General features: G+C 35.8%; 3 protein-coding genes and 2 non-coding genes across 7 annotated transcripts; 2 read left to right on the top strand and 3 right to left on the bottom strand.

The window, feature by feature from the left end:
- Positions 1–9,950: 9,950 nt before the first annotated feature.
- LOC142335100 (uncharacterized) lies at positions 9,951–23,194 on the bottom strand. The gene is made up of 6 exons (XM_075383448.1): positions 23,176–23,194; positions 22,625–22,856; positions 21,359–21,558; positions 17,789–17,980; positions 11,069–11,190; positions 9,951–10,540 (listed from the first exon to the last, which is right to left on the bottom strand). The coding sequence occupies exons 2-6, from the start codon at positions 22,784–22,786 to the stop codon at positions 9,993–9,995; spliced, it is 1,224 nt and encodes a 407-aa protein (XP_075239563.1). The 5' UTR covers positions 22,787–22,856; positions 23,176–23,194; the 3' UTR covers positions 9,951–9,992.
- A 4,006-nt stretch (positions 23,195–27,200) lies between these two features.
- Positions 27,201–114,111, bottom strand: LOC142356167 (glycerol-3-phosphate dehydrogenase, mitochondrial-like). Of its 3 annotated transcripts, none has more exons than XR_012761372.1 (14): positions 113,469–114,111; positions 109,288–109,412; positions 105,450–105,547; positions 101,643–101,806; positions 88,120–88,269; positions 87,402–87,546; positions 86,853–87,046; positions 86,247–86,381; positions 85,763–85,926; positions 84,992–85,303; positions 78,937–79,125; positions 54,479–54,577; positions 52,706–52,961; positions 27,201–28,375 (listed from the first exon to the last, which is right to left on the bottom strand). XR_012761372.1 is itself a non-coding variant. In XM_075408141.1 (14 exons), the coding sequence occupies exons 1-13, from the start codon at positions 113,836–113,838 to the stop codon at positions 54,299–54,301; spliced, it is 2,154 nt and encodes a 717-aa protein (XP_075264256.1). In that variant the 5' UTR covers positions 113,839–114,111; the 3' UTR covers positions 27,201–28,375; positions 54,268–54,298. The 3 variants fall into 3 exon arrangements, 2 of the variants coding, with proteins under 2 accessions (XP_075264256.1, XP_075264249.1); XM_075408141.1 differs by lacking the exon at positions 52,706–52,961 and adding an exon at positions 54,268–54,307; XM_075408134.1 differs by lacking the exon at positions 52,706–52,961.
- Positions 74,587–74,658, top strand: Trnam-cau (transfer RNA methionine (anticodon CAU)). The gene has a single exon. It is a non-coding gene; the product is annotated as a tRNA-Met (tRNA).
- Trnak-cuu (transfer RNA lysine (anticodon CUU)) lies at positions 109,556–109,628 on the top strand. Its single transcript has one exon. It is a non-coding gene; the product is annotated as a tRNA-Lys (tRNA).
- An 869-nt stretch (positions 114,112–114,980) lies between the features above and the next one.
- Positions 114,981–127,914, bottom strand: LOC142356190 (large subunit GTPase 1 homolog). The gene is made up of 3 exons (XM_075408147.1): positions 127,501–127,914; positions 115,518–116,537; positions 114,981–115,354 (listed from the first exon to the last, which is right to left on the bottom strand). Exons 1-3 carry the CDS (start codon positions 127,885–127,887, stop codon positions 115,019–115,021), a joined length of 1,743 nt encoding a protein of 580 aa, XP_075264262.1. The 5' UTR covers positions 127,888–127,914; the 3' UTR covers positions 114,981–115,018.
- Positions 127,915–144,179: the final 16,265 nt, after the last annotated feature.

Raw genomic sequence — 144,179 nt, 5'->3', positions numbered from 1 at the left:
GTTGTGCCCTAAACAAATAAACCTCATTTAAAGATTGTAATTTATCAAAAACCAAAATTGGTTTCAAAAATTGGTTGAACTTAAAGCGGGTACCAATATAATTTCAATTTAAGTACTCTAAAAAGCATGGAAAAAATAATTCTAATCTCATTTAGTCAAGCTAAAAACATTGCGAATTTATCAAAACACTTCTTCAAAAATCTTCACAAACTATTCACGTATTCAGAAATCTTCACAAAATATTCACGTATTCAGATTAATCAAATCTGTATGCTGGAATAATTAAAAAGAATACACATCTATTATTGATCTTCTGATTATTGATTGCCATAACCAATTTATATTGTTTTCTTCTAGGTAAAAAAGAACCGAATGATCTTATTTATCTCTCTATTTGCTTATTTTTATGCTGACTTGGCAAGAGTTCGATTAAAGTTATTTTGAAAATTTATTTTCTGCTTTTGTTCATACATTAGAAGGTAAGTTAACCCATATTCGGATGCTCCTCAAATTGAGTTTGCATTTTTAATATGAGCTAATGTAAACCTTTTGGTTTGGTGCAATTTTAAGCGGCATGAAAATGGTTTAAACGTTTTTGATGTACCCTTTTGACTCCAGTCTGTGTGAAGTTCCATATAGAATTCGGATAGTATCGACATCGATAATCTTCTCTTTCATTGGCGCTAAACATTTATCGCAAAATTGTCATAATCCTTGTAAACTAAAAGATATTGATTCATAACACAAGAAATTTGAAACCAAAAGGGCATGTGACAACAATGGAATTAAAGTAATTTTGAGGACTAAGGTTTTTGAGAAACATCAAAGAACAGACTAGAAAATTCAGAAAGAAGGCAAGTCGACGCCCCCAACCGAGCACCAAACGACCCCCCCAAGAGGCATTGACATTGTCATTTGGCGCTTCAAACGAACAGATCCAACCCGAACAACAGAGCAACCTCCTTTGTGGACAAGTTGGTCAACACAGATGCTAAAGAGGGTGGAGAGGAAGCTACATTGAAAAAGAAATACGTGGAACGTTGGAATTGGACAAAAGTTAAAATTGTATTCATGGAAATGTCTCGTGGAGGTGCTCTGTGAAAAGAAATGACAAGTCAGATAAGCTTTGAGAACTTCATATTTTTTATATCACTCCATTGATTGATTCTCGGGGCAAATAACACACCCCCCCTCCCTGAAGAGGCGTAGTCACCAATTACCAACAGGGTGTGCGTAACTATAACTCAAGATTTTTCCATTTTTTTGAAAGAAAAACAGGTTATCAGCGAAGCGATTGTTAAAATTATTAGCAGTTCAAATTGTTACATTATAAAATTCGGTTCCGGTGAAAATTTTGCAAAGATTTCATCACTCCAGCAGCCATCCAGTACAATCCGGCCAACTGGACATCTGTGCAGCCTCAACAAGCCGACTTCATCGTTCCGCCAGTGGAACATCAAAGCCTGTGTGGGAGAGGCTCGTACAGATAGTAAAACGAGCTCTTCTTCTGAACTTGGGTTCTGCCAAATTGACTTGGGACGTCTTCACAACCATTGTCGCAGAAGCAGAATTCTTAGTTAATGCACGCCCCTTGACCCACGTCAGAAGCGACAACGAAGACGAAGATCCACTAACCCCAAATCACTTCCTTCTGGTCGAGCTTTCCCTGACATACCAGCCTGTGTATTCAACGAGAATCCTTCACTGAAGACGAAAAATTGGACGCAGATCAGACAACGATTTGAAGCAATATGGAAGAGGCTGGTCCGAGAATACTTGCCTACCCTGAACACCCGAAGAAAGTGGACCGACCAAGAATCAAAGCTTGAAGTCAACGATGTTGTTTGCGTACTGGAAGAGTGGACTCCGAGAAGAATTTGGCCCTTAGGACGCGAGACAAGGACGTTCACCGGCCCCGACCAAACTGCTAGATCTTGTGAAGTAAAAACCGCTCTAGGTCTTCTAACCCGCCCAGCTGTGAGATTAGCACATGTTTTCCCGAAACCATTCCAACCAGGTTAGGTTAGGCAGGCCCCGAGAATTTTATCGACATCGATAATCTTCTCTTTCATTGGCGCTAAACATTTACCGCAAAATTGTCATAATCCTTGTAAAGTAAAAGATATTGATTCATAACACAAGAAATTTGAAACCAAAAGGACACGTGACAACAATGGAATTAAGGCAATTTTGAGGACAAAGGTTTTTGAGAAACATCAAAGAACAGACTAGAAAAATCAGAAAGAAGGCAAGTCGACGCCCCCCAACCGAGCACCAAACGACCCCCCCCCCCAAGAGGCATCGACATTGTCATCGGAAACAATTCATTCAGCTGGTAGGCGAAGTGATTGGAGAGGAATAATACGGCAGTGATCGTACGTAGGGCGCACATAACATCCCTCTATCATCGAGTTAAAAATTGACTGAAGGAAAAATCCAAGACTGAATTGATAGCTATTAGAGACAGTAAGCGAATAGAAGCCACCGTTTTTCGTATAACTACGTACAAATATAATTCAGATGATATTTTGTGTCATGTGTATTAATAATTAACGACAGCTCTCAGCAGATTTTATAACATACATCATGAAGGTAACTTTTTTTCAAACTCATTTCTGGTGGAAAAAATTGCCCTGTTTTATCTGGCCTTCCTTCAAGTAACTGTCTGTCTATAAAATTTCGTTGGAGTTAAATTTATCTTTAAAAAATTGATCTGTAGCAACTATCTGTGTCCTGTGGCCTTTTAACTTTTTTGCCTGACAACGTTCTGACCTTTCCAAATTTTGGCGCGAAATGGGAATAAATTTGTGAACAATCAAATCTTCATGAAGGCATCCTTTGAAACTTTTACAATTATTGCATGTCAATAGAGATTATTGACTGCTTTTTGTTTTTTTCTTATATACATTTTTGTGATGCTTTGAAAAATTTTTCCAAGTCTTATTAAAACTTATTATCAGCTTACATCAGCTCATTTAAAACAAAAACTGGGTCGAGCTGTCAAGTCTACGTTTATCATTGAATAGTCAAGTCATTGAATAGTCATTTATGATTGAATAGTCAAGTGACCAAAAAATATTTCAAAATAGGAAAAATATGCAGAACGGGCGTAGTGTCCAAAGAACATTCCGATGGAAAACAATCCTGGACTCTCCAAGAAGAAGAGATTTTTTTGTCTTCGCTTTTCTTTGTAAATAGATGCGATAGTGATAGCTGAGAGGGGAGCTATTTTTGGCTTTTTATTTGACTTGTTTTCAACGAGATAATTTTGAAAAACCATATGTGACTACACTCTTGTTGGTTTTTCGCGAAGTTGGTTGGTTTTGTTGGCTGCAGGAATTTAACGTTTTTTCGCATGCGATCTGATGCAATGATTACGCTTGACGGACGTGGAATTTCGAATTAATTGTTTCCCCTAATTTCTCACTTTTGTGATATCTAAGTTGTGCTATCCTGAAGACTTTTAGGCACGCGAAACTATAGTTTGATTCTAAAAGTAAAGTAAATGTTGCACCAAATGTTCCAAATGTATTGGTTTTAAATTTTGATTAAACTTAAGGCAGGTAACAATATAATTTCAATTATTTTCTTTTCTTTTCTCATTTAGTCTAACTAATAACATTGCAAAACTGTCAAAACACTTCTTCGAAAAGTGTTTGCGTATTCAGAATAATCAGATCTGTATATTAGAGAAATTTAAAAACTATACATCTCTTATTGATCTGATGATTGATTGCTATAACCAATTTTGATTTTTTTTTCTATATAAAAAAGAACCGAATGATCATATTTGTCTCTCTATTGGCTTATTTTTATGCTGACTTCGCAAGAAGTCGATTAAAATTCTATTGAAAAGTTATTTTTTGCATTTGTTCATACCTCAGCAGGTAACTTCACCCCTATTTGGATGCTCCTCACAATCAGTTTGCGTTTTCATTATGAGCCAATGTGTCCGTTTGATTTGCTGTAATTATAATCGGCAAAAATTGTTTAAATGTTTTTGATGTACCCTACTGACTCCAGTCCGTGTGAAGTTTCATAATGAGTCTGGAAAAAATTCATTCAGTTAGTAGGCTTTCTGATTGGAGAGGACTTACGGCAGTGATTGTACATAGGACGCATATGAAATCCTGCTATGATCCAGTTAAAAATTGACTGTAGGAAAAATGCAAGACTGAATTGATAACTATTAGAGAAAGTAAGCGAATAGAAGCCACCATTTTTCGAAATGCTATCTGTAATTGTATTTCAGATGACATTTTGAGTCACGATATATAAACAAATAACGACGGCTTTCAGCAGATTTTATAATAAACCTAATAAAAAGTAACTTCTTATTCTGTCTCGTTTTTGGTAGAAAGATTTGCCTCGTTTTATCTGGCCTTCCTTCAAGTACCTGTCTGTCTCCAGTAGAAAATTTTTAAGTTTGTTCGCAGTTTTTCCCTTAGATCATATCAACATAATAGAATATCATCGTCTGCAAATTGTACAAGTTCCAGTTTACCAGTTGTAGTTATTCTTTGCATTTTATGTTTTAACATTTTCTCAATTTCAAATACTTTAGAAGGTGGCCTGCTGTATAGTTTTTTGTCAGAACTAGAATTATCTTTAAAACCATTGACCTGTAGCAACTATCTGTGTCCTGTGGTCTTTTAACTTTTTTGCCAGGCAATTTTCTGACCTTTTTAATTTTTAGAGGAAAAACGGAACAAATTCGTGAACAATCGACTCTTCATGAACGCATCCTTAGAAACTCCTACCAATATTGCATGTCATTAGCGATTATTGACTGCAAATAATTTTTGATGTTCTCTTTTTGTTCATTTTGTGATGCTTTGAAAAGATTTTCCTTTGTATTTTAAAAACTAACCCATATTTATTACCAACTTACATCAGTTAAGCTAAAATAAAAACCTGGTCGAGCTGTCAAGTCATGTTTATCGTTGAATAGTCAAGTCAGTCACCAAAAGAATATGTCAAAATAAGAAAAACATGCTGAACGAGCACAGTGTCCAAAGACAGTTTCAATGAAAAACGATTCTCGAATCTCCAGAAAGTGAAGATGTTTCTTTTATCTTCGCTTTCCTTAGTAAATAGTTGCAATAGTGATAGCTGAGCAGAGAGCTACTTTTGGCTTTTTACTTGTTTTCTTCTCAACGAGATATTTGTGAAAAACCATATGTGATTACACTCTTTTTCGGTTTTCGCGAAGTAGGTTGGTTTTATTGGCTGATAGTTTAATGTTTTTTTTCGCATACAATTTGACGCAATTATTATGCTTGACGGACGTAGATTGTCGATTTTGTGATATCTAAGTTGTGCCCCACCTGAAGATTCTTAGGCACCCGAAACTATATTTTACTTCTGAAAGTGAATTAAAAGTTGCACCAATTTTTTAAATGTCATCATAATCAAATAATAGTTAAACTTAAAGAATATTTTGTCAGAACAATTTTGGTGATAATCTTGACTTCAAAATTATAAAAAACGAAGCCCTGGAGCGGAAAAAATGGAGCATCAGATAAATTATCGCGTATTTTCTTAGGGTTTTCACATCGAAGATGTTGTTTTTGCTAGGCGAACCTGATGAAACATTTCAGATGCTAATTTTTAAAAATTTCATGCAGTCTAAATTTCAACCTAAAACTGCACAATTGTTTTGCCTCTGGTCTGGATATTTTAACTTACGCGCTGAAAATGAACAATGATAGACAACTGATTTATAATAAATTTGTTGGATGCATTTTTTAATTTCCCAAAAATGTCGACAAAATTTTAACCTCCAATTTTGGCGTTTAATGCAGCCCACAAGCCAACTGCGCACATCGTATCTACGCATAGAAGAATTCTTTCAAGGCTTGCAGATAAACGGAGCAACACGAAAAGAAGCGTCTTTCAATGCTTTGGTTGTTTTAAACTTGAACAGAGTTTGACTTTTGTGTTGTGCCCAGAACAAAGAAATCTCATTTAAAGATTGTGTTTTATCAAAACCAAAACTGGTTTCAAAAATTGGTTAAACTTAAAGCAGGTACCAATATAATTTCAATTAAGTACTCTAAGAAAGCATGGACATAAAAAATTCTTTTCTCATTTAGTCTAGCTAAAAACATTGCGAAATTATCAAACCGCCTTTTCGGAAGTCTTTATAATATAATTTTTTTCATACAAAAAAACTCCAAAAAATTTTATATTAAAGTATTCACGTATTTAGAAAAATCAGATCTGTATATCGGAAAAATTATAAAAAATTTACATCTATTACTGATCTGATTTTGCCTAGCTAAAAACAATTATGATGTTTTTTTCAACCAAAAAAAAGAGAACCAAATGATCTCATTTGTCTCTCTCTATTGGTTTATTTTTATAGTGACTTGGCAAGAATTTCTATACAGTTCTTTTGAAAAGTTATTTTTTGCCTTTGTTCATACATTAGAAGGTAACTTAACCCATATTCGGATGCTCCTCGCAATCAGTTTGCGTTTTCCTTATGAGCTATTTTGTCCGTTTGATTTGCTGTAATTATAGGCGGCGTGAAAAAAATTAAACATTTGTGAAGTACCCTGCTGACTCCAGTCTGTGTAAAGTTTCAAATTGAATTTGGAAATATTTTATTCAGCTGGTAGGCGATGTGATTGGAGAGGAATTTCACGGCAGTGATGGTACTTAGGACGCATATAACACCCCTCTATGCTTCAGTTAAAAATTGTCAGTATGAAAAAGGCAAGAATAAATTGATACTTACCTGTGACAGTAAGCGAATAGAAGCCACTAATTTTCTTATAACTACGTATAAAGATAAATCAGATGATATTTTTGTCAGTGTGTATTAATAATTAACGAAAGCTCTCAGCAGATTTTATAACAAACCCTTGAAGGTGACTTCTTTCTCAGACTCATTTCTGTTAGAAAAAATTGCCCTGTTTTATCTGGTCTTCCTTCAAGTAACTGTCTGTCTCCAGTAAAATACTTTTGAGTTTGTTCCTTGGATAATATGAACTTAATAGACTACAATTGTCCTCAAATCGTATAAAATTGAAATTATCAGTTGTGGTTGTTCTTAGCATTTTCTGTTTTAATTTTTTCAATTTCAAAAAGTTTATGAAGTGGCCTGCTGTATGAAATTTTTCTTCAGAGTTAGAATTTTTTTTAAAAAATTAATCTGTAGCAACTATCTGTGTCCTGTGACCTTTAAACTTTTTTGTCTGGCAATTCTCTAACCATTCTTATTTTTGGAGGGAAAACGAATCACATTCGTGAAAAATCAACTCTTCATGAAGGCGTCCTTAGAAACTCTTACAAATATTGCATGTCATTAGAGAATATTGACTGCGAATAGTTTTTTTTTGTTTTCCTGTGTACATCTTTGTGATGCTGTGAAAAAGTTTTCCCTTGTATTTTTTTTATTAACCCAAATTTTTTACCAGCTTACATCAATTCAGCTAAAATTAAAACCGGGTCGAGTTGTCAAGTCTATCTTTACTGTTGAATAGTCAAGTCTATGACTATAAAAATATGTCAAAAAAAGGAAAAAGATGCAGAACGAGAGTAGTGTCCACAGAACGCTCCAATGGAAAACGATTCTCGACTCTCCAAAAAGCAGAGAGTTTGTTCATTTCTCTTCGCTTCTCTTTCTAAATCGTTGCAATAGTGATAGCTGAGCGGGGAGCTATTTTTGGCTTTCACTTGATTTTTTATCAACGAGATAATTGTGACAACCATATGTGATTACACTCTTCTTCGGTTTTCGCAAATTGGAATGGTTTTGTTGGCTGAGAGAGTAACGTTTTCTTTGCATACAATTCGATGCAATGATTATGCTTGACGGGAAAAGGGAATAATTTCTTGAAAAATCGATTTCTCATGAAGGCGTTCTTAGAAACTCTTACAAATATTGCATTTCATTAGAGAGTATTATCTGCAAATAATTTTAGTTGTTTTTCTTATGTACATTTTTGTTATGCTTTGAAAAAATTTTCCATTGTATTTCAAAAATTAACCCAAATTTATTACCAGCTTACATCAGTTCAGCTCAAAAAAAAAACTGGGTCAAGCCGTCAAGTCTATGTTCATCGTTGAATAGTCTAGTCAACCAAAAAAATATGTCAAAATAAGAAAAAGATGCAGAACGAGCGTAGTGTCCAATGAGCATTCCGATGGAAAACGATTCTCGACTCTCCAAGAAGAAGAGATTTTTTTGTCTTTACTTTTCTTTGTAAATAGATGCGATAGTGATAGCTGAGAGGGGGGCTATTTTTGGCTTTTTATTTGACTTGTTTTCAACGAGATAATTTTGAAAAACCATATGTGACTACACTCTTGTTGGTTTTTCGCGAAGTTGGTTGGTTTTGTTGGCTGAGGGAGTTTAAAGTTTTATCGCATACGATTTGATACAAAGATTACGCTTGACGGACGTGGATTGTCGCTTTAATTGTTTTCTTCTGATTTCTACAGTTTTGTGATATCTAAGTTGTACTCTCCTGAAGATTTTTAGGCACCCGAAACTATATTTTACTTCTGAAAGTGAAGTCAAATATGCACCAAGTTTGCAAAAGTGATCAGTTGCTCATACGCGGTTATAAAAAAGCTTTAAGGTTTTTTGGAGAAGTTTATAGTTTATTGCTAAGGCATAGTACAATACACTCCCTATTTCTTTTCAACATTAAAAGGTTATTTGTACGTATGACTGTCGCTTGTTTCATCGTTATAAGAACAGAACACATTAAACTTTTATTTATATACCAATTTAGTATTTTTGCTTATTATTTCTGGCCAATGCATGACGCTCATTCTCTTCGTTTCTGGGGAAAATTTTAAAATTAATTCAGTTTGGATACAAATAATCAGTTTTCGGTAAATGCATCAATGAAATTGTTATTGGCATTTAATTGATTTTATTGCTTGCTTTTATTTTGTTTTGGAGATAGAGTTTAGGCCTGGTTTTGCGGCCAGTGCTTTGCTCAAAAATCTCCTATAGTTGAATGTTCATAACTCCGCCGTAGCCGGTCCCCAGCCCGGTTGAGATGAGGAGGGAAACACACCCAAATCATAATGGAAAAGTCCCAAGAGTTGATTCCGACACTACTGTAGCTAAATATATTTATAGACTCATTTAGTGCATCTGATCAGACTACCGCGTGCTTTCGAGACGGTTTATGGGCCGAGGATTTTGCCGAAAAATAACGGGGAAAAGAGGGTAAAGAGAATAAAAATAATATTTTTACACCGTTAGTGCCCCCCTTATTAAGGGTGGAATTACATATTAAAGTGTAATTTACGGGTGTAAATGATAGTAAAAGATTTTAAAAAAGAGTGTAATAATATGTTTTAACGGTGTAATAAAAAGTGTAAAAATAAGTTTTAACGGTGTAATAAAGAGTGTAAAAATAAGTTTTAACAATGTAATCCAAAGAGTGTAAAAATAAGTTATTCCACTCCTCTTCCACCGTTCAATCTTAAAATTACACCACTAAAAGTACACTTTAACAGGTAATTCCACCCTTAATAAGGGGGCACTAACGGTGTAAAAATATTATTTTTACACTCGTTACGCTCTTTTCCCCGTTATTTTTCGGCAAAATCCTCGGCCCGGGGCGCACATATGTTGTTCCAGAGGTTTGTGAAAGTTTTTAAAAAAATTATTTTGATTGCTTTTACGGACCTACTAGTCTCATTTAAAAATAAAACAGGAAGAACGAATATTATATGACTGTAGGTGTAATAAACGAAGACGTAACTGTAAGTATGATAATCACGGTTCGAACCTGGGTAACGCTGCTCTTTTATAACAAGTGCGTTCAATGTGGTGAATTTCAGTAAAAACGGCAGTGAATGCGATGAACAAGCTCAGACATTCACAGCTAGATTTTTGCGGTGAAATTTTTTACTTTCTCACCACGATTCACCACTGCTCTAACACTATATCACTGCAAACCCTCGACCCGGGAAAAGCAGAAAAAAATAAGTTTTTATTTGTTGTATAATCAATGAATTGTTTATTTCTTTTTGTTTTTCTTTCCTCCTTTCTTCCCTCTCCGTCGTTTCCTCTTTCGGAGGTGTTTGTAGGGTCCCAGCCCTTTCCTCACCATAATACCCCTCCACACAGACTGGATCTTAATGGCCGCGTCCTTCGATTTCATCCTAAAATTTGCCTCTTGCTTAGCTTGTAGCATTTCGGACTCGAAAACGGAATTGAACTCTCGAATTAGTTGACGCTCCGCCTCTGCCTCTAACATTCCGTTATTGCATCGTTTAATCTTTCGTTTCAACTCGGCGATTTTTGAGTTGAGTTCCTGCAATTCCGAATTGCAAGATAGTGCCGAGTCGCGTTTTTTGGTTTGGGTTTTGTGAAGGGTTTCGTTGAGGTAAAAAGTGAATTTGTTATTGCATTTATCTTCACTGATGGTTTGTTCACGTGAGGTGGCGATGTCTTTTTTGACGTCGTTGATTTTCCGTTTCCACTGGTTGTCTAGTCTGGCTATGGCGGCCTCGGCTGACCTGGTAGCGTAGCTGGTCTCTTTGGCCAAATTCATCTCTTGTTCGCCTTAAATATAGGAAGATTGGGGGGGGGGGGGAGGCAAATGGGAACAACTAGAAAAAGTTTTAGTTTTAGCATCGCCGGATGCAATCTTTGATGGAGAAAAATTGGTTCACATTCAAAGGTGTTAAAAATAAGAAAGTTCGATCGAAAGTCTAATCATTATCAGTACCCAATACAACAGATCGTATAGATTGAGATGGATAGGATTTTTTGGATCTCAAATGACCCTGAGTTGTTTCGGACTCTCCGGTGTTTCTATGCCCCCCATTAAAATTTATTTGTTGTTATATGGCACGACATGTAAAAATAGCACGTGCGCCTGGGGGTGGGGGTGTTAAATTTATATACCCATTAAGCTGGGGGGACAGAATAGATCCGTTTTTTTTTCGGGGGGGGGAGGGGGGGGAGGGGGGGGGGTAAGTATAGACACAAGTGACTATAAAAAGCCACCACTAGTGTCGCAGAGGCAAAAAGATTATATATAACTAAGAAGATAATAACAGATTAGATGATAGATAAATTATAACAGACCAATGAACCATCCAAGTGCAGCAATATCTAATTTCTGCTGTCTGATGTTCCACTCTTTAGTCGCTTGAGCTCTGATCAGTTCTGCGTCCATTTTGCGCAACATCTCTTTTGTCTCGTAGTATCTAAAATGTCAGCACGACGTCTGTAGAGGAATGAGGTTCTCATTTCGATCCGGATTTTTCTCAGATGGCTCTCAGACCTGGCTCTTTCCCATTGTAGCTCCTCACCAAATTATAGCATCCACAGGTACTTTTATGGCCAATGGGGGTTTAATGGGAAATCCCTCAAAATTGAAATTCTAACATCGATTACTAATCTGCTAATGTTTCTTCGTGCTTTAAAGAAGTTTTAAATGAAGTTTAATTTTATTGCCCATATAAAATTTTACAGATAAGCATTTTACTTTTTATAACACAAATTCTATAACAGCAGCGGAAATACAATAATGTAAAATACTATGGTTTTTCACCCATAATTTGTGAACTTCACAGAAATTCAATAATTAAACGTTAATTAATCTTGACATTAAGACCACTCTTTAATACTCTGGTCTTACAGTTAGTTACATACATTATGAAGTTTGCAAATCTCATGGAACGGATCTTGGAAACCATGGAGGGGGATGTGTCAAAAAATAATCTTCTCTAGTTGAGAAAATACGTACACTTACGTCAATTTAAAGATTAAATTAAAAGAAAACAAGAAGTTAACAAAACTAATCCAAAAAGTGAACAAAACTAATCAAAGTTAATAAGAACTGGGCTAGGACAGTAGACTGAAAGACAGTAAACCAAAAGCAAAAACTTGGAGCAATATTTAGTGACGTGTTGATGTAGGTAAAGAATTAATTGTTAATTATTGAAAGATACACAATTTTTGTGCACGCCTTAGTCGGTCGTGATAATTTATTCGGTTGCAATAAAGCCATATGAAGTCTCACGGGCCCCTGAGGCATGTTTACGACACGCAAAGCATGTTCTAGCTAACTAATCTCATGTTTAAAAGTTAGTGAATAACGTCTCAAAAATTCACAATTGGAATATATGCAATTTTGCTTCACTTTCTAGCAAAAGTCCCAATTCCTGCAATTTTTGCCAATCCCATTTCCCACAAAACCTTTTTTCGACATACCTTCAGTTTTAAATTTTTTGGCAAAATGAACAAAATTATGCAAAAGTACTAAACACAAATACATAACTCTTAGATCAAAACTTTGGTCAACAAACTGACCTCTCTTTTCTGTTTATCAAGTAGTGTGCAAACGAACCAAGTTCTCATTTTGATCTCTGTCTTTCTAAGATCGCTTTCAGATGTTAGTCTTTACCATTATAGCTCTTCACCAAATTATGACGCCCACTGGTACTTTTATGATAATTGAGGGTTTAATGGGAAAGAACGAGTTTTTTTGAAGTTCTCACACCAATTATTAATCTTGGTTTACCTAAAAATCGTCATAGTTTCCGTGGTTTAAAGCAATACATGTTCAATTTCAATGTCAGTATTTGTATGTTTTTATACCAAAGGACTACTTGTTTTTAAATCAGAAACAAGGCGGCTCGGTAATGTGCGATCGCACATAAGGTTCCGACCCCGCTCATCCACAATTTTGGCATAATTGTCTAGCAAATGAGAAACAATAGGAGAAACACAAAAAGTTCAAGTATTTTTCAAAAAAAAAACTGGTGTCTGAACGAAAAGATAGCCTCCAAAGCAAAAAACTCAGCGGAAAAATAAAGCAAAAAAATAGCGTCAGATAAAACTGAAAGTAAACAAAATGACTTGTAATTCACCAGAAAAAATGGTTATTCACCAGTTCATAACAAAGCTTGGTAACAATTAGACAAAAAAGAACAGAAACTTTGAAGTTAGAAAATTCGCTGATTTAAAAAAAACAATTAATTTCAAAGTAATGAAAACCATTAGGAATCAACTAAAACATCTCATAGGTTTACAATTACCAATGCCTCTATAGAAGAGAATTAAGAACTCTTGGTATTCAATTTTTCATGCAGTTACAAAAGAACAACAAACAGACAACAAACTAAAAATCAATTAAACTTGCCAGAAAATTCTTTGGAAGCCGTAAAGTCATACTTTGGCCCCCAAAATATGTTCGATTGCACCTTCGTCGAACAATGATAATGTATTATGTGGGGGCTCTTTAATGAAAATAAGCAACAATTAGACAAAAGAAAAAAATGCAAAATTTTGTAATACTTGTTTTTATTCGAAAAAAATTTATTTCCAAAGACATAAAAGCCATTAATTACAAAATGAAAAATTTGAATACGTTCGACCATCCTTCCAAAGGAAACCCTTGAGACCTGCAATTATCCAGAATATGTCTTACGTCTACAAAAAGAACGTCAAATATGACAAAATTCAAAAATTCATTTGTTTTTTTTGTGAAAAACCCGTGTCGAAGCCAGTAAAGTCATAACGAATTCTTTAAAAACATTGAATTTGTGATACCAATCCCTTTTGACATCTTCCCTTGACAAAGATAATGTCATCTTTAACCTTTAAATAACGAGGCAAAGTAACAAACGGACAATAAAAGGAACAAAATTGCGAAGTTGAAATGTTTTTTTTTCATTTCGAAAAAACAATTGTTTTCATAGTCATGAAAGCCATTATCTATCTTCTAATATCAGAACATCGACTCATCTACTCTTCCAAGAAAAGCCAATCAAACCGGGTCATTGAACAGGAAATTAAATACGACTAAAGAGACAAATTAAAACCGACAGTTAAAGACAAAATTAAAAATTCAATTAAATTCTTCGAGAAAGTACTGTCGAAGCGGTAAAGAACCACAATCTATATCTTTAAAGATTTAAATTTTATCAGTTTTGCGTTATTTTGAACGCGAAAAACGTGATATATGAAATGAAAATAAAGTGATAATTTGACAAAACTAGAAATCATGAAAAATGGTCAAATACCTAAAAATTAAAAAAAAAATTGTGAAATCTAGTGGTATCAAAGCCAGAACACCATAACTTGAGACGTAAAACTGCAATAAAGAATAAATTTGAATTCAGCAGAAAGAAGGAGCACTCTTTGATTGCTGACACTAAGCTACAAGTTGACCAAATTAAAAAAAAAAGAGAGGTAAAGTTCAATAAGCCATTTATTTTTTAAATATCAAATATTTTAAAAATAAAAACGACCATAAGCTTTCAAGCTTTCATCTAGATAAATTAAATTTTGAGCTAATTAGCAAACCAGTAGGACCTATCACTAGTGAGCTTTGATTTGAAATGTTCTGTCATTTAATAAATACTAAAAAAATCAGAATTTTTTTAATAAGAAACCGACTGACGACAATCCGAATTATTTTTGGATTCTAACGGTCCAAGATTGGTACAGAATTAGTCTTGCTAATGCTGATTTTCCGTTAGGAATATTTAATTTTTGGAATGTCATTGATATAGATATTTTGTTAGTTAAAAAATCAAAAATAAATTCTGCATTTTTGATAATCAACGCATAAAGTTAGCAAAAAACGGCAAAGTTTTATTTACAGAGCAATCTCAACGAAAGTTGAAGTAGAATTAGCCCCCTTTTGAGTCTACAGAGATTGTGCTAGTGGTGTTTGGGTGTGTACTTCCTGCAAATTTAATCAAAGTGGACTAAAGGAACTTATATCGTGCTGTTTTTGATGAAAAAGTCGGAATTTTGTGAAACATTTAGCCGCAATTTGTGACAAAAAGATTCATTGAATATAGCTGACGGTATATTCTGTCTTTAAACGTAAAATCAACAACATTATGTTGAAAAATTTTGATTAAATTTTATCAAAATTGGCGAAATTTTAGTCAAAAATTCCAGAAAATGTGAATAAAATCTCACCGAAATTCACTCTATTTTCTCAAAATTTAAACCTCGATAACTCCCTGTAAACAACGAAAATTAAAAAAATCTTTTTAATTCCATATTCCAGGCTGGACTAGCTTTCTAATGATACCAGTCTCAACTCTCTACGATGAATACATCGATCGGCCAAAATTGACTGAACAAAAAAACCCATTTGAGTATATAGTTCCTCCCCCCTCAAGAGGGGTCGGAACAATTATATATGAAAAGCGGAAAAATAATACTATAAGTACTTAAATTTTCAACACATAGTTTATTATTATTACTGAAATTCAGTGTTTAAGCCTTAATTAATTTTCATATTAAAGACTACACTTAATTTTTGTGGTCTTACAATCACCTTATGAAATAAGTGTGTACAAAATATGAGGAGGAGAATGTGTCAAAAAAGAGTCTTTTGTAGTTTAGAAAATACATACGCTTGTGTTAATATAAAAATTAAAAGTTATTAATTAAATTAAGTCGAAAGTTACATTAAAGCGGGGATATAACAATAGACTGAAAGACAGGGAACCAAAAGTGAGAAGTTCAGACAGTAGATTGAAAGCAATATTTAATGATGCATTGAAGTGGGTATTTGTATTACAGAATACACGATTGTTGTTCTAAACTTAGTCGTTTGTGATATTAATTCGGTTATGATAGATGCATATGAGGTCTAACTGGAAACAGAGGCACGAGAGACTGATTTAAAATTATTAAATAAAATTTTAACACCTCTTAATTGGAAAAAATTATGCTGTTTCTCTTCACTTTCTATCAGCCATCCCATTTCTTGCAAACTTTATAATTTTCAACCCACAGTCCTTTATATATACCCTCTGGTTCCAGTTAATAACAAAGAATCTTCCAGAGTTGATATTTTTTAACATGCTAAAAGAACAAAATTAAGCTAAACCTTAAAAAAATTTCTTGATCAAAAGCTTGGGAGCCAAGAGCTGGTATTGGCAACGCGAGAAGTTCATGAACTAAAGACAGAAGAAGTTCAGAAAAGTAACCCGCCAATTGTTCTCAATGCTACAAAATTTGTTGTTTCAGCTCAACTTTCATTCCAGGAATAGAGAGCAAACAATTTAAGAGAAACAGAAGATTGATTTATGACAGAAGATTGTTTTATGTAACAAATTTGTGCATTACTATACATCACGTTACTATGTAAAAGAATACACTAAGGTAAAAAAAAGTTGCAGTAGCAATTATAAAACTACCTTTTTGAACCAGACCAGTCTGTTTAGTGAATCAAACTGAATTGAAATAAAAAAAACCTATCCCAAATTAGGAAATGATGCAATGAACGTATTTTTTATTTTTGTTTCAAAACTTGTCCGAAAACATATACCGGATTTTTATCCAAAACCGAGAAACCACGAAAAAACAAATAGATTAAGTTGTCCACAACACCTGAGTTGAACTCTTTCGATTGAAGTCAACAAAACCCAACTGTTTAGAGAATCGACAAGGGACAAATTTGTTTCGAGAGAGGAAATTAATTTTAGAGTGAGATAAGTTACGTGCGACCAAAACAAAGGACAGTCCTTTCTTTGTTTTGGTCGCACGTAACTTACCTCGCTCTAAAATTAATTTCCTCTCTCAAAACTCAAAAGATTGAAAAGCGCTAGAATACGCAGATCAGTTGAAAAGCAGATTGAATGAAAGAGAAAAGTTGAGTTGACGTGAGCGTGAATTCAAACAAAAATCGATATCAAAATAAAATGTGAGAGTCGGAAGAATTCTGAAGGAGAAAAAAACATTTTTAATCAGTTCTTAACAAAACAAAGAGTTACGCTCAGATGCACTTAAGAGAAACGCAACCCTGGCTTATTGATTTACAAGGTATGCTGCTAGAATTTATTCTCTATAATCGGAATAACTGAGCCAAAATTTGAGGAAAAATTAAAATCCAAATCAAAGATTAATGGTGCAAAACAGAAAACTTTCATTAAAAATTACAAAAGGGAAAGTTGTTTTTGTTCTCTTCAATGCTTATTATATTTGTTAAAACGTTTGATGAAAAAATACATCAAATCTTTAACCAAAATGGTTGAGATACAAAAAATAATTAATTGACAAAAACGAGCTGCTGATATCTTTCCAGAAACTAAACGTCAATTATTTGACCTCAAATTTTTCGGACTAAGAAACCAGGATCATTTGATAGATTTGAACTTCATGTGATAAAAAATTGAAATTATTTTAAATTCGAAAAAAGCAAAAAACATAACAGGACTAGCTAAATTTGAAATCTTTTTCAAAAGTTTTTTTAGACACTTGTGAAAATTGAACATCAATCAATGATTAAAGTAATAAAATTGCGTTTTGTAAAACTAAGTACTCTAACAGCAATAAAAAGTATGAAAATTCTAAATTATAGTACAAAAATGTAGAAATTGGTTTGCTATACTAGACGTGACAAATAACAATCTGTTAGCACCTTTATCAGCGTAAACATAAAATTAAAATAAAAAATAAAAAAATTTAAATAAAAATAAAAGTCAAAACAGAACTCAACTATTAAATTATTACTTAAAAATATAAAGAATCTTTGCTTCTACCTGTAACAAAATGATCAACTAAACTCACATCATAGTGATCTGATAATAACGGTGCTCTAATGCTAAATGTGAAAGAATGGGTGGCTATAATGTGAAAGACTGAAAATTTTACTGGTGGTAATAGAAAACTCTGGGAGAGAGGGGTGAACAGAATAGATATCGACTAAGGTTACATAACAGCATGCTTTATATGCAAAGATGTCCCAATCTAAGGTTTTCCAGACTTCGGCCTCTGATCAGAGATCTGAATCAGGAACGCCTCAATTTTGGTCAAAAATATTTTTAGTACCTAGCCAAGCAGGTCTTGAGTTCATTTTGTTTCTTCTCTTCATTGTTGACCAGGATTCGGAGGAAGTCCTTGTTTCCGTTCTCAAGTTCCGTAGCCGTTTGCACCAGCACTTCCAGAACACTGTCTAACTCCACCGACATCTTCAAACAGTTCGCTTCTTGTGTCCCTGGCACTTTGCTCTTCGACTCGTACCTAAATTTTGTTCCATCGGCTCAATAAAAAATAGCATTTTGCTCGATCACGCAAGATTCCTTTGCTTGACGTGAAATAGGAAGTAGAATACGATGATTTTTATCAATGTTAACCTCTCCCCTGAACTTTTTGGGTCTTTCTCATAGTCTTTCTTGAGTGGTCACAAATTTATCAATTTATTTTGGTGATAAGAAATTTGGGATCTATTCTGTTTCGCCCCCCAGTGTTTTTTACGCCCCCAAATTATACGCTACAAATTATATGTTGTTATATAGCGCGTTACTAAGTAAAAAAAAACGTGCTCCTGGGGGGGGGGGGCATAAAAAATATAAGCTCACTAAGGTGGGGGGGGGGGGGGGGGGGGGGAGTTTTTCCTTTTTAACAAATTTTCCATACACTTTTCAAATTTTCCGAAAACTTTCCATATCTAAGTAAAAGTCTAATGTATAACACCAGTCGGTTTTCTACAAAAATTTAAAAGGAAAAAGATTTTTAACCAGTTTAACATTGATGAATTATATTTAGTACGATGAGAGCGTGCTTTTATCGCCCAACTTATTTGTTCTCTCAGACTAACATGAAATTTGTTTTGATTACTTTTGATTGATTTAAATTACCTGATGAACATGAACTCAAACTAACGCATTCAATAATAAGAAAACATAGACGTATGTACTGTTAGAAGGTTCCTAAGAGTATCAATTGATCAGAATTATTAGTCGAATATCGGCAGTACAATCGAAACATGGGAAAAAACATTATCAAAACTTTTACTGAAACTAAATTCGTTTTTAAATAGTACCTCATTTTATATACAAGCTCGCTTCTTTCAAAATTTTCACTGAATGTTCGATAAAATGTTTGCTAGTACAAGAGATCTTTAGTTTATGAGATCTTCAGTGTCACCAGTTTCTTAAAATTGAGTAGTGTTGGCGTTATTGAGTGTGCCACCGTATTGATGGCCGTTGAAGTGTTCAGGTAATTCAAGTGCCATTGGTTTCTCATTATTTTGCTGTGCCATCCATTATAGCCCTGGTTGGGATATTTGCAGGACTTATGAATCTGTTGGGATTTAAAATGGTTTCTCATTATAGCTAGCCAGCTTCATGGCTATTTAACTGACATAGGCCATCCCCAAAATTAACAAAAATAACAACTAGAGGCTTTAATTTTGTTGGATGGGCTATAATGTGAACCCCTGATTAGAACCTAGTTAGCATTTTCCGGCACTCATAAATTATTATGCATCTAAATGTTAAAAAACACTCAAAGTTTAGATTCCTGCATACTTTCGTTTTTGTCAAAATCTAAATAATCCTCCAAATTTATTCAATTTTCGGTTTAGGAAGTTGTTGTTGTTGTTAATGAACAACCAAGGCCGAAAGACTTCCTTTAGTCCTAAACGGTAATATTAAAATAATTCTCCGACAATTCTACAATTTCGGCAACCACAGAGCTACTGCTACGTACAGATGTATCGTTCGGAAAAGTTCAGAAAAAAATCCACACAAAAATTAATAAATCGTATAATAATTATATAATAATATAATATAATAATTAAAAATAATCGTCCGATCCAGCTGGCTCTCTCGGGTGTGGATATTTTAGGACGATTCATGATTCGACACGTTTTAAACGTATATATTTTTCGGGGTTTTTGCGTTCGTGTTTTCAACAATTTAAAGATTTCACTTGATCTATTTCATTTTTGTATGCTATTGCAACTGATTTTTCTCTTAGGTAATAGAGCTGAGATCAGAAAATGTGATCTTTTCCCTTTGTTCCTCTCGGTACATTATGCAACCCCACTTGCAGAGGACGCGTCATCACATAGTAAACCATAAAGTAAAAATTTGCCATGTGCTTGTCGGGGTCCAAATAAAAAACGCCCACTAAGCTTGGGTTCGGGGCACAGATTGAAAAGGCCTAAAACAGTTTTGAATCTTTTCCGTTTGTGTCTCCCCAGTACGTTATGCTCCCACCGGTTAGAGAGAACTTGTCATTACAAAGTAAATCAATTTAAAAATTGGCACGTGCTTCTGGGGGTGCAAACACTATGCACCCACTAAGCTGGGGGCACCAACGGAAAAGATCCGTTTAGGGATACATAAGGTAAACCAAAATTGTGGATTCTTTCCTGTTTCGCTTTTTTGTCCCCCAAATAAAACTTGTTAGCACGTTCCAATGTACGTTTAAGCCTGGGCCCCCCAGTATTGTGGGCCCATTTTATTTGCAAAAATTTTTAGTCGAGCAATTTTTGGTTGTTGTTGTAGATGTACAGCCTAGTCTGAAAGACTTTTTTAGTCCAAAACGGTAATTTTAAAATAATTCCAGGACATTGCAATTTCGGCAATCACTGAGCTACTGCCGCGTACAGATGTCTCGTTCAGAAAATTTTGAAAAAAATCAACACAGAACTAGTGAATCGTGGAATAATTATATTATAACATATAATATAATAATCAAAAGTAAGTGTGCAATCCAGTCTCTCTAGCTATCTCTCAGATCTTGATATTTCAGGACGATTCATTATTCGTCACCTTTTAAAAATAAAAATAATTCTGGCTTTTACCGTGCGTGTTTCGGCAATTTAAAGATTCCACGTGACCTATTTCCTTTTTTTATGTTATTTAACTGATTTTTCTCATGTGTGATAAGATTTGAGATCAGAAAAGGGATCCTTTCCACTTGATTCTCTCGGTACATTAAGCAACCCCACTCGCAGAGGACGCGTCATAACATAGAAAATCATAATGTAAAAATATGCCATGTGCTCATGGGGGTCCAAATAATATACGCCCACTAAGCTGGGGTTCGGGGCACAGAATGAAAAGACCTAAAAATATTTTGGATTTTTTTCCGTTTTTGCCCCCCTCCTCAGTATGTTATGCACCCCCCAGTTACAGAGCACATGTCATTACACAGTAAATCCTTAAAAAAATATGTCACGTGCTTCTGGGGGTGCAATTAGTCTGCACCCACTAATCTCGGGGGCAAAAACGGAAAAGATCTGGGGGGGGGGGCACAAAAGTTTGGAATCTTTCTGTTTCGCGTGCTTTTTATGCCCCCAAATTACAATTTTTTGCAATTTCCAATGTAAAAAAATTAGCGGATCTTTTCCGTTTGAGCCCCCACCCCCAGCTTATTGGGCGCATATTATTTGCAACCCCCAGACGCACGTGCCATATTTTATCAATGATTTACTATGTAATGTCACGTGCTCTGTAACTTGGTGGCATATGGCGTATAACATACTGGGGTGCACAAACGGAAGAGATCCGAAAGAGCGCGTGTGCCTGGGGGGTTTCACGTGAAATTTATGCCCACTATGCTGTAAGGGCCGAAACAGAATACATCAACCATAACTGGTGAGCTCACATGTCCGAGTGTTCTTGAATCTCATCGAGAAATGTGCGACATCTGGTCTTGTATCTGTTGGCCTGTTTGTGGATCCTCTGATCCAACTCTTTCATGTTCATTGTGTCCAGATGGTCACCGATGTACTTTCTATAGTTAATCAGTCGATTGTGAGAGGGCAAAATGAGCGACTTCTCTTCGCCCGGTTGAAGTTGGGTGAACTTTTCATGACATTCCATTTTTGCAAAAGATTTTTTAGCCTTTGAAATGTTTTGAATTCAGATATGTCTTTCGGATTTTGTAAATTCAGAAAAAATAATCAGATATGGCCAAATGCAGTAACGTTTTCTCCAAAATAAATTGATTGTACTTAATTTGGGTCATTGCCATTATAGCCTCTCATTGTGGTACAATTACCATGATTTGGGGGGGGGGGGGTGGGGTGGGGGCTATAGTGTATATCACCACTAAGCGCGTGGGGGGGGGGGGGCTATAGTTTATATCACCACTAAGCGCATGGGGGGGGGGGGGCTAGTATGGGAAAAAAACAAAAGATCGATTAAAGAACGGCACTGAGTGGCTTTAGGTTCTAGCCGCATTAAGCGATAGCCTATAATTCGGGTTTTTCCGATTATAGCCCCCCCCCCCCCCCAGCAGGTGTTCCTCCTTTTCGCCCCTATTCATTTAACGCCTGTATGTTTTAACCCTTCTATCATTTCACCCCGAGGATCTTTTCCGTTTGTGCCCCCCCCCCCCCCAGCTTAGTGGGTGCATATTATTTGTAACCCCCAGAGGCACGTGCAATATTTTTACATAATGATTTACTATGTAATGACACGTGCTCTGTAACTGGGGGGAGCATAACGTACTGGGGGGCACAAACGGAAAAGATCCCACCCCGATTTTAATCTTTCTGTAAAATCAGGATTATTAAATTAGCAATTATAATCATTTGGCCATGCCTCAGCGGCCTGTGCGACTTGATATAAACTATCACAACCGACCGTGGGGTTAAATGATAGAGGGGTGAACAAATCGGGGTTAAATGAATAGGGGCGAAAAGAAGTAGAACCACCCAGAAAACTATAGCCCCTCATTATGGTATATTTACCATTATGGGGGGGGGGGGCTATAGGTTTTCTCACCACTAAGCTGAGGGGGGGGGGGCTATAATGGGACCCAATAATTCTACAATTACAAATGATAAAATAGGTCCACGATATGAAAGCTCTCATTGTATTGTTAGATTATCGGTAAGATTCAAGAATTGCAAAAAGGCGAATCTACATTTGTAGTTCCTCCGACGTCACTGCCATCTCCAGCTGAGCCCCCTGCTCCCGGTGCCCCATGTGCACTCGGGTCAATAGCAGAGAGGGGCTTCAAAGCTGCCAACTCGTTGATAGTCTCATTCAAAATCACACGGAAGAAACAGTCTTCCATGCAGGGCATAGGATAACTTAAATAGACTTCTGATATTTTCTGCTTGTGCCGATTAGTGGGTGTATAATATTTGCACCCTCTAAACGCATGTGTCATATTTTAACTTAACGGGATCTGTTTCTGTTTGCCCCCCCCCCATCTCAATGGGCTTATACCTTTTAAGCCCCCCAGGCGCACGTGCGATTTTCTTACATAGTAACGTATAATTTGTAACTTGGAGGCATAAAAAATAGTGGGCGGGGGGGGGGGGCAAACCAGAATAGATTCACTTAATGATTTATTATGTAATGGCACGTGCTCTTTCAATGGGGGTACATATTGCAATAGCGGGCACAAATTGAAAAGATCGTAGACTTCAAATTTAGGACAAGTTCAGTAAAAAAAATTCTCTGTTTAACCTCGAAGAGGTCACGTGCGATTTTGTGCCAAATTTTTAAACTGATACCTGTGCAGAGAAATCTGATTATAAAAAATCACTTGCTTTTCAATTATTCTTTAAAACAGTCACGTGCACATTTGAAAATGCCGGTCGTCTGCAGTGCCAGAAGTTGCGACATAGCTAGAAGTTGAATTCCGTTGACTTTCGTCATTTTAAAACTTGTGCATTTCGTGTTTTAAGCACGGTTACATGACTGCAGAGATTACTTCAAAATTCCGACTAAATGTCTCGAACCGCTTCCCCGGGCCGAGGTGTCAACGCAAAAAAAGCAAAATTATGTCAGATTGGCGGTGAATGCGTTGAATTTATATAAGATCTGCGGTCAAGCGCATTAAACGCATTCACTGTTAATCTTACACAAATGTGAGTTTTTAAGGGTAGACTATTACAAAATTTTTTGCTGTATTTAGCGTAGATCTTACAATTTTGCATTGAATTTAGGGACCTATTCTGTTTCGGCTCCACAGTGTTTTTTATGACCCCCAGTTACAAATTACATGTTGTTATAAAGCACGTTACTACGTAAGAAAATAGCACATGCGCCTGGGGGTCAAAAAATTTATGCTCACTAAGCTGGGGGGGGGGGGACAGAATAGATCCGAATTTAGCCTAGATCTTGCATAAAATCAACGCATTCACCGCCAATCTTAATCGTTTTGCGTTGTTGAGCGCAGATCTGATATAATTTTGTTGTGAAATAAGCGTTGTTCTTACATAGTTTTGTGTTGAATTTAGCGTAACCTTAGATAATTTGCGTTGAATTTAGCGTAGCTCTTACAAAAATTCAGAGCATTCACCGGCAATCTTACATAGGTTTTTGCGTATTGAAGCAAAGATCTTACATAACTTTGTGTTGAATTTGGCGTTGATCTTAAATAATTGTGCGTTGAATTTAGCGTAGTTTCTGTATTTTGCCGAGGGGATTGGGGTGATTTACTGAACTTCTCGAAATCAGCTTTTGACTCTGTGAATTACCAGCAGTTTCGTAGTTCTGTGTAGTAAAAACCGAGCTGCTGTTGAATTTCGAAAACAGAAGCCAATATTTGTAAACAAAAAAGAAAACATTTAAATTATGAACAAAAAAGAATACCAATACTCTTCGAGATACGCTCCTGTTTAAAACAGGAGCGCGCCTAAATAAATCTTTACAGAGGCTGACGGCGTTAAATGAAAGTTTATTTCCCTGCATGAATTAGAACTAACAGCAAACTTACATGAGGTAAGGGATAATTACCTACAGGGTGATCATTATTTTTTTAATTATCAGTTTTCGTAGGATTAAAAACACATAGGTTTATTCTCATTTTGTTTATTGCACTTCGCAAGAGAAATCACTCGACAGAATTAGGTGATATAAATCTTTCTCAGCGCTATTCGTACTAATGTATTGTAATATTTATACAGCGTTTCAAAATTCGAAAACATAACCGACTAACGTCGGGCGAATGCTCTCAAACGACTGGCGAGCGGTTGCCTTCGTCAGCAGCTAGCCACGGTTTAGTGACCTCTGGGCGCGACCTCTTATCCCGTTTCTGAAGACGAGATTCAAATGGGTCAGACAAAAAAAAAACGGCCGAGCGAAGAATTGCATAAAAGTGACAAACAAGATTAATATATTTGCTAAAAATTGCTTTTGAGAGCAATTAACAATGATTTCCTAAAGACACTGTTAGATCATTTATGATAAAACAATTCTGCTATAACTCATTGTTAATGAGGATCAGAGATGATGAAATTCGGCCACATAACAGCAGCTGAAGCATCAACAAAGAGAGAGATAAAACCTGAACGAGAAAGAGAAGGAAAGGAACCCTAACCGACAAAGAGAGACATGAAAATTTTCCATGATGGAATTCGACTCTGCAACTTTTAATTTTCTAGCCTTGTTAGAAATAGTTTTCAACATCACAGAAAAACAAGTTCAAAACAATTTTTTGTATCGAAAGTTCTGTCAAGTAACCGATTGCCGAGACTTTGATAAGTTTCGTTGGCCGGTAAGAGTCGTTAAACTCAGTAAAGGACAAAATAAAAAAAATTGAAAATAGCAAAATTTAACAAAATCTTGCTAAAATTCATGATAATAAAATCGTTAGAACTATTTCATTGTCTCAAGAGACTAATCAGTTTCCCTGTTTCAAGCCTGAAATAGTTTCACAGGCTCATAAAGATCCATACACTTGGAACATAATTTTCCAAAAATTTGAAAATTTTTATTTTTCAAAAATTAAAAAAAAACTGGAGCCGTAAAAAAAGTTGATCACCATCCCATTAATTCTAGAAACTATGGAGCAGCTTTTTATCAAACCTTGGAGGAGGTCCCAGGGCCTCTGCAGCCGGAAGAAATTCAATAACATGAATTGCTAAAATTCTTGATATTAAAATCTTGAAGAACATTCCATTACATCTATAAACTATACAGTAACATATTATCAAACCCTAGAGGAAGTTCCGTGGCTATTGAGGCTAGAAAAACTTTAAAAAATGGCAAAACTTTTCAGAACTTAAAGAATGCTAGTTTTATAAAAAAAAATTGCTAAAACTTGTGATATCAAAAAGTTGAAAATTAATCCATGACCAGCGAAAATTTTCCAATAACTTATTATCAAACCCTAACTGGCGTTTTCTGACCCTTTCGGCTCAGAAAACCTGAATAATGACAATAAATGTGAAAAAAAATTGAAAAATTCCAAGTTTTGTAAAAAAAAAAAGCTAACATTCGTGATGTTTTGCAAGACATTCCATTTAGTCTAGAAATTGTACAGTAACCTATTTTCAAATCCCACAGGGGGTTCCTTGGCTCTTGAGGCTGAAAAAACCTAACCACAAAAATTTAAAATATAAAAAACTTGAAAAAAAAACAAGTTTTATCAAAAAAATTGCTAAAATTTGTGACATTAAAAAGTTGAAAAACTATTCCATGGCCAATAATAGTTTGTCAGTAACTAAATATCAAAACCCTTAGGATGTCTTCTGGCCGCTGGGACTGGAAGACCTGAATAAGAAAAAAAAAGTCAAAAAAATTAAAAATTGCACAAAATTCCTAAAGGAGGTTCCTTGACATCTAGGGCTGATAAAAATCAAAAAATGTCAAAAATTTTCAAAAAGTTTGAAAAAAATTGCAAAAATAGTATAAATTTGCGTTTTCAGCAAGCGATTGTTCACCAGTAGCTAGCCACGGGGGGGGGGTTGCACCGGGGGCTTATGTGGGGTGGGGAAACAGTGGGGTGGGGGGCAACAGCACGGTGGGGGGGGGGGGGGTGGGGACAATAGTGGGGGGTCAGCAATGGGGGTGTCTTCAACCTCTAGAACCACCCTTCACACCATAAGTATCCAAAACAGTTTGAGCTGAAAGGCTCTAAGAGCGATTAATGCCCGTTGGGCGACACCTGTTTATCCTGTTTTTGAAGACGAAAAGTCAAAAGCGTCAGACGAAAAATCGGTCGTGCGAAAAATAGCATAAAAAAGTCCCACAGGACTAATATAATTGCTACAAACTTCGTTTGAGAGCAATTACTTAGTCTACTTGCGCGCTGTCGGATTGCTCTCCGCCACTCTGAGGTGGGGCGTGAGTCTAGGGTTGGTTCTAGGCTAGACCAAGCAGAGCATGGAAATGCTCGGTTTTAATATCAACTTTATATTTTTGCTCCTCTTTCGTCTCTATCAGCCTCCACGAGTGAAATTCCGCTACTTTTAAGCGCTGATTTCAATTCTCACCAAAGTTTGAATTAATTGGAACTATCAGTCAGACCACTATACACATATCAATAAACGACCGTAGAAACAGGCATTGACAACATGCAGTGGTCACGGACTGCAAAAATATCTTAATCGGCTCATCAAGAACATTACCAAACAACCTGACCCCATCTCATCGTAAGTATTGTAATGTCACCACGCTCGATATTGTTTCAGAGCACATATATTCCTATTTGATCTTGCTTAATCTCCAACTCATCATTGACAACGCAAACTAAATTTAAAAAGTTGTTTTGCTAATTCAATTAAAATTAAAAGCATTAACTAAAAATTAATGGGTCGTTTAATTCCAAATTGCAAATTGAAATGTTATCAACTTTATTGTATTAATATACAAATTATGAGCTGTGAGAAAATTTGAGGTGATGTGACCAGCCAGTTATAAATCAATCGAGTAAAAAGCGAAATAGCATCAAACAGAACTGCTTCTAAAGCAATTAGGACAATATATCCCAACATAAAATTTGTACTTATTAACTATTACCACACTATGTAAACATAATCTATTAAAACTCTTCGAACTGCTCTCAAATATTAGATTATTTCCTAAAATGTTTATTATGGAACGTAGTCAGGTACATTTCAAGGGCTTTGTTCACAAAACGGAAATCTTGAAATTTTGTCAAAAGTAATTGGTACTTTTATCAATCTACGATTAGATAAGATTTCGAACAAAACTCGAGCAATCATTTACTTTCAAATGCTTCGTCAATATATCTTTATCAAACAATGACAAATTTGTCCGATAAAAAAACAACAATCTAACAAGACCTCAAAAATCTCGTTTGAGAGCAATTCATGCTTGACTTCCGTTTCATAGAGCGCCATTTTTTCCCAAATTACATTTAACTTTCAGAATATAATTTTCACCAAAAGGCACCAATAATTTTGATTACAGATTTCGAAATTGAGCCTATATATAAAACTCTAGGTGACGGAAAAACAATGCTCTAACAACTATTGTCGAATTTCGTTGATGACCAGCAAAAAAATGTATTTCACCACCATATCTTGTCTTCTGATTTTGTGAGGATGTTGAAACAGAGGCAAAATGTAACAGAGAACGCAGAGAACAAAAAAGAGTTTTGATTCTATCCTAAAAAGTGAGCCAGTTATTGAGTAAATTGCTAAAAAAAGCGATATTGATTTTAATAGATGGAGGCATTCAACTGTCATTGATTTCGATAGTTAAAATTTTTCTTGAGTTAGTATGTTGTGGTTCTGGGCATGTTTGGGTTTCGAATTTTCAAGAAACTATCTTGTCAATGTCAATGTTGGTAGGGTGTTTGTGCGTAGTGGTGTTATTGGTCACGATTGGGCATATTGCGGGCTTTGACGCTTGCGACGAGGGGAGAGAGCACTTTGCTAGTCAAGACGTCTCCACGCTTCACGCAACTCATCAACTAAAACAGAAAATAAATAAATTAAAATCGCCGAGAGTAGAATATTCAAGTAAGACAGGCTACTGCATATTATGGACACGGCAGAAAAAACAACAACAGAACGAAAATTGACCACAGACAATTTAAAAAGCCGCACGCAGACTCTTAGCACAGAACACAGTAACCAGTTACATTAAAATGTCGTCAACTATTGGGACAATGGGATCGACCGATGCCCCCCCCCTCTCCTCCCTCCCTCCCTCCCTCCCACCCCCCCCCCCCCCCCCCCCCCCCCGATCCTCCCCAAAGAAAACATGCCTCTGCCCTCCCAACAACTATCAAAATGACAACACTATATACAAGGCAGTCCAGTGCATTCAGTTCAAATGACTATTAGTTCCTGTCGGCTTCCTTGAGGGTAAATCCATTCCTTCTTTAATTCATTCACAGCAACAGTAAATGGATAACAAAAATTTTGTTGATTGGGATTTTTTTTTCAAACACCAATTTGTGCGGTGTGGCAGATCGAGCAAAATAATTCAATTCAAATTTGTACAATTTTCCCCCTACCCAAACTTACGCGTTAGTTGAAGCGAAGAAATGGTGAGGAGAAATAAGCAAGCCGCAATGTTTCTAGTGGGAAAAGTATAAAAGACGTTAAAAACATGCCTGTCGCTTCATGTTTTAAACGATTTGCAATCGATCGAAGACAATAAAATGACCGACTTAATACATTCTCGAAAAGCGTTCGAATACTAACAAGACTGTCATAATGCATCATTATAGTATCAGTCACGAATACTGATACAATAGACAAAATTTATTTCGTGTGATTCTATCGGTCTTTTCTGGTGTTCCGATGGCTGACTTGTTGCAATTTTTTGCTTGATTGTTCTTTCGTCTGGCCCATTTGTCCTTGATTCCCTGCTGGTCCATCAACTGTACCAGCACCACTAATTCGATAGTTTCCCCTTTCTCAGGACACAGACAAATCGGCCAGACGCAAGAACGATCAATCAAAAAATTGCATCAAGTCAGCCAGCAAAACGCCAGAAAAGGCCGGCGGAACCGCGCGAATTAAACTTTAACACAAAAAACGCCCAAATTATCATTAGGAAACCAAACAAAATTTGAAACACACTCGAGACTCGGCAGGACGCCGGCAAATATCCGCCTTTGATTCCCATAACCCATATTGGGATTGGCAAAAAACAGAAAAAGGAATGAGCATTGATGTTTGTACAAATGTATTTTTAAAGTACCAACTCGTTTATGCATTAGTAAAATTACAAAAATTTAAGAATTATCAAACAGAATTTGTCTCTCAGATGCTCTCGTTGTCAAAGAAACTAAAACCGATACTATAAAAAATGGATAAAAATGATAACACAAATTGCGGCATTTCACAGATATCTTTCAGAAGACAAACGACAAGCCGAAGCAAAAACAACAAAAAGTGAATTTAATTGTAAAAACCAGTTTTTAATATACTCTTCCAAATTATTAGTTTTATTGTCTTCAGAAACAGTTTTAGGTCCTTAAAAATGGTTCGAGAACCCCACAGCAAGACAGTTTACTGATTAACTAACCCTTTTCAATAAACACGCTGAAAAAATGCAGTTAAGAAACAAAAAAATACACTAAAATTTGAAATTAATAATACCTTATAAACGCTCAACGACACTAATTTCATCACAACCAGAAAGTCTTGCCAAAAACTATAAAAGTGTAAAAGTGCAAATATGTAGGCTACAATAAAAATCGGATTAGTTCAGAGCCAAGCAGAGGGCAGAAAATCACTCAAAAACAAAACTATTGAAAACTTTAAAAAGCAAAATGCTAATATCTATTAAATTCCATACTTTTAAGCTTAAGGTTGCTGAAATTCGTGATGTTTATATCCTCAAAATATATCTGGGTATTAAAAATTATCCTTAAGCCCAAACTTAAGGTGAGAACTGTTTCATTGGTCACTAAAAAATTAAATCCAAAAAGTTGAAACATAGCCCGCAAATTGTTGGAAAAAAGCCAACGTTGACCCGCTTGACGCATATTGGGATTGAAACAGAAAAAAATGAGAGAGATATTGACAGAATTTTGTCAATTGTCAAAGTATTCTTATTTGGTGCGCAAATTGTTCATATTTGGTTAGATTCTAAAATTACATTAATAAGGTTCTAAATTGAAATCTAGCTAGCAAAGTCAGCTAGCTTAATGTCAGCTAGCAACCGCTCTAATAAACTTTGATTACCTAATGCACTATGACTTAATGACCGGGCTTAAAGTGTTTATCCCATTTCTTTTGATTTTGCTCATTTGACTTTGACCATATTCACTATATAACGTAAATCATGTACTTCATTACATTCAACGAATGAGAATTTTAATTAATGATTAGGCGACAAAACAAAAAATAATTACAAAAACTGGAAAAATCCAAAAACTCGCTAATTTAAAATACGTTTATTTAAAATAAATAATGTCAAAGTCGTGAAGACTTTTAGTTATGGAAAGACACAACTAGACCTCGAACATGACTCAATTTCGAGCACAAACCCTTGTAAAAAGTCGATAAAAACTTCAGTTTTGAATTAACAACAAGAGATTACCTTTAGAGCTGTATATGAAGAGACTAAGTGACAGAACAATACACTGCATTAAAAATGAAAAAATTCAAAGAATGATAAAAAAAAATTTTAGAAATCAATTATTGTAAAATTCATCAGAACCATTTTATTTCGAAGCAAACCATTTTATTGATTTACATATAACTCATTAGAGAGCCATTGAGACCTATCAGCAACAGACTAAATAACAACGAAAAACTACAAAAATAGGTAGCTTCCACAGAAAATCACTTAATTCACGATGAAAAAGTCATAAAAAACCATTAGTTGGTTTATGAGGGGTTTGAACAACAGATGCGGAAAAAACAAAAAAAAGTCAAATTGCCGCACGTGAAAAAAATAGCGCTCAAAAGCCGAAAATCTGTCTAAACAGCATTTTCTCACTTCAATTTTGAACAGTTTGCAAAAATGTCAGAACTTGAAACTACTCGCTCTTGGCTCCTCTTACTACTCTAGCGTGATTAAAATCACTACTCCAATTTCACTTCTCATTCACAAGAAAGTCGGAAAAAATTGAACAGATCTTAACAAGATAAACCTAAGAATTCCAGAAGCTATAACCGTAAGTCTTCAAAAAACTTTTACATAAAAAACCATTTACGAGAATTCGAAAACGTGAAGTCAATTCAAGAAGCTATTAAAAATAACTTGAACTAAAAACAGTAGAAAATATTTGTTTATATCACAAGGGCACATAAAGCGAAAGAAATGTTCCTTTCAGCAAAAAAATTAAAATTCTGGCACAGCATTAGGAAATAGGCTAAGAAACTTGTCTAAGATGATACAAAAAACGATAAACTGCAAGGAATTAAGAAAAATATCTCAATTTGTTGTCATATTTCACAAGTAAAAAAATGTTTTAAACCAACAAAACATAACTCATTTTGTATCTAAATCTCTGTATGTGAAAAGCGTCATTTAAAATCCTACTTAAAGCAGTATAACAAAGCAAAAAACCAAAAATGGCCCAATGCGCCTAAAAATCAGCAAAATAACTGAAAAACCTCCAAATTACCATAAAACTCACTATTTCGAGAAACCTTCAAATCTTTATCAAAATTAAAATAATATCATAATCGAACCTCTTATACAAAAACAGTTGCTTCGAAAAGCCGCATGTGAACAAAAGACTTTCCTCGCTAATAGAAGTTTTTTCACACCTCAATTTCTCGCTCTCTCGAAAACAGCGGTATCAACAAAAAACCACTATCATTTCGCTCCACCCTTCAATTTTGTTCAGCACTCAAACTACTCAAATTTTTTACGTGTTTCATTTCCTGCTTCATAATTCACCCCAATAAAATTGCTTAAAAAGACTTCTCCAATACTCCTCTTCGAGACGGATAAAGAGCACCAATACAATTCATATTCTTTGATAATTAAAAATGGGGCCACTATAATCGCCGGCTGAAAAGATGTGGACGGCTAATAATAATTACAAAAATCGTTTGAGATCAAATAAAAAAGCAATAGATGAAACTGCGCAAATCACTAATATTGCGAGAATTGAAAACCTTCTAGACAATAAAAGGCTCTCAAGCGCAAGTACTGCAGTTAAACAGGACTGCGCTAAATACTGCGCTTACCGAGCAGCGCTAAATACTGCAGTTAAACAGGAACAGGACTGTAAAAACGAACTCTTGAATCTGCTATTTTTTTCAAACCAAAAAATAATTCAATTTCATTAAAATAAAACACTCCACTTTTCAAAAGAAATACATACATTAGAAATCCAGGAGACGCATACTCTACCAGCAGACACCACTTACAATGCGGTATCAAAAAGCAAACGCAGGAAATTTTTTTAACTCGATTCGTCAATCACGCAAACATCATTAAATAGTTTCTCGAATCCAGTTATTTGAAATGAAATTATCGACGCTTAAAATCTTACAGTTGCATTTACAAACCTCCGGAAAAACGCACTCATAAAAAATTTGACAATAAAAAAATCATCTGATCTTTGTCATACACTTCGTTTTGGCAACCCTACGATATTCTACGATTTGAAGGAAATAGAGTTTTCAAAAAAGGATAAAAAATTGTAATTTGGTTAAACTCAAATAACCTAAATTTCCTTAAAACGTTTTGAAAAGAAAATGACGGTAATCGGCTAGCACAAAAGATTACCCTCACTTAATTCATAAAAGAAATAATTCGCAGAAAGTCAAAAAAGACAGAAAACCTTTTAAAAGCGCGACACTAATTTGGATTTTAATTGGTTGCTCTTCCTTCTGTTAGTTAAAGCAGAGCGTTTAGCCTCTCATCAAAAAAAATTGTACAAAAATGGCTAATATAATCGACTATAGTCGTGCAGATAGCTCTCAAACGACTGGCGGGCCGCTGGCTTCGTCCAATGGCTTGAGGTGGCGGGGTGGGCTGAACATGGGCATATGGGTGATCAGCGCGCGGGAGTGATCACGCGTGCGGGGGGATGGAGTAAGTCAAACTCTAAGAACCGCCCTTCACGCTATGAATTCATGTCTCAACAGTTTCGGCGAATTGCATACTTAGATAATAGTAAAAGTTACTGACATAACCACAGACATTGATGTCTAATTCTATTATTAGGCCTCAAAATTTGGATAAAAGGCTAAATTATTCCTCTTGCCTAAGAGACCTTATGTGTTGGTATAGAATGTGCGCTTGCGGGTTGCAAGTAATACGTACCAAATAAGCTGGGAGAAGCCGACATCAAAAAGAAAATATTGCTTTTTTAAATCCGAACAAACGATAAGAAAAAGCACTTAAATTAGTACTACGATATGCATAAAATTATCGAACATAGGCGACTAACGTCGGGTGAAAGGATCCCAAAGTATCCGCAAGCGGTTGACTTCGAAAGTAGTCAGCTTGGTCTTAGGGGAGCTAGAAGTAGGTGACGCATTTGTGGAGGGGGCTTGAAGGGGGTCAAACCGCCAAAAGCAACTGCCCTTTCAAAATGATTTTATATCTTCTCAGCATCTTGAGAATTGTACACCTAGAGATTACAAAGCTCTAAGTAGAGAGCTGTTCAGTGGCTTAATGCCTTCCGGGCTTTACCTGTTTATCCCGTCTTTAAGGACGAAAAGTGGAATGCATCAGACCAAAAATCGATCAAGCGAAAAATCGCATACAAAAGACCGCAGTACTAATATAATTGCTACAAACTTTGTATAAAAGCAATTTAAAATGGAACAATATTAGTAGTATATAATATCTACGTAAAGAAAGGGGGGGTTATCATTCGACTCTTAACCATAAGATAATAGGTAGTGGCGGTTAAGTGGGAATAGGATAGGCGGGATAAAATCTTTCCGCCGCTGTTTATATCCCTCTCCTATTCAATCATTCCCTTTTGAGTCTTGCCGCTTTTGTTTCCCTTTAACTTTGCCTTCTGTCTCGCCGCTTGCTTTTGATTTCAAAACACTCAAACAAATTAAATTAAAACCAAATATCACACTGCATGCAAAATCAATACTGGTTCAGTTTTGCGTGTCTCTCTCTGGGCAATTAAAATTAATTATGCACACTAATATCGCCTTGCAGTTTTGCACACTGGGCCCTCTGACTCGCTTTCACTTGCTTCTTCTGCCTCAAAATTAATGAACGGATTATCGGGCGTAGAGTTTTCTTCAAAACTGGCATCGAAATCAACGATATCGCTACTTTCAATATCCGAATCATTTATATTCTGAGCAGCGACAAAACCGGGGTCTGGTGGTTGCCATGTGTTGGAGCTTTGGGTGGTATCTAGAGAGGAATGTGGTACAACAAAACTGTTATCCCATTCTGGGTTAGAGCTCAAAAGTAAGTCGCTAAAATCGTCTTAATCCCATTCCACATCGTCGTTATTCCAATCAATTTCATCGATAGCATAATCGACAATTTCATAATGGCCAAACGGGAGGGTTTTTATGCCATCGGGTAGTATATAGCGCTTGTTGTCAAAAGCTGACAGACAAATTTTGTTTGTAGTAACTGTCTGCAGCCTGTGGTGGTCGGATACAATCCTGGTGTTCTCTGAGCGCAGGTGGTTTCCAGTGCTGAGAGTGTTTAGGAAGTCGACGTGGCGAAGATGTTGTTGTGCGGCCCTCGTCACCCCTTTTGCTAAAAGTTTTCGACAACCTAAAAGAAAGAAAGAAATGAGAAAAATTAGGTGCTATTATAATTACTAACCCCCTATGTAAATATAATACGATTTAACACCTTCCAGATGCCTATTAACCCAATACGAATTTTTATACAACTAACAATTTTGTTTTATGAGAGAATAAACTTACTTTTTGACAGGATGGAGTACAGCTTCGGCTTCAAACAGATAAAGTCAGTAATATAGTCGCCGGCGAATTCGTCCTTGTATTTGAGGACGACTCTTTTGTTAGTGGTATCGTAAAGAAAGTGATTGGGTGGGTAATTTGAGAAATCAAAATGACTTAATACTGACTGAGGCTTCTGCGATAACTCTGTATAAAAATCGTCGCTTTTTATCGCATAAAGGAGACTATCTGTATCGCTGTAAAGAAGGCGACAATTAAGGTTGGGGCGCATGACATTGTAATGGAATGAGTACATGTGGAATTTTGCAAGATCTAATATAGTCGCTCCCACAATAGTGGGAGTGTTCCAATAAATGGACTTTGGTCGTGTGGTCAAAGCTGCTAAATTCTCCCCAAAGATCATATAGCGATCAAACTCAAATCTGGATATTATCTTCAGCGCATGCTCGGCATCTCGTGAGATTGTTATTTTATTTCTGCGTCTTTTCGATTCGCAGTTTTTACCATAAACTGCATTATTCATCAGTTTATAAAAGTTCTCTTCAAACTTGTTTGACGCAACTTGCCGCTTTTCACTATTTAGTGTAATATATGGCGACAGCCAGTTTTCTTGTCGAAATTAAAGCACTCTGTAAACTTTCCTGATTAACAAGCCGAGTTGGACATAAAGTTTTAGCAGTTTGTAGTGGACCACGTATCAAAGAACGTTTGCAGGAGTTTCTTCACTTTGGAAGATGGGAGATTGTGTTGTTCTTTTAATTTGATCTGGTAATCGCTCAACCACTCGTCTTCAACCACGTCTTTTGTGGGCGCCAACGGAAAATCACGGTGCTCATCATGAAGGCTCGGCGGGTAAGAGATATCGACCTCTACAAAGTATCCAATGCTAGCGTCATCGGCGGTGTCCAAAATCTCTTGAAGTTGAATATCTGTGTTGAACGCAAAGTCGGCGTGCGGTAGTTTCTCTAATTGCATTACGCCACCATAAAGGTTATTAGCGTCGACACAGAAACCAAAACAGGATTCCTCCGTGCTATCGTGGTTGGGAATATAGGAGTTATTTTCAGTGAAGCGCCGACTTTCAAAGACAGATGTGACTCCACCGCGAATTGCGGGTTCAATCATGTCCAAGTGTTCGCGCTCAGTCAGTAACTCGACATTGGCTTTGCAGATTCTAAGTGATGCTTCCTTAGCCATATTGGGTAGGGTGAAGAAGTGCATACAGTCCAGTTTATACGTATCGAAACTCAACTGTGGATGGAATTCGCAAACACATGCGAGTAGTGCACAGTCGAGCTTCAAGTATGAGTCATGATAATCATGCAGTGTTCCACATTCCAGAATTTCCCACATCCTGCGTGCATGTTGTAAATTAGTCTCCGTTACCTTCACTGCCCCTCCGTCCAGAGTGTTACCCCACTTGCTCAGTGGCGGGAGACTGGTGTCACTGAACTTGGACCGACTAGTCACATAAGAGTAAGGGTAGTAGCCTTTCTGTTTAAGTAGCTGAAGGTTAGCATCAGATAATGTAGAAAACATTGCCCTCATTATTTCGAAACGGTCATCGGGTAAAATTTCAACAAGTTTCTCTAAAGAACTGTTCATCATCTTGAAGGAGTCTATGAATCGAAGATATTCGTAAACTTTCACTGTTTTTCGCTTTTCCGTTACGAAAGTGTCAATAAGCACACCAAATGTCATTGATATGTATTTTTCGTCGGTGGCTGGTATGACGCTGATGATTGTGGTTGGCTCGCAGTTGTTCAGTGCCAAGCAAATGTGATGTAAGTCATAATTTTGAATATTATGACCCACAACAGGGGTGAAATTGATATTTCGTCTCAAGCGATTGCATTTCTCATGTGCCCATCCCAAGAACTTACCACTGTAGTGGCAATGGTCCAGGTCAATTGTGTTCTCTGGATCTTCCGTTTCTGAAAACGATTTTTCACAAATCCAACAGTGCGTAGCGTTAGACTTTCCCAAGTTTCGTCTATCGCCTTTGAAGAAAGGGTGCTTCCTTTTCTGCTGATGAATATCTCTGGCTAGTTTGTGAAGCATTTTGACAAAATTTGTCATGCAAGCAGGAGAATGTCTATATGATGAAGGAGGAGAATGTCTATATGATGAAAGATTGGCTTTGATGAGTGGTGATCTATCACTGTTAGCGCAAAGCCACACGGTTCATGTATCTCCTTGACCTGTGTAAAGGCTTTATCACTTGGTCCCTTGCAAGAAGACACGGGTCGTAAGAAAGACTCGAAGTCAAAATAGATAACAAGAGGGACAAACCATGTAGCAGCCAAGTTCGTGAATTTGTATGAGTTGTTCTCACTTGAAGGCATATGAATAACAGCAGGTGCATTTTTGCAACAGTTATTGAGATGTAGGTTGTAACTTTCAAGTCCTTCTCGACAAATCAAAAAACAGTTTCGACAAATTTTGTAGGAGAATCTGTAATCAAGTCCTCGCACGTAGCAAACAACCTTCACCAGGTTTGTAATGAGGACGTAGTGATGACGGTCACAGTCGTACAGCAAAAGTAAATCCATTACAAAATCTGAGCTGTATGACGAAATTTTTAGAGGGAAAAACTGGCCGTTATCGTATCCAAACACGTTTACCTGAACGTTGTTGAGTGTTTCAAATTGAGGAATGTCTGCAAAGCCCATGGGCATAGTAAAATCGCCCAGAGGTTGATGCAGTCCTGGTTGATTGTATGTAGTTGGTGAAGTTTTGTCGGTTTGATAGTTACGATCAATTCTATCTAAACTTATCTGACGATACATGTGATAAGCGGCCACAAAACAATACCTGAAGCAATCTCGATCTTCGTGGTTCCTAACGTTGAGCAATCCTCTGCAGTTGGCAATTTTTGACGGCAACGCGATGTATGATGAACCAAGAGTTGGTCTGAAACGTGCGAATTTGACGTCAACTTTGAGAACTTTTTCGAGTGTCCAACCACTCCCCAAAGAGTTGAATGTTGTCAATACGCTCATCATCTTCTCCACCATTTGCCAATACGCTTCATCCGACAGTCCGTTTGCATAGACAGGAGTCATCAGAGAGTTTGCGTATATTTCAATACGGTCATCTGTGGCTCATCATACATAACTTTGACAAGCCGCAATTTTGCACACAGTTGAACTTTTTGAGGACCCTGGGTCAACTGCTCACTTATTAGAGTGTCTATTTTGGGTTTTTGTATCCGCATAAAGTTTTCAAGATCGTTGGACTCTTCGGCCGCTGTTGACTCGAACGATCTCAGTACTCCATGGAATGCACTTTCCAACGGAGTGTCTCGAGGCTGAAATTGTTCACCTAGGACGGGTAAGTGATGAACGGAAGTCATATGCTGTACGTAAAGATGGCAATCGTTGAATCCGAGTAGGCAGCTTTGACAGCAATTGGTGAATCGTTGGTGTGCAGTTTTCATGTGTTCTTCGAGCAAAGAAATCTTCCGACAAGTAAACTCACATAATGAGCATTGATATACGGGTAAACCAATCTCATCAGGATGGAATTTATGCTCATGCCTGGAGCGATTTCCTTTTGTACTCAGAATAGAATCACAATAACGACACTGGAAACCCATTTTTGAATTGTCTAACTTTAGTAAGAACGAATTGTTAAACTCGAGTACGAACAGTAGAAACGAATGAACAAGAAATGGTTTCTCGGGTTTACAGTATTAGAGACTACAGTACTGCATAGGCGCCAAATTCGAAGTTTTGAAATGCTGTTTTCTGATTGGTCGGTTTTGGCGCATACCTTTATTTCGAAATTTTGTTACTTTTGAGAGAAAAAAGATGTGTTTTCAACTCTCCATTGCAATCGTATGCCAAAATATACCACCACAGGGAACCATACCGAGTATTGCTGATCATCGTTTGTGTCCAAAAACTTTTTTTGAGAACCTGGAAAAACATGCTAATATTCAAAATTGCAATAAAAAGCGCTATTTTATGCATTTTCAATTACGGATGGTTAGAGTTGTCCTACGTTCTTAAGTGTGATGAGCAAAAATGCTCCCCGTGCCGAAAAACATAGGACCCATATAAAAAAATTGCTCAAAAATAAACAGAAAAAAAGTTTGTTTTTCTGTCAATCAAGTCATTAATCAACAATTACATGACAATTACATGACATAAACATGTGTCTTTTTTCTGAGGCCTTTTTTGATGACAGCTGTTATGAGATAAAATTACACTGAGGGCCCAATAAGTCCAAAAATTTAAAGAAAACCGATCTAACATCTTTCCTTAGGGTACTTCATATGCTAATTAATGCCAGATGTTAATGTGACATTAATTGCCAGATGTTTCGAAAATCGGTGAAGGAGCCGTTTTTTGATGATGATCCTTATGAGCAATAATGTCAGGCATCAAGCAGTGAGTACAAAACCGTCGCAAAAATTTGAATTTTTTTTTCAGTAATTAGTAATTAGGTTAATTAACCCTAAATTAGTCGCTAATTAGAGGCTAATTATCTCCATAACGGATGAGTAAAATTTGACGAGTGTGATGAGATGTTTTGTACTTTACAGTATGCTGAGTCTTACTGAACAATCAGTTTCATCCCAAGTATTTTTTGGAACCCTCTTTTTTGGGGTCAAAGGTCAGAGGTCATGTGTTAAAAAATTTTTTTTTTGAGTTTTTTTCGTTTTTTTTCAAACTAACATGCTCTTTTTTTCAATTGATCCCCAAGTAACAAATGAGAGTTGATTCTAGTGTAAGCTGAAGAGGGCATCTACTGAATTAAGTGTCAAAATTTGACGTTTGAAATGCATTTTTTCGAAATATTTTCTTTGATTATTTTTTATTTTTTGAACAGTTCTTCGACTTATGAATTGAATTTGGAATTCAATCCATGCTACAGCTGTGGCATGGAGTTAACATGTTATTAGCGTCAATACCGCATATTCTCACATATGGCTATATCTCTAAACTTTATGTTTAATATATATAATAATAACAAAAGTTTTGCAGATTGGGAAAAGTATTTCTGGATATATTATTGAAAAATCTCACCACGTGATAGTAGTTGTAATAATTGAGTGTTTGTTATTTACGTCATAATGAAAGTCTTTTCTGAACATGTTCGAACTTGATCAGTAGCAATGTTTTAATTTCTTTGACTCAGCAGATTTAAAGCTATAAAACAGATTTAAAAAGTAAAATTCAGCTTTTAAAAAGTTGAAATCACACATTCTTGAAACAAAATCAAGTTAGCATCTCACTATATAAAAGAGTTTTGTGGTGATCCATTAAGTTTAGTTTTCAAGTTAATCAAATAAGTCCATTAAAGTATTCTAAGGTAGCCGTTTCTTTGGTGCATTGCAAATCTTTGGCGTGTCTGTGACATCAAAAACACGTGCTGGTTCTGGTGTTTGAAATTGTGTAGCTGACAGTAACGTTGTATCAAACTGGTTGTCACTGAACAGAGCCGTAGAATTGTTCTTGTGAATTCCCGCAAAGAGAGATGGACTAGATGTCGGTGTCAAACTGGGACTCGGATCAACTGCTGGTGTTACTGGCAAGCTGGATGAATCCAATTGGGATTGATTTTCTGGGGAGCAAGGTGATGACTTTATGCCCCACATGTCAGCTAAGTTTTCGCAAGCCTGATAAGCCCCTAGCTGGTTTTCAAACAGAGGCACACAGTCGCAATCGTAACGAAACAAAATTCGTTTAACGTCGTCAGGTAATGACTCCATGCCAAGATGTTGAAATGTTGGCAAAGTTTTTGGAGGTAAATGTCCTCCTGATGTAATAAGACTGCAATCTGCTGGTTCTGTCTTCTCTGGTAAAGAAGCAATTGCGTTAGTGAAAAGCTTGGGTATCAAGCAGTGCTGGTAAGTTTGCCAAACATCGCCTTGTCTCTTCTGTTGAATAAGCACAACAAAGTTTTCGAACACTGTCTGATAAACCAATGTTCGCTCCAAGGAAATTACAGATTCAGCAAGTATTTGAACGGACATAATTTTTGTAAAAATTTTGAGAAAGAAATTAAAACCAATTTGATAGAAGACTGTTGGTAGGTGTTTGTCTGGTAACGAACTGTTGAAAGAAAGCAAAGTGCACTGAACGCAAGGTTTAAAGAAAATGAATAACTATTTTTAAAGTAATATTGCACAACGTGTAATTCAACAAATTATATCTGGGGTCAAATATGGTTTTAATTTTGGTAGTGTATGTGCTCTGATATATGCTCTAAATTTTGTCATTATACATGGGTCGATACACTTTATAGTGTGTACTAACTCAGTTCTTATCCAGAGCGTATTTTATTATTAGCATTTCATTGTACGCTGGTGCATGTTTATTCTTATCAGAATTTCCTTACTGCTGTAGGTTCACTTGTGCTTCTAATTATATCACACACCCAGGGTCACATCTGTTCCAAGTTATAAACATATGGTCCGCATTTAATTCCAATAAACAGTGTACACTGCACTGCTGGTCCAAATACACACCTAGGGTCACATCTGTTTTCTCTATAGAACCAAAACATGTGGTCCGCATATAATATCAATAAACAGTGTACACTGCACTGCTTGTTCAAATGCCCACCCAGAGTGGGTCACATTTGTGTTCTCAAAACATATGGTACGCATATAAAACCAATAAAAAGTGTACAGTGCACTGCTGGTCCAAGTACACACCTAGGTTCACATATGTTTTTTGTCTTATCTAAGGTCACAGCTGAAATTAATTATGCAATATGTGAACAACAGACAGACTCAAGTACGCCCTAGGCGTAATTGAGCCTGTATTCACAAATCATTTGGATTTCATTAGGCAGTTTGACGACACTTGTTTAAACCCAACTTGCCGCCCCATTGAGTTGGAGTTTTACACATTATAACACTTGAAAGTAATAAAACAAGTTGCACACTATGCCTTTCACGTCCACTAAAGACACAGAGTTTGGAGATTGTTATTTCGATATTTCCAAAACTGATAAGCGCTTAATCAGAGCAACGTTGAAAACCTATGAAAGGACAGGGACATATGTATTTCTGAAATTGTTCAAAAAAGCAACAGACGATTACGAGTTTGAACAGAGAATTTCTCTAACTCTTGGAGAGTTTGAAAATTTGGTCAGCTCAGCTAGCAAAATACAGAACTCAGTGGCTGAACAGCTGTCAACAACAAAACCACCACTAGCGAAGAAACCAAAAATTCAAAAAGAAGCTGCCAACAACGATGGTTGAGGCGATGTTTGAGCGTTCTCCAAATTACTTTAAACAATTTCAGAAACAGTTCAAATTTCTCATTCTTGAAGAAAAACCTAGCTTTTCTATTGGACATTTTTATGCAGTGTGTGCACATTTTGATTCCAAATTTTGCAATTTAGTAAACAGTCATTATCACGTTCTGATTGATACAACTACTTTTGAAAACGAAACAGTGAAACGATATCAGAGCTTTCCTGTGTCTTGTGTTTATACAGCTTTCAAATTCTTGTTTTGGACTGCACCAAACTTGGAGACTAATGGAGACGTTTTTACAAAACTCAAATTGGCAATCGAATTCAACGGTTTGGGAGAAAAAACCGATTCACAGTCAGTGCGCAAACGACTGCCAGCTTTTGCTAACCACAACAATTTATCGAAAAGCAGCTCTGCAAAACAAACAAATGTCAACCTCAAACCGAGTGCCAATATGCCAGCAGTTTCTCAAAAAACTATCTACAATGCCCGGCCTCCATCGAAACAAGTTCAAACTGATTTTGTTAATAGTGAAACTTTACGAAGAGTTGAAACAATTTTGTATGGTCCTCATTCTGGCGCTTTTTGTCAAATTATGGATATTTTTATAAGTGGATATGGAAAATTGAATATTGATTCTGATTTATTGAGTGTTCGCTTTGTGTATGAAGAAAAAGTAAAGTTTTGAAAAAAAAATAAATTTCTCAAGTTAGTAAGGTTAGAACATCATATGAAAAGCGAAACGAATCAATTCATTATCGCTAATATTTACAAGTTTTTGAGCATTGAAAACAAAATGAGCAATATAAATACGAAAAAGTCCACAAAGTTTAGAGTTTGCTCTTTGAATTGGTTGATTCTCCAAGAGTTGATAGATGCTGTGATTGCTGCCAACGGAAACGATTCTTTGATATAGGTGTTTGTACGATGAAATGGGCTGACCAAGGGGATCGGCAAACAAAAGTTGATTGTTTTTCTGCATAATAGTAACCAGTGGCTGCCAATATTTTCAGCAGTTGCTGCATTAACAATAAGGAAGCTGTTTCTGTTCATTTTTTCCGGAAAGTTGTTGGCCGCAAACACACCATGGAATTTATATTTAAGAGTTTTGCAACCTTGGATTAAACCATTAATATCATCTTCATCCATCATTAATTTGTCAGAATGTGATTCCTTGATACTCTTCTTGCACTATCAACAAATATTGTGCTAGCTTTTTCGCCAATAATGAATATTTCTATATTGTTCGGTAAGGCCGCAGAAAATTTCAACTCAATAGAAATTGACGAATTTGTAAGCTCAGGATGAATAAAATCGTGGGATGCTTGTTGGGTGCTGGTCAAATCAAAAACCATTATGAAATGGTTTGGGTAATCTGTCAAACTTATTCCATGACCATTGTCGATGTAAGCTAAATCGGATATTGTGTTAAAGTAAAGACGTTTGTCATCACTTGTTGATATCGGACTGTCTGCTACAGGTAAACCGTTTCGATAAATATAAATCTGCTCAAGGTCGAATTTGCGGAAATTAAATGGATTTTGTCTGTTGTTACCAAGAAACGCTTCGTTAGTGTTCAGACAAATTGCTAGTCTACGAATCGGTTCTCTGGCAAAAATATTTTCTTGTTTCCAACTGTGGAGACCTGTTGACGCCAGAAACGTTTTTGTTAGAGTCTCCAGGTAGGGATACGAAGCTGGACTTGTTAATAAAGTTTTTTCAATAGCCGATACAACATCATCGCTCAATGTCATCTTGCGCACATACAAATTAGCTTCGACAATTTTTACTTTGTAGTGCTTGGCAGCATCGTCAGACATTATAACAAAATCATCTATTGACCGTCTAAATGCAATGCGAAGTGTCACACCACTTAGCAAATGTCTGTCACAGGTGAAAAAGTCGACTGCAACTTTACCGTAGAATGTGCACTCAGCTGATCGCCTCACTAAGGCTTTCCTTCTGTTCACTTCCGCAGTTGACAGCGCTCCTGGATTTTCTTCGTAGGAGTAACCCTGACATGCCAACCAGGTGGTTTTTGCATCTTTGTTATGTGAAAATTCTGTTTCAATAAAACTTTTATGAGAATAGTTTCCGTTAGCGTTTGAAATTTTTAGTCCATTAGCAGACACTGTACAGTCAGAGAAGAGTGAATGTAACACATTATTGCAAAAATAGGGAGCATCTGTCTTCGTAACATCTGTTGCTGCTCCTGCGTCATATCTCAAATCAGCTTCTGATGACTGGACAATTTTACATTTTACTTCTAAGAAAATTTTCTGTAAGTCAATAAAATTATTTCGGTCACCGGCGACTTCAAATTCTAACATGGGTCCATTTGGACTGTAGACTGGGCCCAACTTTTGACAAAAACTACCATCGAAAGTTACTAAAAGAGAAGGTTTTTCGAATAAATCCAAAGAACTGCGAGTTGCTTCTGATGGTAACAAATTAGCGATCATCGTTCACTCTGGCAAAAAAATCTGACCGACTTCTTTTTGGAGCTCTGTGCGTTAAAATGGTTTTTTTGCGTTTGTTGATCGCTTTCTGTGGCTTGACTCGACTTGACTTCCTCCGACGTGAAATATTTCGTCGAGATCACCCAGTCTGTTTTTTAACAGTTTTGCGATTGTATTTTTAAACGCCTGTTTAGGAGATTTTTTGCTTCCGACTACATCCAAAATCTCTGGAACACTTTGTTTCAAAAGCTCTTTCCCGATACGCTTCGCTGTAGGCAAAATAAAACGACGAGCTAAAGGCAGCGCAACACGTCCAATGCCTGCAGCTAGGGCTCCAAAACCACTTCCTCTTTGACGATAATGTCCAGAGAAATGAGGCAAAGACGTTGCTTGATTCGCATAATAAGAATCCATTTTAGGAGGAAAATTTTTTGAATTGTAGTGTTAGAATAACTTTTCCAGTTCCCGAAAAGGGAACTAATTGTCCTGTTTCCGTTCTCAGTTCAATTGAAATCGATTGAATTGTGTTGGTTAGGAGCTTCTTATAGTCTAAATTTTTAAAAACTATCCGATGAGTTGGCTCAAGCTCACAAACACTACCGTTTTTCAGACGTTGTTTTGAATCAATGACTCGCAAAAGAGGAGCCTTAGTGTCACCAACGTATTGATATTCAATTATGTTAGTGTAGATGAAAATTAGATGCTTTCCAGCACAAAGATCAGCTGGGAACTCCCCATAATAAGCTTTCGTATCATCACTTTTCATAAACCTGTTCGCATTGGGAATCATTTTGTACCCAATATGTATTCCATTACCGTCAGGAATACCCTTAAATCCAATAATGCTCGGAATTTCCTCGCTGGGAAATGTAATTCCCTCATACTTACCAAATAAAATTTCATATTTTCCAGAGCTCTTCAACTCTCTGAAAGAAAAATTGGGCAGTCCAATTGTTCGCTTAATTGTAGCAAGAAATTGTGCCACTGTATCAAAGGTGCCTGGCATAAAACTAAATTGTTGTCCACTATAAGGTCTAGAAATAACATTAGCTCCTGAAGACATCTTTTGGGAATCTTCATAGTCTTTTAAGTTGTACACAATTAGATTTCCGTTTACTATGTTTTCTATTTTTGTTGGGAATATGATTTCACTTAACGCCACTCTCCAATCACCTGCAAGTTGGATTTCGTCATTTAAAAAATTTCGAAATGATGCAAGTGTGTTTGAATCAAATATTTCCATTTAAGCGGATGAAACAACGTGAACTGTAAACTCGTCTTCAAACCGGTTGTTGGACATTTTCAACGAGAGGGAGCCTGACAAGTTGTAATTCTGGTTGATAAAATTTTCCTTGAATTGGTTCTTTGTCTGTGTCGACTAAGGAGTATGTTGGTGGGCTTAATGTCGGTATTCCCGTTATTTCAAAGACTTCGTCTGTGAACGATTGCTTGTAACTTTTCCTGAATGCTTTATCTTTTTTAACTATTCTCACAAAGTCTCCAATGTAAAACTTGGGCTTCTGATTTGAGCTTGTTTGGGCTGTCAATGAAACTAGTCGTGGCACATCTTTTTTTGTAACTTTGTTGGGAGCAATTTTAGTTACTCGATTGACTCTTGAATTGATTGTTTTCACAAATTGGTCTAATTGGTCAATGTAGCTATAGGTCCACTTTTCTTCGAGATACCGATGAATTATCTTTTTGAGAGATCTAATGTTCCTCTCTGCAAAAGCTGACTTTTTTTCACTGAAAGTACTATATAACTGAATTCCGCGTTTGTTGCACAATTGTTTGAATTCTCCCAGAAATTCTGTGCCATCGTCAACCCATACTTTTTCGGGCTGTTTGTTTTTGATCATCTTTTTGAATGTTTCAGCTGCTTCTGTTGTGTACTTTGTTTTTAATGGTTCCACTCGTAAATATCTTGACAAACAATCAACCGCTACTAGGAGATACTTGATGTTGCGGTTATACTTTGCTAATTTATCAACGTGTGCCAAATCTAGAGACCAAATTTCGTTAATGTCTTTTACAAAAACTTTAAGCCTAGGAAATTTTAATCGAATTGAACGGTACTTTGTGAAAGACGGCTTTGTCTCCAAATAGGACAGGACTTTGCCTATAGGGAGCTTGCTTTGAGTCTGTAGTCGTTTTATGCTTCCATACGAAGCTGGTCCTTTTAAATACAATTGGTCCAATTTTTTTACTTCAGGAAAAGAAAGACCACATCTTCTGACTGGTCTCTTCTTTGTCTGGCGTTTGGTCCGTTTCTTCTTTATATTTTTTTCGGGTTGGTTTTGAGCCACTGAGTCGTTCTCCAGTAGAGGAGAACTCTTGTTGACTGGGTTGTTCTCTACTTGGGAAAAATTCTTGTTCACTTTCAGACGAGGCTTCCAAGATTTGCTTGGCATGTGTATTTGCAACAAGATGAGGTGAGATATTAAGAGCAAATAAAATTTTTGAGTATTTTTCAATGTCAATTTTTTTAGTTGGCGTTTGGTCTCTTCTTTGTCTGGCGTTTGGTCCGTTTCTTTATTATATTTTTTTCGGGTTGGTTTTGAGCCACTGAGTCGTTCTCCAGTAGAGGAGAACTCTTGTTGACTGGGTTGTTCTCTACTTGGGAAAAATTCTTGTTCACTTTTAGACGAGGCTTCCAAGATTTGCTTGGCATGTGTATTTGCAACAAGATGAGGTGAGATATTAAGAGCAAATAAAATTTTTGAGTGTTTTTCAATGTCAATTTTTTTAGTTGGTTGCTGTAGATTGTACAGAAATGTTAAAGCTTTGATGCCCAGTGTTTCTTTATTAACGTGAAGAACGTCGTTCGACTCTATGGTGACTGTTTCAGATTGGTTAATCAAGTCAAGTATGATTTTTGATCTTTTGGTTTGGTTTTTATTCATAACTTCTAGCGCTATCATTATAGAGGTGAAATCGTCGCTTTTTCTTTGTTTTTTCACTACCGGTTCAATCTCGCTGTCTTCGCTCATGGGTTCTGTTTTCTCCTCTTCTGCTGTTTCAATCATCAGTTTGTTTGCAGTCTCAACTGGTTCAAGTGCTTTCTCTGGTTTTTCCATTGCGTTGGACTGGTTTCTTTGCAAAAGAGACAGCTGTGTAGCTTTCTGTTTATAAAGGGGATTGTCCAAAACTTCTTTTTTTACCGGTTGATGTGAAGCAAACATTCGTTTTAGAATTAAAATGAATTCTTCGGTGCGCATTATGATTTTGTCAAATATCGATAACAAGCGAAACCAACAATTTTGACCAAATCTGTTTCTCTAGCAACTCTAGCAAAAAGTTGCCTCTTTTCTTTCAAACTTGTTTGTCTAGACAATAGCTTTTTGAATGATTTTTCATAACCTTCTACAACACTTTTTCTTATTGGAACATTACCATTGACAATGTTGAGCAAACATTCGCAAAGGAATTTAATGAATTTATTTGGAGCTCTCTCGATCTTCTCTTTTAGTTTTGTATCCGATATGTCTAGCAGCCGCCCCAGCATACAAACTTCTTTCTCTCTCATCGCTCAAATTTGTGATAACGGCTTTAGCTGATGGCAGATAAAAAATTGATGGTCCTGGAGGAACAATATTTGAACAGTAGCGCAAGACGTCTGATGTTTTTGGATCCAAATCAAATAATAAATGACCAAACGGTTCTTTGGTTGCGAGCTCATAGCTTTCTTTTAAAAATTGTGCATTATTCAACTGTCGACCAATAAAACTAATCTGTTGTGTGTCAAGGGGTGATTTGAACAATATATGTGTTGTGTTTAGATCAATTGTTCTGGACCATCTGCTTTGCTGGAACAAATTGTGTTTAACACAAATTACACTGATGTTTCTATGTCGCCCTGCGGTTGCTAATTTGGAAAATTCTTTGTCATTAAAAATTTCTTCACATGAATCATCGAACACAAGAAGGCAGTTCTCTAACTCTGAAATGAGCTCAAAATTGGAGAATTTTTTAAAATGTATGTTCAGTTTCTTCTCTAACGATTGGAATTTTGGCTGATCATGCTGATAAAAATAATAAATTGTTTGAAACTCTGGGAAAAATGTGCCAACTAATAACATTTTGAAAATGAGCTCAGTTTTCCCGCAGCAAGACGGCCCGCAAACAGCCATGAACAACCGGTCATTGGTAGAAATAACTTTATTCATAACTTTGGATTTGGAAGAGCGTATCCAACTGTAAAAGAAAGAAGTGAAAACCAAAATGTGGATTCTTCACAGTCAAGACTGAAAAAAACCAACTTGGTGAGAGATACAGTTATAAGAAAAATTATTATAATGATTTGTGTAAAGTATACAACCTCTGATCGAGGCAATCTCGAATTGCAAAACCTCCAAGATTGTCTTTCTTGGTGCTCGGCGTCAAAAACCAAGTCAGTTATGCCTCCACCCGAATCTAATTGATCTTCGGTTTGACTCATTGTGAAATAAAATTGTTCAAAAAAATGAATTGCTTTCCAGGAATTTTTACATAATTATTTAGCTATAAAAAATTCATAAGAAACATATCCAGAGTCTTCGTCTCCTTGTTTGTAAGTGATTGTATAGTTTGCATTCATCGAATCTTGTTTATCTCTAGAAACAATTGACTCTACATTGTTCTCTTTAATCAGCTGCTTGATGTCATCGGGAAGAGTCTCATCGTCCAGAGACATCAGAACTGGTACTGCACGCTTGGGCGTAGGTAAAGGGGTTAGTTTCAACCTTTTCATTTTCTCTTGTAAAGACATGGTACAATTGAAAGTACTCCAGTAGAGAAAGATACTTCTTGAAAGCTTCTATTTCAGCACCAGCACACACAATCTGCTGTTTTCTCAAAACTGTTTGGCCTCTTGTGTCAATTTTTTCTTCCTTGATAAGAGTAACCAATAACTGATTTTCAGGCGTTATGCAACTGTAAACTGTCAAAATTGGAGACAAATTCACTTGTAGTAGAGACGGAGCTGGTGTCTCTAACCGACGATTCATTCGTCAGCCACTGGTAAAAGAGTTTTGCCTTCTTATTGGCACAATGCTTGGTTCTCTGTCGTTTTGGGCAACTCAATGCATGTAATTTACAAACCGGTGTCTCCCGATACAACTTCAAGTGTTCAATTTTTGGGCAGAACAAAGTTTCCAAGTTGATAACGTTCCTCTGTAACAGCTGTCGTAAACTTTCCGTTTTTTCTAATCCTTTTGCGTAAAAATCAGAAAAGGGAAATCGAAGAACTATACTTTGAAAAATCTGTTGCAAATAATGATAAGGGTACTCTCCTGTCTCCCACGAGAGACCATGAAGGAATTTAGATACCCACAGGAAAGATCTTTGCTCACTCGAACAAAGTATGTTAAATGATTTTGGAGGTAAAAACGAAATTATATCGTTGTAATTTTCGGTAGATACCGCAAGTTCTTTTATTATAAATCCAGATTTTTTACTTCGAAAGCCTTCAAAATCAAGAACAACCGCTCCGGTTTTCAACATTCCAGCAAATTGAATAAACTATTTTTGAAAGATTTTACGTATAAACAAAAAGCAATTCCAGTCACATGACCAAGGTACTCATTTGTCACTGAACAAGGTAATACGTAAGAATAGCCTGGACCCTTTTCACTATATTCATAAACAAAACCGGAAGCGTCGTGGAGTATGGCATGTAATCTCAAAATTTTTAAATTTTTGAAATATTTGTCTAACGAAGAATTATCAATACCAATCAAACCTCCGTACGGCCGCAACTTCAACGCAATATCCAAATCAAGATCCGGATCCAAATGCAAACAAGTGGCTAAAAAGTATAAAAATCGTTTACCGTATTGTGAATATTCTTTTTCGATTTCCTTGTAAGTTTCGTGAATACTTTTCAAATCAAGCGTTGCTATAGTTGTCATTTGATCTATGCACACATTCTCCCAATAATGATCAATTTTTGCTAACAACTGACCAAAACCACTTAACCACACGTCTAAATATCACATAATAAGCCCCTCCCCTCTATTAGGGTAATGAGACTACTTTTTACATGTAGCGTTAAATTCAAACGACCAGAAAGAACTAGCAAGAATGGCGGAATAGAACAATCCAAACGGCAACAAACAGCAACAGCAGGCGGAAAGATTTTATCCCGCCTAGCCTATTCCCACTTAACCGCCACTACCTATTATCCTATGGTTAAGAGTCGAATGATAACCCCCCTTTCTTTACGTAGGTATTATATACTACTAATATTATTATCAAAAACAGCTGGAAAGCAACAAACAGGGCTGCATCCGAAACGCACTCAAAATGACATGAAGTGATAAGCACAATGCCAAAAAGTGAAAAGAAAAAGTCAAAGCTTTTTGAATACTGTGTACAATATAATTGGAAACTTATATTTCCAGAAGTAGCAAAAAACAAAGTTGACCAAAGTTGCCATCGCAATGCCATGAAAAAACTCTTTCGTTTAATTTGGAAACATTTCCATATTTTAAATTATGCGGCATATGCGGTTCCACAGTTGGACCGAAAAATTCGAAGGAATCTCAAAACCGACGGACCATAAATTTTCCAGCAATTACTACATTTTCTGCCTCAATTATCCGAAAAGGCAAAAAATGGTTTCTGAATAAGTTATATAACAAACGAATCTAAAACTGGCACCGCGCATGGTGGCAACAGATAAACGTATCGTAGCTTCTCACAAATCAGAAATACGGAAAATTTGCTTGACAAGATTTAATATTGCAAAGCACTTTAAAATAGATTTAACATTATGCAAAAAACAGATTCGCTCTCAACTTCTTGTGACCAACAGTAAGACATAGGTGGATGAACACTGAGCGCTGTTTTGCAAATTTTAATTTTCATATAATCACACTTCTTCGAAAATTTATGAACAGAAAAAAATCGTTCCATTTAAAATTCACCAGTTGACACGGAAGAGATGTTATTGCAATGAGGTCTTCTGTCAAGAAGTAGAATTGGAGAATTAACTTTTACGCCAAAATAAAATGCCATTTAGCAAAGCAAAACGCATCCTGCTTAAGCAATTTGGAAGAAAAAAGCAAAAAAATGTGGGCCTAAAAACCACCATTTAGTTTCATATCCACTTCCGTTTGCACAAAATCGGAAAACGCGATGAAGGAAAAAAATGTCAAGAAAGGGTCAAACGTAAACCAACTAAAGTCGGACGAATTGCTCGGTAATCACCGGCGGGGCAATTAATTACAGAGGGGGTACAGCTTAGAAACATTTTTATGGCTGCAAAAAAGTTCGAACTGTGATCTCCCGGATGACAGTCCCGTACATTAACTAAGCGTTACAGGCTTTGTACCCTCTTCTTTTGCAATCGTTTTTATCTTGACTTTATTTTATCTTCACTCAACATACTTAATTTTTGAATGAGAGCAATTTAGATCACGCAAAAATCAAGAAGTCAAGCGTGAAAAGGTCACTCAAGTGAAATCGAGGGAATGTTCTAGAAGAAAACGGTCAAGAAAAAATCTTGCATAAAAATAGACACACACGCGCGTTTACAATAATTGTTCCAAGATTCGTTCAATAGCATTTGATGGACCAAATTTGTTCTTTATCGCAGAACAAAATAGAATGCCAGTGCTTCTAAAATCATGCAATGGTGAGTCACGAGCACTACACAAATACAATAAAAGACGGATAGGTTAATCAACTGTTTAAAAAGAGATCAGGGTTTAATTTATTAATCAACAAAGCTTGTTAGATATAACAAGAAAGACAGAGAAACTGTTAAACACATTCGCAATAAAACATTAAGGGTGATTTTTGTTTCCTACCTTAGCTATGCATTTACACAACCACCGCCCGCCCACCCACCCCGATATGTTTTGATTTTGAGAGATGGATCAATCGATGACAGAGATATCTAGGGGGCAGGATAGGGGGTGCTTTGCAAGCACAGGTGTGTGAGCTCTACACCCCTCCCCCACTTCTATCTGTGGTGAGAGGGATGGCTTTGTTCAGCCTGGGGTCGGTGATCTTCTCGGTTAACAGGTTCCCCATGAATGCTCCGCTTTTAACCACGGATGCAAACTGAAAGCAGCCGGAATAGACAAAACTCAGGTCAGCTCACATTGATTGCACTGGATGCGAAGAGGGGAGGGTAGACCCATCCGCAGATGCAGAATTTTTATCATGTAAGATCTTACTTAAAATTTGACTGTTTTTTACGTTGCTCTAAAAAAAACTTTTGTCTACGATCTCTAAAAAACATACGATGCACATACACATTTTATGGTTTGCGATCGTAAAAAAAATCATATAGTATGTTTCTAAAGAATAATTTTGGTGTGGGATCATTTGAAAATTATTTTTTGTAATATATGTGACTTCTATAGTCATATCATTAATATGTGAAATCTAATAAGATTTGATACGAATTTCTCAGATCTGACACAATAAAAATTCCACAATTACAGGTGTAAGGGTCAAATAAAGTATTCCTACAACAAAATTATGTTTCCTTCAGCGACATTATCCAAACACCTCTCTCCGTTACAAAATTAGTTTGCATTGTGCTTCGGCAAAATTTTGTTCCTGCCTAATCACAGGTCAACAGCGTCCTCATCTCAGCTTTCCTGTTTTTATTATTCTACATATTTCTAACTGATTATATCACGAGCAGCATTGCCCTTTATTGGTGACTACACCCACTTTTTTAAAATATTTTTTAAATTTTTTTAATTAACACAGTTCAAGATAGGCTTGAGCTAAAGGAAACATTTCTCTTTCTTGAAGATTGCAAAAACATTGAACCTGGATCTACTAATTACAGATTCAAGAATTCTTTTTACTCAAAATGGAATTAAAATTTGCGTAAAGTGGTTCAATGTTTTGGCTACAAGATTTTATCTGCAACAACGAATACAAAACACCTCATGCAAGCATGCATCTTAAAGTAGTTGCTAAAAATTATAACTAGCTAGTTATTATAAACTGGAATGACACAGTCGTCAGGTCATCATCATCATCAAGTAGTACATTGGCATTCATGGAATTATCACGACATTAAAATGATACCAAAACAGTGAACCACTCAACACAAATCAAAATCTTCAGCAACATTAGTTGTGATCACCGAACCATTTTATGCAAGTGGGTAGCTAGGAGACATCAAAAAATACGTCTTTTGAACTCATGTTAGCACCAGTTCATAGGAACATAAGTATGCAGTTTAATATGACTACTATTGTGGCGTCATCGGTTTTTGAAAAGATTTCCACAGTTCTTCTTTCAATAAATCAAACAGATTTCAGAGGTATGTTCAGAATCAAATCAGTGAATTATGAAAAAGAAGCTCGGTTTTGAAACACAAAATGGGTGTCTAAACTACTCTGACCGAATTAATATGTTGACTTCAGTCACTGAGCTCAGAAGGTCTAAAATACCCAAAAATCGCAACTAAGACTAACAAAATTAACTCCCACTGGCTTGTTTACCATCGTCCCATTTGACCCCTGAATAAATGGTAAAGTAATGCACTATATTAACCAATAAAACACAAGCAAACGTGCTGTGCTGGTGTGTTGATTGTAATAATAGTTGCTTACCTGTAAGAACTCCTCTAATTCCAACTGTCCATTTGAGTTAGCATCAACATCATTAAGGATGTCTCTTAGTGTGGCCTCGCTTATCTCTTCGTTCTGGTCCTAAAGCAAACAAGTAGGCTCCGTAATGTGCGGATGCACCTGATGTTCGACCTTTTCCCTCCACAATCTTGGCTTAAAGATATACCAAATAAAGCAGACAGGGAAAAGTCAAAATAATAAAGGGTAGATCATGCTTTGTAATTTAGAAACTGATGTATTCTCAAATTGCTATGTTATGCCATTTCTTCTTATTTTTCTTTCCCTAGAAGGAATAAAAATGCATCGAGTAACGCATTTCATTTCATATTTATTGGAAAAAAGAAAACATACCCGGTAGATTGCCGGAAAATAGCCGCCGTTGGTTCCCATAAAGATTGGATTGAATGAAGAGAAAAAGATTTTTGTACACAAAAAATTTTAAAGTGCAAACTATTCGGTGGTCATTTTGAAGCTGAACATACTCCTGTTCCGTAGTGAGACAACACATGGGCTAGTATCAATACCAATAAGCAATTGAGATGGCAACAAAGAACAAAGTGCGAGTAACGGGCATCTAAAATTGGGCGTTATGCGTTTATCCCGTTTCTATTTCTGATTTCGTTTTTGATACTGACTCTGTTCATTTTGAATTGCTTTGCTGAGCAACTGCTGTCTAAAAACACTTTTAGAAGAATGAGAAAAGAATGAAACGAGCCTAGAGAAGTCAAAAAGATTTCACGCAAAATGTTGAACAAGCTGTGAACTAAGGTAAAGCGAACAAATTTCAGCACGAAGTAAAAAAACATAGCAGGACCAGCCGTGACGTAAAATTCAAAGAATTTTTAATGACTAAACAAAAAACTAGACCTAACACGGACTATGAGTGAATTGGGAAAAAATTTCTAGAAACTCAGATAAAAATTTAAAAAAAAAACAGAATATCAATGTCAAAATGCTGCATGTGAACAAAAAACCACTAGCGAGAAATAGAAACTTGGTTCAAACAAAAAAAAGTCGGCCTAGAATAAACTATTAAAGGATTGGGAAAACCATTTAGAAAAAATGCAATCCAAAAAATTTAAAAACATAGCCGGCAGATTGCTGGAAAATAGCCGCGAAAAACGCTTGTGGCCTTCCATGAATTGAAACAACTAAAGAATAAAGATAGACAGATCGACCACCAGTCCTTTAATAGATCACTAGGGCTTCGAGATATTCAAATTCAAAAACTCAAGACATACTCAAGAATTAGGGCATATACGTTTGGCACTACTTAGATGCACACTGTTGATCTTTAACTAGTAAATGTTCATATAATCTAAAGTTCCATAAGTGAGTTCAGAAGTCATTTTTTGAGTGAGGTAAGTCACGCGATTGACCTAAAAGCAGAAATGACGTCACGCTCACAAATTTTATCTGCAAAGCAGTAGAAGTCACTGAAGTCATTGAAAAAGTAAATTCCAAGAAGTCAGGTCGTAAGAATCATCGATGGAGACGACGAATTAGAAAAAAACCACGATGTCCCGAATAATAGCCGCTATCACATCGCGGCTAATTAAAAACAGTGAAGTGAACTTTTATTCTTTCGAAGTTCAAATTCTTTGAATTGTAAAAAGACACCGCCCCAATACAATTCAAATTCTTTGAATTGTAAAAAAAATAGGAGCGCTATAATAGCCGGATGAGAAGTTGAGGCGGCTATTAATCAACACCAATGCAGTTTCTCGCGCCTAAAAACAATTTGGTCAAGAAAACAACAGATTCTGAATTCAGCTTAAAAACAATTTGTTCAAGTAAAAAACAAATTCTGAATTCAACCAGATTTCAATAAACTACAATTTTGATACCCAAGTAGTAATATAGTGAGCTACACTCCCCGGGGTGGGTGAGGTCCCCCATGTATTAAGATAGGGTATAGCGTATTTTCCGGGATTTGGGCCCTCCCTAACGTATTAAGATAGGGAATGAATTAGCATGTATTAAGATTAGGTATAGCGGCGTTAATGTATTAAGATAGGGTATAGCCGCCATGTATTAGTTATAGCCGGCGACATGTATTAGGATTATGCGCCGACATGTATTAAGATTAGTAATAGCCGCCGACATGTATTAAGATTAGTAATAGCCGCCGACATGTATTAAGATTAGTAATAGCCGCCGACATGTATTAAGATTAGTAATAGCCGCCGACATGTATTGAGATTAGTTATAGCCGCGGACATGTATTGATTAGGTGCCGCCATGTATTAAGATAGGGTATAGGTTTTGTGTATGTATTTGTGCATGTACATTTTCTAGTAGTATAGTCAGTGCAAATGTGGGGGGTAGGTTCGGAGACGCTCCTGATAGGCTGAAATTTTGAGGGGAAAATATCAATGTTTGTGTAGTTATTAAGTGATTACGTGAGAACAATAGAATTGGCGTGGGTAATTAATTGCTGTAATTATGTGAGGGGTAATTATGTGACAGGTTAAATTTTGTTTACAAATTTTATGTTATTAAATTGTGAAATTAATTGGTGGGGGTTTTCAATTACCCTAGTTATCTGAGGGGTAATTATGTGACATGTTGAATTTTTGTTTACAAATTTTAGGTCAATTGCAAAGATTGTTCCCCTAATTGTTTGAATCAATTGTGTAACAAATGTCTTTTGCGCGCTCATTAATTGGAAAAAATTCAATGATAGAAAAAAATGAATTAAAATTGTATAAAATTACAGACACAGTATAAATGTAATAGAGAATACTAAAGAATTGTGCTATAGTAAAAGCAATTAAGTTATATGTTGAGTGGTGCTGTATGAATACCGTCAGACTGAACAATGCGCTTATGGTAGAAATAGGACAGTCCCTTCTTTGTCTGCTCATACGTAGCAACACAATTGTTTATTGTTCTGAACCCTCTATTTGTTGAAGTAAGATTGATAATTTCATCCATCACACGTCGATATTTCTCCATCGGTCCATCTCCATTCTCTTCTAGTGTTCTTTTATTGAGACCTTTACTGCTGAACTTGTATTTGTCAGACTGTGCATCGTAGCAACAATAAGTTTTGCTACAAAGACAAATCATTTCCGTACATCTGAATTCTTCCTTGAAAAGTCCTGGTTCCCGTTTATCATGCTTCTTATGCTTAGAACAACATGTTCTAGGGAAGAAATTTTGAATAGCATCTGCTTGGAAAGAGTCGTTACAGTCCTGCTTTCTCAATGCTTCCCATTCTTGTTTTTTAGCAGGTCGAATACAATCATACAAATTCTCATGAGCTAAGGCTAAATAGAGGGAATCTGTATCCATCTCTAACTCCTCGAATTTATCCACGTCGCAAAATCTGTCAAAGAAGTTATAGTAGAGCTCCAACATACGTAATTTAGCGTACTGAAGTATGAAGAATCCAACTATTATAGGTTCGCGATGTTCAATTTTTGATTTTGCTAGCTCAACTTCGTAAAGCTCTTTTGAGACATTGTTCAACCGCTTAAACATTTTCCCATTGATTGCTTTGTGCGTCTTCTCATCGTTCAAATATTTGGTTTCTGTATGTTTGCTTCTGTCCATAATCTGATAACCGTAAGAGCTATTACCCAATAATTTCATAGTCTCAGCAACAACGCTGGAATCAGGATTTTCATCTCCACCTCTTCTAGCGTCTACCACTGACTGTACAAAGGTGTTGAAACATTTGCGCGGCGTGTACTGTACAAATCTATAAATTCTTGTACATTTCAGACCGAGGCTGATGTAGAAATTTAGTAGGGGAGTAATAATTGTTCCATTTTCCAGATTGAAACTTGAAATTAGCATTCGCTGAGGTTGCTTCAGTAAGTTGTTTTCGACAGCGTAATCTCTCATATAATCCCCAATATCAGCTCGACTAACGTTGAAATTTTTAAAAATAGGCGGGAAATTCGAAAACTTGTACTTCAAACCTGTGGGAACTTCCAAATCACATTGTACGTATCCAAACATCTCCCCATCTCTTATTTTAGCTAGTAAAGACTCTTGCTTCACAGGTAATTTGAAAGGAAAGTTCTTTCTCACGTGATTTCTGACATTTTCTTCTTCTTTAACACTTTCCCACCATTTACACTCCCAGATTTCAACAATCTTATATCCTTTACTTTTTAAGTAATCTCTTCTCAATTCATCATGTTCTCTTTTTCTAATCCCTCTCTGTGTTTCCTCTTCCGAGAGACTTGCTTTAGCTTCCTGACAAGGACAGAAATGAAAGTAACAACCCATGGCTTCAAACACCGTATTACAATGTGTGCAAAATCCGTCTACGCTAAAACAATCAATCTTCTTCTGTTTTCCGGTTGTGTAGTAGCTCTCAATTTTACATTCGGCACGTTGTGATTGAAGATATGACATAACCATGTTCTCAAATGTTCGAGATCTGTTTGTTCGAGCCCTGAATTTTTGAGAATCTGTATCAAATTCCCATCGAGTGTAAAGTCCAGTGGGCATTTCTTGACACATTGAAAAGGGATAGAGTTGGCTAGCGTCAATACCTACGATAGACTTGCAAAGGTTTTCAGAGTTTCGTATGAAGGTCTGATCAACTACTGCTTTTCTAGTAAAAACAATAGATGGACCACCAGTCATATCCTCACGTATTTTGTTATGTAAATCTTTGTCAGCTTCAACAAATGGAAAAAACTTGTGGTTTGTTGACTTGTGAAGACAGATATTAGCCAAGTTCGGAAGTGTACATCCAAGTTTTAACATATCGATACCCTTGTTGTGATAAAACTCCATCATTTTTTGCATTGCCTCCAGTGTTGGAACAACATCCTTGTTGTTGTACCACTTGACAAAATCTCTGAATGTAGCCATTTTTTCTTGCTCCCAGACCCCTTTCAGGTAATTGTAATTGTCAATTCCAGATGGAGGAACATTTTTCAACCTCAACTTTTTTAATGACTCTTGTTGAGAAAATCCACTGTTAAGCAATTTAGTGAAATCAGTAAATTCCTTCTCCAGTGGATTATAGTTTCTCAGTTTGCTAAAGAAACGGTCGTAAGGAGGGAGAAAAGTTGCATCGAGCTTTTCGGGAGAGTCAAACCACTCATAGGGGAAGAATCCTTTGGTCTCATTTGTCTTGTATGCTTTAAGGAAAGAATCAAGTGATGTAGCTCCACCGAGAAAGTTGAGGATATCGAGAAATTGTACATCACCAAACTTAAGAGAAACAAAGTGATTTGCTTTTTTAATAACAGTAGGTTGAATGTCGCGCTCATGAATAAGATAGGGTAGGAGATAGGACTTAATGAGATTTAAATCATATTTTCCACTATTGAATCCGAACACAGGTAAAGTGTTCACATAACGCTCAAAGTGCTGCTGTAAGTCCAAAAGCTGGTTTTTCTGCATTTGGAGAAATTGCGTAGACATATCAGCTTCATCATCTTCTTCGGTACGTTCATCTTCACACTCAAATGTTGAAGCGTTTTGATCCTTTCTTTTAATTAAATTTTCGCCAATTGCGTTAACTCGTGCTCTGATTACTGCTTCAATAGAGGAAAACTTTGTCCGCATTTCAGTTTTACTTTTGTTTGCTAAGTCTTCAATAGCTTCAACAAAAGATATAATGAGAGCTTTCGGATCTTTATCGCATAGGAAGACAGGTTCATCAATTAAATTGGAGGAAATAGAGACAGAGATTGGTTCATGCTTTCCAATCCAAGTGGTTGTGTTTGTATCTTTTAATTGGTCGGAGGGTACACATATCGATTCAAAGTCAAAAATAGCCAAGTTCTTGAACAATTTTTGATCTTCGTTGTAGGAAATTCCAAATCCGTCAAGCTTATCAAATAAGGTCTCGCGCAATGTATACACACTCTTTGGGTAAATATGCTGTACTCTATCTTTACACGTTTTAACATGGCGGTTGAAATTTCCCGCTTTCTGAATGAACGTATCGCAACTGGGACAACGGAATCGTTTAAAGAATCTGTTGATATCATCTACATAGCATATGTGGTTGTCGTAACGTAATAAATTAATATTTTTCTCATACATTTCAATACTTCTCCTCGCAAGTTCACCAACAAAATCTCCATCTACCATGTCAATATCGTAAATAAATATGTTGTGCTTTATCGCATTTTCAACAAATACAAGATGATCGATCGATACCCCTCTGAAATTGATTGCGTCTTGTCCAGATTCGTGGAGGAATGCACTAAACAAATTTTTTGCATTGGTCTCAAGCTCCGATGATCCATATAAGTGAACAGCTATAGCTCGGAATAAGCAAAGATAATCTTTGTAAGTCTCACCATAGCCATTCGATACGAGACAATTCACATCTGGTCGTCTGAGTAACTGTTCAGGAAGAACAGCATCGATACATCCCATTGGAATGGATTTTAGGAGAGCGCAAAATATTGTTACATTTGTAGTCAGAGCAAATCGCCATTTTGTATTCTCCCGCTCCTGAGCACACGTCTCCACTAAATCCATCTTTTCAATCCTGTCCTGAAGAGAGACTAAGTCTCCTTTGGAACAGAGTAGATGAGATTTCTCGAAGAAAGTGTTGTTCTCGTGAGCGTAGAAGTATCGATACTCGTCCGTATCCACATTTCTTAATATAAATCCTAGAGCTAAGTTGACTTTGGCTGCACAGTTGAGTTTTTCGAATACTTCTTTCAACTTTTTATTAATTTCATGAGGATCGAGCTTGGACAACTTGAAGTTGAACACTTGATGTCTTCCATTTTCCATCTCAGTATCGTCAAAAAAGTGCTGGCAAGCACTAAGTTCTTGTTGTAGCTGCTCGTTGTCCTTTTCCAGCTCCTCTGATTCTAGAACTTCTTTAAGCTTTTCACTCGATTTTGTTCCAACTTTTGTTGAAGTTCCATGCTTTCTCCTCTTGTGTTGTTGAAGAGAATAGAAACTCGGAAACTCCTCCAAGCATACAGTACACATAGTGCTTAGCTTTGTATCCTTAGGAGCGTGATGCTTAGCAATGTGGTAATTCATGTCTTCTTTCTTCTTTGTACTGAAATGTGGACATTTGGGACAAAATAGAGTCCCACTATCACAAGACTGCTTGTGTCTTGCCATATTCTTCATCACCACCATTTTGTTGCACTTTGTGCATTTCACTGGGAGATTTCTATCGAGAGAAGGCATTGTTTTGGTACAAGATGAAACAAATTCGGGTATTGTGAAGAGCAACTAATTGTGACAATAACAAAGTGAGAATGAAAGAAATTATTTTTGTACATTTAGGGAACGCAGCTATGACGCATCACTCCATATGTGGAAAGTTATCATTTCCATTTTAAGAAGCTTGTTGTCATAACCGAACATTCTAGAACATAATGAATAAACCAATCAGATTCTTCCATTTACAAATACCTTTAATAATTAAGAACACTCTTTTTAAATATGTGAATTCATTCCTTGGAGTAAACTCAAAAATAGCAAATCATTCTTATATATCTTCTTAATCATTTCTTTTACATTTTATATAAGTTTTCATATTTCATCCAGCCATAATCCAAAAACAGACTCACAACAAATTCAAACAAATTGTTCCAATCTTAACAAACTCTGTGATTCAAATTTGTGTCTATCCGCAATTGACAGAATTCGGTGCTTGCAAACAAATCTAGTCCTATTGAAAATTGAAATTAGCACATGAATGTGCTTTTACAACAATGTTAAAGATGTCGAAAACAAATATTCATCCATACTTCACGAACAAATATTTACTTTACAACTTAACGTTATTGTCTTGGAACCTCTCAACCAATCGAAATCCCGTGTTAAAGAAATTATTCTGAAGATTAACGATTTTATTTTGTGTAATTGTTTCTTAATTTTAATTTTCTTTTACATAAACAGAGTATTGCGTGAAATTTTGCTCATTTGCGAAAAATGTTAATCAAAAATCATTTACAGTTGTTGGAAAAAATATATAAGAGGAAAGAAGGAATTGCCGATGCTTACAAAGTTGACGAGATTGATGTTGATTCCTATTTTTTCTACAATTTCTTGGACATTTGCGTTCAGAATGATAGAATAATCCGATTTAGTAAAGGATTCGAATATGCAACATTTTCCATTAAAAAATTCAAATATGATGATTATATAACGAAACAATCATTTGATTTATCGTCAGAGCTACACATTAACAAGTACGAAATTTTATTTATTTTGAATTCTGTTCCCGAAATTTTAGAACAGTACAGAAATCTAGCACAAGCGAACTGTATTCCAATTCCTGACCCCATAGCAATCACTTCATCTGTACAAAGCGCGTTGTTTTTTCATTATTATACAGATTACAATTCTGAAGGAGTAAAAATTCGATTTGGAATTCGGCTCCCAAATATATATATACAAAAGTTCTGTTCCAAAAATGGAATACTTTCCGAGATTGATTTAAAATTTAACGAAGTTGAACAAATTTATCAGAGCTTAACATTTTTGGTAAATTATGTCACTTCGTTCCCAATGAGCTATCCTTATTTAGGAAACAAGTAGTCGTATCATGTGATACATGTATTATTCAAAAACCATATTTGGTTTCTATTCACGCATTGATGTTCCTGCTTCGTATACGAGCATCATTTTATAACAACTTCTTCCATATTTGGATACATTAAATGATTTCCATTTCCTGTTTCGGTTACTAACGTCAGTTTTTCTACAAAATATTTCCTTCTTTGGTTACTTTGTTCTTATTGGACGGAATTCACTATAAACAGGAGCGACAAAGTTAGACTTCATCATTCTCTTTCATTTCCTCAAAATTAATTTCACCTCTGTTCCTCATCGTCCTGCTAACTATTCTTCAAAACTTTATACAATTGAGTTCCTACATTCACATTCTTCTTATCTACAGATCTTACTTCAGTTGTAACGTTTATCTGTTTCTAACTTAGATATTCTTTTTATCCTACTATAAAGTGAAATTTGTTTTCTAACTTACTCTCTACTTGACAGTTTTCAATACGTTCATTTACAAACTGCTTTTGTTTCTAAAAAATCCACTTCTATCAACTCATCTGAACAAAATGGAGTTTACTGTGCAAAACAACAGTCTTCTGTACTCATTTTCCTTCACTGAGGAGACTGCTCGGATAAGTATTAAAGACTTATCAAACGGATTATATGAGACTGTAATGACTTTACCCATCACTGTGTGGCATATTATTGAACACCAGCGACAACAGTTCGACACCTATCATCAGGGTCAGGTTCCAATTACGGAGAATCAGCTTGGAACTCAAGCGATGGGACACGAGGTTGCTGTTATTAGTGGGCACCACTATCCCCACGTTGCTGGGACAGAATTTCCACCTACCTACGTCGCTGGCAACATTCAATATACTTTCCCTTGGGAAGAAGGGCAAATTCCCAACTCTTGGTTCTCTAGCCCGGATGTAAATCAAGTTTTGAGTTCAGTGGAGGAGTCAGGGAATTTGCTTCAAACTGTGTCAAGCTTTGATGGGAGCGAGCTAAGTGTTGATACTAGCACTTCGACAGCAAATGAACAGCAGAACTTTGATCCGGCACAGTACTATGGTTCTACTGATATGTCGACAACTCCATCAATGACAACACCTTCCATAGAGGATGGAACGGCGCACAATCCAATTTTGCTGACTGATGAAAATTCAACAACTTCAATCAGCGTTCAATCAACTGATCCTCCAGTAATATTTGAACGTTCTAGACCTTTTGGGAATGAGATTCAAAACTTACCAGAGTATGTTGTGAGAACTCTGTTTGAATAGATTCGAGTTGGTACAATTTTGCAGCTTCATTTGTAATCGTTCTTAACGGAAAAGTTGTATGTTGATTTATACATTTTCCTGGTGATGTATTTAAACATTCTTTATAATATAATTTTTCTCATGTGAGCTTTCTTTTCTAAACCAGTTCACAAGGATATAATCAAACAAAATTTTGAATTTTGAAACTTCGTTACAAAACTTGATATTTAACGGAAATAGCATTATCAAAACTCGACATTTAACAAAAGTTTTTGATCAAAAATTTGATATTTAAGAAAAAAACTGAGCAGAAATTTGATTTCTAAGAAAAAAACCTGTATGAAAACTCGATTTATAAGTTGTTATAGAAAAAGAAAACTTGTCATTTTACAAATTAAAAATCTCTTCCTTTTTTGCGTTAAATTATACCGTAAACTGGTGAAAATCAGGAAAAAATTTGCGCTTTATTGTATCCAATTGGAAACTGTTTTTTGATATTTAAACAAAAAGATTGAATGAAAACTCGACATTTAACAAAAATTTCGTTGAGAAAACTCGACTTTTAAAAGAATAATTTGTTACAAAACTTGACATTTAACAGATTAGAGGTATCAATTTAAACATTTAAGGAAAAGATTGTAAAAAAAGAGAAATTGAATTTTCTTGATTTTTAAACCAAACATAAAACTGATACTATGTAAATAATTGTGATGCAATTACAAATTTATTACTTTCTAATTTCAAGATATAACAGAGAATTATCAATTAAGCCATGACCGTCTAACAAACAGTCAACAATTTTTATCAATTCACCCTCATATTTTGAGTTTTTAAGAGATTGAATTCTGTCCAGAAAAGAAGATCCCATTGTTTGTGTGCTTACATTTCTTTGTTCAGCGCGCAGTAGATGTCTCTTGAACTTCTTTCTACTCAATCTTCTTTTAGACACACTAGGTAACTTCTCAACATATTTGTTCTCATAATTGTGTTGTACTGCTCTGTCTAACTGAGTAAAGACAAGTCCCGATTCTTCCAAAATATTGCCAAAAAATTGATGTTTATATAATGTATATAAACAATCAACTGTCTGATATAAATAGGAGAGATCTTCCAGTTTTTGAAGCAAGTCTCCGATGGAGAAAGAAATGAGAACAATGTGATATCGACAGGTTTTCAGGGGACAGAAACTGTTGTGTGAAGCAACAACATATTCACTTGTAAGAATATATGGTCTATAATCTTTGACAGATAGATATAAACAACGCCTTTTCACAGAATTTTTTGTAAAAGTGTGGTAAAACCTGACACATAACTGCTGCCATTCTGTAATATTATTTAGTTCTAAAGAAATTGATTTCCTTATTTGAACTTAAATTCCAAATAAGGAAACTAATTTATTTATTATAAATAAAACCAAATTCCAAATAAGGAAATCAACTTATAAATTATAAAGAAATTCAAATTCCAAATAAGGAAACCAATGAAATTGTTATGTGCAATTTAAAATCTCATTTGAACTATGAATCAATTCAAGAAACAGCGGATTAATAAATTTCGATGTTTTACTTGTTCAAAATATTTTCGTCACTACTTCTCTCTAATGCAACACAGACGTGCTAAACACAAAGACTCTTTTTCTATAATGATTCAAAAGTTTTCTTTATTGAAAATTTCTGATTAGAAATCCTTTTAAGGAAGAATTCTAAATAGACACATTTTTCTCTTCCTTTTTAGGAAATTGTGCGAAAACAATGATGTCATTAGCATAAAAGGAAATTCTGCGTTGTAGAGGCCCTTAATTTTTTAAGCAAATCATTTAATCAACTTCTCGCAGCTTACTCAAGTTACGTAAATGTCTCTCTCCAAAGTATCTCCTTGTTACTCGAGCGCTCCATCAATGTTTACAGATTCACAACGTAAATTGGGTACTGATTCCGTCCCATTTTATATTGACTTTGGTTCTCATCCAAACAGATTTGGGAGATTTACTGTGTCCCAAATATTTCGAAATGGACAAAATTACTCGGAACCAACTTTTCAAGTCTTTAAAAAAGATAAATGTGGAACATTTGAAAAGTACCAACAACTGAGAATTGGAGATTACGAATTCAAGAAATTTTGTCTTCTGAAGAACGATCTGCTGAATGGGGACTGGGAAATTCGAGAAAATCAAGCTCAATTTGAGAGGAACCCAAAAATGGAAGACGTGCTGCAACAATGTCACAAAGCAAGAGAGATCAGCATTGGAAAAAATCGAAGACTCTACGTTACCTTTATACAGTACGTTCAGGACAATCCAGCTTCAGTTTATGTCCAGATCCGACTATTTTGTCGCAAAGAGAGCAATGAGTTCAAGCAAGTGACTTACGTCAGCTATAAAATGGAAGAATTCAAGGAACTTATTGAAAATCTTAAAGACTTTTCTAATATTGAACAATGTACATTTCAATAACTACTGCTGCACAATATTATGATGTTTTTTATATTGAATGATGAATATTTGGTGATTATATGTATTTGACTTTCAGCAAACATTTTTTTCATTTGAAACTTTTTTCTTCTTAGAATGAGTTGGGATATTGGATGCTCTAGAAACATTTTCTTAAGTCTCAGAGATAAATCAAAACTTTTTCACGTCAGGTTACATCACGAGCTTAAAAGGTATTCATATACAGTTCTTGAAGCGCAAAATTTTCCCAATTTGGATAATTTAGACGTAGAGTCCCAAATTTCTGAATTCAAGTGGGTTATTCATAATGGGCTGCGCAGAACAACTCTAACATATCGTTCTGACAAACAAGAAATTTCCATTTCTCAACATCGCTGGAACGGATATCAGTGGAGTTTTCTTACAAAGATTGATTTGAAAAAAGAGGAGTATAAAAATCTAGTAGATCATCTACCAACACTTCTTTCCTATATAGAAAATTACAAAAAGACTTGCATTATTTTGGACGAAACAACTCAGAGTTAATGAATATTGTTACTCTGGTAAACATTTTCAATTGTTACGGAAGCATACTTTCAATGTTCCCGACGAACGAAAAACGTAAAAACTGTTTTCTCGCAGCGTGTAAAATTTGGGACCGAAATGTTGATTTGGACGAAATTGATCAAAAGTTTCCTCACGGAGGAAGAATTGGATATGGAAACTCTCTTTTGGACTTTTTCTTAGCTAGATCAAAAATTTTTCGTCTACATGCAATTTTACATGATTCTGCTGGAGCTGTGAAAACAACAACAGACGAAGGACCAGGTTATTGTTACATGCTGCCGCAATTACCCAGCTCCTGTCTTCTAGGTCATATAACTGGATTATTCTTTTGTCTCTACATTAAGTTTGTCATCCTCATATTTTTAAAATACTAGATTGTTAATCATTTGTCAATTATCTCAGCTAAAAAGAGGATGACTCTCGTTGTGTTTGATATTGAGTGCTTGGAGGGAACAGTTGTCAAGGAGCTGGGAATTTTCAAGGACGGAATTGTGTTAGGATATACATTCCTCCCACCGAATGACTACAAGCCAACATTTCAAGCAAAGTGGAACACAAAGAATTTACATGGAATAAACTGGAATAATGGAAAAGTTGCTTACTCAGATCTTCCAACCATAATTCATCAACATTGTTCTCCTACAACCGAATACTTTGCCAAAGCATTGGAGAAATGTAAAATCCTATCCAATTATTTGTGTAAGGATGTGGAAAATTTGGACGATTTTGGATGTCCAAAAGCCTCTAAGTTGATTTCCAACGAAGATACAATCTGGGAATGTAGTAACTACCCCTACCGACACAAGAAAACATTGCACTGTGCAGAGAAGAAAGCTTATGCTTATGGAACTTGGGTTCTTAATTTTTTTGACAAAATTTAATATTTGTAAAAATTTTTATATACTTTGATTGTAATGTATCATATTGTCTTTTAATTAATTTTTAAAATCATTTTTTCGCCTACAAAACATAGAAAAGTTGCTTCAAAAATGAGAAAGTTGAACAAATTTTGTCCTAGCGTTACACAGTTATTCTTCATTTCAATTCTGTCGTTTTTCTTAATTTTGAATTTATTCTCCTTTTTTATGCTTTCTGTTATTAATTCCTGTGAAGAGACAGTGTTTTGGCTGTCGCTGTTGTTTGTTTCTTTTTTATGTTTAGAAGCTTATCTCATTTTTTTATTTATTTACATCACAATTCAGTTGAAATATTTTCTCTATCGTCTCAATGATTACGTTTAAATGACTGAGCATACAGATAAAGGATTAAATTTGGGTAATTTTGTCTTTGATGATAATAATCAGGAACGACAATCATGGAAATGTTTTGGACAGACTTGTAATAGGTCTCTAGTCGTTTTTCTGTCCCAATTTTTTGTTATACTCGTAATTCTGGTCTGTTGTATAGTACGAATAACATTGGCTACAACGTGTGAAGAAACAACAGTTTGGATTGCAATCCTTTCTAGTACAGTTGGTTATATTTTACCTTCACCTAAATTATGAACAAGATAATTTCCACAAAAGAACGAATTTTTATTTCATTGGTTGGTCCAAGCGGATCTGGGAAATCTCATCTTATACATGAATGGTTAACAATTGGAACTTTTCAACCAGAGTTCGACAAAATTTACTACTTCTATCAACATTATCAATCTCTTTATGGTTTAATGTCTAAAGATGTTAAAAATATTGAGTTCATAGAAGGAGTTGACTTTGAGTTTATTCAAAACCTCCCAAATAACGGAACAAAGTATCTGTTAATTTTTGACGACTCTTGTGAGGAGATTTCCAGCTCTAAAGATTTCGTTAAAATTGCAACAGCTGGAAGACATAAAGGACTCAGCACAATATACATCAAACACAATTTATTTCATCAGAGTAGATTAGGAAGAGATATAGAGTTACAAAATACTCATATCGTCTTGTTCAAATCTCCTAGAGATGTACTGCAAATAAACACTCTGAGCCAACAGTTGGGATTAGGTTCACAATTAAAAGATTGGTATACCAAAGCAACTTCTATTCCTTATGGTCATTTACTTATTGATTTAACTCTCAAAACAGTCGACTCTCTTCGATTTTGTACAAATAGTGGATCGATTCCTTCAATTTTTTTCCTTCCACAACATAAACAGCAGACCACATTTTTGAGTGATGAGCACACAACATCTCTCTACTCTGACAACGTTCCAAAGTTATTCCCGGAACTTCAAAAGAACTTACCTAAAAAATTGTCCGAAAGAATTTATTCAGTTCCTAAACGAGTGCATCGTAAACATGCTCAGAGGAGAACTGCAAGATATTCAAAAACGAGACGTAAAAAAGTATCAAGACGAAATTCATCAGCTTATTCTAAAAAGAACTGGAATAAATAAAAGGAGAGCAATTTTAAGTTCAAGGAAAGGAATAGAACTTATATCAATTCTAACTCCGTCTATCATTAACCGTCTTTCTTGAAATGGAACAGTTTGTTTTGATTCCTCAACAGCTTTACGAACAAAAATTCAAATTACATGTGTATAAATTGGACGAGAGTGAGGAAAAAGTTAACTTCGTTCCACAAAATTTAGATTCTCTTCACAAGGACATCACCACTAACACAAAATCATTCAAAAACGAGTCAGTTGTAGATCAAATACTCAAATGTCCTCGAATCAAGCTGTCCCTCAGTGACTCCATTTTACTGGATGGAAGAGATACAAATGTAGCATTTACCGATTTTATTTACGCATTGAAGAGAAAAAATATTGCATTTCCTGATATATATTACACAATACTTGATGCTACAGGGATAAGTCCGAGCAAAATTGTAAACAAGGATGCCAAAAGCAAAGACAGAGGGAGTTGGATCCCTTTCAAAATCTGAAAAAGCGAAACTTCAACGATTATACAAAGAAGGAAAAGCTGCATTTGGATCGGTTAGAAATCTTCAAAAAGCGAGCGGTTTATCAAGAGGCAAGGTTATTTCCTTTCTCCACACTAAAAATTCCTATACAAAATACCGTCAAGCAAATCGACATTTTAGACGATTACCTGCATTTGCAAAGCGGATAAATGAAATTTGGTGTCTTGATTTAGCTTTTATGGACAAATTGTCAGAGTTTAATAACGGAGTAAAGTATCTATTAATCTGCGTTGATGTATTTTCTCGTTTTGTCCGTGTTCAACCAATGAAATCAAAGTATTCTACAGATGATGTAGCAGCTTTCAAAAAAATGCTACGAAAAAACAACATCCCACAAAAAGTATGGGTTGATCAAGGAACAGAGTTTGGTGGCGAATTTCGGAAATTTTGTGGAGAAAAGAAAATTAAAATTTATTCAACGAGAAGTGAAACAAAAGCTGCCGTAGCTGAGAGAGCTATCAGATCTTTGAAAAACATTATTTATCGCTTCATGGAAGAAAACGGGCATAAGTACCTTGTAAAAATGGGATCTTTCCTAAATACAATGAATAGTAGAGTAAATAGATCTACAGGTAAAGCTCCAAAAGAGGTAAAAAACAAAGACTTTTTATCAATTTTTTACAAAAATCCGATCAGACAATACAAAAAACCTCGGTTTAAAGTAGGGGATAAAGTACGAATTTCGAAATACGATATTCCTTTTAGAAAAGGATACAAGTCACAGTTCACGAGTGAAATCTTTGAAATTGTTAAGATTGCTACGTACAAACCTCCAACATACAACCTCAAGGGAGAGCAGGGTGATGAAATACTAGGAAAATTTCATGAACAAGAGCTCTCAAAGTGTATCATTTAGTGATGAACTCTTTTACGGTAGAGCTGGTTTCCAACGCATCCTTTGATTGTTATCCAAATAATACATTGAGTTCTTTTACCAATTTCCTTCCCGAACAGATTAACCTTGAAGGAGAATGGGAGGTGGCAATAACCGAACTATCATATCCATCTTTGTACCAGAATATTACAGATGGAAAATTTTTCTATCTAGATGCTGCAACTCCAGATACAAAACCTTCCGATTATTATACAATTGATGCAGGACTATATCCATCAATATCTGATATTGTGAACGAAATGAACAAACAAATTCAGGAAAGAGAAAAGTATGAGAAAACCCCAATCAAATTAAAAGTCAACAGAATTACACAGAGAATATCCCTAAGCCTTCCTAATGAAAACTCGTTACTAGTTGTCTTCAGTACTGATCTCTGTCACGTATTTGGGTGTGAGGAAGCTGTTTACGGAATGGGTGTTTTTATGAGTGGTGCTGGACCACATTTTCCTAAATTTCCCTATGATATTGTTCGAATTCATACTCTCATGATATACAGCGATATTGTTGAATACAATATTGTAGGTGATACAAAAGCCGCGCTTTTGAGATGTATTCCGTTTATTTCTAAATCGTTTAAACTTCCCAAATCTACAATTTAAAAAAATTCTTAAAAATTCTTTCCACAGCATTAAACTTGAGCTCCGCGACTCATACGGTGAAAAAGTTCCCTTCAATTCAGTAGGTGTAACAAGAGCTGTATTGATGTTCAGAAGAGCTTCAGACAATCATTTTTAAAATTAAGTTTACAAAAAATGGTTGCAGACAGTGATTTATCGTATTTTCGTGGTTATTCAAGACAAAGGGGAAGAGGATTTGGAGCTTTAGCACAAACAATTGGGAGAACTGCAATTCCTTTTTTGAGACGATATGTTGTACCAGCAGCTAAAAGAGTTGGTGCTGACTTGATTGAATTAGCTGCGCCAGAAATCGGAAATGTATTAGCTGGAAGGAAAAAGTTCAAATCTGCAGCCACAGATGTTGGAAAGAAAACTTTACGTAAACAACTAGGAGGAGGAAAACCTAGAAAACGACGTATTATTCGAAAACGCTCGCCAAAAATCAGTCGACGTCGTCGAACTAGGAGGGATATTTTTACCAAACTAAAATGAATACCAGATCAACAAATGACAGTAATTTCCGTTATGGACACTTTACAAATTCTTGCTTGGAGATTTTTGACAAAATTCCGGTTTTGGAACCAATTGAATCATCCCATATTCAAGAAGTTTATCCCAGCACTTCATTGGATGAAAGCAGCATTGAATTTGAATTTGAAACAGATAGAAGTATTTATCTCGATATGAGAGATATTCATTTACAAATTAAAGTTGGATTACAAAAGGGAAGATTATTTGACGATTTCATGAAAAAAGAGGAGCATGGAAAACCAGATATGGGTATGACTTTCACTGATGATGATTTACAATATTTGACTCATGTCAACAACTTGTTACACTCTCTTTTCTCCAACTGCGAAGTGTATTTAAACAATCAACAAGTGTACAACTCTAACGGACTCTATGGCCACAAAGCTCTGATATCCAATGAATTCAATGCTTCTACAATGAATAATGAAGGAATTTTGGCTTGTCATGGATACGAATTTGAGAAAGATCCTAGTGATTATGAAAAAAGTCCGTTCATAGATAGGGAAGAAGAGCTTTTGTTGAAAGATGGGGTTACCTTATATGGTAAACTTGCAATCGACTTATTTCAATGTGAAAAATTATTACTTCCAAATACAAAAATTAGACTCAAATTGATTCGAGCGAGACCAAATTTTTACATGATTTCCTACAATCCACATGTTTCCCTTAGAGTTCTTGACTGTTCACTTTTTACGAGACGTGTTGTCGTTAATGAGGTCTATCACCAGACAATCAAGTATCAACTAACACATCAACCAGCTTGCTATAATTTTATGGAGACAATTGCGCAAACATTTATTATTCCTTCTGGACAAAATCAATTTATTCAGGAAAATGTTTTCAATAATGCCCCAATCAGACGAATTGCAATAGCAATGAACACTAATTCAGCATTCACCGGACATTTTCAAGAAAATCCTTTTCATTATCGAAAGTTTGGACTGCGGGAGCTGAGAATTGTTCGAGGGGGGAGAGCTGTTGTCTCAATTGATACAACCAACAATTGTAGAGCTTATGTTACAACAATGAAGGCAATGAACTTCAACGAAGAAATTCCTGCGTTACCGAATGATTTCTTCACAGATCATTATGTGCTTGTATTCGATCTCACATCACTTCAAGATGCTGGTGAAAATGTTCATTATCCTGAACTCAGTGGGGAAAGTCTTCGTTTAGAAATGTTCTTTGAACGTCCGCTAACCAATGTTACCGAGTTAATTGTTCTCGGAGAACGAATCTCAACAGTTAAAATTGATCAGTTTGGAACAGTTGCTAAGAATGTCTGAAGAACTCTGCATTAATCAAGATTTTTTAATTTTCTTCTCAATTTTTTATGGTTTTTATATTATTGCCTTCTGCGTTGGAACATTTGTTGGATATGTACTTTCATCGCCCAGTTGCAACCCTTTCCACACTATAATATCAAGATAGGGAATGGATGAAAATTGGGGTAGACCTACTCCAAACTTATATGTATACCTTATTTGTGCAGTATTCCTGGGACTTTTAATCATCATTATTATCTTTCATCCCGATGTCACAGGTAATAGTGAAGACAGAGTAAGTGAATCTACAGGAGGTCTGATACGTAAAATTCCCCAATCTAAAGATTGTTGCTTTATTGAAAAGAACGAATCATTTCAACTTGATTGTAATGTGAGAAATCCCTGTTCAAACGGAGCTTGCGAATTGAAACAGAAGATTATTTGTCATGGATAATCAATCTCTTCAACAAATTATTGAACGCATTCCTGAGCTAAAATTCAAATACATTGGATCGTTTCCAGCAGATTTCATTCCAAATTTACCCAAATTCAGCTTTGCAATCATTAACACTGCTTCGAGTAAAGAAGTCGGTGAACATTGGATATTGATTGCTCGACTCAACAGAAGTTACTATTATGCGGATTCTCTGGCTCGATCAGTAACACATTACAAATTTTTAGGTAAAAAGTACCAAAAAATAATACATCGACCACTTCAGAATATGCAAAATTTGTGTGGATTCTACGCAATTTTTGCAGCATTTCAACTATTTAAGTTTTTCCAAACCAACTTGAACAATATTCATGATGTACACGTGTTAAATTTTATAAGTAACTATATGTAGTAGTGTTCATTTTGGTATTTAGTAAGCTGAAGTTAATAAAGTCGATAGTATATGTTTCTCGTAACTGTTTCTCGTGAGTTTTCTAAACTTTTTTTATCGAACTTTATTAACCACTCGGCTAAGTGTACCTTGATGTTCATTGAATTTTATACAATTTATTGTAAATGATTGAGTAATTTTGTATTTTGATGCTCATAATTTGTACTGTGTCTGTCATTTTATACTATTTTAATTCATTTTTTTCTTTTATTTAACATCTTTTTTCAAATAATGTACAAAAAATAATGCATATATGCATGTAATTAGCAAGATGGCGCAGTGGGAGCGCGCTGGGCCCATAACCCAGAGGACGGTAGATCAAAACTACCTCTTGCTATCTTGACTTTTTCCAATTAATGAGCGCGCAAAAGACATTTGTTACACAATTGATTCAAACAATTAGGGGAACAATCTTTGCAATTGACCTAAAATTTGTAAACAAAAATTCAACATGTCACATAATTACCCCTCAGATAACTAGGGTAATTGAAAACCCCCACCAATTAATTTCACAATTTAATAACATAAAATTTGTAAACAAAATTCAACCTGTCACATAATTACCCCTCACATAATTACAGCAATTAATTACCCACGCCAATTCTATTGTTCTCACGTAATCACTTAATAACTACACAAACATTGATATTTTCCCCTCAAAATTTCAGCCTATCAGGAGCGTCTCCGAACCTACCCCCCACATTTGCACCGACTATACTACTAGAAAATGTACATGCACAAATACATACACAAAACCTATACCCTATCTTAATACATGGCGGCACCTAATCAATACATGTCCGCGGCTATAACTAATCTCAATACATGTCGGCGGCTATTACTAATCTTAATACATGTCGGCGGCTATTACTAATCTTAATACATGTCGGCGGCTATTACTAATCTTAATACATGTCGGCGGCTATTACTAATCTTAATACATGTCGGCGCATAATCCTAATACATGTCGCCGGCTATAACTAATCTTAATACATGGCGGCTATACCCTATCTTAATACATTAACACCGCTATACCTAATCTTAATACATGCTAATTCATTCCCTATCTTAATACGTTAGGGAGGTCCCAAATCCCGGAAAATACGCTATACCCTATCTTAATACATGGGGGACCTCACCCACCCCGGGGAGTGTAGCTCACTATATTACTGCTTACCCAATTTCACAGTATGGTCATACCTGCATAAAATTGTGTAAATGAAACCTACAAACATGGCTTCTTAACTGCAGTTAGCGAGAAAAAGCCAAAAGCATAAAAAGGCAAGCGAATACCAACAATTAAAGCAATAATTAAAAAAAAATCAGTTTAAGTATTCAAGAATTTCAAAGCAGATGACATGATAGAACGTAATTGCGGCTAAACTCCTGGCCAGTATGACTGCATGGGAAATCTGATGCAACCGGTCATTAATGAGAATAAAAAAACAGGACATCAAAAGAACAAATCCGGATGAAACTCAAAGTTACTAGTTAAAAAAACAGTACCGAAGAGAAATTTGTTCAAAAAAACTAACACTACTAAACATATTCAATTAGTTTCAGTGCCACAAAAAGAACAACAGAATAGAATACTAGAAACAGGCCAAATCAAGACATTGCCGAAGCCGCAAAAACCAGTAGTAATCACTTATCACTTTGTCAATACCAGTGGATGCCTGGAAGTAATAAAATTTCATACGAAAACAATAAGATCATACATTACCGACACCCGTTGAGTCAATTGTTCTCAAACAGACGGCGAGCGGTGGACGTCGGTAGTACTAAGTCGGGGTTTAGGAGTGCTAGCAATAAGGCGTGTATTAGGGGGAAGGGGTTTAGCAGAACGGGGGTCATGGGCGCTCAAAATCAAAGGAAGTAACTCTTAAGATCAAGAACCCTGATTCACGCCAATAAAAAATTTCTCGGATCTTTTCCGTTTGTTCCCTCCAGCGTAGTGTGTGAATATGATTTGCCCACTGGAGCACTTTAATTATTCTAACATGATTTACTATGGAATGGCACATGCTCTAACTGGTAGTGGTAATGGGGGCACAAACGGAAAAAATCCGACGTATCCTCAAAACAGTTTCGATGAATAGCATATTAAGACTAGTAAGGCCTGCCACTCTAAAACACCCGCTCAGCCACTTAATGCACTCCACTCATCCACTTTTTACTTTAAACAATTTACTTTATCGCGCTTTTGAGAGGAAAGTTAGACGAAAAATCAGCCAAGCGAAACACGGCTACAAAAGACAGCATGACTAAAAAAATTGCCACTAACTTCGTTTGAGAGCAATTACCAAATAAAAGCAATACTCAAAAACTAACTGAGCTTACGAAAACAGTTTTAAAATTATACTAATCATAAACTACTGACGACAACCTCCTTAATGATAGGACTTTAAATAACTAAAAATACAGGCAAAACTCTAAATATCATCAAATTTGTTATGAAATCTTAATCTCACAATCATAAAACAAGACGCTGTTCAACTTAATCATGCAGGTGGACGCAGGCCTTTTAAAACCGTCAATGGTACCTTTCTTTAGTTAAACTAAGTGGCAATGCAAAAACGATTTTAATACAGACGAAAACTTAAAAAAATCCAAAAGTTTTATGACAACATTAAAAGTAAAAATCATTTAAAAAACAATCGATTTCCCTTATTGGACTCAAACAGTAGCATTAGGACACATGCATCGACTTGTTGAAGATCAAGAGAGCATCAAGAGATCAAAAACAGCAAACATAGCAGTGAAATTGCCGCACCTCAGAAGAAATTGTCTGCAAATTATCCGAACTTTTTCAAAAAAATACTCTCAACTCTAAAAGCAGTTTGAAAAAAATTACGCTTCGAAACTACTCAATCCTTTGCCTCGTAGATCGTCGCACATTGATTTCAATTGTCGAAATGTGCAGTTCTTAAAAAAGATGGCTCCCCATTATAATCTAAATCCCTTTCATCGTAAAAACAACGATAAGATAAAAAACAGCTTCGCTATGGGCCGACCGATTATTAACATGAAATTGTTCCTAATATTAACATGAATCCTCAAACACATCTCTAAAATTGATCCACAACTTACACAAAACTGAACAAAATTAGGGTAAAATGGAGAATGATCATTAAATTCTAAACTTGGATAACTCCTCGAAAAAGATTAACTTTGAGAATTTCTTTCCAATAAACAACTCTAGGCTTTTTAATATCACCATTCATGTTTCTCTACGTCAAATATATCGATCGGTCACAATTCACTGAAGAAAAAACCTCAGTTGAACATTTAGCCCCCCCCCCCCCCCACCCTCTAAGTGGGGTCAGAGCAATCAACCAGAAAATAATTACCACGTGTCACCTTAGTTCTATTAGGGTGAAATATGTACGGTTTCAAAATTGATACCATCACAATTTCAACAGCAATTGAAAAAAGCTCAATAAGTCCTTCATAAAATTTAAGTTCCATAAGTGAGTTCAGAAGTCATTTTTTGAGTGAGGTAAGTCACGCAATTGACCTAAAAGCAGAAATGACGTCACGCACAAAAATTTTATCTGCAAAGCAGTAGAAGTCACTGAAGTCATTGAAAAAGTCAATTCCAAGAAGTCAAGTTGTAGGAATCGAATCATCGATGGAGACGACGAATTAAAAGAATTTAGCAGGACAAGTCCTGACGTACAATTCAAAGAATTTTCATTGATAAAACAAAAAATTAGACCTAGAATGGTCCATGAGTGAACTGGGAAAACCATTTCTAAAATCAGATCAAAAAAATTAACAAATAAAATCAATGTCAAAATGCCGTATGTGAACAAAAAACCACTAGCGACAATTAGAAACTTGGTTAAAACAAAAAAAACTGGCCCTAGAATGAACTATGAATGGATTTGGAAAAATATTTAGAAACAAATACGATCCAAAAAAATCGAAAAAAAACAGTAAAAAATCAAAGTGCCCCATGTGAACAAAAAATCACTAGCGTGAAAGCGGATTTTTGTTTGAACACCGTTTTTTCTCACTCTACTTTAAAATTAGAGCGAAAAAATTTCACGCCGCAAAACTACTCGCCTTTTCGTTCCACTTCCTGTTTCTGCGTGATCAAAATCACTACTCCAATTTGACTTCAAAAATGAAAATGTGTGAACAGATCTTTAAAAAAAAGACAGCGCCCCAATACAATTCAAATTCTTTGAATTGTAAAAACCACGACGTCCCCAATAAAAGCCGCTATCGCTTCGCGGCTATTAAAAATATCAGAGCTATATACTTAAAGTACTTTTCGTGTCCCACGAGTTCTTACTTAATATTTATCCAGATGGCAACGGGAATTGATATATTTTCAGGCTGCATGATAGCAGATGCACTTACAAAAGCGATGGAAAACAAAACACGCGATATTTCAAGCATCTTTTCGAGTTTGGTATGAATGAAGTCAGAGACCTTCAAATAACTCAAACAGTCAAAACGTAGTTGCAAAATATGTAGTCATGCACTCTGTTTGAGCATTCTGTTATGCAAAAGTTTGAGAAATTTGAGTGAAAAAAATCTTGATCAATTGTCTCCCAGGAACACAGTTGTGCTTGACCACTGTTACTATTAATACTGGTGGCATTACCTTGAAGAACTGTCGCAGATCCTGCAGCGAGATGAAACCCTTGGCCTTCCTATCGATGTTGTTGAAGGCACTCTTGTACCGGTTGATCTCGTCAGAGGTCAGACTGACTGGAACAGAGGCCAAGTAATCCTTCCTCGCTTGTGCACCCATTTGTTCGGACACGAACTGCTGTGCCGCTTTGATTTCACTCTACACAAAATGAAGAGACCATCTAAAAATGGAATATACGCTATATACATCAACGACATATTGACTACTGCCAATACGCAGGCAAGGATGAAGGGAGTTGCAAAAATTCCATTGAATTTCCGTGCCAGAAGACATAACCTACTGATCATCCAAGTGGCAGCAAAGAGACTTCCAAGCATTTTTTTCTAGAATAGTCATGAAGATAATAACTTGAACAAATATTGCGATGCAAAAAGACAGACAAAACCTTTTAAAAAACAGTCAAAAGTTTATTCACGTAAAACAAACTTTCTCTAATTAATCCAAACAAAACATTTTACAGAAAAAGCCAAACGACTGGTGGGAGCTCTGATCTATTTCAGCCTGCTTCAGTCGGCGGGGGGGGGGGGCGGGTGGGCAATTCGCTCTTCAATTTTCAGACAATTTGCCTGTTAATTTGCGCATGCAGTACACGTGACCCCCAAGTGGAGCCAATAGTTTGCCTGGAGGAAATTCGACGTCCATAAATTAAACGGAGCATCCAAATAACCTGAAGATTGCGAAAAACAGCCGCTATTGATTAACATAACAGCGATTGGGATTGAAAGAAAAGAAAAAGATGATTGATATTTTCCAAAAGCAAACTAATTTGATGTCATGCCATAGTCAGACGCAATCCTTTTTCTTAATGAGGTGATACAGGCCAGTATAAATACCATTAGCAATTAGAGATAGTAACGCTTATAAGAACAATGTTTAAGTAGCGGTATTTAAAATTGGTCTTTATGTGTTTATCCCGTTTATATTCTTGAAATCGTTTTAATAACTCCGTTTAATTGAGATTGTTTTGCGGAACAATCGCTGATTAGAAGAGCTTTGGGCACAATGAGCGAAGAAAAGAACTAAACTCGAGAAGTCAAAGATTTCACGCAAAAATTACACGTTGAAAAAGCTGCGATATATGGTCAAGCGAAATCTTTTCTTGACGAAAACAAAACAGGACCAGCTCTGAAAAACAATCCAAATAATTGAATTAAAGACAAAACTACTGTACCTGACCAGCAGAGCAATTGAACAATGGTGGCCAAACAGACCAACATGGTTTAAAAAAATGGAGAAAAACAAAGCATTCAAAGTTATATACTTGAGGATCAGCGCGCTGGATACCAATGTCTTCGTTCAATAATCTAAGAAAAAATTATTGAACGAACACATGAACGAAAATAATCTAAAACAGACCAAAAAATTCTTCTTCATTAAGGCTGATATGTTATAATTTGATTAAGAATCTGTATTTTGCTGTATTTTTGCCTCTATTAGCTGCTCTCTAATAAACTTCATTTAGAGTGACACACACACTCATTTGACCTTATCTCTTTGAATTAAAGTAAATAAAAGTCAATTTCAAAATAAGGAAGTCATTTTTGTGAGCAAGGTAAGTCAAGTGTTACCAAAATTTTAATCACCCAAATGGACCAAAAACTCGCTCCACTAAGAGCGAAAAATGTCGTAACGCACGCAATTCAGTTGAAATTGTATGAACGAATGAACAAAAAGCAGATTTGAAGTTGTCGTGACGTCATGTGGCCATAACAAATATCGCGACGACGAAATAAAAAAAGGCCAAAAATAGCTCCAACTATGGCTGTGCGGCTATTAAAAATTATTTAAAAAAGCTCTAGAACTAGAAAATATTCTAGAAGCTGACGAAAAGTTCATGACGCTAATGTCAGCAGCGCCACTATTATGCAAAAAAAAAAATTAAGCATTAACCTAAGCATACGCTTTCAAAAATTTCCTTTGCCTCAAGAGATCAAAAACTCGAAAAATCAATGGAATTCTCAGAAAATTGAAATCCAAGTTTTAAAAAAGCCAAGGTTTATAAAAGCGGCTAAAACTAAAAACTAACCAGTAACCCATCACCAATCCCTTACAAGTTTTTTGGCACCTAAAGATCGATAGCTATGACCACTCGCAAAATGACCACCTTTTAAAATAATAGCTTATTTAATTGAAAAGTCGCTAACAATTGAGATAATAATGTCTTGAATACAATTTGATTGCCACTAACTATGAAAACCATTCAATAAACCCATTTTCAAGCTTCAGAAAACATTCACAGGCTTATGAAGCTCTAAAACATTGGAAAACTACAATAAAACTTGAAAACGTGGAAAAAAATTGAAATCTTTATTGAAACGTCGCCAATTCCTCAAAACATTTGTCTCTGAAATACATCAAATAACCCAACATCACGCAGTGAAAAGTTTCATTTGTCCTTAAGGATTGGAAAAACTATCAAAAATATAAACATAGCTGGCAGCTTGCTAGAAAATAGCGACAGTAGCTTTTTAGATCTGCAGTCTCAAAAAGATGGTAAAAAACAGAGCAAAAAAATTCTTTGCATTAAATGCTGAGACGCTATATTTTTTAAAATTTGATTAAGAATCTGTGTATCTTATTGCTTCTTCTATTCGCTACTCTCAAATAACCTCCAGTTAAAGTGACACACGCAGTTGACCTTCTCCTTGAAGTCAATTTAAAAAAAATCATTTTGAAAGAGGGGGTTATTTTTAAGAGTGAGGTAAGTCAATGTGTGGACCAAACACTTAATCACGCGAAGCAACACAAACACTCGCTCCAGCAATAGTAAAACTGCCAAAATCGTCACGACGAAAAAAGCAGCACAAACCCTGACACAATTCCAAAAATTTTTATTGAATAAACAAAACAAACAGGACCTAAAATGGAATATGAATGGATTGGGAAAACAATTTTAAAAAATCAGATCGAAAAAAATAAGAAAGTAAAAAATCAATGTCAAAATGCCGTATGTGAACCAAAAACTACAAGCAACCCGAGAGCGAATTTCGGCCCAAACACCACTTGCTTTTTCACTCCACTTCCTGTTTCGGTGTGAACAAAATCTTCACTATAATTTAACTTTAAAAATCATGAAAATGTGTGAACAAATCTTCGAAAAAAATACAGCGCCCAAACACAATTTAAATTCTTTGAATTTAAAAAACCAAGAGAATGCCAATTATAGCCCCAGCTATTGCTTTGAGGCTATTAAAAACCATTATCAATTATTATAACATAAGAAAAATTATTGCTTGCAAAGACCTTTATTAAATTTGACAAACGTCAATTTAAGACTAATTCAGCAAAAACCTCAACAACTTTTCCTGTTTATTCCGGTTTGAACGCTTAAAAACATGGAAAAATGTGTGAAAACCTCGTACAAAAAGACAGCACCAATATTATCTAATTCTTGTATTGTAAAAACAAATAGGTCCGCTATATTAGCCGGCTGAAAAAGAGGGGGGCTATTAGACTCTTAATTTTTCACGTGAATCATTTACAGCTTCAAATACACTTCAACAAGTTTCATTTGTCCTTAAGGATTGGAAAAACTATCAAAAACATAAACATAGCTGGCAGCTTGCTAGAAAATAGCGACAGTAGCTTTGTAGATCTGCAGTCTCAAAAAGATGGTAAAAAACAGAGCAAAAAAATTCTTTGCATTAAATGCTGAGACGCTATATTTTTTAAAATTTGATTAAGAATCTGTGTATCTTATTGCTTCTTCTATTCGCTACTCTCAAATAACCTCCAGTTAAAGTGACACACGCAGTTGACCTTCTCCTTGAAGTCAATTTAAAAAAAATCATTTTGAAAGAGGGGGTTATTTTTAAGAGTGAGGTAAGTCAATGTGTGGACCAAACACTTAATCACGCGAAGCAACACAAACACTCGCTCCAGCAATAGTAAAACTGCCAAAATCGTCACGACGAAAAAAAAGGACAAACCCTGACACAATTCCAAAAATTTTTATTGAATAAACAAAACAAACAGGACCTAGAATGGAATATGAATGGATTGGGAAAACAATTTTAAAAAATCAGATCGAAAAAAATAAGAAAGTAAAAAATCAATGTCAAAATGCCGTATGTGAACCAAAAACTACAAGCAACCCGAGAGCGAATTTCGGCCCAAACACCACTTGCTTTTTCGCTCCACTTCCTGTTTCGGTGTGACCAAAATCTTCACTACAATTTAACTTTAAAAATCATGAAAATGTGTGAACAAATCTTCGAAAAAAATACAGCGCCCAAACACAATTTAAATTCTTTGAATTTAAAAAACCAAGAGAATGCCAATTATAGCCCCAGCTATTGCTTTGAGGCTATTAAAAACCATTATCAATTATTATAACATAAGAAAAATTATCGCTTGCAAAGACCTTTATTAACTTTGACAAACGTCAATTTAAGACTGATTCAGCAAAAACCTCAACAACTTTTCCTGTTTATTCCGGTTTGAACGCTTAAAAACATGGAAAAATGTGTGAAAACCTCGCACAAAAAGACAGCACCAATATTATCTAATTCTTGTATTGTAAAAACAAATAGGTCCGCTATATTAGCCGGCTGAAAAAGAGGGGGGCTATTAGACTCTTAATTTTTCACGTGAATCATTTACAGCTTCAAATACACTTCAACAAGTTTCATTTGTCCTTAAGGATTGGAAAAACTATCAAAAATATAAACATAGCTGGCAGCTTGCTAGAAAATAGCGACAGTAGCTTTTTAGATCTGCAGTCTCAAAAAGATGGTAAAAAACAGAGCAAAAAAATTCTTTGCATTAAATGCTGAGACGCTATATTTTTTAAAATTTGATTAAGAATCTGTGTATCTTATTGCTTCTTCTATTCGCTACTCTCAAATAACCTCCAGTTAAAGTGACACACGCAGTTGACCTTCTCCTTGAAGTCAATTTAAAAAAAATCATTTTGAAAGAGGGGGTTATTTTTAAGAGTGAGGTAAGTCAATGTGTGGACCAAACACTTAATCACGCGAAGCAACACAAACACTCGCTCCAGCAATAGTAAAACTGCCAAAATCGTCACGACGAAAAAAAAAGGACAAACCCTGACACAATTCCAAAAATTTTTATTGAATAAACAAAACAAACAGGACCTAGAATGGAATATGAATGGATTGGGAAAACAATTTTAAAAAATCAGATCGAAAAAAATAAGAAAGTAAAAAATCAATGTCAAAATGCCGTATGTGAACCAAAAACTACAAGCAACCCGAGAGCGAATTTCGGCCCAAACACCACTTGCTTTTTCGCTCCACTTCCTGTTTCGGTGTGACCAAAATCTTCACTACAATTTAACTTTAAAAATCATGAAAATGTGTGAACAAATCTTCGAAAAAAATACAGCGCCCAAACACAATTTAAATTCTTTGAATTTAAAAAACCAAGAGAATGCCAATTATAGCCCCAGCTATTGCTTTGAGGCTATTAAAAACCATTATCAATTATTATAACATAAGAAAAATTATCGCTTGCAAAGACCTTTATTAACTTTGACAAACGTCAATTTAAGACTAATTCAGCAAAAACCTCAACAACTTTTCCTGTTTATTCCGGTTTGAACGCTTAAAAACATGGAAAAATGTGTGAAAACCTCGTACAAAAAGACAGCACCAATATTATCTAATTCTTGTATTGTAAAAACAAATAGGTCCGCTATATTAGCCGGCTGAAAAAGAGGGGGGCTATTAGACTCTTAATTTTTCACGTGAATCATTTACAGCTTCAAATACACTTCAACAAACTTCACTTTTCCTAAGAGTCGTGAGAATACAGCACCAAAAACGATTCAAATTCTTTGATTGGTAAAAAGTCAAGAGTACCGCAATACAGATGCTACAGCCGCAATTCTCTCATCGGTTTGGATTGGCTAAAGCAACTATTGGCGATACAACTTTAAGTTGAAAGTTCTTTTAAAATGGTTCTTTCCAGCTATCGACCAGTCGGTACTGAAATTGACCGATCAAAATCATACAGTTACGAATCAAAATGATGCACTTACTGCTTTTCTGTCTTTGGACCACTTGAGTTTCTTGGCCATCAAGTCAGCAATCTTAGGAATAGCCTCTTGTGCACTTTGGGTGTTGAGGAAGGCAATCCTAGTCCTCCTGGCCAGCACATCTGTGACAGTCTCAGCGTACTCCTGCATTGCGTACTGGACTTCCGCTTCCAAATAAGGAAAGTTAGAAACAATTCTCTTTCCCACAAGCGGCCACCGCTCGCCTGTAGCCCTAGCCAGTTTTGCTACTTCGATAGACTTCGTTCCGTAGGTCTCCGAGAGGTGCCTTGCAACTTCTGTGTCCAAACCGAAATCCTGCAACACAATTTTTTCGGTGTCCTTCTTTTTCAACCATGTTAATTTGAGGCCCCATCATTTAGCATCGATTAGAATTCCTTATAAATAGAACAATCTATAATGAGAAAAGAGTTTAGAAAATTTGACATTCGTAGGCTCGGGGAAAGGCTTGTAGAAGGAAAAGGATTGATGGGGTCAAAAAAAGGTGAAAAGAAGTAAAAAAAAATTTAACTCTTTTGACTCAACTTAACTTTATTTGAAAGACTAGATTATATATTTTAACAGAAAAATACCATGCCAGTTAAAAATGCAAGGCAAAATGCGCACAAAAAGTTGCCGTTAATGTTTTGCTTAACCCTTCGAAAGACAGAAATCCATTTAATTAAGCAGACCAATTTCAAAGCATGGTAGAATAATTCGCCACATTACGTTCCCGTAACTCAAAAATTATGATTAGGTCAAATCACTTTTGCTAACCTGGACTAGTCTAATGTAGAAGTTCGGTGTCCATCCCTCCCCTCCCTCGAGAAAGAGTCCGTCAGTTTGACTAGCCTCACTCAGCTTTGGCTCCAACTGGCACGCCTTAATGGCCGCATCCACAGTGTGGATAGCCATTGATCTATAAGTAGTCCATTTGCCACCTAAAACAGCACGCTTTCTTTGGATAAGTAAAAAAGACAGCTGATGGCCAATGTTTCAAAATGTTTCTATGCGTTCCATTTTTTCATAATTTTGAATTTAATTACGCTCACAAACGTTCGCAGAGCATTCGGATATTAAAAGATCGATATGCAAGAACGGAGAGAACCCTAACAACCGTCACAGTGAAATTAGTTTTCGACTGCTCTAGTTAACTATCATTCGGCATACACTGAACAATTGCATCGAGCTCAAGAAAGTGTGTTACTCATTTGTTCAACACATGGAGTTAAAAAAAGTTCTGGCTGATCATAGGTCTGACCTGCAAGAGTAACTAAATTGGTGTCATCGACCTCGACGATGTGGTTCCGAGCAAGTGACTGGGTGTCTCCTTTGGAGGGATCTTTGACTAGTGGTCGAATTCCACTCCATGCAGCACGAACATCACCTCTCCTCACTTGAACACAACACGCCTTGATTTGATTCAGCGAATTTAACCGCTTTACAACAAAGTTACAAGAAATTAGGAAAGCTAAAAACTGGAGCTTGAAATGCTGCAACAACTTGAAGCTGTTGTTGCGGCATTTTATTTTGAATACGCTCCAGCAGAAAACTATAGCGCACAAATTTCAACAGTAAATTAATTAATCCCAGTTATTTTCCAAAATGTGGAAATATTAGAATTTACATCGTAGGAATGGCATAGAATATTAGCCCGCAGCATACTGCTTCAAAAAAGTTTCCAAACGACAGAAGTATTGATTAACCCATCTAGGACATTAAATTCTAGAACCAAGAAAGCCTCCCTTATGTACACGCCATCCAACAACTTGCTACATGTTCCTGATGTTCCAATTCCCAATTAATCGCGGTATAAAGAGCCCTCCCTTTTCATTCAAAGAATTGATCACTCTCCATAATAAATAACCTTGCACGTCCGGAGACAGGTAGTGTCTGACTTCATCGAGAATGAAAGAGATCTCTGCCTCTGAGGGCTTTGGGTTGAACGTCGGTTCACAGGGCAGATCAGTGGTGCCGGCTATTGTGTGGTTCTGCCAGGGCAAGAAGAAAATCACTCGTCCATCGCTTGTCTCAGGGTCCAGCAGACCCATAGAATCAGGACTAAAACACGTCCGCTCGTCTAAATATGATTTATGACTTTGCTGATGAAATGAGTTTCGAGGACCAGTATCTAGATTGATTCAATGGCGTGATGTTGCTTCAATTTAAGTTGTAGCAAACACATACTCTTACCGTCAACATCAAAAAATACTAGACCGTAATAAACTTAACAATGAAAGCGGACTATAATTAGTATGTATAAACTATAAAAGCTAGCTCAACTTCGAGTTGAAACAGACAACAGTTAGTGCAGATACAGACAATATTTTCTTCACAGGTGCCAACGGAAACTGCAAATTTGTTCACGAGGGAGGGGCTGAATAATTACTAGTATGGGTTTTTTAGTACAGTGTACCTGTAGTAGTCAGGGAGTATGATGTGTACCCCTGAGGATGGTTGGCAGATTGGCTTGAACTTGTCTGAACCCATCTGTCTGATGCTGTCTGTGAATGGCCCAGTCGCATTCACCACACACTTGGCATTCACCTTGAACTCCTCTCCTATCATATACACACAGTAATAAACCGCCTCTGTTATACGAGAATTCGCGGGCATAACCCGGACAAAAATACAAAGCTATTGAATTAGTGATTGGCATAACACCCTGAACAACTGAAAGAGCAAACAAAAAACAAAGATTGCAGAAAAAGACCTTTTCGAAAAATTAAATGAAAAAGAAAGCACACTTTTGCCTAGCATAAAATTATCTATTCGTCTGTAGTTTTGCATAAAAATCAGGGATTACCAGTATCGTCAACCATATACAAGAACCATATGTGGTTCTAAAAAGTACATACAAAAATTTCCTACCATCTTGTTATACTAGATACCTAAAATCTTTCGTGCACCCAAAATTAAACAAGTTATGGATCTTTTCCGTTTGTGCTCCAGTACGTTATGAACTCCCCAGTAACAGAGCACATTTCATTGCAAAACAAATTATGTAAAAATATGGCATGCGTCTGAGGGGTGCGCATAATAGGTAACCACTAAGCTCGAGGGGGGGGGGGGGGGGCGTAAACGGAAAAGATCCCAAATTATATTGGATTAAGGATCATGCGATGTTTACTTACCCGACAGGAGGTCCTTGCATACAGCCCCACAGACCTTTCCTTGGTCGTTTTTGAGTAGTTGGGTGACTTTTGTGTGGTTTGCACACTCTGTGCCATATCTGATAGCTGTCACAATCAGAGACATGTTCATTCGTGCGTCATTCTGCTGACCTAAACGAAACTAAATTGCTATATCATTTGCTAGATAGGCAGATATCATTAAGAGCTTTAAGTGTTATTTAACAACGGCAAAAAAGTTTGAAACAGAACCTGACAAACAAGGTGACTTTTTAAAATATCCGGATCTTTTCCGTTTGTGCCCCCCCCCAGTAAATTATGCCCCCCCCCGTTACTGAGCACGGTCCATTACATAGTCATTCATCATGTAAAAATATGGCACGTGAGTCTGGGGGCGCAAATAATTTGTGCCCACTAAGATGGGGGGGGGGGGACAAACGGAAAAGATCCAAATATCCTTCCAAACGCTTTGAAAACCAATTGCGCATTTCAGTTCCGCCACATATTAGCTGGGAATCTCTATACTAACTAGTTTATCCTTTTTGTTCCAGCGTTTTTGTCCGATTGACATTTTATCTAGAAGTATGCGAGTGGTATTAGAAAGATCCTCGAGCGTAGAATCTTTTAGTTGGAGGATTTATGCAAATTATTTCAAATTTTCAAACTTTTGGGTAATTTTAATTTATATTTTTGTTCACTTCTAGTGTCAGTCTTGGACTGCAGTTTAGTATTTTTTTCTCAACCACGTCATAAAACAAATTTTATTTGATCAATCATTTGAAAAAGTTGCTATATTTATATAATCTTGCGGTTTTTTCCTACTTCAGCCAAAACTTAGATAATTAGGCGCAAATAATCCAGTAACAAATAAGATTTCATTCAAAACACAAATAATCCGATTTCAGTTAAATTTGACCTTTTTTTAAAGTTTTTAAGCACAACCGTATTTTCAACTCCGATGAGCCGTTGACAAATCGATACTACAAAATCAATATATTGGTCTTCAGTTTCGACAAGACAAATCCTTAGATGCATAGATTCAATTACACTTCTGCGCTCACAGAATCCATTTTGCATTCAAAAACATTTTAGACAAAAAATGTGTGCAGCAGAAAATACTCTCGTCTGATGAATGTTTTCTTCTGGTCAATTTTCTATCAAATCTCACATCACAAAAACTGTTTGCATTTTAAGTATAGCTCATAGCTATAGACGGTCCCAGAACCGTTTCTTACTCATACTTCCGTTATAACGTCTGCATTATTCATTCAAATCTATTTTTAGTCAATTCTGGAGAAGTATCCTAGGATTTATTATTTGTTAGCAAATAACTTCAGTTCGCTGGTTCTTAGGAAATTATCAAAACGGGAAAACAACTCTCCCTGATCAATAAATTCGTGTGCACTCTGAGCTTAGTGCCGATACCTTAACAATGGAACACCTCTAGCATAAAATCAAATTTTCCGTCAAATTTATTTGTCATTAAACAGAATTGATTTTATGGAGACAATTTTTAGCTTCTCCGAATCAGGAAACCACAAAGCAATAGAAATAAGCAAAACTGAACGGCCAACAACCCTATAAAACTTCAAACCGATTTTCAAAATAGAAAACGATAATTTTCAAATAAGTAGAGTAAAACAATCGATACGTTGAAAAACAAGACCATGGTTCAAATTACAACACTTTCAGTCGACTGAATGTAGATACATTCCGACAACATATTTCTGAAAAATCATTACAAAAATTCTAAAAATTAATTAATTCTGTTGGAGTGGGAGGGGCGAGAGGAAGGGGACCTTAATGGGGGTCGACTATGCGTAGTTGTTGAAGCTCAAGCTTCAATATTTCATAATTTGACTTTTGCATGATTTGATTTCTAACTTTAGTTCATATGTTTCCATGCTAATTTATCGCTGAAACCAAAGTTTGTGAATTCACTATTGTCAAATCGATCTTCTAAGCAAGTTGGTCAACATTGGTGACCCCGAAACAACGAACTGCAACTTAAAACCTCTGAGATAAAATTAAAAATGTAAAGACATTGAAAAAAAAAATTGACGTAAAGACAGGGAGTACCTTTGAATTCTTCTCAATACCGAATTTCTGTATTCACAAAACTCAATGTTTTCTTTATTTTAGAACAATTTAGAACTGCAACTACAGCCCGTCAACGAATACGAAAAAAAGAGAGGGAAAATTCAAAACTCACAAAAGGGAAGAACAGAAAAAATGCAGAGATAGCATAATCAAATACAAATTCCAAACGAGAAGGAAAATAGTTTCAGAATATGACAAGAGAAGGAAGGATTGTTTGTCAGCAACCAATTTTTGAAGTTCTATATTTCTAACAAAGAACAAAGTAACAAAAAAGAGTCTCAATCCGAAGTAACCTATATCTATATAACCCTATTTACCTATATATATTTATATAACTATTATCATATTTATAAAGAAAAAGACTTTGTCCACGCGTCTTTGTTATCATTAAAAAAGATTTATAGTGCAAATAGGCCTAATCAGCATCACAACTTATTGCAAAAAACCGCTGCCTTTTTTAGAAAACAGTTTAGTAGATATAGATGCGTGTACATCGTTCTTTGCTTTGAAGTAGATAGTGTTCAATCACATACGCACACAAAGAAAATAACAACACAATAAAACGTGTTTTTATCGTAGATAGATATCGAAGTTTCGGAATTTTCAATCTCTACAAAATGAAAAGCAAGAAAGAACAGGGCAATTACAGTGAAACACTTTCTACTTCAGAGGGCACGTTAAAGAGCAGACAAAGATTCGGATTTAGGTTGTTCGTTGCAGAGAAGATTTAAACGTCAAGTAGTAACCCCACGTATCAGAAGTCGGTAATAAAAAATTTTTTGACATTAATTTTCCTTAAAAAAATTGACGTTCTCTGACTACCTGCAAAGTCCAACAGACCCAACCAAGTTTAGGATAAAAGAAACTCAGACCATAACTTCACTTATATCATAACACCATAAAAACAAATTCTGGTCTGAGATATACGCTGATTACCGATTGGAGAATACTAAAGAAAAAACACACAACGGAAGTAGAAAGAGCAGCTTTTTTGCCGAACTCATGTAGCACTGAATACTCTTGCGCGCAACAATACAGGAGCTCTCTTTGATAGTGCTGTTTAAATTTGCTCAGAAACTGAATTTGTTCAAATCTGCAAACTAATTAAGCACTAAGCAAGAATAAACTGAACAATTCCAAACGGCAAATAGACAGAAACAAATGGCACCAAAAACAAACAAAAGGAAAGAGACGTTGATCCAGCAAATCATGAGACGTGAGGTTGAGTGGGGCTCAGCAGTAAACTTTCTCTAGGAACAGTATCAGACCGATGACTTCGGCGTTCTTCAACTCACGTATGACACCCTTCTGGAACATAAGGCATGCTTGGACGAGCTTTTGGATAATATCTCCGAGTTTAGCCTTACACCTAACGAGAACACCACACTCGCCGAACGCTCAGGTGAACGCACAACGACATTGCTGAAATCGAAGAAAATTTTAAACGGTTTGTCTAAATCAAAGATGAACACAGTTGGTGCTTCAAGAGACAATCCTATTACAAAAAACAACACTGTATGCGCCTTCATATCAAACATATACACCAGGCACAATAAAATTGCAGCCCAAAATCACAACGGAGATAATTTACGCAACAGACATAATTCCCCCAACAACTCGAGCGAATCATCATCAGATAGAAGTCTGCGCAATGCAATCTCTATATCACATCAACAAGACTCAAGCCCGACATTGACCGATAGAAACAATACCAGTTGTCCCGTCCCAAATGAAATCGGACTCAGCATTGATAGATATTAATCATTGAATATTCGAAATGAGACCGACAATTCTTCACCTGACAGTCAGCGAGAAAACGGCAGAGATGCAGTTGTGTCGAAAAAATCTTGCAAGCGTTATGTTGGACGAACTGTAGAAAACACAGCAAACAACAGCACAGGAATTAGTAATCAACCAATAGATTGCGACCGGAACAGTTACAACAGGGGTCTTCTCGAACATTTGTTGAACAGACCTCCAATAGTGAACCTAAAGATTCAAACGAAGGAAACGAACGAACCATTTCAGTTTGTGAAATCCAACAAAAACAATCAAGACCCCCAAACAACATCAACAGTAAATAACTCAGCAAAATTTAAAAGTCATCGGCTTCAAGATAAACAACTCAGAAATTCAAAAGCGCTCATAGCACAAAAAGGTATTACCAATTTTCCCTCAGAGGACAGCTGTGACGACAGTGACAGTGACAGCGATGAAGGGACAAACCAACGAAACGGTTCGCGTGCAAAGGTTTCCTCAACGAACCAAGCATCCAAACTACAAATTATTGGGGGGAAGCACAACTCACCAACAAACAACACAACAGGAGAATTGCCTAACAAATTCACGAACTCTTGCTTCGAATAAACAAAAACAAACAAGGAATAGGAACATTTTCTCACCCGAAAATCGAAGTCAACCTCGTTACAATGAGAATACCATATTAACACAGACAACCTGCAGCCGTCCAACGGTATCAGTAGACACATCTGACACGGAAATACAAACAAGGTCTTGCCGCAACCAGTCCCATGCAATACACGAAATCATAGAGAAAAGTATGGAGAGATACGAAGACAGCTCCAATGTCAGACAACCAACAGTTCACTTCGAATCTGCTACACAACCACCTGAAAATCAAACTAACAATTCAACCAACGAACATTTTAGCGATCTGCATTTTACACCAAATCAGAGAAACCCGCACGTAAACATCAATTTTCCAAAGACACAACTGAAGACATACAATGGAGACCCCCTCAAATGGCACGAGTGGTATTGTTATTTCAAATCAACAATACATGATAATGTGTCCCTTTTGGACGCACAGAAAACCTATCTGCTAAACGCTCTCACTGATCGCGCAAAGGAAAGCGTTTTAATGGAGAATTTTACCACGATGCAATAACCGAACTCAAGATTTGGAAGACCACAAACTGTTATTGCAGAATATCTTGACAAACTGGACTGCTGGCCCAAGCCTTCGACAGACAACCCAGACAGCTTCATTTCAATTGCATCTTTTCTCGGACAATTAGTACAAACTTTTCTTCTTCACGAGTTTACGCCGGACCTGCAATCATCCGCCGTTCTCAGAGTAGCCAAAGAAAAATCTCCTGCAATGATAATAAAGTGGAACGAAAATGTCATTTGCAAAGATCTTCTTAACCCAAATTTGATTCATTTCAAAGATTGGATAGACAAGTATGCCGAAGCGTGCGAAGATATGCCACGCACTCATAGTTCATTCTATGAGAGAAGACACCAACGTGGAAAATCTGAACAAAAGATCAACGCTGATTTGTCCCCTTTGTTCACAAAGCCACAATTTAGGAAAATGTCAAAAGTTTTTGAGTGAAAACGTGTACGACAGACAGCAGACAGTGCGACAACTGCACTTATGCCCTAATTGTCTTTCTGAACAGCCAAAAAGGACAATGCAACAGTAAATACAGATGCCATATAGACAATTGTAACGGTTTTCATCACTCAACAATACACCGTAACAATTTCAATACAACACAGCCTAGTAATCAAGAACAAAAACAATCAACAACAATATCGACACAATGGAGATAACTTGAACAGAAAACATTTACATTTTACAAACAACAGTTCTTCGTGGAACAAAAATTTGAGCAGCACTAACCCCAACTACAATCACCAAACTAGACAAAATGGTGACAGTAGTTACAACCGGCAACGCAGCAGAAGCCGATACAACAGCAACAACAACTACAACAACAACAACAGCAACAATAACACAAATGGTAACTACAACAATAGTAACAGCTACAACAGACATAACCGGAACTTCTATTACGGGCAATCACATCAAGTGCCCAATACATCCAATTTTCAGCAACAGCAGCCAACGTCGGGAAACTTTAACCAACAATATCAGCACTCAACAGACCAAAATTCGCAAATTTCTCAGGCAGCAATAGATTCCCAGAACTACACTTGCAGTTATAACCAGCCGAGCAGTTGGATCCGCCCACATGTTCAGCTCCAAGCAATACCGGTAACAGTGTTTTCGGAGACAGTCTCCATTGAAAATTACGCTCTCCTTGACATTGGAAATGACAATACGCAAATTACCAGGACAATTAAAGATGCTTTAGGAATTAGTGATAGGAAATCTGTTACAACCCCGTAGCATCACTATGCCAAGAACACACGATAAAAACAACAGAAATTTTTCTTGGAATTGGAGCCATCGACAGCAGTAGACCTATCATTAACTCACCAGTGTTTGCGACTTCTACCACAGACTTTCAAATGCCGACGGTGCCAATTCAGATACTCAACAGCGTTTAAAAGGTTTCCGGTCATTTAGGCGGTATCAATTTTCCTCAAATCAGAGACAACAGAATAGGCATTCTGATAGGAGCCGATGCTTTTACAGCAACAGTTCCACTCGAGTACACAATCGGACCACCGGGAACACCGTACGGAGTTCTCACACAATTAGGATGGACAGTAGCCGGACCAGTCCCAAACAAGTATAGACAACTTACAGAGGAGAACAAATGCAATCGTAATATGACCTTCTTCAACAGGGTTAAGTCAGAAGAGACGATATTGGACAAAGCCATGCTCCAATTATTTTAGACATGTGAAGGAACAAGCACAACAAAAGCTTCACCTAATACATTAAACCAAGAAGACAAGAAAGCCCTACAAATTTTCGAGGATACAGTAAAACATAACGGAGAGGAATGAGATTGGACTACCGTGGAAACAACATATACAATTACCTAACAATTACTTTCTAGTAAAAGCCCAAATACGATCATTGGAAAAGCGCCTCAATGAAGACAGACATTTAGCCGACACCTACAACAGCTTAACTCAGAACGACATTGTAACAGGTTACGTTGAGGAGACGAACCGAGAACCTTCCCCAATATGCAACCAATTGTGGTATCTTCCTCGTCATCCAGTACAGCACAAACAGAAAAAAAAGATTCGTCGTGTAAGAGACGCAGCATCTATTTACAAAGGACATTCATTTAATAAAGCGCTTCTAACTGGACCAGATCTTCTCTGCAGTGTAGTTGGACTCCTACTACTCTTTCGAGAGTTTGCCATAGCAGTTACCGGAGATCTAGAAGCCATGTTTATGCAGATAGCAGTAAGGAAAGAAGATCAAGACGCATTAAGGTTTCTATGGTACAAAAACAACACCAAAACAATATAAAAATACAAGCGACTCATATTTGGTGCAAACTGCTCGCCCTCGTGCGCTATCTATGTAATTCGAAAATGTGCCATCGATAATCACCACGTATCACCCGAAGCCAGTCAATCAGTAATGAGTAATTTTTACATGGACGACTTTTTACAGAGTTTCCAGACAACAGAAGAAGTAATCGAACAGACAACATGCATCAAAGAAACACTAAAAAAGGAGGATTCAACGTAACGAAATTCTTCAGCGACGATTGGAGTTTTCCTTTAATTCACAACACTGAAAGATACAGAATTGACGCAACGAGTTCTGGGACAGAAGTGGGATGTCAAAAACGACACCTTCAAAATTAGGAAACCCATTTCAGACATCACAATTGAACGATTACAACAAAGACAACTCTTGTCAATAGCAGCTTCGCTTTTCGATCCCTTGGGGATGATAACGCTATTTGCGATACGAATTCGAAGCCTTCTTCAGGCAGTCATTAAACAAGGCAAGAAATGGGACGAAGTACCAGCCGAATTTCATAGTGACCTGCAGAAATGGCTTTGCGAATTCAACAGCATGCCAGATATTACAACAAAAAGATGCCTTGTAACAGGACCAACGACCAGTCAACAACTTCATGTCTTTACAGATGCATCAAATATAGCAACTTCAGCGCTAATTTATATGAGATCTACAACTACTGAAGGAGTTGTCATTGTAAACTTTGTCATTAGCAAATCCCGAGTAGCCCAATAAATGAAACAAGTATACCTAAACTTGAATTAGAGGCAGCCACAATGGGAGCCGAACTAGCTAGTTTTGTGGTCAAAGAAATGACTTTAAATTTTTCCTCAGTTCACTTCTGGACGGATAGTACTGCAACATAAGGATGGAAAAATTCAAGACAAACGACAAAAAGTTTTCGTAGCTAACCGTGTCATTAAAATTTAGGAACATTCTAAAGCGGGGGAATGGAAACATATGCCCGGAAAGTTCAACCCTGCCAACCATGGAACCAGAGGTTTGAAACCATCAGAGCTCAAAGAGAAGTCGCTACAAGGACCAAAATTTCTTTTTCAAGACCCTGAACACTGGAACTTTGATCAAAGTTTTTATCTACGACAAATTTAGTATTACCTAAGTGTATGATCCCTATCATAGGACCAACAAAATTTTCAACTTGGAAACGATTGCTCAGAAAGACAACAACCGTGTACAAAGCAACAAACATTTATAGGAAAAGAGATAGATTAAACAGTCAGAATGAAGCTCAAAATTACCTGATAAAGATGTCACAAATCACTTAGAAAAACAATTAATAGAATGAAAACTGGACAACAACTGGAACCAATGGATGCAGTTCTTCAATTCAATCCATTTTTGGATGGAAATGGAGTTTTGCGAGCCAAAGGAAGGCTGAGACAAGCGCCAATACCTTGGAATCAAAAACACCCCATAATACTGGACATCAAAAACCATGTCACTCAGTTAATTGTTCAAGACGCTCAGACTAACAGCTGCCGACACATGGGGACGAAGTTTGTCAGAGCGCACCTGCAACAGATATTTTTAATCATTGGTCTTCGAAGGTTCCTAAGAAGACTCAGCCGGACATGTTTCATAAGCCGCCGATGGAGAGCTCAGAATATTACACCAATGATGTCCGATCTTCCGCCCTTTCGCTTTGCTGATGCCGAGAAACAATACCCATTCATAATTGTAGGATTAGATTACTTTGGACCTTTCTATATTGAGGATAATTCTCGAGGGTTGAAAAACAGTACATCTGCATTTTCATGTTTAGTAACCCGTGCAGTGCACTTGGAAGTTTGCCATAGTCTAGATACCGACAGTTGATTACTTGCAATTAGACGTTTTGTATCAAGGAGAGGATACCCAGAGATAATAATCTCCGACAACGGAACAAATTTTACAGCATCGAAAAAATTAATGAATTTGGATATCAGCATTCACAACTCCTGTATTTCTCACCAACTATTGCAGCAAAACATAGTTCGGAAAATGAATCCACCACACTTTGGAGGTATATGGGAAAGAATAATTCAAACAGCGAAGAGAACTCTTCTCATAGTCTTAGGAAATCAACAACTGAAAGCGGAAACTTTCCAAACAATTGTGACAGAAACGGAAGGCATCCTAAACTCCCGCCCCATAACTTACGTTTCTGCTGATAACAACGACGAACAAGCCCTAACACCCAACCACTTCATTCTTAGACGACCACATCTAGCCTTAGCCCCCCCTCAGAGCGAAATTGAAAAATTTCAGGAAGAAAGATTTCAACCATACTATACAAACGCTTTTGGACCGCTTCTGGAAAAGACTTCAAAGGGAGTACACATCAGACCTAATAAGCAGAGCAAAATGGAGAGAACAGTCGAAACAGCTAAAAGCTGGCGATTTAGTCTGGATTCTGAACGAATTTACGCCAGGAGGTATTTGGCCCCTCGGACGAATAAAAAAATCTCATTACGGAGCCGATGGAATACAAAGATCATTTGACATTCACACCGCAACAGGTACACTAACTCGCCCTGCAGTGAAACTGTCAAGAGTCATAGATGAAGAAGAACTGATCAACTCATGGAGCGTAGCAACAAACCCAACATAATTCTAAACTTTATTAGCATTATCACCAAATGTTTCACCTATTCATCTCCTGACAACCAGTCATCCAACATTCAATAATATTGTTAACCCTTTTCTCTCGTTTTGTGGGAGGATTGTGCATTTTGTCAAAACATTCCAAATAGCTTTTAGATGTCAAGCCACCGCGAGCGAGATGGCGAATTGCAACTCAGAAAAACATCAAAGCCAAATAGATCAAACCGATCCATTCCAAATCAAGTAACCAGCAGCTCACAAGATTGCCTAACAAACAACGCAGCTTACAATGCAAAGAGTAGATCAACAATTACGAAAGAGATTACAAGTCATAAACTCAATGTGTTTTATAATAGTTTTTAATTTATTACCAGAGTATTCAGGTTTAGCCCTAATTTTAAAGCGCGCCCTACTCTCGTCGCGGAGTGTTGAAGCTCCTCTTATAATCGATCTTATAAGCAAGTTGGTCAACAGTAGTTGAAAATCGAATGAGAGAGGGGGTAGAGCGCGGGAATTAGATAGGGTTGCGAGGGGTCTAGTCCACCAAAAATGCCCTTCGCTTCATGAATTTAAACTCCCTCAGTAGTTTCGGCGAATAGCATACTTAGAGGCTAGTAGAGCTCTAAGATAGCTGATCATCGAGATGGTGCTCCACCTCCACGGGCTTTTCCTATTGATCCCATTTTTGAGGAAAAAGTAAAATAATCAGACGATTAAAAACTATCAGACGAAAAGCCAACACATTGAAACAGACCAGCAGGGCTAATAGAATTGCTATGAAACTTCGTTTCAGATAAATTAATAACAGCATTGTATGAAAATTCAACTAGTTTGTTTGAATAAAACAAAAACTGAAATACTGCAAACCTGCTTTTACCTGTACTTTCGCCAAACATGATTCAGAGCAAAATTGAGTGCATATTAACAGATACTGTCGATTTTAACATTAAAAGAACAGAGAAAATTTTTATGTTCTCTATCTGATACTGACCGACTGTAACTGACACTTTTTGTTGCTTCTTTCTTTTGAACCAGTACCCCAGACTTAAATGGTTCCTTAATGTTAGTCTTCAAGTCACCCAACAGTTTGTTTGAGCAAAAAAACATTTCAAATTTTTAACAAAAAGATTCAAAAGAATTCAAGCCCAACTCTCTGAACAAGACCTCAAATGCGCTCAAGAACAAACAAAATCGGTAAATTGTGCGGAAAAATGTCCACTGTGGACGCGCTCGACTCACATCGGGATTCAAGCAAAAAAACAACAGAAATTGACAGAATTTTTTTTCCAAGTTTCAAAGTTTTCTAATTTGATGAGCAGTTTCGGTTAGATTCTAAAACTATACTTAACTCAGCTTCTATACTGAAACTTATTAAGCTTAATACCAATGTCAACTAACAATGGCCCTAAAGAACTTTGATAACCTAATGCCATTCGACGTAATGACAGGGCTTTAATTGTTTATGACCCAGACTTATTTATTGGCGATATTGCTCTTTTGACATTGACCTGATTCACTACATTGACATTGACCGTATTCACTACATTGTGTAAATCAATGTGTGAAAGAATTTAAACTCCATTTAGTTGATCGGGAAAACTATTTAGGAAAAAAATCAGATAAAACAAACATTAAAAAAATCATTGTGAAAATGCCGCATTCGAACAAAAAAAACCGCCAGCAAGAAGGCGAATTATTGTTCAAACACAGTTGTCTCAATTTACTTGGAGATTAGAGCGAAAACAATTCAGGCAAAAAAACCACTCTCTATCACCACTTGCTGTTTCGACGCGATCAAAGTCATAACTTGAATGACCTCAAAAATAATGAAAATGTGTGAACAGATCCTAAAATAAAGACAGCACCCTAATACAAGTCAAATTCTTTGAATTGTAAGACACACAAGTCCTGGCCTACAACTCAAAGAATTTTCAATGACTTAAGAAAAAACTAGACCAAGAAAGTACTATGACTAGATTGGAAAACTACTGGATTACCATTGGAAAACTACTATTGGAAAACTACTGGATTACTATTGGAATACCACTATTGGAAAACTCCTGGATCGGAAAAAATACTATAAAAAACAGTAAAAAATCAAAGCGAAAATGCCGCATGTGAACAAAAACCTATAGCGAGAAAACGAGTTTGTGTTTATACAATGTTTTCTCACTCTACTTCAAAAATTAGAATGAAAACATTTAACGCCGCAAAACCACTCACTTTTTCGCCCCACTTCCTCTTTCGGCGTGACCAAAATTCTCACTCCAATTTGACGTCAAAAATCATGAAAACGTATGTACAGATCTTTAAAAAATAGCCGGAAGACCTCTGGAAACGACTCAGAGTAGAAAATTGACAGCATTGACTAAAATTATGGACCTCTTAATTGATAATGCTAATCAATGTAAAACAATAACAAGCAAAAAACAATTGGAAATTAACTGACAAAAACTAAAAAAGAATCTGATAAAAATTTCATTGCAAATCGCGGCTGCGAAGCAATTACTAGCAAAAAACCTTTCGACACAGTTAGTTCTCACTTATTAACAGAATGCCAATTGACAGAAGAGGCGACAAAATAGTTCATATAGAGAAAATCGGAGAAAGCAATTAAGCTGTCAAAAAAATTTTGACAAACATTTAAACAAAATTATCCACAAAAATTTTAAAAGGCTATTATCCAACAACGATTCGGCAAATAAATTTTATTCCTGCTTCTGTTTAGGCAATTACCCCAAACACCTGCAAAAAATTTTTAAACAAAAAAGCAAAGAAGGAAAAATTAAGAATCTGTACTATTTATTTCAGTGAGAAGTGACCTCTCTGACCTTCAAAGGCACCTATAAAATAGATCCAAATTAGAAATTGAACACGAAAAAATATAGGGAGAAGCTTAAAATGAGTAAAATTATACAAAAAACTTGAAAAAAAAACAGACAAAAATCGTCCAAAATTTGCTTAAGTTTACTCAATTATCCTCAAAAAACAACTCAAAATCAATACCAATTATATCGCAAAGCCAAGCAAACCCACTAAAACAGCTAATTTGAACCACAGAACTCCCCAAATGCTATATAAAAATGAAGAATAAAAACTGCTAAAAGGGTACATGGCAAAATGGTTTATAAAAATTCAACATTGAATCTAAAACATCATCTTTTGATTCAGATGGTCAAAAAATGTTTCAAACGCGCTATTACTAAATTGGACTTTGCTGCAATTCAAGAATTACGTTTCTCATTTCTAAATACAGTTTGCCTGAATATAATTTTCCCACAAGTTACAGCAGACGGAAATCTATTCCGTGAATTAAACAGTCCAATCAAAGACTAGGAATTTTCTATTAGGAAATAGATAGCCAATAATCACCATTAGTCTTTCAGTCTTCTTTCGATAGCTCTACCACGTGTACTTATATGATTCCGCCATATTATTATAGTGTAGTAATCATTAAAGTTAGAGATAGGAATACACAGGCAGGTAAGTCCACTTCCCGCGCAGAAATAAGCTGCACTCTCTCAGTTACTGTAAAAGTAGCTCTTTTGGTCTGCTTTGAAATATCTTGAGCAGATTTCAAACAATGATATCGAGTTAAACTTTGACACATACTCACCATCATAGTACACAATTCCACACTTGAGTCTGTCCTTTTTGAGCATAGGGAAGACATCGAGAGTCCTGTTCTTAAACATGATGTAGCTTGGCTTGAGCAGTTTGCTACCAGAGACCAGATCGTATGCTTTGATACCCGCATAGTAATACGGAATCTGCCAGTACCTGAAACCAGCCGAGATACCCTACAGTTCCAGAGAAAGCCAGGGGTTCTAAGCAACGACACGAGCGACAATTTTCCAAAGCTATAAACATGTTTCGATGCTTCAAAGTAAATTTTTGAATCGGTCACGCGCCTCTAAGGAAGTCACAATAGAAAATCCAGCATTAATCGAGAACAGCGTAGCAGTTCGAGATATAAGCCAGATTTTGGAGGTGACTTTAGCCGGGTAAAGTCTCCTTGCTTGAAACAAACATACAAGCTCAAAATCTGGCACTGTCTATAGAAAAACCTGGCATTGAAGAACCTGGCACTAAAAAGATCTGACGTAAAACTTGCCCGTGCGTTTTACGAGTTTTTTAATCCAAAACAAAAACATAGTTGGCACATTGTCAGAAAATAGCCGCAATAGCTTCGTAGAACTGCTCACTTGACTTTATCTCTTTGCATTGAAGCAAAACAGTGCATTTCAGAGGGAGGAAGTCATATTTGAGTTAGGTCACGTGTGACCAAAAATCACGCGTATGAACAAACATAACCGGCAGATTGCCAGTAAATAGCCGCGATAGACACTTGTGGCCTTCCATGAATTGAAACAACTAACGAAATAAGACAGACAGATTGATCAGACTCTAATACTCAAGAATTACGGCATATATGTCTGGCACTACTCAGATGCACACTATTCTCTTTTAACTAATAAATAATCATAAAAATTAGAGTTCGTTTAAGCGAGCTCAGAAGTCATTTTAAGTGAGGTAAGTCAAGTAACTGACATAACAGCAAAAGATATGAGGTCACGCACACAAATTTTAAATGCAAAGCAGTAGAAATCACAAATTGAAAAGGTCAATTCCAAGAAGTCAGGTCGCAAGAATCATCGACGGAGACGAAGTAAAAAAACATAGCAGGACAAGTCCTGACGTACAATTCAAAGAATTTTCATTGACTAAAAAAACTAGACCTAAAACGGACTATGAATGGATTGGAAAAACCATTTAGAAAAAAAACCGATCCAAAAAATCGAAAAAACAGTAAAAATAAAAGTGAAATTGCCGCATGTGAACAAAAAACCACTAGCGAGAAAGCGAATTTTTGTTCAAACACCGTTTTCTCACTCTACTTTAAATTTAGAGCGAAAAACTTTCACGCCGCAAAACCACTCGCTTTTTCGCTCCATTTCCTGTTTCGGCGTGACCAAAATCACTCCTCCAATTTGACTTCAAAAATCATGAAAATGTGTGAACAGATCTTAAAAAAAAGACAGCGCCCCAATACAATTCAAATTCTTTGAATTGTAAAAATAGCAGGACAAGTCATGCAACACAATTCAAAGAATTGTAATAATTTATGAGCTGACAAACATTTACTTTGCATTAAAAGACAAATGAGAGCTATTAGTAATGAGACAACTTTACAAGAAGACGACTTTACAAGAAGACAAGCAATAAAACAACACAAGAAGATTAAAAACAAGAAGACTAAAATTCAAATTTAATTTTTGAAAAGAAAGGAACACCGAAAAACAACAGCTAAGAACTCAAACCATCAACTCTAATCCTCTATTTCTTATTAGCAGCCTGTCATTAAATGTCGATGAGTCCTCTCACTAATAGTAATAAATAAGTTAAAAAATCGCAATAAAACTCGTTGAAACACTTAGTGTAAATGCCACAGAACGCAACAGCAACTGAAAGAAACAATTACATCAATAACTTGAGTCCTCAATGACCACAGTTGAGACCTGTCATCAATGAGATTAAGTGATAAGACAGTAAAAAGTACAACAAATACTAGCAAAACTAAAAAAAATCAATATTTTTTTAAGAAACGAACAAGCGTAAGTAACAAAAAACAATAGCTATAAACGGAAATCACTTGCTTTACTTGAAGCGTTTTTAACAACCAATGAGACCTGTTAATAACGAGACTAGGAGATAAGACAAAAAGTTGAAAAAAAAACTCATAAACTAAAAAAATTTGATAATTATCATTGAAAAAAATTAGGGTCAAAGTCAAAGAAAGCACTAGCTTTGAACAAAAACGAATAAATTTATAAACTTAACCTCTATTTAAACCATCAGAGACCTGTCCCCAATGAGATTAAATAATAATACACCAAATAGCACAAAAAATACTTGCAAACTCAAAAACTAACTTAAAATTTTTGAGCAAAAGTAGTGCCAAAGTCAAGAAAAGCATTAGCTATTAACTAGTGCCAATAATGAGTTTCGTTCGAGCCTCATTATCAACCAATCAAACCTGTCATTGATGATACTAAGTGATAAGACAACGGATAATTTTTAAAAAGGGGCAAAATCTAAAATTCACTAATACTTTATGACAACAAATAGTGGCAGAGTCATAAAAAAGTCTTAGCTGCCCCCTAATGAAATCAAGCAAAGGCATATAGTCACAATCAGAACACATAAGTACCGTCTTATATGCACTGAAGGAAGGGAAACTCTGAAAACAGAAGTCAAACTGACGCACCTGATAAAAAACAATCTCAAAAACCGCCAAATTGTTCAAACGCAAATTTCTTGCTTCACTTTTAGGCTATTTTGAAAAAAGTCACGCCTCAAGCCTAATCGATTTTCTGCGCCATTTACTATTTTAGTGTGACCAAAATCGCAACTCTAATTTGACCTCTCACTGACGTGAAAAAGCCGAAAAAAGCGTGAACAGATCTTAAAAAACATAGCAGGACAAGTCCTGACGTACAAATAAAAGAATTTTCATTGACTAAACTAGACCTGAAACGGACTATGAGTGAATTGGGAAAATCATTTCCAAAAAAAAATCAAATCAAAAATTTAACAAAAAAACAGAAAATAAATGTCAAAATAACGCATGTGAACAAAAAAACCACAAGCGAGAAATGGTAATTTGGTTCAAACAAAAAGATAGGTCTAGAATGATTTATGAATGAATTAGGAAAACCATTTTAAAAAAATCTGATTCAAAAAAATCGAAAAAAAACCGGTAAAATCAAAGTTAAATTGCCGCATGTGAACAAAAATCACCAGAGAAAAAGCGAATTTTCGTTCAAACACCGTTTTCTCACTACTTCAAAATTAGAGCGAAAAAATTTCACGCCGCGAAACCGCTCAATTTTTTGCTCCACTTGTTTCGGCGTGACCAAAATCACTACTCCCATTTCACTTCAAAAATCGTGAAAATGTGTAAATAGATCTTTAAAAAAGACAGCGCCCCAATACAATTCAAATTCTTTAAATGGTAAGAAACACGATGTCCCCAATAATAGCCGCAATATCTTTGCGGCTATTAAAAAAACACTCTCCACTAACAGTGAAAAATGACGTGACGCTAGCAATTAAGTTGAAATTGCATGAATTAATTACCAAAAAGCGGATTTGAAGTGATTGTAACGTCAAATGGTCGCAACAAAAGAAGTTGATGATGAAAAAACCAAGAGAAGGCCAAAAATAGCCTCAGCTATCGCTTTGCAGCTATTAAAAAATGGATCTTCAGTTAAATTATGGAATACGTGCATTAGTTTGCATCTTACTATGACTGAGTTTGGTCAGAACAGTTTGTACATAAACGGCGACTTGTTAATAAACACAAACAACGCAAAAAGTCAAATAGGCAACGCACTGTTCAAAAAGAGTGTCGCTTACTAACTTGTAGACTGGTAGAAGAATAGGCAGTGCCGTTGTGAGGTGAGGGGCTATTTCCAGCAGATTGCGTCTCTCGTGAAGAGCCTCCTTCACCATTCGATACTGAACACACAAACATTACCAACTAACGTAACGCTTGCTGCGGTGAGTGTAACCAACCAATGAAAAAGAGGGTTAAATTTTTGCTTCCGTCAGACCATATGACTTCAATTGTAGAGTTAAGTAACTAAGGAACCAAACATAACTGACAAACGTCGGGGGAAATGCTCTCAAGCGAATGGCGAGCGGTTGGCTTCATGAGTAGCTAACTGCAGCCTAGGGAGGCTAACTTTAGCTTAATTGAGGGTGAGGGGGTTAAGTAGAAGGGTGTCAAACAAGAGTGTCGCATACTAAAAGACTGAAGAGCCGAAAATGCTCCGAAGGTGCGATGGAAAAAATGCTCAGACGAGAAGTTGATAGTAAAAAAGAACGCATAAAAAAGACCAGCAAGGCTAAAATAATTTTTTTTTTAATCTTCAAAAATGTAAATTTAAAGTTATAACCACAACAAGAACGTTTGGTTAAATATTTACATTTTCAAAATCGCCTCGTAAATATATGAATAGTTTGGTCTTTATACTTCAGTAGAAAAATTTCCTAAAGCCTCTTACTTGTCTATCTATTGGAACACGTTCATGCAGTTTGACCATTTCGCTGCTTAGTTTTTCCTTAAATTTGTTTTTAGTTTTCTCTTTTCGGATTTCAATTGGCAAATTATTCCATTTCCTAGAAAAATTTCTGATCAGTGACCTGTCACTCCATTTGGATTGGCACTTATTCTTTGGAAAAAACTGGACAGTTCTGCAGTTTTTGGTCAATTCGTACTTTTCAAGAATCCTGAAAGAGGAGTTTTTGGTTTCTCGACTACTCTGTTTATATTGTGAGAGGAGGTCAAAAAATTTAAGAAGACAAACTTTTTTAATGAAAAGCTCTGCTGGTAAAATTTTGTCTTTCAGTAATAGATCTCTTGCACTTTACAAACTTCATTTACGAGCAATTATAAATTAATTTTGTCTAATATATATTTCGTGGAGCGAAAGAACCAGTGGTCTTGCGATGCTAATTTTCTTGCTCTAATTTTAAAGTAGAGTGAGAAAATGGTGTTTGAACAAAAATTCGCTTTCTCGCTAGTGGTTTTTTGTTCACATGCGGCAATTTCACTTTGATTTTTTCTGTTTTTTTTTCGATTTTTTGGATCCGATTTTTTTAAAATGGTTTTCCCATTCAATTCATAGTTCATTCTAGGCCAAGTTTTCTGTTTCAACCAAATTTCCATTCCTCGCTAGTGGTTTTTGGTTCACATACGGCATTTTGACATTAAATTTTACTAATTTTTTCTATTTGTTTGGATCTTATTTTTTTTCTAAATGGCTTTCATAATCCAATAATTGTCCATTCTAGGTCTAGTTTTTTGTTTAGTCAAAAAAAATTCTTTGAATTGTTTGTCAGAACTTGACCTGCCGTGATTTTTATTATTTCGTCGTTATGATAATTGTTACCAACAGATGACATCACAATCACTTCAAATCTGCATTTTTGTTCATTCATTCATGCAATTTCAACTGAATTGCGTGCGTGAAGTTCTTCTTCACTATTAGTGGAGACAGTTTTTTGAGTTACCTCAATCTCAAAAACGACCTGAAGGGTTTCTGAGGGCCGCTCAATATAAGCAACAATAAAATAAACAGATTCTTAATAAAAATATAACACCTCAGCATTTAAAAAGGAACTTAAGTCTGTTTCTTTTTGAGACTGCAGCTCTATGAAGCTATTGTGGCTATTTTCTGGCAATCTGCCAGCTGTGTTTGATTTTGCCAGTGAAGCTTAGAGCAGGGAGTTATTAAAATATTTTGTAATAAAACAAACGGCTTTAGTAACAAAATTGACGACAAAAAGAAAGAAGTGTCTTCACTTCTCCGAAAATTATTAATAAAAAACCGATTCAAAAAAAATTATTACCCTAAACTTATTGGTTTTGACACAACTAAAGAAAATTGATTCTGTAATTCATTCAATTAACAAACTGCTGATAATTCAATAGAAGGTCGAGCGATTGTGTGAACTTTTTAAGTCAACCCCATCTCAGAGGGCAGCACAAAATATCTTATTAACTCTCCCCGCTCTAAGCTTCACTAGCCACAATAGCTTCATAGATCTGCAGTCTCATAAACAAAGAGACCAAAAATGCTTTTTTCAAATGCTGAGATGCTATATTTTGATTAAGAATCTGTTTAACTTACTGTTGCTTATATTGAGCTGCCCTCAAGTAAACCTTCAAGTCATTTTTGAGAGTGGGTAACTTTCAACTAATGGTGAAGAACGCTTTCATTTGAAATTGAATTGACAAAAAGCAGATTTGAAGTGATTGTGACGTCTTTTGTTCGTAGCTAATATCTTGACGATGAAACAAAAATAGAAGTTCTGAAAAACAATTCGAAGAATTTTCACCGACTGAACAAAAAAACTAGACATAGAATGGACAACGATTGGACAACGTAGAATGGAAAACTACGAAAACCATTTAGAAAACAATCAGATCCAAAAGAATTGAAAAAATAGTAAAAATCAATGTGAAAACCCCGAATGTGAACCAAAAACCACTAGCAAGAAAGCGAATTTTTGTTCAAACACCATGTTCTCACTCTACTTTTAAATTAGAGCAAAAAATTTCACGCCACAAAACCACTCGCTTTTTCGCTCCACTTCCTGTTTCGTCGTGACCAAAATCACTACTCCAATTTGATTTAAAAATCATGAAAATATGTGAACAGATCTTTTAAAAAAGACAGCGCCCCAATACAGTTCAAATTCCTTGAATTGTACAAAAATTTGGGAGCGCTATAATAGCGGGCTGAGAAGCTGAGGCGGCTATTAAAAAGAAACCAAGAGAATGCCAATAGAATTTCAAATTTTATATCTTAAGAACCGTCCCTCACACCCTGAAATTGTCTCCTCAAAACAGTTTGCGTGAATCACATTCTTAAGTTTAGCAAGGCATAGGGCTGTAAGAGAAATCAATGTCCTCCGAGCGCAACCTGTTTATCCCGTTTTTGAGGACAAAAAATCGTTGAAGCAAAAATCGCATACAAAATACCACAGGACTAATATAACTGCAAACTTTGTTTGAGAGCAATTAAACAGTCAAAATGTCAATATCTTCGGATAATTTATTCCCATTTAACTGACCGGTGGGTATTGGCTCTTTTCTGTTATTGCCCCCCCAGCCTTATATAGCCAGTCTATTTGCACCCCCCAAATATGTTCTTTTTGGTCCTTAGGGATCCTTTATTTTAGTCAAAATAAATTGCCGGTACCGGTAGACGAATGGATGAATTTTTGTTTCTGGTTGTCAAAAAAATTAGTACCATAGAGCTATTCCTGCAAAAGAAAGGCGAAAAAATATTAAAAACACGATTATTCTTTGTCTGCTTACATTATAAGCAAAGTTTGATTACCGTATACGTCTTAATTTCAAAACTTGGCTGCACAATTAAATTGTAAATGCCGTTTGTATATAATTGTATATGTTAATGTATGAAATGAAAACAATATGCTATAACATGTATAAGTGGGGGGTGCAAACGGACGTGGGGGGGCAATAACAGAAAAGAGCCTGGGTATTTAACAAATAACAGGTGGGAAGTTATGTTTCCTAGTGAGTATGTACCAAGTCTGGACCTGTAAGTTTCGCGCATACCAGTGCAGGGGTCAATAAACACGGGCCCGGAAAAAAATAGATCCCAAATGATTTCCACAAACAGAAAAACTTTTTGGTATGTGAGATAGCATTATAGTACCAGTACCTGTTCCCTGTCTAGTCTCATGATGGCCTTCTGCAGGTATCTCACCCCTCCGTGGATGAGTTTGGTAGATCTACTCGAAGTGCCTGAGGCATAGTCATCGAGTTCAATCAAAGCAGTCTCCAAACCTGCAACAGATTAATTGTTCCTTTAGATTTGTTACAAGTCGGCGTTTTGTGTATATGCATTCACTGCTCTCCCTTACGTCGTAATTATAAACATAGAACGAATGATTTCAGATACTGGATTTAACACTACGCTATAGTGTCAAGCCCGGCTAGCTCAGTCGGTAGAGCATGGGACTCTTAATCCCAGGGTCGTGGGTTCGAGCCCCACGTTGGGCGATTCTTTTTGCTCCTCTCCTCCACTACGCCATTTACAATTAAGCCCTGTTATTCTAATTCAGGCATTCAATATTATTTAGCATTTGGATGTCAACTTATTACATTGATCTTACAGCTTGTATCTCACTGCGGTTTGCATCGAAATGCTTGTGTCTTAAAATGGAATAGAACAATTGGCGAAATTGGTTGAACTCAAAATTATTTAGCAGGAGGTAGTTTCGATCTACCGACCTCTGGGTTATGGGCCCAGCACGCTTCCGCTGCGCCATCCTGCTCTGCACACCGTAGTCAATCAATAAATATGCCTCTTCTCTACTATTTGTTGAATACAGGAAAAAGACGCGCACATAATGATACACTGGATGTATCAACGAAAAGACAAAAAGTGGTTCAGTTCAATTGATCCAAGAAATAATTCAAGAAAGCAAGTTGAGCCCTAACTCAATTCCAATACTTCAAGGATCGTCTGTCTGAACCAACCACAGAGTGGTTGGTTATGATCGTCAAATTTGAAAAGCCGACTTCTTAATAAAAATAGGAGAAAACAATTGGTTACAGGTACCAAAAAATTACAAAAAATCATATTGAGGAAAGAATAACAGTAAGCTCGAAAACATTGAAACCTCTTGTCAATTGCATACAGCTCAGTGTCTAGTGCTGAACGCTTCTGATTTAAAACATGTAGTAATGTACAATCCCGAACGCACAAGTTATATTATCACAATGTTTGACAACACTCAACGAAGTGAACAAAATAGCGAAAAATTAAACCTGCTTCTAAGTTAGAAGGAAAAATATCACTCCAAAATTTTTGAAAAAATACGTCAACCGATTAAAAAAACAGCCTGAATACTACGGAAGCGACCCGAAGCACACATTCCTTTCAGCCCCAGCCAACCATTCAATAAATAAAATGAGCTTACTAATTAAATCTAAACACTTTCAAACAATAGCAGAGGAAAGATAACACAAGAAATGCCAAAATGATATCTGGAAAATTATCTTGAAAAATATGATACCAAGTTGCGCCACCGAAACCACTATCGCAAAAGCAACTCGGAACACAAATAATATCAATTCAATAACTGACAATCCTTTGACATAAAAAACAAGAGAAATACTATATACAGAGGAAACCGAAGAAGGGGGAACAAAAAGCAAAATAAAAAATGCTACAAACTCCAATAAGCGTTAGAATCCTAACCCTTGATAGTTATTCTGGCAAATCTTTAAGTTCTTCTGCTCTATCAAAGCACTACGCAACTCCAGTCAGAGAAGCGATAAACAAAAAAAGCCAAACAACGGAGAATCAGATAATTAGGGGTCTTACCCATTATAGCAAGCCCAGCTTAGTGGTCAGTTCACCTAGAGGCCCCCAATCATGGTAAATATACCATAATGGTGGACTATAACTTCATGGGGGCTATAATTTCATGTGTGTGTGTGTGTGTGGGGGGGGGGTATAATGGGAAAGCCTCGAAATTACAAAATTATACAATTTCTTTTCATTAACAACCGCGATGTATAAAAGCTTAAACTGTCAAGTCTTAATCGCAATACCTGCAGAATAGCTAAATATTGAACAAGAAAAGCTAATGACATCAGTTTAATTCAGAAAAAATACGCAAAAAAAACGTTTAATAAAATGGGCAAAAGTTCGATTAAAATTACATTTTTTTTACACAAACACAAAAATAACATAAATCCAATTGAAAGGCAACCTAAACCAATAAATTAACTAAGTTCAAATTAAAAAAATCTTCAGATTCTTTAAAACTACAATAAGATAACAAAAACTGCTAAAAAGTGTCCAACAGGGCAAAACAGCTCAAAATTGCTCCTAAAAGTCTCTTATTGTCCCATGTTGAAGGATAGCTGAGACAATCACTGTTATCACATAAGCTTTAGTTAGAACTTAAAAAACTGTTTTTGAAAAAGGCGCACCCAATCAAATAAATTTGCTCGCTTAGCGAAAATTTTTCACACTTACAATACTCGCTCTCTCACAAATTAATGCATGAACAAAGATCACTTTAACTTCCTTTTCTGCTTTTGACTTCTACTCAGCTGATTAGCCTGACAATTTTCACGTGCGGCATTCGAGTTCCGCTTAAGACACATCGTCTAAACTAGAAGTCACCGATAAAAAAAATCACCAACTCCCCTTCGAGTCGTAAAAACAGAATCAATGAGTGAATCAATAACCGATCTGAAACCCATTAGCGGTGACAAAGAGGTTGGCAAAAAACTTAAACGTTTGAGGGATAGCAAAAGCTGACTGAGATCACAACCAACAACGCAGAGTGGATCTATTCTGATTCCACGCCCAGTGTTTTTTTAATGCCCCAATTACAATTTATATATTATATAGCACGTTACTATGTAAAAAATAGACGTGCACCTGCCATCAAACAGAATATATCCCAAATTTTATGCATCATTTATGTACTTAATTTAAAAAAATAGAAATAAAATGAAGAAAAAAACAATCAATATTATTTTAGGAGAAAAGCTTTACTTCGGTGTGAGAGCAATATAGTTTACTCAAAAATGAAGAATGAACTTGTGAAAAAGTCACTGAGAAGTCAAAGAATGTCCTGGAATAAAAGCGCAAAATAGTCCAGCGAAAAATTTGCATAAGGAAGACCAACACGTTTTCAATAATTGCCATGAACTTCGTTCAAGAGCAATTAACAAGTAACAAAAACCCTAATAAAACTATCACAAGCTAACAATGAACGAACCAAAGACTGAAATAAGGGCTTGAAATTCGCAACAAAATTCACAGGTACACAATTTTTGTAACATCTTGTGAGAAAAGCACTTTGAAAATATAGAATTAACACTTATAAAAGCGGATCTTCTCCATTTGTGCACCGAACATCCCCCCTCATTCCAGATCACATGCCATTAAATGGTAAAAAATATCTAAAAATTTGGCACCTGCGTTTGAGGGGTGCAAATAACATGCAACCACCAAACTGGAATGCCAGAAACGGAAAAACTCCAAAAACTTCCTCGCGTGAACAAAAAATCACTCATCTAGCAAAAAAAATTTTCGCATCCACTTTTCACTCTCTCTGAGAACAATACGTGAACAAAAACAATTTCTGTTTGCTGTTTTTTTTAATTGAGATTGACTTTTAAACCCCATTTCAGTGACTTGCAACCGATTTAAAACCGAAGATCAACACAGCTCGAGAAGACCAACACAGCTCCAGTCAACTATCGAAGCTATCATAAAAAGATGACACGCATACAATTGAGCTGAAAAATTACATGAATTAACAAAAAGCTGATCTGATATGAGCGTAACGTCACAGGTCGTACCAAAAAAGTTGAGACTCAGGGAGGTTAAACCTTAAATTAAGAAACAGCTTTTTACACGATGAAATTGTCTCCTCAGAACCGTTTTGTATAATCGCACACTTAGAGAACAGTAAGGCGTAAGGCTCTAAGAGAGGAACTCAGCCACTTAATGCAATACGGGCTTCACCTGTTTATCCCCTTTTTGAGGATGAAAAGTTAGACAAAAAATTGATCAAGCAAAAAATCGCATTAAAAATACCATATGACTAATTTAATTGCTACAAATTTGGTTTGAGTGCAATTAAAACCGAGCGCCAGACGATGAAGGACCAATATCAAGGCAAGATAGCTAAGCTCACCTCACAGCTTCGCAGCTATAAACACACTTTTTGAAGTGTTGATAAAAAACACTTTTTTTCGCAAGTGTTGAAAGAACGCATGAAAGCGACTAATAAAAGTCAAGATGCAGATAATATATGGCTACGCTCAGCTTACAGCCTAGGAGCAATTAATAAGGTAGCTGTGACTCACCTCTAGTGGCAGAATCTAAGGCAACACCAGCTCCTGACGCCCCACCTCCGATGATTAAGACATCAAAGTCTTTCGTCTTCAAATTCTGAATCATTTCTGCTCTAGTTGGCAACTCATTCCTCAGCGCAGGTAGCTTGTAATTATGCTTCTGTGTGCTTTCGGCCAAAAGTGACGGTTTGTTGATATAGTACAACGTAACACCACCAGCGACTGTTCCTGAGATAACTATTGCAACCACTCGTTTGGAAGAAACATTTTTGAAGGCAGCCGAACTGAGGAATCGGCAAGGTGCTGTTGCAACTGGGCTCGAATTTCGGCGAATCGCGGCCGACTGTCCAAGTCTTAAACTCCGAAATAACGATGCACTCATAACTTAGCACAAAGTCAAATAGAATTCAAGCGCGTATAATTTGTAACCGATTTTAAATATAAATTTAATATTCAATTTTTGTTCAGCTGAACAGACTTGTTCGAGCCAATAAGTTATATATCAAATTGTCAGCTTCAAAACAATGAATGTTGCTTCACGAAGTATAAACTAACAGTTCATTCGAACATTGATTGTTCTTTCGAGCATAGTAATGCGCGTTGAATAAAAAATCACCATCAATTTCTGTGCATTATCTGAAACGCACACAAACTCAATAATATGTTGTAAACTCACCAAAGCGTCAGTCAAATGTTCTAATCGAGCTTATCTTCGAAGTTCACAAGCAAAGCTGACCTACTGGAGCATCGTATCATCCTATCAGTTCAGCACTTTAATCAACAAAAGCCGAAATATCTAAGGTTATCAGAATTCATATGAATACTCGAATATTCCCAAAAATACCACGATGGGTAATTTCTCATTGGCCTAACGAAAAGTTGAGCTGACAGCGCCTATATAATTGAATTGTACTATATGGTTAAGAAGAAAAAATGCGAGCAAAATCATAGGACTTCGTTGATTCAGCCTCGTTTTTTCCTCAGTAACGAAACTTCTAAACAAGCTTCAATATGATCCGGATCCTACTCAACGGCTTTGTGCTACTTTCAATAAATAATTCTCAGGATATTTATCAGGAATTTTTTTCGCTAGATAAATATACCATAAGAATGATAGTTTCGCTAGATAAATATACGATAATTTCGGGTTCACCAGGTAAAAACAGTTTACGTATCAGGTTTGTCACAAGTTTACTTATAACGCCAGCGTCTATCACTATATGTGTAAATATAAACAGTTAATTTAGAGAGAAGTGTTCAAACAACTACCGACGCCCAAATGGCTCAGGTTAGGGTATGGCAATTATTAGGCTAAATGCCCCATCGACAAATAGTCGGCTTCTGAACAACTTTCGCTCTTGGACTTTCTGGAATAACCGAACTTATGGACTAAGACTAAAGGTCAACTTTATCTTGACCATTGGACATCGAATAAGCTTAGCTACGATACACTATCAGATAAAATCTACATTAATCAGACACATGTAAGCGCTATACAAGTCACACATTTGAACAAAAACTATGCCAGCTTAAACATTATAATTAATCTTAATTAAATAGTATTAATATGCATCTAGATCTTTGTACACACGACGTAATTTCTCCTTTTTGTTGCCTTTGTGGTGCTTCTTAGAGGACTTTTCGTTCTCATCTCTGCCATACATATCTGACCGACCTTTCGTATGTACATTTCCCCCTGAAGATGCAAAAAATTGTGAGTCTATCCTGGCCTCTAAAGCTTCGTTCCGTTTTCTATCGGTTGGCTCCGTTTTGAACAACATTGCAGTCAAGACGGCTTCGCCGTTATTTGCTGTAGATTCAGATTCGGTTTTTGAGCTTGATGAATTCTCTTTGTCTGGCGGCGGATGACAATAGATAAGTTTGCCATTTACGAAATCCTAAAAAACCAAACGGCACATTAGAAACAGTTTTGAGAACTGATTTTTTCCATTCAAAAAACTGATTTTTTGTTGCTTAGAATTTCAGTTTAAACAGATGAACTTGAATTACTGAGCATGTCTCCGACAACAAATTTTTAAAAGAAAATTAACCACTACCTACCTTCAGTACAAACTTGGCACTCTTAGAAACATCCGGATTACCTCTGGCTGTTCCAAACCCACGAGACAAAGCAAACTGTGACAAAAATCCTTCCGCATTATGACGTAATAACTGCTCAGTTGAAAATCCGTAATGACTACACATTTTATCCCATCCTAACTGCTGACCTATAATCTCAATCGGAGTCACAAATTCAGTTGCTTGATCAATCGGTAGAATTCCATTAGTCAGAAGTTCCGATTTAGAATCGACAAAATTTGGCATTACCAGACCTGGACAGTCGCATAAACAAAGATTTGCGTCAATAAACAATGTCTGGAAATGTTTCGTTTTTCCAGGAGTCGCCGATGTGGACGTTTTACTGGCTCCTACTAGATGATTAATAGTGCTGCTCTTACCGACGTTTGGGTATCCGATAAATCCACATGTTCTATATGAACTGTTAAGTTGATGATCAAGTTTTACCGACTTAATGAAATCAATTAACTGTTTTCCAGAAAAAATTGAACTTGAAGTATCATAACTTGAAGCTTCAGTGTTGCTTTCCGTGTCACTCAAAGCGCAGAAAAATTTAAACTCAAGATTTCGTTTTGTAAAATAATTTGCCCATTTCTGGCGCAATTCAGACGAAAGAAAATCAGCTTTGTTAATCAAAAGAAAAAATGTCTTCGGGTGGTCAAACTCGTGACAATACGAGTAAAGATCTTCAGTGAAAAAGAGCAAAGGATTTCTAGCGTCAACGATTTGAACGACGATATCACTTCGCTCCACTACTCGCCATAATTGTCTCCAAAAGTCCAAATTTCTCTCAAAAGGCGTTGTCGTGCAATGTTTTAACATTTGAACTGTCTGTGATATTCTGTATTTCCATTCAGCAAATGACTGACTTTCCATTAAAGATAATTTGTCCGCTTTGGTGTCTGAAGTCCATTTAGGACGTCTCGGAATGACTAGAAATTTGCGTTTATCTTCTGACTCTTTTTGAGCAAGTTCTCTCTCCATTTTTGAAATTGGTCCTTCCTAAACCATGATCCATACATTTGCGTGATTACTATAAAGACGATTCACAGTAATATTTAAAAATTCTTAAAGGGTGTTTAAAGTACATCAGCTAACTACAAAAAATAAGCTGCAAAATACCAACTCAACTTTTAGGGGTCGAATTATATAAAAATACATTTGATTAGACAAATATACATCACACTAAATATGGCTGCAATTTTCTGCATATTACAGCACATCATTATCAAACTACAAGATTTTATAAAACGTTGTTGTTTTTTTAAATGACTGAAAACAAACAGACAGAAAATTTTTTGGATTTCTTTGAGCGATCAAGATTTCTGTTACTAAGTTAAAACATCGACGAGTAAAGATCGACAACGAAAAAGGTCCTATTTCAACGAATTACAAAAATGAGGGAACAGTTGGAGGAAATTTTCACTATTCAAATACATATAGCTTGACTACAAATATCTCAGATTTCAAATTTAATACTAGGGAAATCTTGAATAGTACTGTAAAATCTTTTAAAAAATAATTTGTTAGGGCTGATTTTTTAGAGGTGGTGTCGATCCATTCCAAAAAATAGTTCTAGTTTTTTGGGAGCAAAAATAGCTGGCGCTTTTCTTTTTCTTTTACTGAACGAGTACAGAGTATCCATGTTGTTTGATCCAAAAAAGTATCATTACATGAGCCACAGCAAAAATAGGCTCCGCAACGGTTAGTTTTAGATACATTCAAAAATACTGACTTGAAAGCAATTTGGCGAATTGTAAAAATGAACTGGTGAGTTGTATGATATTAGCAAACATAGCTGGCAGATTGCCAGAAAATAGCTGCAATAGATTTGTAGATCGGCAGTCTAAAAAAACAGTAAAAAAAGACAGACCAAAAAATTTGTCTTCTCATTGAAGGCTGATCTGTTATATTTTGATTAAAAATCTGTATAAGTTATTGCTCCCTCTATTAGCTGATCTCAAATAACCTTCATTTAGAGTGACACACACCCATTTGACCTTATCTCATTGAATTAAAGTAAATTAAAGTCAATTTCAAATTGAGGAAGTCATTTTTGAGAGTGAGGTAAGTCAAGTGTGACCAAAAATTCAATTACGCGCATGAACAAAAAAACTCGCTCCACTAAGAACGAAAAATGACGTCACACATGCAATTCAGTTGAAATTGCATGAACGAATGAACAAAAAGTGGCTGTGACGTCATATTGTCGTAACAAAAATCATGACGACGAAATAAAAAAAACATAGCAGGACAAGTCCGGACGTACAATTCGAATTAGAATTTTCATTGACTAAACAGAAAACTAGACCAAGAACGGACTATGAATGGATTGGGAAAACCATTTAGAAAAAAATTCGATCCAAAAAATTGAAAAAACTGTAAAAATTAAAGTGAAATCATGAAAATGTGTGAACAGATCTTAAAAAAAAATAGCCGGAAGAATTCCGGAAACGACACGAAGTGAAAATCCATTTAAACGCCATACAACTACTCACCAACCAAAACGTGCCTTCACTAATTTATGATTATCTTGAAACAAAGTCATGAAATAAAAAAGTAAAAACAACAAAATCAAATCTGTTAAAATATGATAAAAATCTGATCAAATTTTGTTATAAATTGAGATCCCGAAAAAAATATCTCTGCCAAAATAACTTCATCATAACAACTAGTACTCAAAAAACCACTTATGTGAATTTTGAAAAAATACTTTAGGCTAATTGTTATCATAAATTTTCTCAAGTAGAAGGGGTTTTTTCAATACCCATTTGAGCCAGTAAAACAAAATAATCGTCAAAAAAACGCAAAAATTAGCCCGAAAATCAGCAAAATACATTAAAAACCTCCGAATTATCATAAAATTCATATGAATTTCCAGAAACCTTCAAACCACTACCGAAACCAGCCTAAAATTAAAACAAAATCATAACCAAACCTCTTAACCAAAATAAATGAAAAAAAAAACTGCTTTAAAATGCCGCACGTGAACAAAAAAATTTCGCTCGCTTAGAGAAAATTTTTTCATACACCAATTTCTCGCTCTCTCAAAAACAGCGGTATGAACAAAAATCACTCTCTTTTCGCTCCGCTCGTCACTTTTGTTCAGCACCAAAATCACTCCAAAATTTTTCACGCGTTTCATCTTCCGCTTCAAAAATCACTCAAATAAAATTGATTTAAAAAAAGGACTTCTCCAATACTCCTCTTCGAGTCGTAAAAAGACAGCGCCCCAATACAATTCAAATTCTTTGAATTGTAAAAAACCAAGAGAAGGCCAATAATATCCCCAGCTATCGCTGTGCGGCTATTAAAAACAATTTTCCACTACTACACAGCTTGACGAGATTGGCTCTACTAGCTTCAGAAACGAATCAAAACCAGTTTTACAAAGTCAAGACAAAAACGCCATCACGTCAGCAAAAGGGCATCGCTCAACTTCGTTTCGCAGTCATCAAAAACCACAGACCCAGGAGAACAATAAGACAGCTCTTTCTTCTTGTCTATTAATTATCAAAAACTTCGCACTCTTATTTTTGGACTTTATTAAAAGCAAATTATACCAGGATGCATCGAACGGAAACTGCTATTTACTCCAAAAACGTACCGTTTGCTAGTAGCTTTACTATGATCATTGCCGCAGTTCGGTAAAGGGGGCAATTAGTAGATCAACAACATGTTTTAGAACTATAACATTACAGGAAAAGTTTGGTTTTTGAGTAGGCTAACTATCTTACTTCTAACAGAAGTTCGTTTAAAAATGTCAATTTCTGCTCAACTAAATAGGACGTAAAACATTTTCAAATAAATTTGAAAGAAAAGGTCACTGTTAAGTTCAGTTTTTCCCTTTTCTTAGTTCGTAAACTACTAATCCAATTCGATCATCTTTGGAAACCGTAGTCTTGGTGACATAAACATCAAAGCTCTTATCTAAATGTATTCATATCTTTGTATTTGACGAAATAGGAAATACTGACCATCAAAAGTAATCTAGAGACTCAATTACCTGACTTCGGTTTCCTGTTTTTTCATCCCTATTTTTTTAACCCCCTATATTTTAACCCCGATTTTTTAACCCCTATATCATTTAACCCCTCAATTATTTAACCCCTATATTGTTTCACCCCGATTTTAAGCTTCCTATAATTGAGGATAATTAAGCCTCAATTAATTCTATTTTAATTAATGGAGATTAAAATCGGGGTGCAATGACTGAGGTGTGAACATACTTTTCACACTTCAATCATTTCACCCCGATTTTAATCTGTAAATTCATGGATAATAATTGTCAGGGACATAGAGCTAACGACACAATAGTTTAATGCAAAACTATAACAATTAGCGAATTAGTTATCTCATCTAATCCTTAATGGGGCAATTAAAAGCAATTGAAAAGTGTATGCAACTCAAGAACATTTCTTGTTTTATTGCATTTTGAATTCAGCATGATAACTGCCGACTTTGAGTTTACTATTTCTTCCAAAAACAAAGAAATATTGGTTGTAGAAGGCCATGAGTTTTATGTTAAAAGATTAAATAAGTTTAGCACTGCCTGGAATTGCTCAAAATATCAAAGTTACAATTGCCGCGTTTCCGCTTCAACACAAGATGACCAACTTATTCGCGTGAACGGTGAACACAATCATAACGGCGAACACGGTGCTTCGATTGGAAAGCCGGCCACACGAAAAGTTATAAAAGAGATCAAAGCCCCGAGTGAAAACCTAAAGCCCGCAGCAGCCGTAGCTTCCACAATTTTACCAGTAACTGACGTTCTTTCGACCAAGTATGCGTTGCCGTCAAAACCAAATTTAATACAAACCTCGCAGCTCTTGAGAAAGGTTATACAAGCAGTGTCAATTCATGAGCTATCGGACCGGCATTTTGAGATACCTGATAATTTTCAAGAGTTTTTGCGGTATGAGAGCGAAAAAGATGACCACGAGCGTATTTTAGTTTTTGCTGATCCCTATATGACATCGGTTCTCGAAAGCTCCAAGTTTTGGCTTGGGGATGGAACATTTAAACTATCGCCCAAAAACTTCTATCAAATATACACCCTTCATGTATATGTTCTCGGTAATGCCCCTGCTTGTTTATATGCCCTCCTTCCCAACAAAACGGAAAATCGTGAATTGGCCCTGGCGCTTAAAATGATCCCTGCTCTAGCTTTCGAAAAGTGCGCAAATAGGAAAAATCTTTTGAATTGATTGTCGAGGAAATAACTAATGTGGCAGATCAGCAGAATTTAGATAGCTTCGTTATTGAGAAAAGAGACGAGCTTTGTTTATATTTTCAAACAAATTATATCAAGTGTCGACTATTGAACCGTCCTGCCACATTCCCCCCACAAATTTGGAATCAAAGAGACGCAGCCATTGAAAGAATTGCCAGAATAACTAATGCTGTTGAGAGCTGGCATTATAAGATACAAGCCTTGTTCAGCGGATCCCATCCCGAAATTTGGAAACTTTGACTAACTTACAAAAAGACGCTGCGGTCCAAAAATTAAACTTTTTGAATGCCTCACCCGTTCAAAAAATCCCAAAGAAGAAGAAGTATGAGAATTTGAAAGGGAAAGTGCAAAACTTGATGCAAATTTACAGGGATCAAACTGATATTTACTTTTTCAGGGCTATTGCCAGTTTGACTTAGTTGTGTATTTATTGTGTATTTTATTGTGTTTGTTTTTGTGTTAATTTAAATTCGAAATCCATCATATTTTTGAGTTGGCGCCCTCCCTTCGTCCTCACGGAGTTACGTCAAAGCCTCATATCGTGATTCATTAGGGAATTTGATCCCAGACGTTAACCCTATGATGGGACCCCTAATTGAGAACACAGTTTTGCAACATTTAGATATGAAGCTTGCACAGCGTAACTGCTAGCAAAGATATCAATCTGGATTTCATTGGAAATTCTGTTAAATACACGGTTGAATTTAGTTTTGAATTGCTATTTTATGGCTGCTCGGAAAGTAGGTTTTAAAATTTAGCTTACATCCTTCCATTTGAAAAGTACCGGTTCTTCCGTCTTCCAGACCAGGACAGTTTTTGAACTTTTTTGATTCAAATCAAAGTGCAACATAAAAGAGATCAGACTTGTCAAGTGTTCTTTTTCGATCAAAGTCATTGTTCTAAAAAGCAGTCTCGTCATTATTCTTTCATTTTAAACAAACGCAAGCTGTTCAATGCCGCACTCCTGAAGGTCAGTAGTTTTGTGTTATTTAAGTCCTTTGAAATTTAGCTTGACTAATTGTTCTTTTGGATGCCGAAATAGATAAGATTTCGGTGTTAAACCGATTTCGGGGTGAATAAATTGCGGGGTTAAGTGACTGAGGGGTGATTATATACGTGGTTACATTATAGGGGGTTAAATAAATCGGGGTGAAAAGAAGTAGAACCCTGACTTCAACGACGGATCAACCATTTCAAAAATCACCAGTGTTCTAGCTTGAACTGTTCCAATATTTTCCAAGGAGATGGGGCAAAATATGGGGCCACGCAGTCCTTTCTAATCAGTAAAAGTGTGGAGAAAATCCTCACGGATAAAAACCCACTTCATTTTAGATAGGAAATAAACCCCCCACGGAAATAAACCCCCAATTTACTATTAAAGAGCTGCGCACATAGCGCGTTTGGCCATGCCTCGCTGGCCATGGCCAAGTCTCAGCGGCCCGTTGAACTTGATATGAAACTATCACAATCAAACAAATTATCACGACGAAATTTAATTTTAAAATGCGGGTTTATTTCTGTGGGGGTTATTTTCCGTGGGGGTTTGTTTTCTATCTAAAATTAATTGGGTTTTTTTCCGAGGGGTTTATTTCCTATACCTCGTACGTAAAATTAAACACCCATTATTTGAATCCTTAAGAAATAAGAGCGCTACCGTAAAAAAACTATTCAAACATCAATTTTAATTCCAAACATAGATGACGAATTGCCAGAAAATCGCCGCAATAGATTTGCAGATCTGTAGTCAAAAAACAACAAAACAGACCGGAAAAGAAATTTCTATTCTTTTAAATTGCCGAGATGTTATATTTTGATGAAGAGTCTGCATAACTCGTTTTATCACGTTATATTAAGAGCATGTCTTCACAAGTTTAACACATCACCTGTTGTAGGCGCAAAACAATTTTAAATCAGTTTTTGAGACTAAAATCAGAATTTTTCAGTCTGAATTAAATTTTCCACTTTTCAAATATAACCAAACAAGGATGCTCGTTAATGTGCGTTCGCACATGATGTTCCGACCTGAGCTCATCGACATTTTTGACTTAATTGTCAACCTGATGAGATAATCAAAAACAGATATTTGAGTTTTAAAAAATCGCAACACAACCGAACTACTAATTGATTTACACAACACCGCGCCCCGATGCAGCGCTCACAAAATCTGCCACTAGAAACACTACGAGGAAAAAACAAACGACAAAATAAGCAAAACCATAATTTTTTACCGAATGTGCTAAAAGAAGAGGAAAAAAACACAAATATTGACCACTCACAAAAACTTTTATGAAAACTCATATTGTCCAACAAACAAAACATCAGTTACGACATGATATCAGTGGAAAAATGGTTTTTGAATTACAAGGAATGGAACCTCTCATTGATGAGTATAAATTACAAGTTGACGAAAAGAACAAAAACTGAAAAATACAAAAGTCTTTGAAATCGAACAATATAATAAACTTTAATAATTTTCGCTATAAACTGACTGCACTGAGTAACAGCATTTTTTTCAATCCTTAATTAGAAACCTATGAGACCAGTCAGCATTTTACGAATACAAGAATTAAAAAAGGGCAAAAACAGCAAGTTCAGAAAAAAAAATTAAGCGAGAAAGGTGTCGAACAGAAGAGACGTTTTTGGGAAAAATTTCTAATTTCATTTACTTTTTAAAGAGCATTGGGGTTGTTCTTTTCTGAAGAATATGACTTTAAAAGTATGAACAAATATAATAAAAACACGAAATCTTTGAGAAAACCAGTTATATCATAGCCATTAAAGTCATTAGCTTTCAACGTAAATCAAAAATACGCTAAGTTATGCCTCAAGGCAAAAAAATGATATTTGTCAATCATAAGTCATCAACTGGACATCACGATAAGTCTGATGATTATGAAAACAACAACAAACATATGCGAAAACCAAAAATTCATTAGAAAAGTGCGCGAAGCAAGTGTCGAAGCCATTGAACCATAAATATTTCTGAAAACTTTATCTGTGAACCATTAGACGTCTTCTCTAAGCCAATGGGAACTATCAATGTTGGGTTAAGGAGAACATTTCAAAGGAACCAAAATTACAAAGCCGTTTTTTTTGAAATTATGAGAACTCGTGACATCGAAGTCATAAAACCAATAGTTAGTAGTTAAAAACACTAACAGATTAATTTCGTATGCACGAAAAAAGAGAGGGGTTCTGTTTTTACTGAGACTGACTTACAGTTGATAGAATTAGGTTTAATAAAGCTGGTGTTCAAAAAAATTCATTTTTTTGAAAGTCTTAACAGCCACTAAATTCAATAGCTCTCAGCGGAAGTCAATAAATACGCAAAATTTTTCCTCACCGGGAATATAAAAATGTTCGTCAATCTTAAATCATCAATAAGACATCAGAATAAGTCTTATCATTATGAAAACAACAAAAGCAGGCAGAATCCAAAAATTCTGTAAAGTTCAAGAGTGTTGGAGCCATTTAAACCCTTAAATTTTCTCTGAATACTTTATCTTTGATCCATTTAAAGTCTTTTCCAAGCCACTGGGAACTATAATTATTAGCATAATGTGTTTAAAAAAACGAAATGTGCTCAAAATTAAAATAAAAATGAAAATAAAAATTATGAGAACTCGTGTTATTGAAGTTATAAAACCAATTGTTGGAAGATAAAACCACTTACCAGATTAAGTTTAGTTGCAGTAAAAAAGATTGAGGTCCTGTCATTACTGACACTGACCTAGAGTTCACGAAAATAAGTGTAAGGTTGGTTGGTTAATGTCCAAAAAAGTTCCGAAAAAATTATTTTTAAAAAGTCAACAGCCATTAAATTCAAGAGCTTTCAATGTAATCCAAAAAAAACACAATACGTTGTGACTCGATGTGAAGAGTTATCAATAAGACATAACAATAAGTCCTATGGTTATGAAAAAAATGACAAATACCGGCAAAAACTAAAAAAAATTCAGCAAAAATGCAAATAGAAAATGTGGAAGCCATTTAAACCATAACCTTTCTCTGAAAATTTCATCTATGATCCATTGGACGTCTTCTCTGAGCCATTGGGAACTATCAATATTAGGATAATGAGATTAATTTCAAAAGGAAGCAAAAATATTTTTAAAAAATCCGATTTTTTTCAACTTATGAAAACTCGTGTTATTGAAGTCATAAAACAAATAGTTAGCAAAAACCACTTAAAAGATTAATTTCGGTTGCTTTAAAAGAAATTTAGTCCAGACTTACTGTTCATGAAAATAAGTTTAAAATCGGTTAAAGTTCAAAAAAATCGGAAAATTGATTTTTAAAGTCTTAGCAGCCATTGGCTGTCCACTCACAGAACTATATAGGTTTACCTAATGCAAATTAGGAAGTCAATCGCCCTTGTAGTTAGTGATTCTATGCCATACGACTCCCAAAATTTATTAAGATATCAAAAAGAAAATCAAAATTTCATTAAATTTCAAAAACTCAGAGTTGAATACAAAAAAAACACAAGAGTGATCACTTGAGAACGAATATTTTGTTCATTAGGTATCAGTTTACTGTAAATGAGGTTTGTCATTAACATAACCTCGATATGAAATGTGACTAGTCTCTAAATGACTAAAATGACAATAATGAATAGGAAAATTTTTCTAAAAAAACTGCTCTCAAATTGAATTCGACTTTTTTTTTATAGTAAACTTCCCCATGAGACAAGTACTAGCCTTTTTATCGGTCTACTGGTAGCACAAAATTTGATTCATTTTGTATCAAGAAATGTAATTTTGAAATAAAATTTTTTATAGAAAGGCCTTAATTTGAATAAAATTTCGCTAAAAGTGAACAAAATCATGCAAATATCACGTGTCCAAACAAAAACTTTAAACCTCGATAAATTCTCGAAAAATACGAAAATGAAAAAAATCTTTTTAATTTCGAATTCTATGCTGGACAAGCTTTTTAATGATACCACTCACATATCTCTTCGATGAATATATCCATCGGCCAAAATTGACTGAACAAAAAAAACCCATTTGAGTATATAGTTCCTCCCCCCACAAGTGGGTCGGAAAAATAAATTTATGAACATGTCAGAGATCTCCAAAAATGCTAGAAATTATCGAACTCTCTGATCTTTCTTACAGCAATTAAATAAAGCAGAAGCTAATTACTGTTATGCAAGCTAATTACAAGTGAAGCTCTGAATTTTTTTTTCTGTGCTTTTGTCATAAAATCGTCCTCCTATCTCCTTTCTTTCTCTTGTTTAGATAAGTAGTCTCTTTCTCATTGGAAATGTATTTCACCCAAGATTGTGAAAATTCATAAATCTTTTATCCTTCAATCAACTTGCTTTATAGCTAATATTATAAGGTTTTTCTCTTTGAAGCCATTGGCTGTCCACTCACAGAACTATTTAGGTTTACCTAATGCAAATTAGGAAGTCAATCGCCCTTGTAGTTAGTGATTCTATGCCATACGACTCCCAAAATTTATTAAGATATCAAAAAGAAAATCAAAATTTCTTTAAATTTCAAAAACTCAGAGTTGAATACAAAAAAAACACATGAGTGATCACTTGAGAACGAATATTTTGTTCATTAGGTATCAGTTTACTGTAGTTGAGGTTTGTCATTAACATAACCTCGATATGAAAAGTGACTAGTCTCTAAATGACTAAAATGACAATAATGAATAGGAAAATTTTTCTAAAAAAACTGCTCTCAAATTGAATTCGACTTTTTTTTATAGTAAACTTCCCCATGAGACAAGTACTAGCCTTTTTATCGGTCGATTGGTAGCACAAAATTTGATTCATTTTGTATCACGAAATGTAATTTTGAAATAAAATTTTTATAGAAAGGCCTTAATTTGAATAAAAATTTCGCTAAAAGTGAACAAAATCATGCAAATATCACGTGTTGAAACAAAAACTTTAAACCTCGATAAATTCTCGAAAAATACGAAATTAAAAAAAATCTTTTTAATTTCGAATTCTATGCTGGACAAGCTTTTTAATGATACCACTCACATATCTCTTCGATGAATATATCCATCGACCAAAATTGACTGAACAAAAAAACCCATTTGAGTATATAGTTCCTCCCCCCACAAGTGGGTCGGAACAATAAATTTATGAACATGTCAGAGGTCTCCAAAAATGCTAGAAATTATCGAACTCTCTGATCTTTCTTACAGCAATTAAATAAAGCAGAAGCTAATTACTGTTATGCAAGCTAATTACAAGTGAAGCTCTGAATTTTTTTTTCTGTGCTTTTGTCATAAAATCGTCCTCCTATCTCCTTTCTTTCTCTTGTTTAGATAAGTAGTCTCTTTCTCATTGGAAATGTATTTCAACCAAGATTGTGAAAATTTATAAATCTTTTATCCTTCAATCAACTTGCTTTATAGCTTATATTATAAGGTTTTTCTCTTTGAATCTATTGTCTTCAAAGATCAAAGGCGTATATATTTCAACTCGGAAGGCTTTGCGTAATTATAGTTGGCATCGAATTGAAAAGATTGTCCTAAAAATTGATATTTTTGTTACAATATTGAAGCAACTTTTCTTCAACTTTCTATTAATTGTACGCATTCTAAATATTAGAAAATATCTAGCAAATAATACAAAAATAAAAATACCTTTGTGAATCACTTTGTAAATTTTCATTTACAATCTCTTAATTAATGAAACGAATACCCGTCTAAGCTCTCCGAATGAAGAACTGTATTACAGAATTTTGCTTAGCTACCAACCATGTTAGGATCTCTCAAGACGAGACAAACTCCGTCATCCGGTTCCACATTGGCCATTGAACCGTCTTCCTCATATTCGTATCCTTCTTCAACCTCTTCTTCGCCCGCGCCCGACGAGCAATCTTCATAATCGTCACTGCACTCATCTTCCGCAATTACGTCATTGTTAGCCCTCGTTGCGTAATCTGGTCTGGATGACGACATCATGCTTACGTAATCGAGCTTGTCAATGACTTCGTTTAAATTACTCTGATCAGTAACTGACGAGTGGCCCAATGCTTTAGCCGCTGACATTTTAGCTCTTTGTGACCTTGTCGTTGGCTTGGGAGGTTTCTTCGAATTGGTCAGTGAAGAACCAAGATTATTTTTATCACGTGTTTTACCCATTTCAACTGAAATGAACAACTCGAACACTATTCACTTATCTCTCGAATAACAAGGTTTACAGACAAGTTTGGCCAAATCTTCTGTATTTGACCTTTTTTGATTTCAGAGATCTAGAACAATAAGAATAAACAATAAGATTGATGAGAGATCAAATGTTAACTTCCGATTTGTCTTCTGTTTGAGGTACAGATCTTATTTTCATCATTTGTTAATGCTTTGAGGACAGTACGATCTGCTACTCTGCAAAATTAAGAACATGTATTGCCCATACAAGTCTTTAGTTTCTCAGCACCTATTGCCCATCATAATACTCGACGACAGAAATTCATTCATAAAATCAGTTCTTTGCAACATCAAAGGAAAGCAAACAATCATCATTTGCAGTGATTGACCTTAAATCTTTTGATGCTCAAAATTTTTCAACCAGCTAGGTATTTAAGGTTTGAAGTTCATCTTAAACTCTCTGCCTTTGAAGATTTCGGTGTTATTTCGAATTGGCATAGACCCAAAAACTCAGAGGACGAATGGTTGAACAATCAAAAATGACTCAGTCGATGACAAAGTTTAAACAATTTCGGCGAACATATCAAAACCAGTACAGAAAAAAGCTAATGCAAGAGCAAGAGACTCAGCTTGCAGAACGGAATCCCCATATAACACACAATAAAACAAAGAAACATAAACCGACTAATGTCGCAAGAATTGCTCTCGAACGACAGGCTATTCAATTTAATTCAGGGGCTGTAGCCTAGATAACTTTTTGCAAAAATAGTTGACAATACCGGGATTCGAACCACCGCTTCCCCCTCTCTTTCTAGAAGCTCTACCCACTCGGCTATACCGCCCTTCTTGTTGATACGCTGCAATCGAGTTTATTTTAGCAACAAGCTTTACTTCGGAGAGCAATAGAGATCACTCAAAAATCAAGAACGAATGCGTGAAAAAGTCACTTCAGAAGTCAAAGAATGAAGACCAACGCATTTACAATAATTGCTACGAACTTCGTTCGATGGCAATTAAACACAACCAAATTTGAGCAACGAAAAAAAAAAGATATCTTAAAGACTGTGGAAACGAACACTTAACTTAAAACCACAAATATTTATGATACATTGTTGCAAACAAACGGCTTTGTAAACACTTTCAATTGACCACTACAAAAAACGCTTTACATAAATTGAACACTTTTAAAATTTTCAAACGATTTCAAAAAAATAGAAATATATTTCTATTTTTGTTCAAAATACTCTACAAACCGCTACTCCAGAAGTTTCCCTATAGTGGGCAGGGTAACACAGATAAAAAACCACAAAACAAATACAGAAAACGCAAAGCAGAAATCAAAATGACGAACATCAAAACTTCCTCAAAGTGGGATTCCTCAAAAAGTCACTTAACTGCCACTTCAAAGCAAAAAAATGGTATCAGATCAAAGCAAACCACGGACTCCTGCTCCTCAATAAAATAAAAACAAGAGAAACCGGTGAGACACAGACAGGCAACACTTTGATATAATTAGAGGAGTACTCTAAACAGGAACAACTTTGAATTGAAACAAATTAAATCATTTGATCTAACAAAACAGAACAGACCAACTGCACTATGAAACTCCGATTTTAGGTATTTTCAAAAAGCACAAAAACCACTCAACTTAATTAAAAAGTCTAAGGATAACTTTAGAAAGCAAAAAATACACCATCCATAGACGCCCGATACTCGATAAAATATTCCAGAGAAAACAATCTCGCTAATAAGAGCGGATTTGATAACGAATTGGAAGATCCCAAGGAAAAATTACAACCTCCAACACTTACTTTTATTCATCTAATTTGCTCTATTTCTATCTCAAAAAGTATTAAAAAAACGGGCACTTTCTTTGCTTCTTACAAAGGCATTTTGTCGCGAGCTGAATTTTTTGAATCACAAACAGTCGTCCAATAACTAGAAGATCACCATAGTTTCACTTTGATTGCTAACTAACTAATAAAAAAATTGAACGCCTCTGTACTCCAATCATCATGAGCTGAATTGAAAGGTTCTGAGTGAAGAAAATCAAGCACGTACATCTTTAGAAGGATAACAGAACATCAATTCAGTAATAATCTTGAGAAAAAATTTATGATACCAGTGAAACGATGTTAACAGTAATAACACCAAGAAAAAATTGATCCTTTCACAATTGTGTTTTGCGACTGATGTGTTTAAAAATTTGAACACCTCATGACATCAATGGTGACCAAAAGAACTAATTTTCTGCAAATTTACGTTAAAAAAACGAACTTTTGATGTTATCTTACGACTACTAAATTAATGATGAAAGATTTGAATTTCATAACTGTTCAATAAAAGGACTTTAGAAATTTAGCAAAACAGAATTACAAGTAAAAGAGAAGTTCCCGATGAGAACGAAAAAAAAATACTTTAGCTTCAAATAAGTTGGAAAAAATCTTCAGTTGGAACGCTCCAGTGTTAGCTCTTTTTAAAAGATATATTTCCAGTTCATCAAGAATTTAAACTGCTAAAATGAGCAGTATAGGCGAATTTACTGCCCCCAGTATAATTATACTTGTTAGTCTTGCATAGTTACAAAAATTAAATACTTCTATCCGGCTTGTTTTCCTTGTGTCAAGAAATCGGTTCAAACTTTGCAAAGGGACACAGACAGGCCAAAGCTTTGGTAAAATTTAAAGAACACTCTAAACAATTTTGAATTGAAACAAAATAAATCACTTGATCTCACAAAACAGAAAAGACCAAATGCACTAAAAACATCTTTAAAAACTTTTGAAAAAAGCACAAAACCGCTCAACTGAATCAACAGCTCTAATGACAGCTTCAGAAAGCTACGAATTACACTATCCATAGACTCCCCATACTCAATAAAATATGCTAGAGAGAACAATTTTGCTAGCAAGAGCCGAATTGAAACCAAATTGGATAATCCCCAGCAGTAAAAATTACAACCTGTAATACTTTTCTTCATCTACTTTTCTGTCTTTCTCTCCAACTGAAGTAAGATACGGGCACTTTCCTTGGTTCTTACAAAGGCATTTTCTGAATCACAAACGCTCGTCCACTGACTAGAAGATCGCCATAACTCCACTTTGAGTGCTACTTAACTAATAAACAAGATTTTATCGCCTCTGCACACCGATCACCATGAAGGGATGTAAAATGAAGAAAATCACAGTTTTTAAATTGACGCGTTATCGGCAAAGTCATCAAATTTGACAAAGTAATCGGGATCAGTAAATCACTACTCAAGCAGATTGTTGAAAGAATAACTATCCATCTTGTTGATTAAAAAACAATCAAAAGACCGGTATAACATAATAAAATCTGCATTTCTCGTTTTGTCGACAAAATAGAAAAACCCCTCCGATATTTTACGAGACCGCATTTCGAAATATCAACTCATGAAGGAAAAAACTGATCCATTCACAATTGTATTTCGATACTGAGTTAGAAAAGCTTTAAACGCCAAAATCTAACACATCAATCATGAATAAAAGAATATCTTCCGCAAATTTTTGTGAAAAATAGCGAAAGTTTGTTCTCTTTTGGCCCATTAAAAAATATGAATGATTATAAGTTCATAACTGTTGAAGATCGGGACCCTTTTCATAATGGTGAAAATCCTAACTTTGGGATCCTTCTTTACGGGGTCGGAAAAATTTATTTAGGTTTGTTGGAAAAAACTCCACCATTAGCCGTTATTTAAATACGTATTTTCCAAGTGATCGAGAAGTTCAAAAAAAGCTGATCAGTTAAGTCTAAATTACTGTCCCACGGGAGAATTACGCCTGTTAGTCTTGCATACTTTAGAATAATTAAACAAGTTAACAAAAAGGGTGTCAACATTTCTAAAATAATTTCTGCTAAAAGCAAAAACTTCATCGATATCAACTAAGTATCAGAGGGTTTCGTGCACATAGCAAACTTTTAGGATACGAAGAAAAACTGATGAAGAGTCAAATGCTGGAACCATATTGACCAACATTTCATCTACTTGAAGTCACTTTTGTTGTTTTCCTTTCCTTATGTCGAGCAAAATAGTAGAGCTCAGCAAATTTGGGTCTGGCAAAATCTCCGTTTAAGATTTTGCTTGAATGAAAAACCAATGGAAATTCGAACCGAGCTAATGTATGGTACGTTCATGTGGTTCACGAAGAAGTTTCAATTGAGAAAAGCAAATTATTGTTTACAGAAATTTTCGCCAAACCCCAGCTGTTCCATAAGTATCGGTTTAGGGCAGGGTTAGGTCTAGAAATCAAAGCAAAACTTATTTCCTTTCTAATTTCACAAATAACATCATCAAACCCAATTTACAAATTACTTAGCAGCTTAATGCAAGCACTTTAAAAATGAGCGGAAAATACATTTTTAGTCTATAGTGATGTAAAAGTTTCCAATATTTAGGAACATAAACCGACTGAGTCGGACCAATTTCTCTCGAACGACAGACAGGAGGAGCTCAATTTAACTGTAGTGCCATAGTCAGAGGCCAGGCTGAGCGAAGAGGCTCAATCACATCAAATGACTGATTCAAAAAGGAATTTCAACTAAATGATATTCCTCTTGAGAAAAAAGTGAATTCAGACGATGTTCTAATTGTATAAATTCTACAAAAATATTCCTCAAGCAATTCAAATTAAATCTATCATTCAGTAAAAATAAGATAATATTAACGGTGGTCGCTCTATTTGGCGGGAGTAAGTAGCACTGTAATCTAGTAAAGTTAACAACTCAACAGTTCGAAAGATGGATTAGTCCGTAATTATCAGAGCGAGTCGATACATAGAGCTCTGACACCACAATAGAAAAACCCAATCCGTGCAGTTAGGAATTATCTGAACGTGATACCATATGATAATCTGCATGTTTGAAAAAAGGCGCATACATGGCTAAAAAATAACAGAAACACGAAGCAGAACAACGAGGCGAAAAGGGGGTAAGGGTTTTCAAACCCCCCACCCGGATTGTTTAAACAACAGTCCAACCCCATGAACAAAATAGAGGATAAACTAGCCATCAGAATTGAAATATAACAAAAAGTTTTAAAAAGGGTGTTTAAAAAATATTTTCAGATAGTTATCTCGTGAAAAGAATTAATTCCCTTATACAGCATGTTATCAGGTGTTCAAAAAGCGAATGCGCCCGGGGGTTTCGAAGAATATGTACCCATCAATCCGGGGAGAAGATATCCACACTTTACAAATCAGGACTTGTTTAATACGCCTAATTCCCCGTGAACAACATATTGTTGTGATAAGTCTGTGTCGCCTATCCAATTTTTGGGTAGCCCACAAAAAGGTCAAATCAAAAGACCAGACCGATAACAGGGACTATTTGAAAAGGAAGGGCACCTAGATAACTCCTCTGTATTCCCAATTTTTGTCATAGGATCTGGTCCCCCTGCTCACTTGAAACCACAACCCAGTAATGTTGGACGAATCTTTTGAAATGACCGGGAGGAGGGCGCATAAATAAAACTGTTTTTATCAGGGAGGGACAAAACTAAGAACCAAATAACTTAGAAGCTAATTTCACATTACGAGAATTGAATTGAAAAATGAAAATGACGGATCTATTCTGTTTTTCCCACCCCCAAGCTTAGTGGGCTTACATTTTTTTACGCCCCCCAAGTGCACGTGCTATTTTTTTTACATATTAACGTGCTATATAACATATAATTTGTAACTCGGGGGCGTAAAAAACACTGCGCGGGGGGGACAGAATAGATCCAAAATGATTTTGGCACAAAATTTTCAGTAGACAAGGCGCCAAAATTAAGTGACGGTGCTTTTAACTGTGAGTAAGGGCAATTTGACTCACAAAAATCAAAAGTGAATTTAAAAAGTTCACACGATAAGTTAAATAAAGAGTTAGCACGATGAGTTGTTTAGGACAACTCATCCCTAAACCTGAGTTCTTTGAGTGACCAATACCATATATTAAATCAAAATATTAGAAACGAGATGCACTAAGCTGGGGAGGCATGTACGACATTCGGCCAATTCAATTAAACAACGCTTTGATACAAAACACAAAACCCTGTGGACGATTTCGACTTATCAGAACAATTTAAACCAGTAACTTAGCGACAGAACAAAACCACCAGAGTAATATTCGATTGGTCTTCGAAAGGGTTCAATTTAATCGATACCCTACCGATCAATCCCATTTATCATTGGACCTGACGAAGTACTTGAAGCAGCCACCAAGATTGCATATACAAAAGGTTGTTCTCTACAATTTTTTGACCAACAGGAGCTTTTGCAAAGTTCCTGCCCCGACACCTCCGGGCAGCGAAGTTCGCTACAGAGTAATATTAGCGTCTATCGAGGTCATCTTGGAATCTCCGTTACAATGAAAGAACTCCAGAGGAGATGCTACTTTCCTCGATTCCCTGAAGTGACAACAGACTACAAAAAACTGTCTCACTTGTCTTCAACACACGCCAGCTCCCACATCAGCCTCCAAACCACATTCCCAAGGATATGTTACAGATTTCCTTTTTCTCGAAGGAAAACTACCAAGCAAAATTTGCTGTTATATTCTATCCTCCATAGATGTCTTATCCGATATGATTGCGGTGCCTTTACGGAAAACTGTGGCTTACTCAGGCTACAAAGCAGTGGTTACAATTGTGCTCAAACATTGGTACATTTGCACAATGCTAGCAACAGACCTCGGCACGACCAGCATTCACGTCTCAATAGCTGAGGGAATTGTGCAAAACGATACAAGTAGAAATCAAACCCACAACAATCTTACACGCAAAGACAATAGGACTACTTGAGAGGAACCACGGCCCCTTCTTAAAATTTTTAAAAATGTACAGAAACTCACACGGTGAGAAGTTGAACAACCATTTGGAAATCGCAAATTGTGTTAAAAACAGCAAAGCGCTTTGATCGCGTGCACACGTTCCAATCTGCTTCACGGAATACCACTAAAAACGCCACTAGACCTGAACTTTCCTAATAGACTATTCAGAACATAAAAACCAATTTTCGAAAGTCAAGACGCAATCTTGGAGCAATTTGCGAAAAAGAAAACTTGATGCCAACTTGCAACCAATACATACAGAATTACAACACACAAAAGCAGGTACAGTCCACCTTGAGCCAATGTACTATTTTTTGATGTTAGACCCAACAGCAGACCATCAGTCATCAGTAATGTACGGAAACAAAGTGGAATAGAAAGCACGATACCTTGTTGAACAAGTCTTTACAAATAGCAACTAAATTGTGCGCCAAAGTGAAAGACAAAATAAAATGCTGTCATCAAATTATTAGTATAAAAAATCCAAACTTGTGCCAGATGGAGGCAGTAAGCTTTCCTTTATTTGAGCCTGCAGAAGTAAATCATGAGGACAAAACCGCATTTTTTTATACACAGCTTGAAGAAATATAACACACTTCCTTGTACAAGCTCAATCAGAAGATGACCTCCTTAGACATGTTAGGACTAATGAAGATGCCAACCAACTGGTACACTACAATACTAGCGAACTAGTAACTCAAGTCAAACCGCCACAAAACATTAGTTTTGAAAGATGACGTATTTGTTGCCGAAGGCCAAACTAATACCAAACCTCAACATCAACTGAGTCAGTAGACGCTGCTAACCTACTACCTCAACAGAGTTACAGAAGTACCAGCAAACACATTGCCAAATTAGGCCAGATTAGGTTCTGATCGAAATTACAACCTAAGATCCCGAGAAAGATTCAAGTCAGCGAGAGATTACTCGCCCGTACAATCTTCTTCAGCAGAACGAAGATGACGATGCCCAGCCAGATGTCTGCATAACAACCGTAATTCAATTCCACCATGCCAAACCTACAATAACAATGGGACCAGAGTCTGACGACGAAGAACTCATCACAGTATCACTCACACCCCCTTGAGTAAAATTGAACACGACGCAACAACTGAAGTATACATAGCAGACGAAGAACTATCAACTTTGGCACACGCCTTCAGCGACTCAGAATGGACGGCATTACCAGCAGAATTAAACACAGTTCCACCCGACACCAAGTATTAGCGCAACAACTTTCGAAGGAAACCACCGACGGCATGGCAAGAAGCGAGCCATCAAGATATACAAGTCTTCGAGCCTCAGCCAATTGTAGTATATACCAGCACGCATGAAATGTATTTTACCAATAACACGATTTATATATAAATAAGATGAAAAACGCTGTAGTAACGCGAGAAAAAGGCAAAACCTGGACAGTAAACTGCACCAAGAAATTTCTTTTAAGAGAAATTTCTTTTAAATCAGAAGTTATCAGGGACCAAAAATTGTGCTGGTGGTTGAGCGTGCAAGCTCCTCTTATACTTGTGTACACGTGGCACTCTAGTATGCCATTAGATAGAGATAACGGTGTCGATAGAGTTACCAAATTTAAATTGGTGTTCTCAAAGTGGCGCGACAAGATCACGTCAAGGTATTCACAGTTTGAGTTAGTGATCTTAAAATAGCAGTTTATTCAAAACTACTTAGTAATTTGTCCACATGTTAAAATGGACTTTGTCCAATTCGAGTTTGTGCTTCACGCACTATAAAGTTAATTTTCAAAATAGCACTAAGATTATAGAATAGTGTTACTGAGTGTAGCACACTTCAGTACATCCCATCCCGGTCCATAGACATTAAATCATAACATCAAATTTTAAATAGATGAAAAAATTATTTAGCTTAACTTTATAATAATTAAGCATTAAATGTTTCTGAGGTTGATTACTTGGTTAAAGTTCATCGTAGCTTCTTGTTACTGGGCTTTTCTCTTGAAGAAGGATTGACAATTTCCTGAGATACATTGCTGTACAAAATAGTGTCCAATATTTTTGGCGGTCGTCGTAGTAGACCGTTTGTAGTTTTTCTGTAAAAGTTGTACTGTTAATACATCTGAAGCTGGATAATGAAGACAATGTAGATTGAGGATTATACGTGTTAATTTAATTGTGCATAATGACAAGCAAGGTATATGAATAATGAGATTAAAATAAAGGCGCACTACAACATAAGGGCTAGTGTTGCTGAAATAACTCCCTAAACAAAAAATTCGGTTTCGTAATTCATCTTTATTTGAGTGCTGCTAATTAATGATTTAATCGAAAAGTGCTTTAAAGTTATAGTTTAAAGAATTCATGTTTAGACTTTGTTGATCGTTTTGAATTATCTTTATGAAGTGATTAATTTTGCTTTTTGTCATCAATTCAAAATAAATAACAAAATCTTTCTGTTCTAAGTCTTCAAACAATAGAATAACTTCGCATTGGAATTTAGAGTAATATAAGATACAGATTCTGTAATCTTTATCGTTAAAAATAATCTGTTCAGATAGGTTTATCCAAGCAGATTCAACATTTTCAGAAAGTTGGCCATAATCTTTAAACCATTCGATATCAACGCCTCCTTCAAATTGTGTTCATTATGAATAATGTAGTAATTCAACTTTTGTGTCAATAGCAATGGGGAAAATGAAGACAAATTAATCCTTGGAGGGAATTGACGGGAAAGTTCAAATAGTACTAAAACTAAAATTGGAGGATGGAGATCAATAAAATCTGTTAACGAAATGCTGTAACAATTAGATCCGTAATTTGGTCATCACCAAAATGTTGTCGAACTAAAATATTAATTGAAATAAGTGAGCGGTCAAAAGTTTGAATTATTGATGTTAAGAATTTCTTCTTTATGAATAAGCTTGAGTATTTCGAATAAACCGTACTCCAGAATTTGATGAAAATAAACTAAAATTTCATTGGAATTGTTATCTTGCAAGAATAAGATAATCTCTTGTAACTCAAATGTCCAATGAACTGACACTGGGGTATAGAATTTATTTCCAACTAAGAATGTTTTCGAAGTTTTAATAACTTGCGAGTGAATAAATTCAGCGAGATCACAATATCTTTTGAAATACGTAACGTCTAATGAAAAATTGTAAGACATTAAATAGATTAAGATGGAATTCGATGAAACAATTGAACAAAAACACTTTCGCGTTAACTAAAAGTAATAAGCAGGGGAATTGGCGAAGAAAAAATAATTTTATTGAGGCGAAATCAGTAATTTGATGAGAAGAACGGACTCACTGTTCACTGTAAATTGCGAGTAAGAGGTTGATCGAAGAATTAATCAAATTGACTCTGATAATTAAGCGCTAAAACGAATGTGTTAAACGAAAAATTTTCCTCACCACCGGAGAAAGAAGAAGTAATGAAGGAAGTACTGAACATCAACAACCAAATTTATCTATTCCATTCCGTGAGTGCTCAACGTGAAGAGCGGATGATGTGGAGTTGATGCTTCAGATTTGCTATCTCCAGTTGGAGCGAAGTAATCCGTTGATCGAGCTGTTGAGAGCGTTGCCTTTCTGTGAGAAAGTTTTGCTGTAGCTGATAAGTAAATGTATCTAGCTGACGAGTGAGATTTTCTGTAATATTGTCAAATGGGACTTGTATTATTTGTCCTTGTATAGTGTGATTAGTTAGTAAATAAGATTTCTTGTGTGACAAGAAACCAATGAGATTGAATCTATTGATGTTGGGTTGCAACTGGTAGATTAAATTGGAATCGTAGTTTGGGTGTCCACTAAAACCGGGGGTTTTAGCTTGTATCTCAGCTTGATGTTGTTCTGCAGGCGGTCTTGCCGGAGGGGTAGTTGTGTACTGTTGAAGATTGAGAAAATTTGGTCGTGCTGACTGAGTAGTTGTAGTGTTTGCTAAGACGTTTGGTACTGTACTGTTTGTCTTGGGTATATTTACTTCTAGCGGTGACGCTGGGCTGAATGTCTCTCTGATGAATTGTTTACCTCGTTGCTTCTTTGCAATTGTCTCCGCGGTTTTAGTATTCCTTTTAGATGATGTAACTGTCGTTGATAAATTTGCACTAGTTGTTTGCGTATGTACTGCTGAAATCTTGCTTGCCGGGAGCAAAGTTGTAGATGGGGTAATATGAGTTGTGGGTTGTAGTAGTCTGTCAAGTTGTTTAACTCCAGATAGGGGTTTAGAAGTGGATTGTGTATTGTAATCGGGCCAACCACTCGAAGGTTCATTCTGAAAGACTGGGATCAGTTCGTTAGGGATTGAAGAAAGTTCCTGAAATACCTAGTATTCTCTATTCTCGTTCTATTCTAAGAGTATAATTAGAAGTTATTTTGCAAGTATTCTCTTTATTTTTTTGTATTCTCTTTCAGTAATAAATATGAAGTCAGTCTCTATCATCATATATTTTGATGATAATAAGAGTGATAGAGGAGTTAATCCTATACTGGAGATGTAGGAACGTTATGATCGTTTCTGCTTGCGTCTCGATTATTCTCATCATTTAGGTTTGGATAAACTTTCATTCTCAAATTTTATAGCTTGTAAGCTAATATTCTCTGCATAAGGTGGAATATGAATAACTCGTTCTCTAATTTTAGTATTCTCAGATTTTGGAATTTGCATTACGCGTTCTCTATTTTCATCAGTGTTATTATTCTCCGAATTTGTTGCTTGATAGATAGAAGTCAGAATAGGAACTGACATTAAATCAAATGTGGCAGCCAAGAGTGCTTTACCAAAATAAATAGATGCATCTGTTATTTTATTAATGTGCATTGCCCGAATCAGGCATAGGACTACGTCGATGAGTAGCTTAATGAATAAAGCGCCAAAACATATTCCGCATCGCTCAATTATAAATTCAATTTTACCAAAGGTTTCAACAAATTGATTATTAAAGAAGTCCGGTGAAATGAATGAATCTAGATAAATTGTTCTAGAATTATAATAATTCGCTCCTGAAAAATTTGAAAATGATTCACTGCTACCTAATAATGACTTAGCAAAGTGTTTGAGAACTCCTTTCATATTGGAAATCAAATTTATTGAATTCCAGAAAGCCAACATTTCTTTATATGTGTAGATAGGAGCCTGAATGCTTTCAGTAATTATATTTGCAATTTGCTGAATGACTATGTGTGGTTTAAAGAGTGCAGGTCCTCTTTTGTTATTTGTGGGGTTAGTTCAACCCATGAATTATCATCATCAACATCTTGTTGAAATAAGTTTGAATGATTATCAGAGCACAATTGTTCTTCGGCTTCAGTGAAGGTTTGTCTAGAAATCGGAGCAACAAAATGTATTTCATCTTCATAAAGAATTGGTATTCGGTTATAGCATTTACTAAGAATTTGTAAGGCTGAATGAAATTCAGGACAATTATATAGCCAGGCAACATTGCCGTTTGTTTTGATAAACATAGATCTGTTTCTTGTTAAGGTATATTCAGCTAAACGCGGATTTTCATGAGAAATCATCAAAGTGTTGAGAATAGTTGAGCGCCCTAATTCACAGTCATTTCTTAATAGTTCTAGAGTAGAAGTTTCGAGCTGCCGAAGATTATTAAAGTGCCAGTAGTCAATACTTGTTCCAAGATGAGCTTCGAAATCAATATTTTCATAAATTTGAAAATGCTTTGTATCAACTGTTTTGTTGTCAAGGAAATAAAATTTATTTTTTAAAGAGATAGTACCGGTATCAGATTTAAATTTGTGAATAGGTTCTCCAGTGTTCATATCGAAACCGTCACGAAGACTAAGAGAATCATATGGCGTAGGGTATACTATTCGTGGATGACTACAGAAAGACTGTGGTTTACTAAAAACTTGGAACATAAAGCTTAGTAAACCAAAATCTGACTGAGCTGAGCTAAATTTAGGATCCTTTACTATATAGTATTTGTCATTAGCTTTAATCATTTGAGCGTCAAAAGTGCGAATTGTAGTGAAAAGACAATTATTAGGTTCATCCCAAGTGTATGCGAATGAATCAGTAGATGTAGAATCGCAGCCTCCGGCTGATAAAGGACAAGGTAAAAGTATACTTTGCCAGTTATTAACTGTGCCATCTCTAAGGTTTACATTCAGGCTAACATTTTGCTTATATGTTTTGTAAGTAGTGTGTAGTCCAACCTCGGGAGTTACATTCATTGTTGCCAGTTCCAACATTGCCTGAGTTGGAACAGGGACTTAACAAAGTCAAATTTTACTGAACTGGAAGAAGGGGAAAGCATTATCTTTTTTCTTTTCTTTGCAAGTTTGTATTTCTGAAGCTTAACTGAAGTAGTAGTAGTATTTTGTCTGGCATCTATGCCGCTTGAGTCAAAAGAATCCCAAAACCAACGTAATTGTTGTTGGGTGGCTTTACACATAGTTGCTTCTAACTTAATTTTATAATTTCTTTGGTAGAGTGACTCGTGCTTGATTAGTGCTAATTTTATCGGGGCGAATTTCGCAGGGTGCTACTTTGTTTAGAGAATGCATCTGGTTTGAGATCATTTTTGAGCAGTCACAGCGGTTAACATGAAGGTTAGGAGCTGTATTTTCATAAATACTCATCTTTTCAATTGGTCTGGCGTAAATGAGAGACGTTAAGAGTAATAATGCGACAATTATAAAAAAGATCAAATATTTTACATAGCAAGCAGTTATAACACAGAAGAGCAAGAGGTATTATAGCAAAATGTTTAGGAAACTCAGCAGAACGAAACTGGTTCCCTATGTAGGTCATAAAGTATTCTACCTTTGAAGGAAGAGTTTTCATATCAGTAAGTTTTTCTTTAAAGAACTTGTCTATATTCAGTGATAGCGGTGAATGGTCGTTGATTTTTAACAAAATTTCGGAAACTGATAGCTTTTCAGGAGGTTCTAATAATTTAAGGTACGCAATTTCTTCAGGTAAACAGTTGTTTTTATTTTTGACTCATTCTATGAAGTGTGGGTGAGAATCGTTATCTTCAAAGAACAATTCTAATCTTGCAACACAGATTCAAAATCAGTTGCAACAGGTGAAAACATAGTTAAACAAAGTAACATGAATAGAAACATCTTGTAACTTACTTTTATTACTTCTTCTATTGCTGGTGACTTTTTGATTTCTCCGTCTTCCATTTAACAAACGAAGACAGTATAAGGTGCGTCTAACAAATTCAAGTTAATATTATCAGTGAAGTTAATCTGATATTTTAGCTCGTAAACGTGAGCGGGAGTATAGGGTACCCAAAATATGACAAACTTCGCGTTGTTTTCTGATGTTATTTCAAAGAATGCAATTATTTTCTGTTGATTGGAAACAAAACACCTGTCAAGTGTTACAGATTTATTTCCGAATTTCAATACTTTCTGTAGAAGGAATATTCTAATATAAGATAGCGGGTCGTATGCAAGAGCAGTAAGAACTTGTGTTTCAAGAGAAAGTGGTAACATAGAGAAAGGGTCTACAGTAAATGGAGCTCCAATAAGATCAAGGTTTATTTCGTTTCTGTAGTTCAATTGGAAATGAAAGCGTTCAATATATTCTGGGTTATTAGGGGTCCAACAAACAATTCTTTCTAAGTTTACAAACTGGTCTAAGTTTACAAAGGGTCTACAGTAAATGGAGCTCCAATAAGATCAAGGTTTATTTCGTTTCTGTAGTTCAATTGGAAATGAAAGCGTTCAAAATATTCTGGGTTATTAGGGGTCCAACAAACAATTCTTTCTAAGTTTACAAACTGGTCTTTAATGAAGAAAATAACAATGTTTTCTTTATATGAAATATACGATCGATCAATGGTGGCTGACCGACTTGTTGTTATACTTTAAGGTCTTATGCTGGATGTTATAAGGAATTTAAGAAGTTGAGAAAGTTGTTCTTGAAGCTATAATCCAATAATCGTTTAGAGGAATATTCATTGATCAGTTAGCGGTTCTCAAACTAAAAAAGGGGGGCATTTAAAATGTCTAGGTCAATTAAACTTGAAGAATGAATTTGAATTAATAAACTGTTTAGTTGTTGAGGGTTATACTTTCCCCAGAAGACAGCAATAGGGTCATTAATAGAGATAGTAGCGAAGAAAACTACCGTTCTTGCTTCGTTAGAAATTTGACAACTACTTCAGATGTACTAAGTTCAGCCTGAAGAGTCATATACTTTTTCTGTAGTTGATAACTGAGAAGTGAAGATTTAGAATTGGTAGTGAACTAAGATACCTGGTATATGTGCTGTGAAAAGTATTTGCCGGTAGTCACAGTTTGGAATGCTTGAAAAACGTTTTAAGTTTTCTAAGTTATTAGTTGAAAGGGGCAAAACATGAAAGATAGAGTTTGGGGGAGAGAGAGAGAGAGAGAGAGAGAGAGAGAGAGAGATGTTCAAGTTAGAGCTAAGTTAGAGAGTGGAAGAAGTAATTGATTTCAGAAGGTAACTGAGAAAAGTGATTTTGAATTTTGTTAAGGCTCTTAAATAGTGGTTGTCAGGGTTAAGTTACCAAATTATGTGTGCTCAAATCTGATTTGTTGATCAATAGCCTTGACTAGTGCCATGTAGTAAAGTGATAAACTAATCATATGACAAGAACATTACGGCAATGACTCAGAATTTAATGCAGAAGATTTGTTGTTTCAATTGACCTCTATGATGAAATTTTGTGTTCAAAAGTGTTTTAATAAATCGAAATTCAAAAATCCCCTGCGTCGGGCTAAGGTACTAGTTGTTAAGAACAGCTGAAAGTATTTCTCAGGGTTTTAATGTCTTTAAATATTTTCGGAGACTTTTTTCCGTGTGAGAAGTTGAAACATCAAACTTTAGTGTTGAACATTAGTTTTAAAGTGCGATATTTTCACCCATAATCTTGATATAGAAAATCCGCTGGCAGCATTTTGTTTGCTATGTTTTTGTGCGTTAATGTGCAAAATATTAAGTTTCTATCTAAGCTCATTCTTAAATGAGTGCTCAAAATGTATCTAAAAAATAAATTTTCCGTATACCTTCTTGGTTTTGCTCTTTTTATAAGTTCAAATTAGTGTAGGATTGATATGCCCAACAAGGTGGATTTAGTACTGGGTTTAGCCAAGTTAACATTTCAAGTCTATTTGCTCTAGTAGAGAAGTTGTGTTTGATCATAGGTGACAAAATTCTAACGTGTAGTAAATATGATTTCAGTTCGTTGTTTGCCCGTAAGTGGCTGAACGTTTGTTTTTAACATTCCTTGAGTCCTTTATCTAGTAATGTTTAGTTCTATTTGCTGACAACAACTTTGCTTAATTGTGCGTTTCCAGACAAAATGTGATTTATCGTGATTATTTAAGTTGCAAGGGACAAATTTTTACTAAGGTATTTAACTTAGATAAGATATTTGCTCATGGGGGACTAGTTTCTACTTAGTTTTACTGTGGTAACATGTGTTTTCAGCAATAGTTTGCAATAAAAGGAATGCGAAAGTATTGAAATTATATTAGGGTTGAA

Source organism: Convolutriloba macropyga, chromosome 2 (genome assembly GCF_964194025.1).
Source record: "Convolutriloba macropyga chromosome 2, txConMacr16.3, whole genome shotgun sequence".
Classification (NCBI taxonomy): domain Eukaryota; kingdom Metazoa; phylum Xenacoelomorpha; order Acoela; family Convolutidae; genus Convolutriloba; species Convolutriloba macropyga.
The sequence above is the reverse complement of the archived record's forward strand: the minus strand, read 5'-3'. Positions and strand labels throughout refer to the sequence as shown.

Excerpts from the sequence above, each read along its gene's own strand:
- LOC142335100 (XM_075383448.1), bottom strand. The coding sequence starts at position 22,786 with ATGCCCTGCATGGAAGACTGTTTCTTCCGTGTGATTTTGAATGAGACT. Across the intron at positions 21,559-22,624 it reads ACGTCGGAGGAACTACAAAT|TTCACCCAACTTCAACCGGG; the intron begins GTAGATTCGCCT and ends TGTCATGAAAAG. Across the intron at positions 17,981-21,358 it reads ATTCAAGAACACTCGGACAT|GTACGAGTCGAAGAGCAAAG; the intron begins GTGAGCTCACCA and ends AACAAAATTTAG.
- LOC142356167 (XM_075408134.1), bottom strand. The coding sequence starts at position 113,838 with ATGAGTGCATCGTTATTTCGGAGTTTAAGACTTGGACAGTCGGCCGCG. Across the intron at positions 87,047-87,401 it reads ATACTCCCTGACTACTACAG|TCCTGATTCTATGGGTCTGC; the intron begins GTACACTGTACT and ends GACGTGTTTTAG. Across the intron at positions 79,126-84,991 it reads GGTCCAAAGACAGAAAAGCA|AGTGAAATCAAAGCGGCACA; the intron begins GTAAGTGCATCA and ends CATTTTGTGTAG.
- LOC142356190 (XM_075408147.1), bottom strand. The coding sequence starts at position 127,887 with ATGGGTAAAACACGTGATAAAAATAATCTTGGTTCTTCACTGACCAAT. Across the intron at positions 116,538-127,500 it reads TCTTGAGAGATCCTAACATG|GAAGGACCAATTTCAAAAAT; the intron begins GTTGGTAGCTAA and ends ATCATGGTTTAG. Across the intron at positions 115,355-115,517 it reads GTGCCAAGTTTGTACTGAAG|GATTTCGTAAATGGCAAACT; the intron begins GTAGGTAGTGGT and ends TTGGTTTTTTAG.